At 37.8% G+C, this 123,108-nt stretch overlaps 4 protein-coding genes and 1 pseudogene across 4 annotated transcripts in view; all 5 read right to left on the bottom strand.

The window, feature by feature from the left end:
• Nucleotides 1–3,975: 3,975 nt before the first annotated feature.
• On the bottom strand, nt 3,976–70,606 carry LOC132549170 (potassium voltage-gated channel subfamily H member 1-like). The gene is made up of 10 exons (XM_060213089.1): nt 70,528–70,606; nt 26,357–26,587; nt 21,042–21,170; nt 17,545–17,669; nt 16,972–17,367; nt 16,009–16,426; nt 9,031–9,230; nt 8,329–8,581; nt 5,954–6,150; nt 3,976–5,415 (listed from the first exon to the last, which is right to left on the bottom strand). The coding sequence occupies exons 1-10, from the start codon at nt 70,604–70,606 to the stop codon at nt 3,976–3,978; spliced, it is 3,468 nt and encodes a 1,155-aa protein (XP_060069072.1).
• An 8,958-nt stretch (nt 70,607–79,564) lies between these two features.
• Nucleotides 79,565–90,396, bottom strand: LOC132549132 (uncharacterized). The gene is made up of 3 exons (XM_060213054.1): nt 90,060–90,396; nt 84,144–84,611; nt 79,565–79,755 (listed from the first exon to the last, which is right to left on the bottom strand). The coding sequence occupies exons 1-3, from the start codon at nt 90,394–90,396 to the stop codon at nt 79,565–79,567; spliced, it is 996 nt and encodes a 331-aa protein (XP_060069037.1).
• LOC132549066 (uncharacterized) lies at nt 81,208–81,899 on the bottom strand (annotated as a pseudogene).
• A 21,991-nt stretch (nt 90,397–112,387) lies between the features above and the next one.
• On the bottom strand, nt 112,388–114,129 carry LOC132549107 (gastrin/cholecystokinin type B receptor-like). Its single transcript, XM_060213024.1, has one exon. It carries the CDS (start codon nt 113,827–113,829, stop codon nt 112,561–112,563), a length of 1,269 nt encoding a protein of 422 aa, XP_060069007.1. The 5' UTR covers nt 113,830–114,129; the 3' UTR covers nt 112,388–112,560.
• A 1,719-nt stretch (nt 114,130–115,848) lies between these two features.
• Nucleotides 115,849–123,108, bottom strand: part of LOC132549090 (RNA transcription, translation and transport factor protein-like) — a 13,272-nt gene continuing 6,012 nt past the window's right edge. Inside the window, exons 5-8 of the mRNA XM_060213007.1 lie at nt 118,173–118,261; nt 117,237–117,305; nt 116,636–116,684; nt 115,849–116,401 (exon numbers count right to left, since the gene is read on the bottom strand). Coding sequence (XP_060068990.1) covers nt 116,244–116,401; nt 116,636–116,684; nt 117,237–117,305; nt 118,173–118,261 — 365 coding nt within the window. The 3' untranslated portion in view covers nt 115,849–116,243. The remainder of the gene's footprint in view (nt 116,402–116,635; nt 116,685–117,236; nt 117,306–118,172; nt 118,262–123,108) is intronic.

Raw genomic sequence — 123,108 nt, 5'->3', positions numbered from 1 at the left:
TTCGCTATCCTTTATACATTAGTAGACACTCAATCCAAGCAGAATAATAAATAGGAGTACATGTTTATGTAGCATCAATAGCGCCATCATGTTTAGCATATTAAACAGGGGTAATGCGCTAAACGTCCATGGAAATGATGAGTAACTCGAATAAAAAGTAGTTTATTTTATTAATCGAAAATGAATGATAAAGTGGGTGGTTGAATAACATTGTTATAAACAGTTCATATATTACACGTGAGGGGAAACAAGATTAAAAATCAACAAAACATTGGATGGAATACCGGTGTGAAAGACTCTATGTGAAATGTATTAATATACCATTACAATGAAAATATCACATGGATCTGCGTCCAGACCGTGAGCCGTGTCTGCTATAGCGTCGGGGCCGTCCCTCGGGCACGTGCAGGATAGGTAGGGGTGGTAACGGGAGTGAGGGGTGGAGCCAAGCTGGACATAACGCGTGCGCAGACATCACGTATATAGCAAATATGCTAGACAAGACCTACCTAAATGTACAAATCCTACTTAAATATACAAATCCTACCGAAGTACACAAAGCCTACCTAGGTATGCTCATCCCTACCTGAAAATCGTAGTTCTAAGAATATGCGGAGTGAAAAATAAATTAAACTAGTTTTATCAGAAGTGAATTAAATATATATCTTCACTATTTCAATTGATTAGCTTTGGAAAAATGTATCAACAACATATCTGTATTTATCACATTCAACATTAATGCTCGTTTTAAACGAATAAAGTCATTTAAAAACCTTTATCTTTATGTTTAAATGCTGCTGTAGCGAAAGATAATAGTGACTATCTCTAAACTATAAAATAGTCAGAGCTATCTGTTAACACAGTATGGATATGTTAAGAACTATCTGTTTACACATCATAGGTGTAATCAGAGCTATCTGTTAACACAGTATGGGTATGTTAAGAACTATCTGTTTACACATCGTAGGTGTAATCAGAGCTATCTGTTAACACAGTATGGATATGTTAAGAACTATCTGTTTACACATCATAGGTGTAATCAGAGCTATCTCTTAACACAGTATGGGTATGTTAAGAACTATCTGTTTACACATCGTAGGTGTAATCAGAGCTATCTGTTAACACATGGGTATGATATAAAAAATCTTAAAAGTCTTACATTTCTAAACATGACACTTCAAGTGAACAGAGATAAATATTGCACAATTAGGCGACTGTGTAGTTTAAGTATTATAGAAAGACGTTCTATCACGTGACCGGAAGTTGTTAAACTTACTACATATTGACAACAGCTAACAATTACTTAGTGTTAGCCCAAATATCACACTTGGATCAAGGTCAAAATTCAACATTGATTGGATGTGAAATGTTGATAAAGAAATAAAAAACAACCAACATTAAGAGATCACTTAGTCATTTGAAGCTTTTTTCATCTATCATCAAGGCGCGAAATTTTATATCAAGAAATTACATAAATAATACACCCATAGGTAATTTAACATTACCAAACTTTGCCATTTGAAAATTCATTAACAAGTGGAAATTTTGTGTGTACCAACACTGTGATTGGTCACTTGTCAGTAGTTCCTCGTTTCCAGTGAAAAGAGGCAAATCGTATCTTAACATGTGATATCAAATATAATATATATATATATAGTCCCAAGGTTTAAGATACAGTTGTAACAATGTTACACCTATTCTTGAACAAAGCTGACATGTTAGTCACACTGGTATGGTGTGAACCTATGTGATTTACCAGTCTTTAGAAGACACGTGATGTGGTATGTGGTGTACCATAGTGTTTTTTTCTAAATAATAGGTCTGAATTATCATTTCTAGTTGGCTGATTTTCGTTTGCTTTTAAGTATGATATGAAATTGATATCCTAAATTTTCCACTCGACGTACTCAAGAAGAACTATGATAAAAACAGACTACAGAAATATGTGTGGCAGATATTCCAAGGACATGGAAATAAAGCTTTGATATTGCCACATTCAAATCGTCACTGAAAAGCTCAGGCATAAGTGCGTGTGACAATCATTATCTTACTTCTGTTTATTTCAATAAGCGTTTCCAATTTTGTCAATGCATATATATTTTTGGCTTCTTTTTTGTTCCCGAATTCTTGTCAAACGTAATAGGTGTTAGAAGTAATGAATTGATTATAATCTTGGTCAAATGTTACGCATGCTCGCTATGTCAAAAGTTAAAGCTCGGTTATTATCAAATAGCCTATCTAGATCCATTAGCGGGGATGTCATATGTATTAAGAGGCAGTGGAATGTTTTGGATTCCCCTGTGTGGAGAAAAGTATCAACATTACATTGGGTGGAAATGAAGTCACCCCCACAATTATTAAACAGCAATAAAAAGGTTAACCATATAAGTAACATGTATCAAGATTAAAATTCAAATTCCCAATGAAATATTATGGATTTCACGAGGATAACGAAGCTATATATCTGATGATATCGGAAGCAGCGAGTCGTGTAGTTGGCAATCCTATGTCGCAAAGCGGCTTCGCAAGACAAGCCTGGATTTGTCAGCGACACTGAGTCTGCTTTCTAAGTTTCACGATATGTGTGAGCGAAGGTGAGCCAGATAATCCTGAATCGCGATAAGAGCTAGAGAAGGAATCTGCCATCTGTGTTCTACGACATGAGTTTGCGAGTCTACCATCTTATTCCATGACATGGATAAGCAAAGGTACGCCTAACAACCTAAATCGCAACACGAATTAGCGACAGTGCGCCGATCATCACTGCTTCGCGACATGACCAAGCGGCAATGAGTCGTTTATCACGGCATCGCGACATGACTAAGTGGCAATGAGTCGTTTATCACGGTATCGCGACATGACTTAGCGGCAATGAGTCGTTTATCACGATATCGCGACATGACTTAGCGGCGATGAGTAGTTTATCACGATATCGCGACATGACTAAGCGGCAATGAGTCGTTTATCACGGTATCGCGACATGACAAAGCGGCAATGAGTCGTTTATCACGGTATCGCGACATGACTAAGTGGCAATGAGTCGTTTATCACGGTATCGCGACATAACTAAGCGGCAATGAGTCGTTTATCACGGTATCCGATATGACTAAGCGGCAATGAGTCTGGCATCCCTGTATCGTAACATGAACAAGCGACAGAGGAGTGTGAGTTTGAAAGCTATCATTGCTTAATCATGGCTCATAGACTACGTTCATAATCGTGCAGAATGGCATCGAAAGGGAAACATAGGACCCATGTTTCACTATTGAACAGTGAGCAAAATGCAGAATAGATATCACATAGTGTACAATACTACCGTCAGGTAGTGAGACTAGAAAACAATGTCAATTTGTTCAACAATGAGCAGTGAAAACAAACTGTTCTTCCGTGTTCATAAGAAAATGGGTTAAAGTAGCGTCTTATACACTGATAACCGATTCAACATATCTCTTTATCTTTGGTTTTGCAATATTCAATATAAATCGACAACAAACAACTCGTTGCTTTCATTTCCACGCTTACAGAAAATCACCATCCTTGGACACAACAGCAGCATAATAAGTCTCCTAGCTTAAAGGAATCATGGTGCTTAACTAGACGTCATGCCTACACAATATTCTTTTCTGCTTGTTTATTATGTAAATATATTTGCTAAGTTCAGACTGCAGGCGTGGAAACTCGCTAATCTCTCCTTGTTGTGTGAAACAGATCCATAAAATAACACGTTCACAAAAACCGGAAGTCTCATCGGATTGACCGGAAGGGAATACCCTGTTCCTACGTGTACAGAGTGAGTTGAACCTGGAGACCATACTGTAGCACACACGAATTCCAAATTTTGTAGAAGTATCAAAACCTTGTCTACTGCCCACAGTCACAATAAAATGTCGGCGAGATATCACTATAACTTGTTAAAAGGTTGTCTTGGATGATCACAGATAACCCTACAACCATACGACACACAACACGGATTCTTCATAAGATATCTAGGTCTCTGTCTTTGATATGCGCGTCGTTATCGTCCAAGGGAATCCGAAGTCCAGCCAGCACGGGCTGGCTTCGCTCTGACCCAGAATGTACGTCTCCTGGAGACGAATGAGCTCCTTGGGACGGTTGTGATTGTTGAGACCCCGAATCACTAACGGACCCCGAGGGGTCCGATGAGCTGCTTAGTTGAACATGTTTCGGTGGGGAATGTTGTCTTTGCTGGTTGTTTGCATGTGAACTGTATCGAGCACTTGCTTTGTTTTGCAGGCCTTTTGGGTGAGCTTTAATCAACTTGGATTTAACATCCATTTTAAGAACATCGTCACACATTGACGTGACGCTCGAAGTCTTTACAGGTGTTGAACTACGGCCAGCTGGCGAGGAAGAACGGGATCCATTCTGAGACCCTCTAGACATATCTACGGAAGAGCCCTGAGATGTCTTTGATTGCGAGTCACGAGACTTAACACTAGCTGGCGAGTTTGGTCGTGGAGCTGATGATTTTGAAATAAAGTTAACATCACACACACGACGTTTCGGCGATGATTCTACTGAGGATTTAGGAGTGTTCTCGGCACTCGCCGTGGTGTTGGTGGTAGTATTACGTGGGGAAGTTATTTTCGACACTGGATATGTCGACTCTTGTGACGAACATGGAGTTGAGCTTGGAGAAAACATCCGAAGAATTTCCGACATTTGTTCGTCTATTCTTGACATTTTTTGGTGCAACACGTCTATTTCTTCTTTGATTTCTAGTCTGATATCATACAGTGACGTCAGCACCTGACGCTCGGCTACCGAGAGTGCCCCGGATGTCGATTCTCTCAAGGTCTGGGGACCCTCGTTCACCGTGTCGTCTGCTAACTGGTCTAATTTTACATTACTTCGGAGAATACCACTATCCGTGGAATCTGTCTTTTTCAGATTCGATTTCTGATCATCCTCCGGAGCTTCATTTATCGGCTCCGGAGGTTTTGCCATCATTTTCCCCCATTTAGATAGAGGTTTCACTGTTGCTTTTGGTGCCTCGTTTATTTTTGTTTGTAAATCCTCTTTCTCTTTGTCAACATTGATCTTATTTTGGTTGTTATCAGATGTTCCCTCAGATGAAACTGTCCCGTTCATTATCTTCCCCCATTTCATAGCTCCACCTCCAATTTTTGGAACTGGTGAGCCACCTTGAGATCCCTCCGACACATTGATAAGCCTTGTAAAACTCCGTGGTCGTTCTGGAGTATCCATTGATGACATACGTCCACGCTCGGGATCGTTATTAGGTTGCATGGCTTTGGCATCACTGATTTTGCGGAACCTGGAGATGAGCTTACGGACTGGATGATCACTTGACAGCTCCAGTGGTGGGTCATTTTTTCTCTTTTCTGCCAATTCTTTCTCTTTTTTCACATCGGCCACTTTCCGGAAAATTAACTGAAATAACAATGTTAGAAGATTCTTTATTTTGTGTTTTTCGCGAAGCCCTTATATGTTAATTGCTTTATATCCACGTACATATCGTAAGTATTGGTTATCATCTTAATAGATCGTTATTCAAACAGGACAACTGATGTCAGTGAATCGAATGTTAGTAATTTAAGTTATTTTTTTGCTTATGATCGAATATTTTTCGTTTTTTTTTTTTTTTTTTTTTAATTTTATCTTCAAAAATGAGATATTTTCTATGTTCTTCGATTATATTTTTGTCACTTATTTATAACAAATCGCAGCAGTTGTAAGTCCATGGTTACCCAACGCCATGAAGTGATATTCGTATCAGACCTTGAACCTACATGTTCAGCACGTTCATTGACAAAGAAGATAACAATGCCTTATTCTTCAACAGCAGCTTATCAATATTTAATTTTGTTCACTCCTGAACAATAAGTATGAAACGTGTGGATACACTCGACCGATTACTCTGGTAGAGTAAGTCCCCTCGGGGACAAATAGTCACACCAAAGATACAGACCCTGTGCCGGAGGTTGTATGTCAGTGTAAGGTTCCTGGCGAACGAGTTGGCGAAGGCGTGGTAGAATTCCAGCACTTCTAATATTCTGACTCTTTTGATGGTATGAAGGTCACAGTAAGTGAGTGCGCGTACATTGGCAGTAGACTGACCAATCGACTGCTCCTTCCAAAAGTTGTCGCCAAACACGTCCCCTTTACCTATTGAACATCGAAAAATGCCAACTTTAGTTCAATCGGTTTCACCATTTTAATCATTGTCAAATTTTACGTCTAGCTTCAAACTTAAGACTTGAAAGTTATATGTTTCAAATGCAAAGATGTCAAAACAAAACACAAACTGCGGCATTCTGAAACGGAATAGCAATACCAGACAAGTTTCTTTAGATTATCTACACTGGAACCATTCGTAAGTGAAGATTAAGTACAGACAGTCTAGATTAGCAGATTAAGTGCCTCAAAATGTATTGTCAGTTAATCTTTAAAACACAAATTTTCAGACAGTAATTTGATACTAAATACAATATTGAACACAGTCCTCATGGCTTTATAATTTATGTATATACAACATCAGAGACTGAAAAGAACAAGGCGCCATCTTCTCATCACTGTAACAGAAGCAAACATTCTACACAATATACAAAGAGACGTTCTGGGAAACAGATTAGTGCTTGGTGTCATAGGAAAGGTTAGAATACATCAATGATTAGACTTCTCAAACATTGATACAATACATCTTGTACTGAGGTCACCAGTGTTAAAATACATTATGGACAGAAGGCATCAGTCAGTGTTAGAATACATCATGGACCGAAGTCAGCAGTGTTAGAATACATCTTGAAAAGCTGTCATCAGACAGTGTTAGAATACATCATGGACAGACGTCATCAGTCAGTGTTAGAATACATCATGGACAGACGTCATCAGTCAGTGTTAGAATACATCATGGACAGACGTCATCAGTGTTAGAATACATCATGGACTGAAGTCACCAGTGTTAGAATACATCATGGACTGAAGTCACCAGTGTTAGAATACATCATGGACTGAAGTCATCAGTCAGTGTTAGAAAACATCTTGGAAAGCTGTCATCAGACTGTTAAAATACATCATGGACAGACGTCATCGGACAGTGTTAGAAAAATCTTGGAAAGCTGTCATCAGACAGTGTTAGAATACATCTTGGAAAGCTGTCATCAGACAGTGTTAGAATACATCATGGACAGACGTCATCAGACAGTATTAGAAAACATCTTGGAAAGCTGTCATCAGACAGTGTTAGAATACATCTTGGAAAGTTGTCATCAGACAGTGTTAGAATACATCTTGGAAAGCTGTCATCAGATAGTGTTAGAAAACATCACGGACAGACGTCATCAGACAGTGTTAGAAAACATCTTGGAAAGCTGTCATCAGTCAGTGATAGAATACATCTTCGAGAAGACTCAGGATACGTGAAGGGCTCAAGGTAATGTCAAAATGCATTACTGGCGGAGTGTCTACTACATGATTGTAACCGATATCGCGTGTGGCATACTCCATTGTAAAAGGGCGTTTCTGCTAGGCTGACAATGTGTGTACAGGGACACATTTTCTGATCAATGTGTCGATGTGGTACCATCAAGAACGACAGCGGCATACTTAATATCCACCATGAACAATTTTAACTGCCTGTTTTGGCTGGGGTACGGACAGATAACTAATGAAATATATAAATATTTAAATGCACTTTATTTTCGCGAATCCATCAAATGGGCCTAACGAGATTGTAATGTTTCGGTTGAATCACTTCTGTAATTACATCTTTTATGTGACATCACAAAATTTGAAAATAGATTAAGTTTGATCATTTAACTAACTTTGAAAGCTACTGATACCAGTATGAGCAGACCTGTTGTAATCCGTTATTGTATTAGAATAAATGATGACGTCATGACAAAAGGCACACCTGACCCTTTGTTACAATCATGACAATTATGTCTGCAATATTCTATAGAAATACAGGGCCAGTTGTTCCTTTATGGACCTTTTACTTAAGCCGTGCTGTTCTATCTAATATATACAAATAAACACCAAGCAATCACTGCAGTTCTTCCAATTGGTGACGAATGTGGAGACGGTGTCTTATAAGTGAATGGGTATCATAGCTTTCTTATTTCATTATACCTGCACATTACAATCTACCAAATTGAGTTCGATCCAACTTCAGCACGAGATCATTGTTATCGGTGACCGAACTTGCTAACAACACGATAGAAATAAGGGATACGGTAAAACAACAACAAACCAACTCTACTTTATATCCATATTGTACAATTAAAACTTGGCTTTGACAAATATGGATGGATATAAAAATTCCATTTAATTTAGACCACGTACTCAAAATGGCTACCACCTCGTCGTCCTGAATGACCTCCAGTGAACCGGACACGACAAAACATAAGGCGTCCAGACTTTCGCCCTGATGGAATATCAGGTCACCCGGCGCACTGTGCGTCATGTTGAAGTGCATGGCGAGCGCCCTCAGGCAGCCATCGCTGGCCAATCGGAAGGCCGGATGCTCCATGAACACCTTCCGGTTAAGGTGCACACACAAATCGGCCTTCATATCTTTGGGACAATAGTTCAATACCTGGAATCACAAACACCAAAAAATGTTTTCATGTTATCTATTTCCTTAATGCGTTTGCGTTTAATAATCCTTCCATAACACTACAGTCAGCAAAGTCTAAAGGTATTGAATCTGAATGAATGAGAATGTTCGATTAATGATTTTGCCCCAGAAATAGTTTGATATATCAAACTATTGGAGTTTGAGAGTGGCAATGAATGTTGGTTTCTGTTATAATGCTTCTCCTCAAACATATAGACCTTGAAATTTACCGAAATGGTATGTCTCGAATTTGTCAGCGTGAAAAAAACTTACTCGTTGCTCTTGGCATTAGTATGCTTACGATTACAGTATAACTGGTAGTTCAAAGATCATCTTATTTTATACTGGACGTTCAATATCAGCTGGGTATGGACGTATACATTTTGTATAGTTTATTGTTTAAGTTGGTAAGTAAAGCACGGGCTTACCTTGGTAGCGTCGATACCCTTGGTGATGGCCCACGTGGAAACAATATAGTCCATCACGCGCTCGCCCAGGATCTTAGGGACGTCATGCAGTTTCATAAAGTCGCGTACACTGTTCAGCATGTCATGGTATCGTGCAAAGTTAGCGTAGAACTGCTGGAATATGGTCGTCACATTGGAAAATATTGTTGCATAGAGCAGGGCTGAAAACAAAAAGGCATCGTCAGTCTTTATACATAATACCATGGAGGTCGATGTTTGATAAGTTACGAACGAAGCGTAGCAATCACCATGTGGAATGGTTTTGTCACACAAGATCAAGTAAATTTTGTAGATGATGTTGGATGACATGAATCCTCACACACACAAACACATCATTACATCGTATGTGTTTACCATCAGGAAATATAATTTCACTGATAACTTATAGAAAAATTTTATAAAACATTGTGAGAAATCGAGTTCTAAAGCGCTTTATCAATTGTGTGACGCTGTAGATGTTTAAGATCATTTTCAGTTGTATTCTAAAAATTATGTCCGACGTGAATCTAACCTCGCGTAACCCTGCATACCAAACCTTACGTTTTATTTAACAATGACACTGATTAAGATAACTCAAACATATATGGCGTCCTTTTTAAAACTGATCATATGAAAGCTATAATTAACGTTTTAATTAATTGAGTCTCTCTACCTCCTATTTCATTTTGTGACATTTGTTTCAACCGAAAAAAAATTTTTCCAACGTGTTTTCCGGATTTCAAAACATTTGACAATATAAATAATCTATATGATCCGGGTGTTTTTTTTCATTATTCGGCATGCGCTGTATATTTTGTTCTGAATTATTATGAACAGGTTTTAATAAGTTGTCTATTTACTATCTCAAATGCAAAACAAAACGTAGAATGTAATTGTTATTCATTATTGTAGCATACACTCCAATATAACAAATATAAACCATAGCGGACTCGTGATTTTTGATGCAGTTGTGATCATTCCGGCTCAAAAACTGATATCCTTAATTTGATTTCGAAGTGGTATTATTCACACAAGAGGATTTTAAAATCAATTTGGATTCGAACGGTCAAGTGAAATTGAATGATAATAAAGATTTAAAGAGAAGGAAGGAGAACCATCAATTGTAAGCACCGAAACACCTTTTCCGAAGCTACATCAAAAGAGTGTTGTGAGCTTGGAATCCATCACCATGCACGTGTGTGTGATGGCCACCAATAGCCAACACACGGTATTCACGACCCTTAATCAACCATTCAAAATATCAACGACAATCATTAACTGGCACAAGCTTCGAACATTAAGCAACATTAAAACATGAAACTGTCCAGTGGAGGGTTCTTCATGGGTTTATTTCTACGAAAAGGGGCATTTATTGAGCGTATTTTTTCATCTATTTAAAATACCGTGTTAAATTAGTCGTTACTATGTCGTGTTCTTCTGGACATCTCACTCGGGTTCATATCTTGTATGTTTATAGCTCTTATAACCCACTTCTTCATTAACGAGAATTTTATGGTGTTTTTCAAGGATGCTTCTATTGTTGTTTAAATTGTAATATAATTGTATCGGATGCATGCGCAGTTTTATTCTGGTTGTTAACAGTGACGTGTAATCGATAACGGTCAATGGTATGATGATTGACAACCATTAACACCTACCTGTCGCCCGGAACAGAAATACAAAGCGTGCAGTGCTTCATTCCCATAAGGTACACCGAAACAAATCGATACAGCACGGCACTTCCCAGTGGAAAAGTGTCAGAACTTTCAGGATCCAATTGCGTTAATGAACTGGTAATATGAGTTATGACTGTCCAAAACGATTTGCTAGACACACTCCAAATAATGCAATACAGGAATTCCAAGACAGCGTCAAGGAAGACACCTTATATAGCTGGGTGTATCGAAAATCATAGGGTTAACACTACAGTGTGGAATTAAGGATCGTGTATAGCGCGGAATAAAGCATACTTAAATACGGGCTTGTAAGTTTTCGTAATGTACATACTGTAACGCTATTTACATAACGATAGAAACCCCTGCATATTTATGAGTAGTTGGCAATTAATAACTGATCATAATTTGAATTTTTATTCGACCGTTATTGTCTTGGGTGTATAAAACTAAAATATCACTATTTTTCTATATTAAACATGTGCTAAAACTTATCAATTTTAACAATATCTATTGTGAATACTGGATAAGTTTCGGTTGCTTATTAACACCACTTAGAAATGATACTATCAACAAATTTCTACCCTGTGTTTGGTGGTAAGATCTTCCAACAGACTACTGGTAAACATATGACAACTAACTGCGCCGCTCTGTTGACTGACTTGTTTTTGCCAACATACAAGGCTGAATTTATTGAAGAGCTTATCGAAACAAGTCAAAAAGACCTTGCGAAGGTGTTTAATTTCACTTTCAGATATATTGATGACGTCTTCTTTTTAAATAACAAGAAATTTATTGACTATGTCCAAGGTATATATCCATCAGAATTGGAAATCAAAGACAAGACAGACTCTTCTACATAAGCTGCTTATCTCGATCTTTTCCTACAACGAAACTAACATGGATAGCTTTACACCAAGCTGTATGATAAACTTGATCTCAATTTCCCTGTTATGAATTTTCTATTTCTGGATAACAACCTTCCTCCATCCCCAACTTATGGTATTTACATGTCACAGTTGAATCCATATTCAAGGACCTGTTCCCATCACCACGATTTTCGTGCAAGAAGTCGTCAACTGACGGACAAACTCGTAATATAATGGTTTAACAGATTCAGGTTGATGAAAATTATGGGGAACTTCTATGGTCGCCATAGTGATCTCATCGAGAAATATTATAATCCTTTGTGTGATATGAAGCTGAGCGTGTTTGATGCTCATTAGTTTGCCTGTTGGTTTCGTAATGTAATAAACTAAATGTACAGTTAAGGACATTTGATATGCAGCTAAGGGCAATAGAATATTGAATGTGCATCTAAGGGCGAGATAATATTTAATGTCCAGCCTAAGGTGAGATAAAATTATATGTACAGGTAAGGTAAAAAATTTAATATCCAGCTAAAGGTAATGATTTGATTGTGCAGCTAAATGTAAAAAAAAATATGCAACTAAGGGTAAAACATTAGACAGGCAGCTAAGGATGATAAAATAAATTAATTAAATGTGAAGCTTAGAGTGATAAACTAAAAGTGCAGCTAAGAGTGATAAATTAAATCTGCAGTTAAGGGTTATAAAGTAAATGTGCAGCTAAGGGTTATAAATTAAATGTGCAGCTAGGGATGATAAATTAAATATGCAGCTAAGGGTGATAAATTGTGCAGCTAGGGGTGATAAATTAAATATGCAGCTAAGGATGATAATCTAAATGTACAGCTAGGGGTGATAAATTAAATGTACAGCTAAATGAGGTATATAAATGTGCACCTTAAGGTAAAAAATCAAATGTACAGCTAGGGGTGATAAATTAAATATGCAGCTAAGGATGATAATCTAAATGTACAGCTAGGGGTGATAAATTAAATATGCAGCTAAGGATGATAATCTAAATGTACAGCTAGGGGTGATAATTAAATATGCAGCTAAGGATGATAATCTAAATGTACAGCTAGGGGTGATAAATTAAATATGCAGCTAAGGATGATAATCTAAATGTACAGCTAGGGGTGATAAATTAAATGTACAGCTAAATGAGGTATATAAATGTGCACCTTAAGGTAAAAAATCAAATGTACAGCTAGGGGTGATCAATTAAATATGCAGCTAAGGATGATAATCTAAATGTACAGCTAGGGGTGATCAATTAAATATGCAGCTAAGGATGATAATCTAAATGTACAGCTAGGGGTGATAAATTAAATGTACAGCTAAATGAGGTATATAAATGTGCACCTTAAATGTACAGCTAGGGGTGATAAATTAAATATGCAGCTAAGGATGATAATCTAAATGTACAGCTAGGGGTGATAAATTAAATGTACAGCTAAATGAGGTATATAAATGTGCACCTTAAGGTAAAAAATCAAATGTACAGCTAGGGGTGATAAATTAAATATACAGGTAAAAGTAATGAAATAATTGTGCAGCTAAAGGTAAAAAATAAATATACAGCTAAGGGCTATACATTGAATGTGCAGCTCATGATGATATAAATATTTTCATTTCGTAGGTTTCGGTTTCTCTGAAGTAAACTGACGTTTTCCAGGTGGCATATTTAATATATATAGATATATTTGATATAATACAATGTGAACGTATCATATAGACGAATGGTATATCTTAAACTGTATTCTTTTCGTTATATCATATTGTTCTACTGTAAAGGTACCATGATTTTCACGAAGTTAAAAATATATAAGTGGAATAACACTGACAGGATAATCTTATTGGACAGGATTATTTTTGTATAATACTAAATTATTGAAGTAAATCCTATATGTTTACAGCTAATAAGTAAAATATAACTATCTTCGTACGATTTTAGAGAATTATCTAAACATCAAGTTGTTGGTTAGTGTGTTATATTTCATATTTTTGTACTCATAGTTACATAACAATCAAATAAGTATTTCACAAAAAATATATTTTCAGATAAAAGTGCTCTCCTGTTCCCAAGCCTGGTTGTGTCGATTCTTTATTTTTCTTTCTCTATCTTTATTCTAATTTATTTACCACTAACTAATACTTAAATAATGTTGCCAATCATGGTGAAATTTCAATGGCAACTCTTGGTCGTCTTTACAGATACAGTACGTTATATTTACAAGAATGGATGCATATTGTTAGAATATTTGTATTCAGAAATCGCACAACAACTCCAGAGGTTATATATTAGCGCTGAGAAGCAATGTATTAAAGGATAAGAACGACAGTTAGGGTTATGCTTAACTTTGAAGATCTTGTCCCGCATGATCTGTTCCCTTAGAATTGTGAAGTTTCGTGCAAGATGTTGACAGCTGACAAACTCACAATACATGAATTTGAGCGACTAATTGATGGAGACTACGATTGTCATAATAATCTACTTGTGAAATATTCCTTCCTAATAGCTTCACATGTTTGATGCTCGTTAGTTTACCTGTAGGTTCCGTTGTTGTTTTAACCTTGTTCTCATATGAGAACGTGATATTACTACCTTAGTTTGAACAATTTTTACTTGTCTGTGAAGCATAGGAAATTTGCTCTTCCGGAACTCTTGGTACTTGTACTTTTTTGTTAATTTAAGATTCTGTTGATGCTCACTGGAAGCTTTGCAATTAATTTTGTCACAATAAATTGATAAAGACATATGAGAAGAGGACACCTTCATTGCCGCCTGAATACCTGACCGTCAATGTTTGTGTTGAATATACATTTGCCATACATATTGGAGATAAAAATGTCTTCGTCGATGTTTTTACCAGATAGGATTTATAAAAGAGTTTGCGAGGTCCGGTAGTTACGACCTTGCAAATAATTTAAATTTAAATTAATATTTAGTTACAGCATCTGCCAAATACTGAATTGAACGGCATCATTTAGCTGTTACCTCTACCTTCCATTCCCCTGTATGAAAGCAAAAGTGTGCTGCCATTTTTAATAATGTCAAAGTTCAATCGGATATATTGTGCCCGGATCAAATTGATATATAAATAATTCATTAGGATACCCATGTAATTGATTTTATCAATGATTTCACTCTAAACCAGTGTAAAGGTTCATTAATATAACTTGTCCTATACATATCCAATTCTAGACAAAACCGTTAAAAACAAACTATAGTTATGACTCGTTTTATCCATATATATGCATCCAATTCTAGACAGAAGGTCAAACATTCAAAACTAAATTATAGGTAACCAAAGATGTCATTTCGAACCTACATCGAGATAAATGTGTCATTGTTTTCAGGTTGTAATTTTTAACCTTTGATATCGCAGAGATGCAGTGTGCTACATCCTCACACGGTATTGGTTTGATTTGGTTTCGTGCTAATTAGTGGTTTATAATTAATACCACGTGACAATATCAAGGCCAATTTCTAATAACATTCAAAACAATCAGTAGTTTTACAGCTGTAAACAGGCTCAATGCAATCACTGGCAGAGGTCAAGTCACGACTTGAACACAATAAAACATTAAAATCCCAGATACACGTATGTATGATTGATGTATGAGGGTCAAACTTAATCACGGCAAAGATCAAACGGTCAACAGTAATAATCAGAGTCACGCTGCGAAAATGTAATTATTGAAAATAAAGGTATTTTATCGAATTAATGTGACGTCTTGATTGTGGTGTAATTTCGTGGTGGATGTCGAGTAATGAGATTATATATTATGAACAGTTGAGGACACTGAGAAGAGAACGTAAGCATTGCGGGGAACAAGTCTGCAATCGGACGGGATTATGTTAAGGGGTTTCAGATTATATTGGGCAGGGAACAACAGAACCAGACTCTTTCTAACTCGCATTTCTCGAATACACCAATGTACCCATTAGACATAAGACGAGATAAGTGATTATATTCCGACATTATATAGTGTTTTCTAGAATTGTTTGATGTCTCTGAGGAGATGTCGTCAACCGAAGAAATTGTCTTACATATTCTTCACTAAACTCCCATCACAATCGACTATATAATTGTATAAGAACAGTATGGCTCGATCATTCGACCGAATCATAAACAGAACACGAGCTCCCGACAAATCGAGTGTGTTACTGCCAAGAAGCTCCCGAGGAAATTGGTATGTATAATAATCCTATGGAGCTTCGGGAGAATCGGGACACACAGAATTGTACATGATATGCTTATGGAGCTCCCGAAAGATTCAGGGCCTAACAGTATGATATCAATTTATAATATCTTACCTGATCAATGTTGAACTTCTTTTCGAACTTCAACATTTTAGAATTACTGCTAATTTATAATTAGTAAATGCAAAGTAACTAATCACTCAAGTCTTACCTCCAATTATCATCATAAATATAGAAAACAGTTTCTCGTGTTCAGTTGCTGCTGCTACGTTGCCGAAGCCGACACCAGTCATGCAGGACAACGTGAAATAGAGCGAGGTGAGATACCGCATGCCCTTGCTTGGGCCTCCGGTGAGCGTGGTTTTCGTGGTAGTATTAGTCCATGTAAAAGGTTCAAATGTGGTATTTGCTAGTGTAGAAAGCCAGCCATATTCAAGGCCGCTTTGAAGTTCAGTTAGGCCGATAGAATACCATATACAAGCAAACCAATGAGCAAACAGTATGAAAACAAGGATGAGCAAAACCAGCATGGCGGCTCCATATTCTAAATAATGATCCAACTTTCGGACTACTCTCCCGAGCCTTAAGAGACGAACCACCTTTAAAGCGCTGAAAAGGGTACTTATCCCCTGAAACAAGATACATTCAACAATGTAAAACATGTATAAATAATAAATAATATATATAAAATATTTAAGATATCACAACAAGTGTCTATCTTGGTCAATTCGACAGTAATAATGTTACTTGAAGAATGTTAGTCCAGTTTCAAAGCCTTACAAATCTGTCGGAATCTCTCCACAGTATATCAGTTTATGTAATTCAATGTAATATCTACCTCGACATTTAAAGAGCGTTCAGGAAACTAGGTTATGATGCTCTGGATAAATATATATAATTAAGTAACACAAAGGCGTATTTAACAATGAACTATTTTTGGTCCCATTTGTAAATAGTCCACCATAAGCTTGGTGTAGTGTATCAAATTTATCTTCTAATTGAGAACATGTTGTTATTGGGATTTTTTAAAGGAGGACACTCCCATTTGCAAATGAATTGTAAATTTGTTCAGGTCAGTCATTTGAACCCATCTTTTTAAAGAAACATATGAGTTTATTCGTTTATTTTGATTTTTTCTTCCCGGTTTAAACAATAATATTAGCGTGATACTTACGTCATCTACGTATTGGAAGGCATTGAAGACGTCATACGGGAGACAGGACAAAAGATCTATTACAAACCAGCTCTTCAAATAGTTCATACGAATAATTTTATGGTCGGATATAATTTCACCACTTGGACCCACAAATGTCGTATGAAAATTAAGAATGATATCCACGAAAAACACAACATCGACGATACTGTCAAGGACAAGCAATGGCACCTGGTCCATTGTCTTGTTTCTGAAGGCAGTGTTATACGGTACCGTGACCGCTGTGTAAAAGGTCAAGGTCAATATCATCCAATCCCATATAGTTTTGAACAAGCAGTAATGCAAAATGATATGAGGAGGAGTCTTGGGTGCTTCTAGACGATATTGGGGCAGTACATCCGCGTTCAGGTTCATCATCTGAAAGGATACCAACGTATCATTTGTGAAGTATACTTGAAATAACAATATAATGTCGATCTTTTCTTTACGGTCGTGAATATCATCTCGTTTTTCTATTGCTTTATCATCGAATTTTTGGTAGATTTTCATCATTTTGACTGAGGTTTAATAATAAGGTGTTAATGATTTACTTACGTTTGCAAGCTGTGAGGGTTTGGAGTTGTCGAACTTTGTGTTGGGTATATGTGATGAAAACTGAAGAAGTGTCGACTTGTTCCGCGTCACAGATCGAGCGAGGCGCGCAAACTTGCTCATGCCAGCTGTAGAACAAAAACATTACAGTTATCAATCATTTTTACATATCTCTTTGTTATCTTTTGTTCTACGTTAAAAATTATTACTCGCTTTAGGTTTTGAACGAGTTGCAAACAGTGTAACGAAAGATGATGGGCAATACCAAAACCTATCTGTCCGTAACGAAGTAATTCAAAAGCCCACAATATATTAATAATATTCTATTGAGAATGCTGAGTGTAAGTTATTTCATTCAACTGATACAGATCCCTGTTATAATGAAATTGAAAAAAAAGATCCACCCAAAAACTCAAACTCGCTTTCCACCTTAACACGACACTCAAAATTATTATTTCAAAAAACTGTAGGACAACCAGGTATAATGTTTATCGGAATACTCAATTCTGACAGGAATTTAAGCAAGGTATCAAAACATCGAATTGATTTGATGTTTGCCGATTAACGAGAATTCCGCGCGTTTCCGGTTGTCAGTAATGAATCAAGAAAGTCCCTTAATTGCTGGCTCCTATTCCTATAATCCATCTAGAACTCTGCACAACATACTTAAATTAATGCAAATTGTTTTCAGTGTATATTAATTCAAGCAAATTTCTAATTATGATAACATACTTCTAGTGAACTCCTACCTGTCAACAGTTCATGAAGAAAGCTCCATAACATTCCTTATTCTTGTGATAAGTTTAGAGAGCTCCATAATGTTCCCTAATCTTGTGATAAGTTTAGAGAGCTCCATAATGTTCCCTGATCTTGTTATAAGTTTAGAGAGCTCCATAATGGTCCATACTCTTGTAATAAGTTTAGAGAGCTCAATAACGTTCCCTAAGTCTAAAGAGCTCCATAATATATTCTATTACTGTGATAAGTTTAGAGAGCTCCATAATGTTCCCTGATCTTGTGATAAGTTTAGAGAGCTCCATAATGTTCCCTAATCTTGTGATAAGTTTAGAGAGCTCCATAATGTTCCCTGATCTTGTGATAAGTTTAGAGAGCTCCATAATGTTCCATACTCTTGTAATAAACTTAGAGCTCAATAACGTTCCCTAAGTCTAAAGAGCTCCATAATATATTCTATTACTGTGATAAGTCTAGAGACCCCCTTAATGTTCCCTATTACTGTGATAAGTCTAGAGACCCCCTTAATGTTCCTTGTTCCTGTGATAAGTCTAAAGAGCTCCATAATATATCCTATTGTTGTGATAAATCTAAAGCGTTACAGGATGTCATCATTTCTGGGGTTAGTATTCGATATGATTTTGAATTTATGTTTATGGTTAGCTTCTATTCTTGTATGATATTTATATGGATATTATGGATATGTCGACGCAAATCTCGTCTTTAAACATGTACCCGTATACCACAACAACCAGAAGTCCCATTACTTTAATTGACAATAAATCGAATTGATATGTTTGGGAATGTCTCGCCTTTAGTAGACCTGTGTTTATGCAGATGTATACTGCCCCTCCCAGTGGTGTAATACATGCACGTGCTACGTCAATTATACCGGTCTGCTTTATTTTGAACTGTTTTCTCGGCGCACTTTCCCCCATACAAATAAATTGTGTACGAAATGCAAGGTTTTCAGATCCGGTGGTAGATCGTTTCGTACGGAATGGATGGGTTATATGCATGTCTGCTCTAGGTGATGAATAAGCTGGCAGTGACGCTATACAGGAATACAGCCATAATCGTCTCGTTTTCTGAACAATAATTCATAAACGTCTTTTAATTCCCAGATAGAAATTCTAATCAATTATCTGCAGAGGGGTGATCATTGAATATCAGGCCTAGCGTAAACGGTTTTGGATTGGAAACGTTCTGTCGGATTATTTCCTGAGATTTCCAAAGACTTCAATCAGGATGACACGGATTCAGGATAAGGTGTTATTTTCAATCGCCTGAATTAATGGTATGGCTGAGCGCTCTACGCGATGTGCTCGATCATTGGTGGTGATGTATATATGCTACAGCACTGCATGGCTAGGCCAGCGCCGCTGTAGAAGTGTCGCCCACTTCTGTTGAGCTCGGTCAGCACCGCCGTGGTAGTGTCGTTCGGTACTCATTGATAGGGGGTAAAAGGGGTGGGCGGGTTTGTCTCGTCTGAGACCTAGCCCGACCAGGCCATCCAAACCATGTAATAAAACTGTTTGACTAAAGGAATTTTGTACCATTTAGTACCGTAACACAATTTAACTATTTAAACTACACTCCATGACCCCTACAGGAAGGACCTTCTTATGAACGTACAGATTCTGAGAACGATCTCGTTATCGATTTTATAGATTTGAAATAATACGTATAAAATATGTAACACGTTGATCTACACTAAATAGATCAAATATGAGTTAGCTCTTTATAACATGAAACCGCTTCGCAAATTACTTCAGAATTACTTCATCAATACTTAAAATCTTCTAACATTCCGATCAGACTTATATCAGTATATCAGTAAACTAATTGATTTTGATCCGTCTCTGACATTACTGATTGTACTAAGGGAACGTTAATAAGAAAGCCGACCGAGTGCGTGTGTCACGTTTATCTGATGAGACTTGCTCTTTAAGACATGCACTTTTCACTTCTGAGTATTCCGCCACCTGTAGAACAGTCTTGTTTCCAACTATCGCAAATTTTGGCACCAAAAGAATGAGTCAATCGATGGGCCGTTAGTTGTTGCGGTTTCACGCAGTGTATGTGAGGTTAAGACTACGCAGGCCTGTAATATCAATGTAATTTTAGTATTCCCTAGGACACACCAGTAAAAGTCCAACAGGACCTTTCCGTAGTAGAGTTTTCCACACTAATCAACTACAAGATATCCCTTATCGGCATGTTGTTGGATCGTATTCTGTTCCTACGCTGTAAATGTGCCCCTGTCAGCGTTTTATGAGGCCAGAAAGCATATTTGACTGGTTTAACTTCGTTCAAACATGCAAACTATATGTAAACTTTGTTTCTAAAATGCAATTAAAGGCCGAATCCATACTCCTGACAAGGAAGATGGGGAAGTATGCCGCTTCCATTATACATCACGTGATACTCGACAAGAACCTGCAGGCGGACCGTGGTAAAATGTGGGGTGTAAGGAGACATAGGGCATACAGTGATGCTTACTTCTCTCTAGATAACAGGCGGCACAATGCCAGTAAACACAACCGCATATTTCTCCAGAAAATGATGTGATTTTTTTTTTTTTTTTTGAATTTCAAATATCAAATGTCACATTGTGACAAGACGGATGGTTTTGATGCGTTTTCGTTTTGTTGGAAGTCATATTGTTTAAGGATCAATATTTTCTCGTCTAAATGGTGTTTATATGCATTTGTTCTTGTTTTGAAATTAATATTTGTCTTTGTTACAGTTGCAGCCTAGCTTACCTTTGCCACCCTCCTCGTCGATTGGTTGTTTTAAAGCAGTTATGTCTTTGAACGTGCACAAGAAGAGCACGACCTGGTCCTTCTCGTTTTTGATTGGCGCGACGTGCAGCAGTAGCCATAGCGGAGTCCCTGAGAAGGAAATGGTTTTATGTAGTCCAATACAACACAATCAAATACTGACGGATACAGGATAGTCAAGACATTGAATTTCAAACACAAAATCATTTAGACAACCATTGTTATGTAATTTTCAAGACTATTTATCTGCAAATTGGCGAAGAACTGAAAATTGAGCCCACTCCGAAATAAATCGATGTACCATATAGAGTATTGTTTCTCCTCCAGAAAACATTTAATTGGAAAAAAACATGATCCAAAGGATTAAACATCTTTTCTCTAAGGTTTCAGTATTGTTTTTGTCGATTTCAAGAGGTGAAGTATTCGGTTTGCCTTGAGACAAATTTAATGAAATGCAAAGTCTTAGATCTCCTCAATACAGTATCCATAGCATGAGATCAATCAAAGTTTGATTGGTTGATCACTGCTGTAATTCATGATGGAAATAAATGTATTTTCATACAGACATTGCAAAAATATCACAAAAGTGCCTTTGGTTTTTGCAAATGATTATTGATTGTTGTGTCCGATTAAAATCATTTTGCTGGTGTAATTTAGACATAAAAAGACATACAAAGCCATTGCTAGTGAAGCTAATATAGGCGAAGAGAAAATTTAGTAATTAGGTTTCGAACGTGAATTAGATTTTGCTTTCGTCCAATTCACGGGTGATATGATTTTTAGAAATGTTCCTGTTGAAGAACAAGACTAACCTACTTTATAAACCTCTGAAATCGACAATAGCAACAACGATTCCTCATAGATTTCATTTGATATTAATATCTCCAGCGTACTCTTAGGATACTCTTAGTCGATTGATCATGTACTCTTAAAATTATTTAATGGTCATATTCAAAGTCAAATCCATACTGAATAAGAATTCATATTATACCAAATATGTAAGTGCACGCATTATAACTCAGTTTTGAAACACATGGTCTGAAAATGTTGACAAGTATGGTAAACATTCTTATTAATACCAATTAAAGTTATCCTTGCTTTAAACACACAGGTGATAAATATCTGATCAGTTCCATCAGCTTGTTTAACAGTAGTAGTAACAGAGACTGGTTTCCAAGGTGTTTTTCGAAGATAATGGTTCAAGAACCTACTGAGAAATGGAATGGTCTCCATGAATGATTGGGTTAAAAGCATATCGGTCTGATCAAAATGGAGATATGATGTTGTATGCCTTATGGCGTCGTTAACAAACTGACGGTAAGAGATATATCGTTCATAGAAACTGTTCTGTGATCAACCAGATCCATCATATTCTATTATACTCCAATAATATCATAAATGTATAATGAAAATGTATATATAGTTCATCAAATTTACATGATCGCGATAATTGTTTGATTCTTCTCAATAGATATGATAAAAACACACAAAAACCACAAAAAGACAATATATATAACTTCAAATAACACACACGCGCGCGCAAACACACACACACACGCAAACACACACACACACGCACACACACACACACGCACACACACACACACACACACACACACACATATATATATATGTGTGTATATATATATGTATATTTTGTATATATACAAAAAGGCGAAATATTAATATATCACGCTATTGCTGATGAATAAAATTAATAAAGGTTTCATGTGCTAAAACTGTTGTCAAGTCACTGGAAAGGATAATAATACGATACATTGTTCATTGTAAAAAATATATGATAATAAGGCAATACATCAAGCCCAACCTGATCAATATAATTATTTTACTGCGTCTTAACTGTGATCAGTTCATTCATGTTTGATGCGGTATAGCAATACAGGTGAGAACAATACGTATGCTTGTCTTATATCTGCCGAGTGATGCAGAAGATGAAGTGATATATATATTTATTAAACCATTCACATTAATACCAATCTTGCTTGCTGTTGAGCCAAATGCCAAAAGAAAATATCGAGAAACGAGCATCTGAAAAAGAGCTTTAGAGTTATGTCGACAAAAGGAAGAAAAATGTAGAAAGAATGAAACTCGTTGATCAATACGCACAAACACTCATCGACATCTTACACAGGAAACGTGGAAAATGCGTAAAAAATTATGTCTGCAGCAAAAACAGAAACAAAAATGTTTATGAAACCTGTCTCGTGGTATAAATGTCTCTTTCGTATACAAACAAAATCTTCTGAAGGAGCACGTGATGATAAGTCAAATATCGATGATAAAAAGGAATCTTGTAACAAACAATTATGAGGGAAAAATACTCTCAACAATGCATACCATGTAGTTATCTAAATACAACACAACTAAATGAAAGAAAGGGAAAAGGCTAGACATACATATGTAGGAACCCGACACTTTCTTCAGAGTTCCCCTGACGTTCTTGCAAACAAGGTCAAATTCATGTGACAGTGATTAATGAACAGCGGTCTTTTAATCCAATTGGCGTATATAATACAGGACAGTAACTCAAGAAATAGGGTAATCAAAGATGAGCTCTATAAGTACTTGTGTTTCAGACATCTTATAACAAGAAAACGTAGACTTCAAACAGAAGAAGAGCAAAGAGGAAACTATTAAAAAGAGAAAAAAGACAAAGCAGGACATAAGAGAGACAAAAAGGAGATCCAAAAAGGAAAAAAGTAATATGCAGAATTAACACCACACGCTTTCACCATGCACCAGTATACCAAAATGATATAGATATTCCACGTTATATTAATTCTCGAATTGTTTGCCACAAGAAATAATATGAATGAAATAAAAAATATATGAATTAGATAGAAATAATTGGTTTATTTCTCCAACTTATGACAATACATATTTCTGTTGAAAAAGATGAGGGTGCATTGCACAAAAGCATCGAAAAATTCTTTGACGTGGCAGAAGAGAGAGAGAGAGAAGAGGGGGAGAGCACAATAGTGACGAAATCATGATGCATAAGATCGACCCCAGGTGAGGGACGGATGCATTATAAACCATTGGACAATGCCATTGTGGAGAGTTGTAGAGATTTTTAAAAATAAATTATTGGACAGTTGTATCACAAGTTCTATGTTAAATAGTTACAGTGTTGAAAGACATTCAGTTTATACATGCATCTGATTTGTAAAAGGATCTTTTTTCAAAAGAATATATTTCAAACGAAAAGGATATATATTCGATCATATCATTTTGAAACTTTTCCGAAATTTACTGAACAATCGGTATTGTTAAGGTTAAAGGATGAAAACAAAAGTACATATAATACAGTTTTACGTTAGTACCTGCATTACCGCTTTGTATTAGTACATATATGTATTGCCGTTTACACAAGTATATGTAATGTCTTTTAAATAAAAACACGTGTTGTCGTTTTACAAAAGCATATGTATTATCTTTTAAATAAAAACATGTATTACTGTTTTACATAAGTATATGTAATGTCTTTTAGATAAAAACGTGTTGCCGTTTTACATAAGTATTTATATTGTGTGTAAAAATAACATGTATTACCGTTTTACATAAGTATGTGTATTGTCTTTTAAATAAAAACACATGTTGTCGTTTTACATGTATTACTGTTTACGCCTACAAAGTGCTAGGGCCTGTTGTTCATGTTTCAGTGTGTCTTAACACTTAGCAATAATGGTGCTCGACTTAAACGCAGGGACGGCTTCTGAAAGGTAGCTATATGACTTTGATATACTTTTTTAGGTTAATGATGTCAAATATAAGTATATTATTCTCTGTATGTTATTCTGGGAAATTTTATTAAGAAATATCCATTAACAGAACGCCTCGAGATCCTTCCTATCGCTATAAAGACAAATGATAAAAATGAGGGAAAGAGAACTCTATTTATGAAATTCAGACAATAAAACATTGTTTCAGGGACTTACCAGTCGCCGTAACGATACTCTAACATACCCTTTCTTCGTTTAGGGTAAAAATGTTCCGTACTAATAAAATCGCCCCAGAATGGGAAATTTTCAACTACTGTTAAGTTACTGGTTAATGGCAAATGTTAAACAAGTGACATATATGTAACCAACTGGCAGTGATTTACAGGTTCTTAGCGTTAATTCATTATATATTTCTATCGCAGGCAAATTCAATAAACATAACATACTGGTGGTATTAGAGTATAAAGAAAGTAATTTAATCCCCAGAGTCAAACCCATCGATGAAAACCCCAAGTGTACTGACAGATTTTCATTTGTGCCTATACCTTAACTTGTAAATATTCTCTTATTAAGGATTACATAGAAACATATTTCGTTCGTATTTGTTGAGATACATATATATTAATAGGTATATTTTAACTAATGAACAAATAGACCGTAAACACACATGTATTGTTTTCGTTATTTCATAAATAGGTAGAAAATCAGCTCAAAACTATTGTTTTATCTATATATAGATGATATACACACAGCTATTGTTATCTATATATAGATGATAAACACACAGCTAATGTTATCTATATATAGACAGAACATAAACACACAGCAAATGTTATCTATATATAGACAGAACATAAACACACACGTACTGTTATCTATATATAGACAGAACATAAACACACAGCTATCTATATATAGACAGAACATAAACACACAGCTAATGTTATCTATATATAGACAGAACATAAACACACACGTACTGTTATCTATATATAGACAGAACATAAACACACAGCTAATGTTATCTATATATAGACAGAACATAAACACACAGGTAATTGTTATCTATATATAGACAGAACATAAACACACAGGTATTATATAGACAGAACATAAACACACACGTTATCTATATATAGACAGAACATAATATAGACAGAACATAAACACACAGGTAATTGTTACAAACACACAGGTATTGTTATCTATATATAGACAGAACATAAACACACAGGTATTGTTATCTATATATAGATCGAACATAAACACACAGGTATTGTTATCTATATATAGACAGAACATAAACACACAGGTACTGTTATCTATATATAGACAGAACATAAACACACAGGTATTGTTACTTATAAATATACCGAATATAAACACACAGGTATTGTTACTTATAAATATACCGAATATAAACACACAGGTATTGTTATTCATAAACAGACAGAACATAAACACATATGTATTGTTATTTATAAATAGACAAAATGCCATTCTTGGTAAACATGAAAAGTAAAATTAATCAGATGAAAAATAACAGGAACTTACTATTTTTCTTATACAATAGAATCTCCACTTGTTCTTGTTCCACACCTTCAAAAGACTGTTCTATTTTTAGAACTGTGTCTTGGTCTGTTAAATCACCGTACATAAAACTACACGTGCAACTTTTCTGCATGACTTCCGCTCGGTTATATCCTGAGAGTTTACAGAATCCATCATTACAATATACAATAGGATACTCCACGATCCGTGCGTTCGCCAACAGAAAACTGCTATCTGTAATTAGATCAGAAATAAAACATTGTAAACAATGCTAATAACTACTCTTTAATACGTTAGAGCCTATATAACTGTTGTACATACATCTATAGACATTATCATATACCCAAAAGTACACTGATCATGAGACGACAACGTACAACTCCATAAATTGTGTTTTAAAAGGCGAATTACATATAACGTCTGGGATACATAATTGAATATTAAATGAGATGCTGTGGTGAGTGGTGATGTCGTCGGTTACCCATTAAACCTTCAACTCTTATGTCATCTGAGTAGAGCTATAAAACGTGATCTGTTTTTCGCAAATGCACTTTTAGTATTTGGCACTATGAATATTTTTTAAATACTAAACAAAAACAAAACAAAACAAAAACAATTAAAAAAAAACAAAAACAAAAAAAAAGAAATAAAAAAAAAACAAAAAACAAAAACAAGCAAATAAAAACATTAACAAAACGAACCAGATTTAACAAACGCTTTACTGATAGACGAGAAATCACAAGGATCTGACTAGAAAGGGGAACACATTTTTAGCGTTAATAAGTAAAACATTATTAAACATTCAGATGAAAACGGATTACCGTAGGTAACAAAATTTCAGTAATTTTGTGGTAAGATTTTGCACAATGATTTGTTGCAAACGTGAACTTTTCTGTTCTACGACTGGTGTGTGACAACAAAAACGTACTACCGTCACAACATGTTCCTTTGGTAAGTGTTTTTATTCGCCTTATTTTGAGTGGATATTACTGTCATGTCAGCTATTTCACGTTACTATAAAAGATGGCCAGAGAAAAATCACGAAAATAACCAATTGAATATTATATATATCTGTGTATATTGTATATCAATTTTAAACTGATTCAAAATTAATTCAAAAATATATCTTAATTTCATATACTTTCCTTTTTAAAATTCTTTTGCTGTATATAACAATTCCATCAGAACTTCGAATTTAAAAAAAAAGAAGAATATTGGGGCTAATAAGGTCTAATTATTTTCACAGAAAAACAGGTGCTTTCTATATAAACCATCAACCAGTCTTGGAATGTTTTTATTTTGTCGTATCTTAATCCTGGTATACTTATCATTTCATCTCCTAGTACAAACATGCACACTACTGCTGAAGTAGTTTTTATTTACACCTATATTGACATAGATGTAATTGTGATAGCACTATGTGGAAAGGAAAGAGGCTGACCGAATGGTAGCTGTCTTTTCACATATCAATATATTATAAACAAGTCGAGGTGACCGAATGGAAGCTCTCTTCTCTCATATCACTACACTATAAACAAGTCGACTGTTTGCTATTCATTACCACTCTTCATATGATTTCGTTGTTAATTCATCATGTGTTGCTTGGTAACAAAAATATGTAATATGAAGCCGATTATGTTTTTTTTCTCTTAATCTGTTCTCATCCGCGACTCTGCCTCGAGCGACTGTTCCACTAATACATACAATAGCAGCAGCAGCAGCAAATTAATGATTTTTTTCTCATTAACATAAGGTTTTCATACCGGCAGTCCATCCAATGTTGGACAATTAGACGGTATGTCACCAAGTGTGCTCTGAAACTCACGCAAGTTACAGGGGCCATGGATGATATGTCACCAAGTGTGCTCTGAAACTCACGCAAGCCACAGGGGCCATGGACGGTATGTCACCAAGTGTACTCTGAAACTCATGCAAGTTACAGGGGCCATGGACGATACGTAACCAGTATGTTACCAAGTGTTCTCTGAAATTCACGCAAGTTACAGGGGGCATGGACGATACGTAACCAGTATGTCACCAAGTGTTCTCTGAAACTCACGCAAGTCACAGGGGCCATGGACGGTATGTCACCAAGTGTACTCTGAAACTCATGCAAGTTACAGGGGCCATGGACGATACGTAACCAGTATGTCACCAAGTGTTCTCTGAAACTCACGCAAGTTACAGGGGCCATGGATGATATGTTACCAGTACGATGGTTCTTAAATACATCACCAGGACGATATCTATACTTCGTGTTATAAACGTTGGATAAGTAGACTATTGGAAAGAAAATTATTTCTCGGAAAGCATTATCAATTTTCTGATGAAACGTTCATTAAACCTCAGTTATATAAATAATGTTGATTATTTCCATTCTACCATTCACAAGACTGCTTTCAGGTGGCTTGAATTAAACACGGAGAAAGGAAAACGCTTCTGTCATATAATGGACTTCTGACGGCGATATTTTAAATATCCTGTAGATGACAGAGGTCCGAACACACCTTCCTAATCTGTTGGTCATTGATCATTCATTCAAATATATTTATTGATTCAAATAAACAGAACCAAAGGGACTTACTAGGCCCTCTCCTGCCAAAACAATACATACCTAAAGATATAACGTGATGGCAAAATTTCAAATATACAAACTACTAATGAAAAAAGTCGAAGTGGCAGCGAAAGAACGAGACAGGAGGGTCAGGTGGGTGGGGTTTCTGGTTACAGTAGCTGTCCACTGGTTAATATCAAACCTCTTATTTGATTTAATAAATGACTACAGCGAGTTCTATATTACTATTTGTATCACAAGGAAGATCATCGTCTCCCCATATGGGAATACCCAGTTGGAGGCTGGATACATACCAATGTTTTGACAGAGCATCAAAAATCTTATTTTAGGATGAGAAAATATTGAACCGACGAAACAATAATGGTACACATCTTCATTACATTCATGGTACACCTACACAGAACAAACCACTCTAATATGTCGGTCATTGATCAGCTGGTATGATGGTACACCTCCACAGAACATACCAACCTTATCTGTCAGTCATTGATCAGCTGGTATGATGGTACACCTACACAGAACATACCACCCTTTTCTGTCAGTCATTCATCAGCTGGTATGATTGTACACCTCAACAGATCATACCACCCTTATCTGTCAGTCATTCATCAGCTGGTATGATTGACACCTCCACAGATCACACCACCCTTATCTGTCAGTCATTCATCAGCTGGTATGATGGTACACATCCCAAGAACATACACCCTTTTCTATCAGTCAATGATCAGCTGGTATGATGGTACACCTCAACAGAACATACCACCCTTATCTGTCAGTCATTGATCAGCTGGTATGGTGGTACACCTCCAAAGAACATACCACCCTTATCTGTCAGTCATTGAGCAGACTACATACTTTGACGTAGAATACCATATACATTTATTGTATACTAAAGAATTACAGTAACAACTGAACGTTGAGCTGTAGTAAAATACAGACGCTGGTTAACCAAATGTGTATTCAATTCTCGATAATCAATATAAGCAAATTACAGGTAACATATCATATACAGATGGTGGTATTAACGGGGTTTTACATAACAGGATAAAACGTTCTGCAAAAAATGATCACGATATGCGGAGTTGGTGATAAATCGGGGAGTGGTGTACCCAGACAATGTATCACACACCCGTATATCTCTACAGGTACAATTATACTGCGATCTATACCTGTAATGCACACCTTTAGCGTAAAATATTATGTCAAAAGTTTCCCTTGTTCTGAATGGAATGAACAGCAAGATCATAGGCTGTATATACCCGGAATATGCTAGGGACACATGACTTTGAGAATAAGTTGTGATTTTCTTATTCAAGCGTTTAATTTCATAAAAAGGTTTTAGAATTTTTTGTATTCTGTTAAGAAAATAAAAAAAAATTGTTGATTATTAAGTTTTTGTCTGAATTTTGTCAAATCAATTTTAATATAAGATTATTTCACAAAAACATACAAGACAGTTATCAGATTAATAGTACTTGTAATTAAAAATTAAGGTCAATCACACGGCTAGAAGCATATTGTCAAACATGTGAAAAAAAATGCTACCTAAACCTGCAAGTGTACATGAATGAAAGGATTTTAACACAAAGTATTTTCAGTAACTGGATGAGAAAAGGACAGCAAAATTCAGATCTGTCGCTGAAGCGAAAGTGAACGAAATAAGCAAGACAGTCGGTGCCACAGAATATTATCTTAATCTTGTGGGCAACGCAAATAGAAGACTGCAGGAGAAAATTATACTCTCCCTTGCTCTGGAACTATGGGGAGGGAAATGGGACCTAGTGTTTTAAGGGACAGACAGAGACATAAAAGAAAAATTGGGTAACACTGACCGGCTGACTTGTAATGATTAAATCTCCAAAGATGGGAGAAACAGAAATTAACAATATGCTCTTCCAACCAGACCAAATGGTTATGTGGACAAATGTAACATCATAGCTCGTATCTTATCCTACATGGATCGTAATTCTGTCTTTAGTAAGGTGATGTGAACTTTAGAACATGGCTCTGGAATTTCGGTTGTACATAATTAACCACCAGACCTAGCAATATTTCTTAATGGTCTTTTGGTATTAAACATCTGTTAGTAGATCGTTTTTGGTCGTCACACAAACTCGTAAGGTAGCATTACCTGCTGTGGTATTTATAGTGTTACATAGTAACAACTATTAGATCACACATAGGAATTAGGGAGGGGAATAATGACGGAAAAACATCCACATTGTCAACTAATAAAATCCATGTGTCTGCATTTATACAAAATGCCAATTATCACTGTAGATTGTTGCCATTGTAGATATATGATAGCACTATGACTAGTACTAATTACATAGGACTGCCAGTACGTAAATAATGATAGTTTTAATGTTTACAGGAAAAGTAAATACAGGTATGAGTTAATGGTATTAGTTGGTACCAATAGCAAAGAAGAGTCACAGTGAAGGCAGAAATCGGGCTATAATGATTTGCTTTTTTTAACGCTAGAAATAGAGATGTGGAAAATTTCATTTAAGAATACCATTGAATGTGAAAAATATAAAATCATCATAGACCCTCTTGGTCACTATATGATATCAGATATGGCAACAAAACCAGCTCACTTTTGTAGCTATATGTATTCCTAACAATGGCAGACCTACATCACAGTCGGTACGAGACAATTGAAGAACTAAGTTATAAGAACAGATTTTACTGTTGTACAATGTTCTGTTAAAGACAATCATCATGATAAAAGAGAAAACAATGTTAACTCTCACAAAACTAATGTAGACATGATGGATGAGCTTTATTTGATAAATACACGACGGTGTCAAAACCAAATGAAAATCGTTATACATGCTTTGGTCCCAATGGAAATGTAGTAGACAAGACCATTTGTTGATATCATGAGATATATGTACGTTCTACAGATAGTGATATAAAATATAACACTGATAATTCAATAAGTTAGAAGACGGAATATGCAAGTGAAAATTCACAACTTCTTTATACTGATTTTATAGACAAGATGAAAATTGAGTCCGGTTACTCTTGCACAGTATTCATATACAGGGGATCTTACACTATGAATGACAAGTATTCAGATGTCGGGAGATCTTACACTATGAATGACCAGGATTCAGATACAAACAGGTCTTACACTAAGAATGAGAAAGTTTTTTTTATGAAAAATGCTTAAATTGGATATTCCAGGTAAGACAATTCAATATTCAGTCCGGAAAAAAATCTAAGAAAAAACAAAAGTCAGAGCAATTTTTAAGAGTATAGATACTATGAGAACTACCCTAAAGGGATAATTAAATTAAGGGGGATTATCATTAGATCAGAAGTAAAATGGATCTTACCAGGGGAGATATGTATGAAATAGTTTTGTCATTTAGAGAAACGAGAAAAGATAGTAAACTCACAAATGCATATCTTAATCAATATAGTGAACGATGGATCAGTTGAATCCATGGCCAGTCAAATTACTAGTACAGACTTCCCCACAGAATTCTTTGTACAAGTCATATGTTATACAAATATAAGATCAGAAATGACAATGGATATTCTGGAGGAAAGTTCCTAAATCACACACTTTTGTTTGCACTCTCTTCTATACTATGTGGTGAGTTGTCTAGTGGAAAATGTGATAAATTGAAGTCTGTATCTTGTTCATTAAATGTTATATCTAAATAAAATAAGCCGATTCCATCTTTACCTGCAGCAATGACATGTATAACTTCTGCAAAAGATTGTTAGGTACATATTAGTTACGAAATGTTTTATAAATTTTAATAGAAATTATTTTTCAATTGAGAAAAATTGCAGACGTTTCCCACTAACTGCTGTTTGGAATCCTCGGTCCTTCAGGTGAATGAAAAAACCTAATATATATATATTTTTAAAAATCAATATTTTAAAGTTCCTTCGCAAAGATTGAATTAAAACGAATTGTTATATTCTATTGAACATATTGTCTTTATCGTTGAATTCAATGATTCATGCTTTTGACGAGCGGTAAAACTCATATCGTACTCTTAATATTTAGTCCTTGTTTTATTGAATTTGAGTTTTGAATCTGAATATGTCGGTATTTTCTTGCTTTTGTTTTTGTTTTGTTTTGTTTTTTTTTTTTTTTTTTTTTGACAGACATAAAGTTTGCATTGTATTATAAATCCATCATCAAGTGATAAAAGCACACTTTTCATTGGCCTGAACAGATACAATATAGAAGTTCATGATTCTGAATAAGTTTTTCTTCGTCGTTTATAACCAATTAATGAATAATTTGCCAGAAAAGTCATCAGGTAAACAGAAGCATACATTTTTGACACGCTTGTATTGTTTAAAAGTCAATAATTAGATTACTTGGATTTCGTTTGAGTTAACAATTGCGTTCTAGTTCGTTATGGGCGTCAATATTTATTCTAAGAAAATAAGAATACAAAATCATTCACAATTTGGTTATCAAATATCATGGTATCGTTTGCTCAAAATTGCACGCTTTAATGTTAAACCCTTCTGACTCGTTCAGTCATTAAAACCGAAGATTGCCGAAGACACAGAAATAGCACATTTGAGCTTTACACAGTAGAGCCAAACAATGAATTAAACTTCGTAAATGACACTTAGTGAGAAGCATTAATGATCCCTTTTTTTAATTTTTTATCGCAAACTGTACAAAGGGGCATATCGTTTAATTGGGACGTTGCTATCCTGATATATTACATTTGAACGCCCGTGTTTCCAACGAAAAGCTATGTTGTCCAAAGGTGCCTATAAAAATACTATGATCTGAAACACCTAATGCACAAACGCAACGAAAAAATGGACAAGTCGCACTGTTGGTTAAGAGTTGTACAAGTAGTCCATGTTACTGCTGACATTACAATTGCTCCTTCACAACAGATAACAAATGAATTCTGAACTACAGTAGAGAACATGAGTTACCTAGATGTCAACCGGCTTAGTGATGGGATCCGTAAACAGTTGTCTTAGCATCAATTATAGTATTAAATAGCAGGTACGGTATTTACCTGTAACATTAAGACAGATCAAGTCGATGTTTATCTAATATTACACCAATAAATCACACAAACGTCTGATTAATTGTTGACAGTACGTGGTTATAGTTACGGATGCTCAATGTCGCTTCTTATCAGGTCGCTGCACCGGTGATAAACTTTTAATCTGAATAGTTTTAAAACCCAAATATTACAGTGTGACAAAATGCTCTTTTATGTATAAATACATCGGTAATAGATTGTTTATAAAATCTGATAGTTTCATAGTTGTTTAAATGAATAAATCATATCAACGATTTGGAATTGATGATTTGCTTGTCGTTAAACCAACATCTGTGATTTTCTCTAACGCATCAGACTTACAAGACTACAATGATATGTCGCGAGTTTATCACACTTAACTGACGTTTATTTAATTTACCCAAAAGCCGACATAGACGACGATTGTAATGTCAGAGGTTGGCTCATATAACCCGTCATTGTTACATGACATCTGTAAAACCGAAACATCTGCCTTTCCTAGTTCGGGTAGGCGATGTACATTTGTAACCGGAACTGTGCAAATTGTACTTGTTACTTCAATAAAAGTTCGTCAGACCCACTGTCTTGCTGCGCACTCCACGTCATTCTGTAGAGTCCATCACGCTAGGCAGATCTCATAATGAACCCGGTAATCCAGCACAGAGGGCACCTGAGATCTGCTAAAACTGAAGCAGTAAACAAGCCGGAATTATTAATGACAATCACCTTTCATTAGTACACCACTGTCATTCTGGTGTCACCTGACCTTTGTAATGGCTGCTTTAACCAGAATGGATTATTTTGCCAACCTTGAAACGCTATCTAAAAATACCACCCTGGCGTTTTACTACAAATCTGTGTTGTTCTTTGTCTTCATTTCCAACATGGCACTTCGATCCACTCCAAGTTCACCTATAATTGACTTTGATGACAAGATATGAGTGTTCTCGTGCTCCGTTTGAGAACACTTTGGTTAACCTAGCAAGCGGAAGAAATTAAAGGGTTTTGAGGTCTTATCGCGGGGTCATGAACGACTCTTTAGGGATACAGCGTTACATTGATACAGCTCCAGATTTCATATTGGACACAAAGTGGGCATTGTTCATTGTTACTTTAACGAAGTGTATTTTATCGAAGTGATTTTGATTTCAATTCATCGAGTGACCCATGGTTTATATGATGGATGCAGTCACGTGTGTGCAAGAAAACTTAGGGTGGATCGATCACTGGTCTGCACACATCCGACACGTGACACCATTGTGTTGGTGTATGACGTGTTAACAAACCATGGTAACCACGCTGACCATTTAGATGAACACTTGGTAAATGACTGACTTATTTCTATAATTCCGAATTTCATATTGTTAAAGCAAGTATCACATTTAACATTGGCTGCCGACAATGCTGGGAAATGTAGTCTATCGTCTTAAGTCTTGATAGATATGTTTTTCATTTAAACTTTCACGACGAAACAATTAAATAATCCTACAAGAAAACCCCAGACCAATGATACGTAGATAAAATACCACTAGATCTCCAACAAAATCTGGAAAAACATATTGACAAACTCCTTAGCAAGTCTCCTGATTTGAAATTCTCGCAACCCCTGATAAGAGATACCATTACCTACAAGGAAAAAACTGACATGCCGCCGAAAATTTCAAAACAGTACATTTATTCCCAATATAATTCCTCCACGTACCAATGCATCACAGTGCCACGAACCCCCTGGAAATGTTGTATAGTTTATGTGACAGTATGAGATGTAACTTATTGGAATGCCATTTAAGAGAAATACAACTATTAGGAAAGGACAAGGACTATAATGTTTTGTATGAAAATTTGAAAATTTGGCTCTAGTGGATTTATTCATGATTCTTCGTCGTTAAGCTGTAATTTATTTATTAATTTTTTTTTTTTTCAACGTGTTTAAAGTAAAAACAATACAACGATAACAATTTGCTGCATTCATTCATGAAGTTCCGTTGATAGATACACTTGTGAGAGGTCTGACAAAATACAGTAATTTGAGTGAAAGAAGGGCGCGCTGGTTACGTGAACTTTTCCGATATATCATATATATTCACATAGTGAATTCGTGTAACAAGTGTCGCGAAATCCCGTACAGGAATACACTTGTAAGAGCTCTAATGAAAAAAGTGGGTGAAATTAACAGAGGACAATAAATCTGGAAATAAAAGAACTCGGGGTACGCAAAGCAGTAAACACTTGTTCTGTATCAAGTTTCGTAAAAATCCTACTGGCAAGTTTTCAGAGCGGTGACAAGTAATTGTAACGTATATACGTACGGACCGAATCCTCTACCATTTCAAACGGAAGTTGGAGGGGAGCAAAACTAATATCTATATGAGGGCCCTCTCCATACAGGCCCTTGCAAAAACACGTTGGTTTTGTGTTTTCCCTTTGAACAGAAGCAACTGATATCAATAAATACTGGAGAGTATGCTGCGTTCTTTGTCTTGGCACACATATCAGTCCGCATCATAATCTTGTCACAAAGACGCTCATCAACTTGATTCGTTAGGGAATATAATATTTCCGACAAAGAAAAAATAGGAAGACGAAAACCAATACTTTGCTGTTAAGACCAACCGTGGGAAATTCACGGATGTTTGTGGGTAAATATTATAAGCTATCAATCAATATGTATCACGTTTGCTTTGCTGGTACCTTCCTAAACCACGTTTACCTCACTCTCCTGCATCTACTCATTATCTAGTGTTTATGGTTAACCTTCATGTGCGTTCGATATCCTGAAGAATCTTTCTAGATATTTTTTTATTATGTTGCCTTGAAGGGTGGCCGTAACACCCGCACTCTAAAACAGTACCAAGGTGCTCCCATGCGTGAACGTGGAATAAAAATTATGATCAATGGAAGTATAGATCGCAATATCATTGGATCGATACATGATGGCCGTTAAACGACTAAATCAACGCGATAGACCCGCTCTACCGGGGGTGTCATGGCGGCGGACAAACACGGATGGGTAAATCGATATTACGAAATGTCAAGTGGGATAAAACAGATGAAAGGAGAACTACACTTGTGTTATACGGAACGTTTTCTGATTTGGATGTATCAATTATCTGGAAGTTCAGACCAAGTATATCTTTCAACTGGAGATAAACAAAACAAAGCGGTAGAATCGATAGTGCCACTACACAGGAAAAGTAAGGAAGTAAATTAAACATGGTTTGTCCAGTTGTTAGAGGTAAATGGTAAACATAACATTGATGACATACAACCAGGGAGAGAATTCGTGGAAACGCTATCTGTGTTGCTTGTCAGTAGATTTAACTAATGTTACTAGAAAAAGAAATTTACTACAAACGTCATTTATTTCAAGACAATTGCAGAACAAATCATTTCAAATGTTATAAATCCCTCTTGACGGCCTGGATGAAAACGTTTGAGGTGTTTTTACTAAGCGAGGGAGCCGAATTACTGGGACAAATTTCAAATGGTCTGGCAGGTAACCCCATCCCCATGTATTTTCAATGTCATTAGGGGAATCGAACCCTTGACATCTAGGTGGATTACACACACGTCAGGTAGTTATTACCTGTAATAGGTAGATTACAAGGTCAGTCAGGCACATATACATACACCAAGTTCATGCATGTGGAGCAAGTGCCTTTAAATACAACAATAGGGTTCCATGTTTCTTCTTTGAATAATAAATAAGATTTTTATTCTGAAGAGATAAAACAGCACAGTGTCCTCACTTTTCACCCCTTAACGACCGGAAGACTGCGCTGGAAATCGAACTATGAGTAAATTTGTACAAACAATAGTCGGTTAACCAGCTACACGTATCCCTACCATTGCGGGAAAGCGCCTGTCAATTTCTTAAACGTTGCATTGATCTCCAGTAGTGTCATATTCGGCGAGGTTAATTCTATGAATGATTGTACGTAGTATACAGTATTGTATCGTATACGTTTGGCACGTGGCACTGACGAGGTAAGTCCTCAAGTAGGAAATGGTACGAAGAGGATTTCAGAAGTCAGCGATCGAAACAACAAAGCAAAAAAAGCGCAAATATGTTTGATAAAAGTAATTAGAGTGAATTAATTATGACACATACTATAAAAAGATATTTTACTGGTTTAGATGTATATTTGCGGTATTGCAGTTTTTTTCTACATACATTTCACAGAACGTTATAAAGTAGGATTATAGGAAGGTATCGACATAACCAAACATGATGTTTGCTTATTGATTTGTTTATTGTTTGTTTCTATAATATATTGTATCCACAAAAACTATTATTAAGTGATATGTGTTAACTGTTTATATGTATGTGTGACCTCGAACGTGAGTCATATCAATTGTGATATTATTGTATATTGTATATGTATTGTATCTTTGTTAATAATGATTAAAGTTATTGTTTCTATTCACTAAATATTCGTAATTACCCTCTCTTTACTCATCCCTAACCTAAATAACAAGAACGGCATACCCTCTCTTTACTCATCCCTAACCTAAATAACAAGAACGGCATACCCTCTCTTTACTAGTATCAAACCTACACAACAAGAACGCCATACCCTCTCTTTACTCATCCCTAACCTAAATAACAAGAACGGCATACCCTCTCTTTACTCATCCCTAACCTAAATAACAAGAACGGCATACCCTCTCTTTACTCATCCCTAACCTAAATAACAAGAACGGCATACCCTCTCTTTACTCATCCCTAACCTAAATAACAAGAACGCCATACCCTCTCTTTACTCATCCCTAACCTAAATAACAAGAACGGCATACCCTCTCTTTACTCATCCCTAACCTAAATAACAAGAACGGCATACCCTCTCTTTACTCATCCCTAACCTAAATAACAAGAACGCTTTACCCTCTCTTTACTCATCCCTAACCTAAATAACAAGAACGCTTTACCCTCTCTTTACTCATCCCTAACCTAAATAACAAGAACGGCATACCCTCTCTTTACTAGTATCAAACCTACACAACAAGAACGCCATACCCTCTCTTTACTCATCCCTAACCTAAATAACAAGAACGGCATACCCTCTCTTTACTCATCCCTAACCTAAATAACAAGAACGGCATACCCTCTCTTTACTCATCCCTAACCTAAATAACAAGAACGGCATACCCTCTCTTTACTAGTATCAAACCTACACAACAAGAACGCCATACCCTCTCTTTACTCATCCCTAACCTAAATAACAAGAACGGCATACCCTCTCTTTACTCATCCCTAACCTAAATAACAAGAACGGCATACCCTCTCTTTACTCATCCCTAACCTAAATAACAAACCTCTCTTTACACAAACAAGAACGGCATACCCTCTCTTTACTCATCCCTAACCTAAATAACAAGAACGGCATACCCTCTCTTTACTCATCCCTAACCTAAATAACAAGAACGGCATACCCTCTCTTTACTCATCCCTAACCTAAATAACAAGAACGGCATACCCTCTCTTTACTCATCCCTAACCTAAATAACAAGAACGGCATACCCTCTCTTTACTCATCCCTAACCTAAATAACAAGAACGGCATACCCTCTCTTTACTAGTATCAAACCTACACAACAAGAACGCCATACCCTCTCTTTACTCATCCCTAACCTAAATAACAAGAACGGCATACCCTCTCTTTACTCATCCCTAACCTAAATAACAAGAACGGCATACCCTCTCTTTACTCATCCCTAACCTAAATAACAAGAACGGCATACCCTCTCTTTACTCATCCCTAACCTAAATAACAAGAACGGCATACCCTCTCTTTACTCATCCCTAACCTAAATAACAAGAACGGCATACCCTCTCTTTACTCATCCCTAACCTAAATAACAAGAACGGCATACCCTCTCTTTACTCATCCCTAACCTAAATAACAAGAACGGCATACCCTCTCTTTACTCGTTTCAAACCTACACAACAAGAACGCCATACCCTCTCTTTACTCGTTTCAAACCTACACAACAAGAACGCCATACCCTCTCTTTACTAGTATCAAACCTAAACAACAAGAACGGCATACCCTCTCTTTACTCGTACCTAACCTACACAACAAGAACGCTATACCCTCTCTTTACTCGTACCTAACCTACACAACAAGAACGCTATACCCTCTCTTTACTCGTACCTAACCTACACAACAAGAACGCCATACCCTCTCTTTACTCGTACCTAACCTACACAACAAGAACGCTATACCCTCTCTTTACTCGTACCTAACCTACACAACAAGAACGCCATACCCTCTCTTTACTCGTACCTAACCTACACAACAAGAACGCTATACCCTCTCTTTACTCGTACCTAACCTACACAACAAGAACCCCATACCCTCTCTTTACTAGTATCAAACCTAAATACCAAGAACGCCATACCCTCTCTTTACTCGTATCAAACCTAAATACCAAGAACACCATTATTTTTCTTTACTCGTACTAAATCAGAACGTCAATGCCTTTCTGCACTCATAATAGCTTGTCATTGACTTAGCTGAGAAATTCATCTGGTCGGAATGTGGAATCTGATTCCGGGTTTATATCCGTTAACATAACAACACATTCTATGTCAATAACACAGCTAATTACATGGAAACCGAAACTATAGGAGATGAATCTATCCACCACATCGTCAAGCTTTTCGTTCTAAAACAGATCGTTGTTATAATGCAAGATGTAGTTTATTAATTAAGGACTAATTAAAACGAGAATCATAAAACTATACTCTTTTTACTGTTTTTCAAGCAACACGTTCTGAATAGATTTCTGGCGACAAGAAGGCACTATCCCTGGACTTATAGAACACCAGTAAGAACACCATGTTGGTAAATAGTGCTAGAATCTAACAATATTAACAGGATAATGTGGTATTATAGAACTATTCTGACAACTCTCAAAAGTCGGTTTACAGAATCGAGAAATCTCTCATTCTGATCTCTTGGAATCTCAAAACCCTTATGTCTACTTTCAAGTAATTTGTGTTTCCGATCATAAAATAATTTATCTACAACGAAACAGTTACCATGGAGTTATGTAAACCTAGTAAAGTTAAATTATAAATCGTTCTTGAACACTTTATACATAAAAATACAATACATGTACCCCTGTAGACCATGTGTACCGGAAACGTGTCCTCTCCTGTACTACGGCTATGTAACACCATGCCCTCCCCTGTATATACAAAGGCTATGTACTATGTAACACCATGCCCTCTCCAGGGTTATATTTCACCATACCCTCCCCTGTATGTACAAAGACTATGTACTATGTAACACCATGGACTCTCCAGGGTTATGTTTCACCATACCCTCCCCTCTATGTACAAAGTCTATGTACTGTGTAACAACATGCCCTCTCCACTTTTAAAAAAGCACCAAGCTCTCTACAGCGCTATGTTGAAACCATACTCTCTACAGCGCTATGTAGTACCAAGCTCTCTACAGCGCTATGTAACACCAAGCTCTCTACAGCGCTATGTAGCACCAAGCTCTCTACAGCGCTATGTAGTGCCAAGCTCTCTACAGCGCTATGTAGCACCAAGCTCTCTACAGCGCAATGTAGCACCAAGCTCTCTACAGCGCTATGTAGTACCAAGCTCTCTACAGCGCTATGTAGCACAAAGTTCTCTTCAACGCTATGTTGTACCATGCTCTCTACAGCGCTATGTAGCACCAAGCTCTCTACAGCGCTGTGTAGTACCAATCTCTCTTCAGCGCTATGTTTTACCATGCTTGATACGGGCTGTACCGATGGTACCATTTTATACACTATCAGTTATCAATGACTTGATATCAATAAGTAATGAGATCTAGGACTAGGAGACTTAATGTTGTACGAGTCTGCAGTAAGAACAAAGCATAACCATCAAAATAATGTGTAGTACTCATTGCTTCTAAATTAATCAAAGCGTTCGGGCGAGACTGTCAGGCGATCAGGTGACGTACCATGTATTCGTTGGTCAGGTTGATGATTTAGCCTATCAGCACTGTGTGTAGGGATTCCATTGTACTTTCAGTTATACAATGCAGATATCGACAAGACGTTCCAGTAGGGCGCTTTAACATTTCAAAATGTTGTTGAAGCTTCGTGTCATTGTCATCAACGTCAGGGCACAATGTCCCCGGCAAGGTTAACACGTATTAATTATACAGGATCCGGAATAGGGCTAAAGTGTGGAACGATGGATTGTGTCTGTCTTTCATTCATTGATCACTAAGCAAAGTAATGTATATTTATAAGAAAGTATTATTAATCTTTAACAACCGTAACATGACTTTCCACACATATGACGTATTGGATAACACGTTTGCCTTTTTCACAAAGGAGGCGACGGTTCGATTTTCAGGAATAACAAATATTGTAGAAGTTATCACATATTTAAAGTAAATGCAATTCATGATATGTGCGTCAACATTTGTTTACTAAACTCATTACTATGCTTTTTACAGTCTCCCTTTTAAAAACAAATCACCAAACAAAACATTATCATGTTTTTATTACAGTTTATTATCTGTTGTACCCAGGCTAGACACTGCCCCGTGATCCGTCTTCACATGAACACATCATTCGTCTGCAAATTTGGTGTTAGTCGCTCGAATGAATAATTAATGAACGACCATCTAAAATGATATCGGGAATATAATTTGATGAGGAATGAACCAATAACATTGGATATGAACATAGAGACAAGTTATGTCCCAGCCCATGAATAATTAATTATAAAGACCAAGGAAGTAGAAAAAACATATCAGGCCTGGAAGTATTTAGATGTGGTGCGGACCGTCTGGTGGGTAGTCGTGAACATGTACCTATATCTGGGTATAGGATGTTGACATCACAGAATTATCGATTTTCTGTGTAAAACTCTCAATTTTTGTTGATTTTGTCCACGATGAAATCATGAATAGTTTATACTTTTACTTTCAGAGTAGAGCGTTATTGTTGTCCCGATTTTATGGAGAATCTATATACACACCACTATTTACAGATAAACTTGGTGAATTTTGTGTTGCACGTCGTTGAAGTTTGAACAAAGAGCACATACGCACCAGTAGTTTTAGTGTCTTTGAGAACACTATTTACTATTTAACGTTTATACATGAAACATGACAGCCTATCCTCCATGTGTGACTAACTATATCCGAGAACAAAAAACATAAAATATTATCCACATATCACTTTTTGTCGCGTCGTTTTGTTATTGTTTCTCCTCGTCGTAGCTAGGTAACTACACACAAAGCAAAACCTGATCCTCGTCCAACATAATGAAACGTTTACATTGATTAGCATGTCCGTATATCTGACCTAAACCACGGGAAAACCTTATGTAGATTTAAAAGCTAAAATTTCGACTTTTATCAGTATGGAATACTCTGGGTTAGACTTTATCGTTTAATACATTTCCCCTCTATATACAGCAGTTGTCTGTCCGATGGTCGACTTACACAACATATTACATATCTAGTCAATGAACACCTATAGTCGGTTACATAAAATGACCCGTAAAGTACCGGTAAATAACACAGTCAGTAAAATACCGGTAACTAACACAGCCAGTAAAATACCGGTAACTAACACAGCCAATAAAGTACCGGTTACTAACAAAGTCAGTAAAATACCCGTAACTAACAAAGCCAGTAAAATACCGGTAACTGACACAGCCAGTAAAATACCGGTAACTGACACAGCCAGTAAAATACCGGTAACTAACAAAGTCAGTAAAATACCGGTAACTAACACAGCCAGTAAAATACCGGTAACTGACACAGCCAGTAAAATACCGGTAACTAACAAAGTCAGTAAAATACCGGTAACTAACATTAAGTAAAATACCGGTAACTAACATTAAGTAAAATACCGGTAACTAACACAGCCAATAAAATACCGGTTACTAACACAGTCAGTAAAATACCCGTAACTGACACAGCCAGTAAAATACCGGTAACTGACACAGTCAGTAAAATACCGGTAACTAACATTAAGTAAAATACCGGTAACTAACACAGCCAGTAAAATACCGGTAACTAACACAGTCAGTAAAATATCGGTAACTAACACAGCCAGTAAAATACCGGTAACTGACACAGCCAGTAAAATACCGGTAACTGACACAGCCAGTAAAATACCGGTAACTAACACAGTCAGTAAAATACCGGTAACTAACAAAGTCAGTAAAATACCGGTAACTAACACAGCCAGTAAAATACCGGTAACTAACATTAAGTAAAAATACCGGTAACTAACACAGCCAGTAAAATACCGGTAACTAACACAGCCAGTAAAATACCGGTAACTAACAAAGTCAGTAAAATACCGGTAACTAACACAGCCAGTAAAATACCGGTAACTGACACAGCCAGTAAAATACCGGTAACTGACACAGCCCGGAAAGTACCGGTAACTAACAAAGCCAGTAAAATACCGGTTACTAACACAGCCAGTAAAATACCGGTAACTGACACAGCCAGTAAAATACCGGTAACTGACACAGTCAGTAAAATACCCGCAACTGACACAGCCAGTAAAATACCGGTAACTAACACAGCCAGTAAAATACCGGTAACTGACACAGTCAGTAAAATACCGGTTACTAACACAGTCAGTAAAATACCGGTAACTGACACAGCCAGTAAAATACCGGTAACTTATACAGTCGGTAAAATGACGTGTTTCTAACACAAAAACACGCCAAACGGGGTTTTCATCTTTAATTCTGAGCGCAAGAACGCGAAAGGGCGACATTATGCATGTTGATTTATAAGCATTGTATTGTACTGAGCTGATTTATATTAGAGTGAAGAGGCATACTGAAATACTGCATTAATACTATAATAATACATCTGCAGATGTTGTTTTATATATCAACACATTAAAAGTTATATGGGAAATCATTTAATATAGACAATATATCTAAAAGGTTATAAAATGACGAAAATAAAATGAGGTATTTTCTGACAGACACTGTGCGACTGTAACGGTATTAGCAATTACTGCGAAACAGCTATTCAGGTGAATCATTTTCACCTCAGTCATATTGCTGGTCCTAAAATAGGTTTCTATCAATTATTGGCGATAGCTCGTGTTACCTCGGCCAAGGTTGGAACCAAACAATCGTGTTTATGATGATAAACAGTAGCACGTCGTCCAAGGGGCACTGCCAGAGATGTGGATGTTGTCACGATTATTTATTTAGCAACATATCACGATCACAGGTACTAAACCAACACTAATGTAATTGTCTAGTAAAAGGTACGAGCTTTCTGTATTGTAATCACTGAGTACTCAGTGTAGACGTTGTGGACAGTAAGCATTGTGTATCTTTAGTTTATTAAGTAATTAAAGTATCCCGATGTGAAACGATGGAATAAGGTTTTTGTTTTCTTTTAACCTGTGAGAGTATTCTTAATTCAGGGTACCTGTTCCTGTGATACCGTTTCACTCTCAGATTGCGTTACGGTACCCGCCGTGTAAACGACTCACGCCATTTCTTGAAGATTCTTGGAAAACGTACACGGGACAGATTATGTGATAAAAAATTCTCTTTATGGTTTTCTCCTTTTAACGTTAAATGTAATCACCATTTCAGTTTAAGTGGTAGGCACAAAAAAGTTATTTCAGCTAATTGTTGGGTAAGTGGTATTTACCAATCTGAATTCAGACTGTCAGGTAAGTTTATTTATTCATATGCCTGAAGTGTTTTCATTTTTGTTAGATAAATATTGTACAATGAAAATTATGCGGTTTCATTAAATTAAGAACAACGTTTTTACTAATTGACAGTTCGCCATTTCTACCTGAATTATGCCTCAATCTGGTGGTTACATAATGTTGTAACTGATGTATATTACATGGATGTCATTCATAAAGATTATGTAACACATTAATGAGTTTTACAAACTGAAAAACCCTCTGATGAAAAAAATATTCATGTGTTCTCATGTTCACAACTCAACATTTTAAAACACTGAAAATACAAATGACCTTAAGGTCAAATAAGATTTGCGGGCCGTCACTGCAACTTTAACGAACGACAACTCTGGTAGAGATGACGTAATTCTTCGTGACAGCTGTTCCCAAGGTACCAATTCCGTGACACTGTTTCCCGTAGCTCTATCTATCATGTTTTCGCAACCCATGAATGTCCTATGATGACAGCGTGCTTTTGTACAACAATCAAGCAACAGTTTAAGTCACCAATGATAAAACTAAATATAATAGGACTTCTTCGTTAGGGAAAATTCTACTGAAACACACACGTCATCGCCCGACATATCAGTGACTTCAATTGTTAGTTATCAGAAATTATCGACCATAAATCCTCTCCGATATTTCATCAGTAGGTATAGACAATAACACTTTCTTATACTTGGTCAATAATTACATATCTTAACTCCGTCTAATACTTTATCAATCAAATAACCCTCTCTTATACTTTACAAGTAATGATAGATAATAACCCCTTCTAATATTTATCAGTAATTGCAGACAATAACCCTCTCCAATACTTTATCAGTAATTACAGACAATAACCCTCTCCAACACTTTATCAGTAATTACAGACAATAACCCTCTCCAACACTTTATCATTAATTATAGACAATAACCCTCTCCAACCTTTATCATTAATTATAGACAATAACCCTCTCCAACACTTTATTGCTTAGTTTAGGCAATAACCGATTCTAATTATAACAATCACCCTCACTCATTTTTCATCAGTAGAGACAAGAATCCTACATTATGTATAACCTCAAATAATTTGAAACACTAGGCAAGTATTGCCAGAGTTGGAGAATGACCAAATGAGACACTATATAGATTTGTAAGCAAAAACAATACCAATGAATGGATTTTTGGACATCTACATCAGACCATTTATAGATTGTAGACACCGTGGACGGTGTGGTGAGTGAGATGTAAGGTGTTACCTCTGGAAAAATACAACCAATAATGTTCCCTTACATTATTTATCAGGTTTTGTTCCAGTAGGTTTTGTAGGATATCAGTCGATGAGGCGGTAGGTTATTGTAATCTTTGGTTATGTTAGTATTAATGTTTTCGCCGATCTCTGATTTAATCAATAATTCAGGGCAGGAGTAATCGACTACTTACCGTCTGTACTGTAGGTTTAGCCTACTGTTCTGGAGGAAGCTTGCCACTATATTTGTATCGTGCTGGCTATTCTGATATTTTGTCAATTATTTATCGATGAAATCATTGACTGGGACACATGAGGTATCCGAGAATGTTAAGCGGCGGTATGGTGTCACCGCCCGAGTCTGATGTTCCACTGAACTGGTCCTATACCTGATAATGGCTCTCTACAAATGCCTTGGTGCAGGTTAGGACAAAACCGATAATCGGTTTTCGATAAAAACAGTCGGCGATTTGAACACCTCAACTGTTTTGTAATGTAATTCTATTGAGCTGATGTGAACAAAGTGCCTAGCAACACAACTCCAGTGACAGGAGACAGAGTGGTATAACTGGGCCACTGATTTCCGAGCCAATTGTCCGAGAACTGCCTTCCACCTCGGGCTTTCCCCACGGCAAGGCTATCGATCTGCCATCCGTAAGGCAACGCCTGGTGTCAATTCAAACTGAGTTGTCACAGACATCGGACTCTTGTATGAAGGTATGCTGTCACTGATGGGTGGACACTGTTCGCAGCGGGACCAGAAAACCACGACGAAGGAAACAATTGAAGCAGAAACTCTTGTTCATTATTGCTATTCTCTCTTAAATAACCCTTGTTCACATAATGACCAGCTCGTCCAAAGAGCTGTTCAATAAAACCGCTATAAACCTCGCTGCACGGCGACACTCTGGTAGTAAACACTTGTCAGTAACACACAACTGGCCTCACCAATTGACTTCCGCATCCGGACTTTATCACTTCGGATGCGTTTTATAGGAAGAATTATAATATTTGTCTGGTTATCAAACATAACTAACAAACCAACACCAAGTAAGGCATCTCTCAAACAGGACTCATTCGGAGTACCAATCATTATAGCTTGTCATTGTTACAATATCAGTTTTTCAGGTTGAAATGTAATTATTTACACGATGTTTATTTTCTGTCACATATGATACCGTAATCTAAGTTAGCTAGGGTTACTTTATTCCGTGATACTATATCGAATAAGACTTTTGTCCTGACGTACATGCTAATACTATCAAGCGATATCTCAAACACAGACATCTTTGGCATTCGGTGGTTCATAAAACATTGAATATTTTAACAAAACAATGAAAATCACAGGAACTAGACACTGAAAGTAAAGAGACTTCACCATTAAAATCACAGGAACTAGACACTGAAAGTAAAGAGACTTCACCATTAAAATCACAGGAACTAGACAATAAAACTAAACAGACTTCACCATTAAAATCACAGGAACTAGACACTGAAAGTAAAGAGACTTCACCATTAAAATCACAGGAACTAGGCACTAAAACTAAAGAGACTTCACCATTAAAATCACAGGAACTAGACAATAAAACTAAACAGACTTCACCATTAAAATCACAGGAACTAGACACTGAAAGTAAAGAGACTTCACCATTAAAATCACAGGAACTAGACACTGAAAGTAAAGAGACTTCACCATTAAAATCACAGGAACTAGACACTAAAACTAAAGAGACTTCACCATTAAAATCACTGGAACTAGACAGTGAAACTGGTATGACTTCTCAGTTGTCATGCAGCCAACACGCTCTCGCCGATTACAGAGACTGTAAACGGCTTACAACTCATTAACATTGAACATATATATCATTGTGTTTAGTCTGCGTCGACTACTTCGTCACGTGGTCATAGGTAAAGTTGTCCTATGTAGGTCACACAGCCATATATCACGGTCAATGTCTCATATTTTTATCATTTTAAACAATTTCTGTCACACAGTCACAAATATTCTACTGTATGTAATATGGCAGACTTCGTTTTAAAACATCACACTTCGGTTCACGCTACCTTATATACTCTATGTATGTAACGCCAAAGTTCGGTGCATAATACTCCAGCTAATCTATGCACATGTAACACCTGAGATCGATATATACTACTCTTTCTAGTCTATGAAACACTTCAGTGCACACTACCATATCTATTCTACGAAACACCACAGTTCGGTACATACAACTCTTTCTATTCTATACAAACGTAACACCAGAGTTCGGTAAATACTACTCAATCTAGTCTATGCACACGTAGTACCAGAGTTCGGTACATACTACTGTTTTTTAATTCGTTTCAAACGTAACACCAGGGTTCGGTACATACTACTCAAACTAGTATATACAAACGTAACACCAGAGTTCGGTAAATACTACTCAATCTAGTCTATGCACACGTAAAACCAGAGTGCGGTACATACTACTCTTTCTATTCTACGCAAACGTAACACCAGAGTTCGGTACATACTACTGTTTCTATTCTATACAAACGTAACGCCAGAGTTCGGTACATACCACTTAATGTTACGCCATATTTGATGATTGTGAGATAAAGAGCTAATTTCCCAATAAATTGTGTTACAAGTGACAAAATAATGTAAAACAATAAGAAGTGCATTAATTTGAAAAAATAAAACAGTGTTATCGTAATTGAATCCAAGATGGTTGAAGATCGATCCACAGAGTATATGTAGCGACGACGCGTTGTTTAGATGTGCGATGATGACGCACAGATGTTGAGGATGAGGATGACCATGTGTGATATGTAACTTACGACAAAGGAGGATGACGAAAATGAGTATATGATGACATAAATAGATGATGACGTAAAGATAAAGGTTCTATTACATTTCGAAGGTAAATCATTTTACGGTGAACATATAAATAGCCTTTCACTGACTGAAAAACTAACAAGGTCCTACGATAGTGCGTTGAGGTACCCTTAACGAACGATAACTCTAGTAGACAGCCTTAACAATTGAAGAACCTTTACTGCTTTGCTTCGGTCATTATAAGTTGTAACATGAGAAATATTTATTCTAAATTATTATAAATTATTATAGAGCATGAAAACAGACGGGGTAATTTCTAAACTTTAACCCATGAAAGGTGAGGTGAAATGTAATATATAGAACATTTATTGTTTCTTGGTGGGCGGAACATTGCGTGATATGGCATATTATTGTGTTTCATCAAGATGCAAAGACTTTCCTCTATAAAGCAATGTATGGATGTTGATTGATAAAGATGTTTATATGATTACACACTGTTACATATTAGATGACGTAAAATGAGTGAGTTAGTTAAGAAGTTAGTAATGTTTTAGTTCAAATTCAGTTGAAGTTTCTGCCATCAAAAGTACGGTTTTATAATATGCCATCTAAATTAGGAAATATTGACATTTAATTAATTAGTTATATCGACTTCTTCATTTGACTCTCAATCAATCGGGAATGTTGACCTGCAAGTGTACACCATCTAATCTGTAGTCCTACAAACATCAATCAATATCCTAAGAATGTACCGACATTCCTACCTTGTTCTACTCATGAACACCCAACAATATGAAATTAAATATCTAACTACCACTTCCATAACATATCACTAGGCATTGGAATGGGTTAACTGGAGTTACAGCTGTATTATACTTTATCATAATGCAATAACTACAACTACCATAACATATCCACTAGGCATTGGAATGGGTTAACTGGAGTTACAGCTGTATTATACTATATCATAATGCAATAACTACATTAGTCGGTTGTAATACATTCTCCCCTGCTCAGATTATCGGGTCGGTTAGTTGGTCGATTGGTTGGGTAATTGAAAAGTTGGTCGTTTGTCTGGTTAATTTCGGTTGTTAGGTTAGTTAGTTTTGGTTGGTTGTTAGGTTAGTTAGCTTTGGTTGACTGTCAGGTTGGTCAGTTTAGGTTGGTTGTTCAGTTTATTGACTTTGGTTAATTGTTTGGTTGGTTAGATTTGGTTGGATGTTTGGTTGGTTAGTTTTGGTTGTATGTTTGGTTGGTTAGTTTTGGTTGTATGTTTTGTTGGTTAGTTTTGGTTGTATGTTTTGTTGGTTAGTTTTGGTTGTATGTTTTGTTGGTTAGTTTTGGTTGGATGTTTGGTTGGTTAGTTTTGGTTGTATGTTTTGTTGGTTAGTTTTGGTTGTATGTTTTGTTGGTTAGTTTTGGTTGTATGTTTTGTTGGCTAGTTTTGGTTGGATGTTTTGTTGGTTAGTTTTGGTTGTATGTTTTGTTGGTTAGATTTGGTTGTATGTTTTGTTGGCTAGTTTTGGTTGTATGTTTTGTTGGTTAGTTTTGGTTGTATGTTTTGTTGGCTAGTTTTGGTTGGATGTTTGGTTGGTTAGTTTTGGTTGGATGTTTTGTTGGTTAGTTTTGGTTGTATGTTTTGTTGGTTAGTTTTGGTTGTATGTTTTGTTGGTTAGATTTGGTTGGATGTTTGGTTAGTTAGTTTTGGTTGTATGTTTTGTTGGCTAGTTTTGGTTGGATGTTTGGTTGGTTAGTTTTGGTTGGATGTTTGGTTGGTTAGTTTTGGTTGTATGTTTTGTTGGTTAGTTTTGGTTGTATGTTTTGTTGGTTAGTTTTGGTTGTATGTTTTGTTGGTTAGTTTTGGTTGGATGTTTGGTTAGTTAGTTTTGGTTGGATGTTTGGTTAGTTAGTTTTGGTTGGATGTTTGGTTAGTTAGTTTTGGTTGTATGTTTGGTTAGTTAGTTTTGGTTGGATGTTTGGTTAGTTAGTTTTGGTTGGATGTTTGGTTAGTTAGTTTTGGTTGTATGTTTGGTTAGTTAGTTTTGGTTGGATGTTTGGTTGGTTAGTTTTGGTTGTATGTTTTGTTGGTTAGTTTTGGTTGTATGTTTGGTTGGTTAGTTTTGGTTGTATGTTTTGTTGGTTAGTTTTGGTTGTATGTTTTGTTGGCTAGTTTTGGTTGGATGTTTGGTTGGTTAGTTTTGGTTGGATGTTTGGTTGGTTAGTTTTGGTTGTATGTTTTGTTGGTTAGTTTTGGTTGTATGTTTTGTTGGTTAGTTTTGGTTGTATGTTTTGTTGGTTAGTTTTGGTTGTATGTTTGGTTAGTTAGTTTTGGTTGTATGTTTTGTTGGTTAGTTTTGGTTGTATGTTTTGTTGGCTAGTTTTGGTTGGATGTTTGGTTGGTTAGTTTTGGTTGGATGTTTGGTTGGTTAGTTTTGGTTGTATGTTTTGTTGGTTAGTTTTGGTTGTATGTTTTGTTGGTTAGTTTTGGTTGTATGTTTTGTTGGTTAGTTTTGGTTGTATGTTTTGTTGGCTAGTTTTGGTTGGATGTTTGGTTGGTTAGTTTTGGTTGTATGTTTTGTTGGTTAGTTTTGGTTGTATGTTTTGTTGGTTAGTTTTGGTTGGATGTTTGGTTGGTTAGTTTTGGTTGTATGTTTTGTTGGTTAGTTTTGGTTGTATGTTTTGTTGGCTAGTTTTGGTTGGATGTTTGGTTGGTTAGTTTTGGTTGTATGTTTTGTTGGTTAGTTTTGGTTGTATGTTTTGTTGGTTAGTTTTGGTTGGATGTTTGGTTGGTTAGTTTTGGTTGTATGTTTTGTTGGTTAGTTTTGGTTGTATGTTTTGTTGGTTAGTTTTGGTTGTATGTTTGGTTAGTTAGTTTTGGTTGTATGTTTGGTTAGTTAGTTTTGGTTGTATGTTTGGTTAGTTAGTTTTGGTTGGATGTTTGGTTGGTTAGTTTTGGTTGGATGTTTGGTTGGTTAGTTTTGGTTGGATGTTTGGTTGGTTAGTTTTGGTTGTATGTTTGGTTAGTTAGTTTTGGTTGTATGTTTTGTTGGTTAGTTTTGGTTGTATGTTTGGTTAGTTAGTTTTGGTTGGATGTTTGGTTAGTTAGTTTTGGTTGGATGTTTGGTTGGTTAGTTTTGGTTGTATGTTTGGTTAGTTAGATTTGGTTGGATGTTTGGTTGGTTAGTTTTGGTTGTATGTTTGGTTAGTTAGTTTTGGTTGTATGTTTTGTTGGTTAGTTTTGGTTGGATGTTTGGTTGGTTAGTTTTGGTTGTATGTTTGGTTAGTTAGTTTTGGTTGGATGTTTTGTTGGTTAGTTTTGGTTGGATGTTTGGTTGGTTAGTTTTGGTTGTATGTTTGGTTAGTTAGTTTTGGTTGTATGTTTTGTTGGTTAGTTTTGGTTGGATGTTTGGTTGGTTAGTTTTGGTTGTATGTTTGGTTAGTTAGTTTTGGTTGGATGTTTTGTTGGTTAGTTTTGGTTGGATGTTTGGTTGGTTAATTAGTTGTTTTGTTGATTAATTGATTAGTTGGTTGGTTGAATTGATTGGTTGAACACCTCCATAAACCAGTGGTGTCAGTATTCAGGCGATGTTTATCAATAAGTGTGTCACATTTGTCGATGTCGCTCCAAACGAAATACATAATTGAGCTGACAGCACTGCTTTCTGAAAAGCATAGCCAATCCATCCCGTCTGAATGTCCGTCTCCAGGTATTGGACACGTGTATGTACTGAGACCACGCTCCAGAGCGGAAATGGAGCGTTGGAACAAAGGTACCACACAGAATGGCATCTTAATGAATTGGTTTGGTCGTAATGAATTCCTCTCTGAACCAGACAGAAGACTCCAAGTCATAGACTAAAGGAAAATACGCTGTACTTGTGTTCGTGTCTTGTTTTAATCTGTGACTTTTTTGTTTCCATACTGAAATGTGTTCAAGATCTTAATTACACCGTGTCTTACGATAACCTAAATCTGGCGATGCCTATCAAAATTGGCTACATATTTATCAACCGCTTTCTAAAGATAGTTTGGCTAACAATATAAATGGCTTACAGGTATATAAAACAGCTTTTGATTACAGTTATTAAACTTTGTCTTGTACTTACTCCCTTCTGATTTGGAATATTTTTACTGATTTACCACTGGTACTTTTCAAATTTACCCCTGCCCTATTTAGATATCGTTCATCTCTGTTAGTTTTCATTCTTTATATCATACTTATGATGTACAAGTATATGTTTTCTTCAAGACAATGCAGTAGAACAAAGTAAAGTGTAGTACAATTCTGTGTACTCGTGCTGTTAACCAGCTACCATGCTGTAAAAGAATGGAGCAACGTGTTCTTCACGCACGAAACATATTGCATTATGTGTAATTTAGTTGCAGTGAGTGTATTGATGGTCTCGAATGGAACGTGGAGATGTTTGCACCCGATAATTGAGAGGGGTGTTTTATTCACCATTAGGTCGAGTTATGTTGGTGTTTGTCAATGTTTGCACATGACCGTCTTGCAGACCTGGATAAACATAGCGGACGGTATCTCTCCCAGCTCGCGTGACATCGCTAACAGATTCTTCTCGCACGCAAGAAAAAGAACTGCTTTCAACCGTTTTCGGTGACTTATATAATTAACGCTACATGAATAGCGATCCATTTTCTGTGATCGTATCAGTTAGACCCTATCTATACCGTGAATGAACGCAACTTTATAAAGACCTAGACGGATCACGGAATGGCATGCCTGTCACGGATTACGGAAGGGCATACTTGTCACGGAAACTACAGATCCAGAGATATATTTGATCTCTATCAAGCAAAGCTCAACAAACATCCATCATGTTTATACATTTAATCAAATATTAGGAAAGACAGGCCTTAGTGTGTAAGTAGACATGTCTACGATACCGTTGAGTGTGAGTAGACATACCTAAAGTGCCGGGGAGTGTAAGTAGACATGTCTAAGGTGCCGAGGAGTGTGAGTAGACGTGTCTAAGGTGCCGAGGAGTGTGAGTAGACGTGTCTAAGGTGCAGAGGAGTGTGAATAGACATACCTGGGTGTGTACATTGACATGTTTAAGGTGCCGGGGAGTGTAAGCAGACTCGTATTATGTATCGGGGAGTGCGATTAGATGTGTCTTAGATACAGGGAAGTGTAAGTAGACATGTGATAGGTGGTACCAGGGAGTGTAAGTAGACGTGTGTTAAGTGGTACCAGGGAGTATAAGTAGACATGTGTTAGTTGGTACCAGGGAGTGTAAGTAGACGTGTGTTAGGTGGTACCAGGGAGTATAAGTAGACATGTGTTAGGTGATACCAGGGAGTGTAAATAAACATGTGCGTTAGGTGGTACCAGGGAGTGTAAGTAGACGTGTGTTAAGTGATACCAGGGAGTGTAAGAAGACGTGTGGTATGTGGTACCAGGGAGTGTAAGTAGACGTGTGTTAGGTGGTACCAGGGAGTGTAAGTAGACGTGTGTTAGGTGGTACCAGGGAGTATAAGTAGACATGTGTTAGGTGATACCAGGGAGTGTAAATAAACATGTGCGTTAGGTGGTACCAGGGAGTGTACGTAGACGTGTGTTAAGTGATACCAGGGAGTGTAAGAAGACGTGTGGTATGTGGTACCAGGGAGTGTAAGTAGACGTGTGTTAGGTGGTACCAGGGAGTGTAAGTAGACGTGTGTTAGGTGGTACCAGGGAGTGTAAGTAGACGTGTGTTAAGTGATACCAGGGAGTGTAAGTAGACGTGTGTTAAGTGGTACCAGGGAGTGTAATTAGACATGTGTTAGGTGGTACCAGGGAGTGTAAGAAGACGTGTGGTATGTGGTACCAGGGAGTGTAATTAGACATGTGTTAGGTGGTACCAGGGAGTATAAGTAGACATGTGTTAGGTGATACCAGGGAGTGTAAATAAACATGTGTGTTAGGTGGTACCAGGGAGTGTAAGTAGACGTGTGTTAAGTGATACCAGGGAGTGTAAGAAGACGTGTGGTATGTGGTACCAGGGAGTGTAAGTAGACGTGTGTTAGGTGGTACCAGGGAGTGTAAGTAGACGTGTGTTAGGTGGTACCAGGGACTGTAAGTAACCTTGTGTTAGATACAGAGGAGTGTAAGTAGACGTGTGTTAAGTGATACCAGGGAGTGTAAGAAGACGTGTGGTATGTGGTACCAGGGAGTGTAAGTAGACGTGTGTTAGGTGGTACCAGGGAGTGTAAGTAGACGTGTGTTAGGTGGTACCAGGGACTGTAAGTAACCTTGTGTTAGATACAGAGGAGTGTAAGTAGACGTATGTTAGTTGGTACCAGGGAGTGTAAGTAGACGTGTGCTGGGTGGTACCAGGGAGTGTAAGTAGACATTTGTTAGGTGGTACCAGGCAGTGTAAGTAGACATGTGTTAGGTGGTACCAGAGAGTGTGAGTAGACGTGTGGTAGGTACAGAGGAGAGTGAGTAGATGTGTTTAGTTGTTATTTGTTAGCTTGGTTTTTTTCTTCCTATGAACAGTCAGTCATTTTGAGTCGGGTATCCTTATACAATGTAGTATATTGTCGATATATCACAAATCAACATCCGGGATGCCCATCGCATGCTAACCATCGCAGTTATAGTGAAGTCTTGTCAAACAGCATGTAAGAAGATTTATCGAGAGTGGACCGACATGTTTTGGTAACCGAGAGTGTAAAAAGACACGTCTTAAATACAAGAACATGTGTGTAGATACGTCTTCGATATTGGTACCACTTCAGTTCTAACAGTAACACGCTGAAGTATTTTCAAGTAAACTTTAGGCTCGCAACTCCAATATTTGCATGTGTTGTTTTAATTAATTAGAGGTCTATCTTAGGAATATTCTACTTCTTACGCTCACCTGATTAGATACGGGTTTATCTTCTAGGTTTGATAAACAAAGCTCTATGGAGGATACGTACAAAGTGTATACACGGGTGCTGATACCATCAGACCATTCAATTACATGAATATTCACCTTTTTGTATCCATGTGACACACTGAAGTACAAAAAAGTTAAAACATACACACGAATCAGACTTTATCATCGCATTATATGATGAGGTTCGAAAGCAGATATCTTTACACGCAACATGACTAAATACGGTGACAACAACAAACCAGCAGCTCCACGGCATTGTCAGTGTTTGTTTATTTTTAATATTGTTGTGATCGATGCAGGTGAACTTAGTCCAAGGTCTGATAGGGTTTACATTACCAGAATTTTTACAGTCTGTTCGAGATGTCCAGAAATAATCACAATAAACACGTGGCAATTATCACAGTATGTACATGCCAACAATATCCTTTTCAAGTCGTCATCTTTATTTTAAAGGGCGGACTCGTTGACCACAGACCCAAAAACTTCAACACCAACAGATGGTTTTATTACGTGACAAAGCTTGCATTAGGTAGCCATATCATAAGTAAGGTTCGAACCACAATCTTCGGATCTGCACCTCAGTTGTTCAAGTGGATAAGACAGGTTGAATAAACTGGGTTATTATTAAATAATATTTTGTGGTTTCTCGAATACGTGTCCACCCCCGCAGCCAGTTTACCTCATATGCACCATCAAACCATAATTTATGACGTCGCAGATAAGGCAGGCTCTCGAGAACTACACAGTTTGAGTTCCGTTTCCTCCTGACTGCACTGAAGCAAATAATGAATATTTAAGGCTTCAATAAAAAATTGCTCATGAGTTACGGTGAGAGACGGGGTTTACGACTTCATAGCATTCCTGTGGAACCGAAACTTACTCAAGCGGCGTGTTAAGATATTGGCACCATGTCATGGTGCTTGTAACTCATCCGAAAACATTTATCGACTTCGGTTTGAATTAAAGTGTTCCAATTAGCGAATGTTTCTCTGAGGTCGTTTAAATCTCATTAAGAAAATGAAGCATTGTTTTATTAATTACAAAATGCGCGAATCATACATAATAAGTGTATCATTGTTACAGTACTGTGGCGACACTTTAGTTACACATTACAAATACAATGTCATGGTACATCAGGGTAAAGTATCGTCTTAATATGATATCACTATAGCCGAGGTAACGTCAGGATAAGGTATTGTCTCCATGTAATATCTCTATTGCCAAGTTAACGTCAGGGTACAGTATCGTCTCCATGTAATTTATCTATTGCCAAGTTAACGTCAGGGTAAAGTATCGTCTCCATGTAATATATCTATTGCCAAGGTAACGTCAGGGTAAAGTATCGTCTCCATGTACTATATCTATTGCCAAGGTGACGTCAGGGTAAAGTATCGCCTTAATATAATATCACTATAGCCGAGGTGACGTCAGGGTAAAGTATCGCCTTAGTATAATATCACTATAGCCGAGGTGACGTCAGGGTAAAGTATCGCCTTAATATAATATCACTATAGCCGAGGTGACGTCAGGGTAAAGTATCGCCTTAATATAATATCACTATAGCCGAGGTGACGTCAGGGTAAAGTATCGCCTTAATATAATATCACTATAGCCGAGGTGACGTCAGGGTAAAGTATCGCCTTCATAAAATGTCTCTATAACCGAAGTGACATTTTGATTTAGAATATGTTTAATCGCTGTTTATTGACTCTGTGACCTATTCCATAATACATAAATGGCCGTTCACAATATATTGAAGCTCAGTCTCATTATCAAGTGTCGGTAAATTACACAAAACAACGGAAATTGTCATCTGATCGCAACTAAATAAAGGCGAGCGAGATTGATTCCTTTATGATTTATCCCCAGAAGACATGGTTCCTGTTGAGCAGACTGTCCCAGCGGGAACCACCATACTCACTCATACCAACCCAACTTCCACTTGGAAATGTAGATTATTTTTTATATTTGATAAACGACATTAATATTTCGTCCCTTGTGACTTACATATCCGGCGTTGCCAAGGACGGGTAAGGAAGTGACGTGGCTGTGAGATTGGTGATCAAGTTTTTCCTCGCCACTAGCGACATCAAGAGACGCTCTATTTGGAAGTTGTGATTCTTAAGTTGTAATTCAGTTTCCTTGTTAAACAATAGAGTTTCATTTCTAACCTATATGAACATTTGCTTAATATTGGTATCTAATTAAATTCATCGACTTTGTTGTTTATAAGGATCAGAAAGCGAACACCTCCAAACTTTGGATACCAAACATGTACAAAGTGAAATCAGTCCATACACCACCCCATCAACTTTCTGTATAGAATACATGTTTACATGTTGTCTATTTCCCCATTTCTATTTACATAGTTATGTAACTAGTAAACAGTTCAATACAGTCAAATTTCAGTATTGTTGTGTTAAATACGTAAACGTAAAATATTTATCAAATAGGTAATCGATTTGTTAATTACATCTGGTGTAAGAAACTAGCAATGCATTTGATAGTAGCATCGTGTTCTTGTATCATATATCGTCCCTATCATGTCCCTGTGTCATATCTCGTCCCTATCATGTCCCTGTGTCATATCTCGTCCCTATCGTGTCCCTGTGCCATATCTCGTCCCCATAGTGTCCCTGTGTCATATTTCGTCCCTATCATGTCCCTGTGTCATATCTCGTCCCTATCGTGTCCCTGTGCCATATCTCGTATCCATAGTGTCCCTGTGTCATATCTCGTCCCTATCATCTCCCTGTGTCATATCTCGTCCCTATCGTGTCCCAGTGTCATATCTTGTCCCGATAGTGTTCATGTGTCATATATCGTCCCTATCGTGTCCCTGTGTCATATCTCGTCCCTATCGTGTTCTTGTGTCATATCTCGTCCCTATCATGTCCCTGTGTCATATCACGTCCCATCGTGCCCTTGCATATATATATATACGTACCCCAGGTTTACAAAATATCAAATTTAAGTTCTGAGTGTGCATCATGTATTGTTCGGCTGGTTTTGATCCGGTACCTACGAATTTAGGTCTCTGTGACGATCCCAAGAACAAAGTGGCCTTTCACACCAACCAATTTCACAGTCTCACCTTTTAAATTTGTTAGGTCTAAAATTATGTTAGATTTTACAAAGACAACTGCAACTTGAAATTGCTTTGGTAATCGTAGTTTTACTGATACGTAGACTGTGAGTGTTTCGCTTAACGTGATAAGACTTTGTATTGCTGATAAAACGCCACCGACCAGAGATACTTTTTCTATGGATAACATTGTTAAAACAAATAGATTTCGCCAGGCAAGACAATTCATCCATCAATAGCCTTGTTTTTATATATCAAGCGAAGGACATGTTCGGCTCGTGTTGGCGAGCGAAGTAACTAATGCAGAAATAGAAACAACTGACAATTATAAAGACGCCAGAATTGTTTCAGCGACGTCAATTAAATTTCTACAAGGATGGTACCTCGACGAGGCGCTGGTCCTAAATTAGGTTTTGTCTTGAGGCTTTAAAATAGCCATCTCAAATGTTGTCTGTTAGTCCGGGACCCTAAAACATAAATACTGGACGGTTTATAGGGCCAGAAAGCCTCTGACAACTGTCACACAGGCAACATGGAGCAGTGTTTATGACATACTCTTCAATGTAATTTGTAAATCAACGGCAAAAAATGGCGAAGTTTCATAAGCAGAAGAAGGTTTATTGAGATTTAGAAATTCTAAACCAGGACTACAACAAAACATTAATTAAAGTTTAACGAGTAATGTGATATACACGTGGATAATATTGAAGATACTATTTAATTTGAATGACGCGAATTGAAACTTTATCGATCTGATTTATATTACATTTAAAATGCCACCAATGACAGCAGTTAAAAGTCTTGTGTTGATCTAAATATTTTTCGTTTCTTTTATATGCTTCATTCTCCGGGAGCGTGTACTTCCGTTGTGACATTGCGTAAAATTGCAGCCGAGGGAGCTCGACTTCCGGTGTTATATGTAATATAATTGCAGTTGAGTTCTTTCAGTTTAAAGACTGTGAGGTTCAGCATCAGAAATTTTCATGAACACTCTTTTTTAATGAAATCAATTACTCTGTTATGCAATCACTTGACTACAGCTACATGTAGAGTAGTGTCGTTGCAATATATTCCCTATTGATATTGATGTCGGCAATCGATAGCTACCTGAGCTGGTTAGCGCGCCCCAGGTACACAGTTTGTACATTGGCACGCGATCTAGATGAGGACACATATAAAATAGTTGTTGTTTTGGATTGATGTAAAACACACGATAACAAGTAGTGTCCAATACACTGATTACAGATAGCAAGTATTATCGTCACAGCGAAGGAATGAAATTGTTGTGGAACTACACGTTACTTCTATCTATGGACATATTGTTTAAGACTGATGCAAGTGTTTTTCTTATTAATGCATGAGTTGAAATGAACTTAACCATACATTGTACTGAATGATTAATGCACGTGTTGTAATGTACGTGTACTAATAAAGAGTAGTACTGACTAATGCACGTGTTGTAATGTACGTGTACTAAGAAAGTGTAGCACTGACTAATACACGTGTTGTAATGTACGTGTACTAAGAGTGTGTAGTACTGACTTATGCACGTGTTGTAATGTACGTGTACTAAGAAAGTGTAGCACTGACCAATGCACGTGTTGTAATGTACGTGTACTAAGAAAGTGTAGCACTGACCAATGTACGTGTTGTAATGCACGTGTACTAATAAAGAGTAGTACTGAGTACTAAGAGTATGTAGTACTAACTGATGCACGTGTTGTAATGTACGTGTACTAAGAGTGTGTAGTACTGACTGATGCACGTGTTGTAATTACAAAGTGTGTAGTACTGATAAATGCACGTGTTATAATCCTCATGTAGAACAGTATATACTAAGACCAATGTTGTACAGTCTATTCCATGCCATGTAATGAAGGAAAGAATGTGTTATATATACTGACTCTTTCACGTGTGACAACGGACGTCATCGTATATATTACTATTTGTTACACATATTGAACTATGGACTGTGCTGTACTGACTTCTGTTGTTATGGTATAGGGTGTCCTAGATTTATGTACAAGTCTCCTCCTTGAATAGAATTTCCGCGTGAAAATACAACCTGGGTGGAACTGAAAAATTTATATACTGACAATGGACGTTGACGATATAGAACGCTGCCAGTCGTATCAGCATGGCGTTATGACGATATAGAACGATGCCAGTTGTACCAGTGTGGCGTTGTGACGATATAGAACGATGCCAGTCGTATCAGTATGGCGTTATGACGATATAGAACGCTGCCAGTCGTATCAGTATGGCGTTATGACGATATAGAACGATGCCAGTTGTACCAGTGTGGCGTTGTGACGATATAGAACGCTGCCAGTCGTATCAGTATGGCGTTATGACGATATAGAACGATGCCAGTTGTACCAGTGTGGCGTTGTGACGATATAGAACGCTGCCAGTTGTACCAGTGTGGCGTTGTGACGATATAGAACGCTGCCAGTCGTATCAGCATGGCGTTATGACGATATAGAACGATGCCAGTTGTACCAGTGTGGCGTTGTGACGATATAGAACGATGCCAGTCGTATCAGTATGGCGTTATGACGATATAGAACGCTGCCAGTCGTATCAGTATGGCGTTATGACGATATAGAACGATGCCAGTTGTACCAGTGTGGCGTTGTGACGATATAGAACGCTGCCAGTCGTATCAGTATGGCGTTATGACGATATAGAACGATGCCAGTTGTACCAGTGTGGCGTTGTGACGATATAGAACGCTGCCAGTTGTACCAGTGTGGCGTTGTGACGATATAGAACGATGCCAGTTGTACCAGTGTGGCGTTGTGACGATATAGAACGATGCCAGTTGTACCAGTGTGGCGTTGTGACGATATAGAACGCTGCCAGTTGTACCAGTGTGGCGTTGTGACGATATAGAACGATGCCAGTTGTACCAGTGTGGCGTTGTGACGATATAGAACGATGCCAGTCGTATCAGTATGGCGTTATGACGATATAGAACGCTGCCAGTCGTATCAGTATGGCGTTATGACGATATAGAACGATGCCAGTTGTACCAGTGTGGCGTTGTGACGATATAGAACGCTGCCAGTCGTATCAGTATGGCGTTATGACGATATAGAACGATGCCAGTTGTACCAGTGTGGCGTTGTGACGATATAGAACGCTGCCAGTTGTACCAGTGTGGCGTTGTGACGATATAGAACGATGCCAGTTGTACCAGTGTGGCGTTGTGACGATATAGAACGATGCCAGTTGTACCAGTGTGGCGTTGTGACGATATAGAACGCTGCCAGTTGTACCAGCGTGGCGTTGTGACGATATAGAACGCTGTCAGTTGTACCAGTGTGGCGTTGTGACGATATAGAACGATGCCAGTTGTACCAGTGTGGCGTTGTGACGATATAGAACGCTGCCAGTTGTACCAGCGTGGCGTTGTGACGATATAGAACGCTGTCAGTTGTACCAGTGTGGCGTTGTGACGATATAGAACGCTGCCAATTGTACCAGTGTGGCGTTGTGACGATATAGAATGCCGTCAGTTGTACCAGTGTGGCGTTATGACGATATAGAACGTTGCCAGTTGTACCAGTGTGGCGTTATGACGATATAGAACGCTGTCAGTTGTACCAGTGTGGCGTTGTCACGATATAGAACGCTGTCAGTCGTACCAGTGTAGCGTTGTGACGATATAGAACGAGGCCAGTTGTACCATTGTGGCGTTGTGACGATATAGAACGCTGCCAGTTGTACCAAAGTGGTGTTGTGACGATATAGAACGCTGTCAGTTGTACCAGTGTGGCGTTGTGACGATATAGAACGCTGCCAGTTGTACCAGTGTGGCGTTGTGACGATATAGAACGCTGCCAGTCTTACCAGTGTGGCGTTATGACGATATAGAACGCTGTCAGTTGTACCAGTGTGGCGTTGTCACGATATAGAACGCTGTCAGTCGTACCAGTGTAGCGTTGTGACGATATAGAACGAGGCCAGTTGTACCATTGTGGCGTTGTGACGATATAGAACGCTGCCAGTTGTACCAAAGTGGTGTTGTGACGATATAGAACGCTGTCAGTTGTACCAGTGTGGCGTTGTGACGATATAGAACGCTGCCAGTTGTACCAGTGTGGCGTTGTGACGATATAGAACGCTGCCAGTCTTACCAGTGTGGCGTTATGACGATATAGAACGCTGCCAGTTTTACCAGTGTGGCGTTGTCACGATATAGAACGCTGCCAGTTGTATCAGTGTGGCGTTATGACGATATAGAACGTTGCCAGTTGTACCAGTGTGGCGTTATGACGATATAGAACGTTGCCAGTTGTACCAGTGTGGCGTTATGACGATATAGAACGCTGCCAGTCGTACCAGTGTGGCGTTATGACGATATAGAACGCTGCCAGTTGTACCAGTGTGGCGTTATGACGATATAGAACGCTGCCAGTCGTACCAGTGTGGCGTTATGACGATATAGAACCAGTTTTATCCCTTGTCCTGTGGTGTTGTGACGTGCTCGAAGACTCTTTGTAATGTTACATGAGGTTACAGATTGAGACGTTATTTTAGGCTTCCTACTCTAAATACTACTGACATATGACATAAATACTATGTTGCTACCAATATCCACAGGGATTATAAATTACAACTCAAGGAAGCTAAGCCCAATAGTGGCTGACATCAGAATGTTCAGAAATACATATTTTCAAATTACAGTCGTGTGTGTTAAATCCCGTGGTCCCACAGGAGGATATGATTATACATGAGCGAGGTGACTGTTACTTCTGATGGGTACCATGTACTAACCCCGGTCCTGTGGTGTGTATCCTCTACATGATTGAGAAACATCAGGGTTCAAATTCGCCGATTGTCAAAAGATCTCGCTCCTGTAATTCTCGATCAGGGTACGCATCAAATAACACGGGTATCATGTTATCGTCAAAATTGGTAACAGATTGAACCTCATATTGTCACAATGGGTAACACAATGTACCTCATATTGTTACACTGGGTAACACAATGTACCTCATATTGTTACACTGGGTAACACAATGTACCTCATATTGTTACACTGGGTAACACAATGTACCTCATATTGTTTCACTGGGTAACACAATGTACCTCATATTGTCACAATGGGTAACAAAATGTACCTCATATTATCACAATGGGTAACACAATGTACCTCATATTATCACAATGGGTAACACAATGTACATTATAGTGTCACAATGGGTAACACAATGTACCTCATATTATCACAATGGGTAACACAATGTACCTCATATTATCACAATGGGTAACACAATGTACATTATAGTGTCACAATGGGTAACACAATGTACCTCATATTATCACAATGGGTAACACAATGTACATTATAGCGTCACAATGGGTAACACAATGTACATTATAGTGTCACAATGGGTAACACAATGTACCTCATATTGTTACACTGGGTAACACAATGTACCTCATATTGTTACACTGGGTAACACAATGTACCTCATATTGTTACACTGGGTAACACAATGTACCTCATATTGTTTCACTGGGTAACACAATGTACCTCATATTGTCACAATGGGTAACAAAATGTACCTCATATTATCACAATGGGTAACACAATGTACCTCATATTATCACAATGGGTAACACAATGTACATTATAGTGTCACAATGGGTAACACAATGTACCTCATATTATCACAATGGGTAACACAATGTACCTCATATTATCACAATGGGTAACACAATGTACATTATAGTGTCACAATGGGTAACACAATGTACCTCATATTATCACAATGGGTAACACAATGTACATTATAGCGTCACAATGGGTAACACAATGTACATTATAGTGTCACAATGGGTAACACAATGTACCTCATATTATCACAATGGGTAACACAATGTACCTCATATTGTTACAATGGGTAACACATTGTATCTAATATCACCATGGGTAACACATTGTATCTTATATCACCATGGGTAACACATTGTATCTTATATCACCATGGGTAACACATTGTATCTGTTATCACCATGGGTAACAGAAACGCTTCTCTTAAAATTTGTTAATAAAACCAAAGACAGACAATGACACTGAAGTTATAAACGTCTGTGTGAGATGTGGCAAGACTTTCCTAATTAAAGCAATAGATTTGATTGACAGGTAAGTCACGCCGGGTAATGGTCTCCACGTGTAACTGACGTGGTGTAAAGATAAGAACACATCTGACCCTATGTGTTAATCACCTGCATGTGTACAATAAAGCACATTTAGCACGTGTTTATTATCATGTAATGTTTTATGAGTAAAGTCTACTCACCGAGTAAGTAAGTGATTTTATTATGTATAGCCCGAAATGTTCAATTTAATTCTAATTATTGATATGTAAATATAACAGGTATGTTGTTTTCATATTCATGATGCACTGTTAAACATGTTTTTAATTCTTCATTTCTAAAAATTCAGCTACATACGGCACCTCCCTCAACCCATCCCGAGGAAGAACAGGAAAACGTATCTAATATCTTACATTTCGGTGTTCTTGTTTCTGAAGTTAATAGAACTATTGAAGTTGAGAGTATAGGTGGCCTTGCTAGCTTTGGAAAGAGGGAATTTCCATTAAGTGGAGCGGTAGAGTGTCTGACTAAAATCCGAAGGGATGCTAGTTCAAATCCCAGCGTTGGCAGGGTGTTTTTCATTACTCCTTCATATTACACATTTGGTGATGTATACCACTCCAATGGTAGTTATAAGAGATTGAGATGCTTCCTTCGAGGTATCGAACCTGGGTTGTGGTTTTCAGGGTCGAAGACTTTGTGAATGAAGTAGTAGTATAGAAGTTGAAAGTAGAAATTATCTTACTAGTCTTGGCTAGTGGGAATTTGCCTTTAGTCGAGTAATAGTATGTCCTGCTAGAGACTGAATGGTGCTTAGTTCGAACCCCAGCGGTGGCAGGGAGTTTCTCAAAATTTTGAGTTTTTGTCCCCAAAACAAACAAAAAATAATAAAAGCCATGTTCAGATGTCTATACTACCATGTACTACCAGGGAATTATATTCCAGATTTGATAGGAATGGACGTTGTATTTCACGAGAATCTGAGTTGTTGTATCGGGTTGCTACCTGACTGAACGGAACATATGGGAGAAGGGCATAGTACGCCGTTCTAAGCAATTAAACTAAAGTGTGTTGTCCAAGGTAACAACCAAAGTCAGTATACAGACCTGTCCGTTTCTCTCTGAGAAACACAAACCGTTCGGACGCATCGAACCACTGACCTCGGATTTTCACCTGAACATGCGCAAGGCTAACTTATTGTAATTGATGACAGTAACCGAAAACCATTCAGCATATCACCGTTGTCGCTAGCATGTAGTTCATCAAGCAATGGACATGGCACTGATGTCATTAAATTATTTCGAAAGCAATGAAAATGTATTCACTGTAATGTGATTCATGAAGTAATGAACACATCGTGCCATCTATGTTCATCAGTATTGAACATTTAAAAGTAATAACAGCATCAAGTATTGAGCATTGTAATCGTATTGTCATTGTATTGAATATTTTGTCGTTTTCACTACATTGTATGTAGTTCATGAAGTATTGAACATTGCCGTTTACAATGCCTGGCTTGTCGTCCAGTGTGCAGATCGATACCTGTATCGGTACACGGCGTTCACAACTTTATAGCTGACCTGTGAACGTTACTTAGCCAAACCGTAACAACTCTACAATGATTATACCCTAAAGGACGCAATCTTATTATTGCAGCATCTTTGTTAATGATTTTTCCCATACAATATGCTTACGGAAACAAGTGTTGATTGGTCACTAAAGAGAACAGTACTAAACAGGTATCAAGGGGAAATCTTTGTTGAAAATATACCGAAAAATACGTTAGGATAAAATTTACAATTGGTTCGCTTAGCCGTTTGATCGACAAACCATTAAAGAGCGAGATTAAAAGGTAATGACGTAACAGCTTTAGTTCAACATAAGGTTACCAGTGGAAGATAACTCTGCATAGCTAATCAGTGGTAAATCCCATAGTAGATAATAGGGTAATTATATAATATATTATATATACATGTCAACTCCGAGGCTTGAAGAAATTTCCTTAAAGCCAAGCGGTAGAGACTGATAGCGGGACAGCGTGTTTTTCATGAATACTCCATCTTCCATTGCTGTGACCAAAATCGTGGTCTTTGGGGTCGAAGACTTTATGAAGTAGGGAACATTGTAGAAGTTGAGACCACATGTCGCTCTGCGAGTCTCGAATAATGGCCTAGTCGCTTTTGTCAAACGGTAGAATGATATGTCGTTAGTTCGCGCCCTATTTTTCAAAGATTTTTTCTATTAAAATGATGCGTAATTAATTATGTTTAGAAAACCCATTAGTGGGTCAGGGGGAGATAACTCTACACATATTAAAATGTTTAGACAATTCCTGTGTTGATCAGCTGTCAATACACCATAAGCAAATCGGGCATAGATAACTCTACATGAGCTAATATGTGGAAGATCAGTGTGAACACGTTTGTGTGAAAATACATTTATGAATATTCAACATTTTAATTAATGTGAGCAAGTAGTATTATATCAAAATGTGAACATTGAACAAACACAAGTACACAGACAAGGTGAACATTTTGTAGAGCATCGTACTCAACACAACAAACAAATACTAGCATACAGAGCACGTGAGCATTGAACAAACTCATGTACCTTGAACACAGAATGTGAGCATTTTGTAGACAACCGTACTCGACATGACGAACAAATTTAAGTATACAGAAAGTGTGACCACTTTGTAGACCACCGTGCTCGACACGACGAAAGAACATAAGTATCCAGAAAATGTGACCATTTTGTTGGTATACGTGTACCAAGATTTCAATTGTGTATTTAGAAATAGATTTGATGTTTTATGCTTCCTCGTAATAGGAAATAAATATGGAATCATATCAATCAATATTTTTGTGCTCTAACTGGAATTAGAAACTTTGTTCTTTCACTCTTTTTCTTCTTATTTTTCCTTTTTATTTATTCATTTGTTTTATTTATCTTTACACAGTTTTGTCACTCGGATAAGCAAGACACATTTAGATATTATAAAGTTAATAGAATAATATATAACATAATAAACAATGTTTATATAGTATTTAGTAATCAGAACAAAATGATTAACTAATTGGACAATAACCATTTATAATCAATTATTAGAAAAAAATGTATTTAAAAGTTACGGTTATATGAGAAGCATGTTTTTGTGTACGACATTTCTAAATATATATATTAGAAAATATAATATTTGTTGTTGAATATTTCGCTATCAGAAAAATATATTGAGAAATAAATAATATATTTTACAAACTATAGCTATACATAATTTATTATATATTTTTATATTAGGGATATATAAAGATTACGGTAAGTTTTGTGAAATACAATTATGGAAACATTAAATATAAGATATTGTAACCAAATAGTTTTAGGGAAGTACACACAAATATTCCCAAACGTACTGCATCTTTTAACAGTTATTAGTAAATTTTATAAAATATGTTGTATTTGTTGTAGTTGTTGAAAGAAAAGGTTTACATAATGACTCCAACAATTCTGTAGTTGTGTTTTTTATCTAAAATTTACATAAGTTTTCACGTGTACTGCTGAAAAAAATGACATATAGTATAACATCGAAGTAATATTTCATATTTACTAAAAATCATATTACATATATACACTTAAACAATATGACTTAAAGCAATGCTTCGAGATGAAATATTAAATGTTTACAAGGATAACATTTAAACGAGTTTTTATAGTATAACGTTAATTTCTGCTTTAAAATGTAGTATTAAGGATAACATATAATGTTTTATTAATTCGCCAACAATGTGCTCCGTGCGTGGTATGATCTAAATTGAGCTGAAATCAACTGTGAAGCGTTATAAATACAATCACTAAAATGAACTGGTGTTATTTTATTTATAGAGTGGCTTTTGAAAGTAAACAATTGGTTGTGGATGTGAAAGTATACGATGATCAAAACTAGTATAATGGACATCTGTTTACTCAGTCATTTTTACACAATACAAGATCAAGGAAACTGAGCATTTATCATATCTATATCATCTATAAAGAGGAAAAAGACGTTATATAATGAGCTTAGATTTTACATACTGCTGTGATATAAATATCATGACATACTCGCTGTATACAAGGTTCACGTAATCAGTAAATTTAATGTTTACTTGACAAGAAAGTACGACGATGATGAAATATAGAACTATGAGGAGATTGTATATAAAATGTCGTTATATAATTAAATGACGTTTTTGCCTGACGGTTACGTTTCCCAGTCATAGACGGTAAATACAAGGTTGTAAGCACAGTTTTGTAATACATAAAAGTAGTGATCCTCTTATCAGACTCGGTCTGTTATATCATGTTTGTGCGGAATAGGTTGATGACCATTCCACATGTACATTCAATACGAGAATATTGGATAAATATTTTTTTCCACTCTCGAAATAAAACACTACTTTGTCACAATCCTTTTCGACACGAAGCTTGAAATGTCTAATGACAGTAGAAAATAGTGAGTATACCAATGATAGGATTCAAATTAAGATTAAATCCACATTTTTACAAAGCCGACATCGGTCAGAAACATATTCCAAAAAATACAAGGGTGACCCCATACAGATTGTATTAAACAATATCAAACATTTTTTTGGTCTGTATAGGAATCTATTGAGGTCTGAAATACTAGGAAAACCGTGTATATACAATACGTAAAACAGGTAACAAAGGATGAGGAAGTCCTCGGCACAAAAATATTACTTACGTTGGCCACTGGACCGCCTGATAATATTTTCCAGGAAGGTATTTTGTGGGGCCACGAGGCCCCGTCTAGCCCCGGGCATGTTGGGTGGGGCTTATCCTCCTACCCACACAAACGACAGCACTAAGTCACAGACGCAGCATCCTGGTCAGGTGTGACCATTAGTCTGCCTACCTAGATCACTGGACACTACTTCAACGTAATCATCCCGATTATCATCAACAAAACCAAATTTTACGGACTCTCCATCTTGACTGGCTACAATTCCTGTCTCCAGGTAAAGCGTTTGGAAAGCGACTTAATTATTAATAATCTTATTTCTCCGTTTGCGCATGTCTGTTACAGGTAATTATGTCTACCTGCCAGAAATTGTTTCATGTCGCTAATTTACGACAAGACTGAAGCTATGATGCGTTCGTCACCATGACGACACCGTGACACTCGGCCATTAATGGTTCATCGTAGTCACTAGCTCAAAAAGCTATGTTTTCATAAATTATTCGCCATTTCGACACTAAATGGTTATAGCTGCTAGTCAGATTCGCGTCAATTCCGAAACTTTGGACTGGTGTACCAGTGAGGAAGTTGTCGTACCGAGACTGAACACGGTAAAATGAAGGTGTGTATTAAGAGAAAAACACTATTAGCAGTTGGTAGCAGCGGGACATATTTTTCTATAGCGTGTATTGATTTTCGTCACAATAGTATATACTGAATAATTAATATGGAACCACTTAACTTAACGTTATCGGAGGGCCGCCCAGGCATCACTCGCTGGTCGATAGCATGTCATTGAGTTTTTACAGAACGACCAGTGATGTGTCGTACACTGTTGTCACCGCCCCGACTCGGCACCCAAACTAAAATGTCAGCTCTACAACATCCCAGGCCAGCGCAAAGCTTACATCAAAGGCTATCGATCGGAACTCTAGTATCGCGAGGAGAGAAATAGGAAGTACTGCCGAGTTACGTTAATAACATATAAACACACATAAACACAGGTATGGTGTTTTATTTGACAATTATCGAACGCGCAAAACTTCCAACTCCGTCGAGGAACTAGCCAAGCAGGTGTTAGAGATGGCTGGCGACAGGTGTCACAACATAGGAAGATAGCTACACACTCAAATACCATCACGTCAACATACCTAACAGGCATTCGTTGTCTAAGTTGGATTTGACCAGGGGGTCATAGTTCGAATCTACCGATCCAATCGTTTCATTCAAATACGAACGCTGACTCTTCAGTATTAATTCGGTTGTATGAATCAAAGTACTGAAAGTACTGAGATACAGACCTCTACACAAAAGATACAAACGAAAGGTACCGCTTAATCGGGAAATGATTAAATTATAGAGAAGAGATCCACTCTTGAGCATTTTTTCTGCTGTGATTAAACTCCTTTATCATGAAAAAGGAAGATCTTCTGTCATTTATTTACAAATCTTTTCATCATAGCGACAAAACACGTATTTCTTTCTTTGTAGCTATGTTCCCAGATAAAGAGATTCATATACCTAGAAGTGAATCTGAGAGAAGAAAGGAATTACAACCATGATAAATACAGCCCAATGATACACATGTACAGTCAATTTCTAACATCTAAATAAAGTTTAGAGACAGAGATTTACTAAATGTAGATAAAAAGGAAGAACAGAGCCGAGCTTAATCATTGTTTAACGATTTATCGATACAAGATAATCTGTTTTATAGTAGTTCGAGCAGAGCTGAAAATCGGTTATGAAAAATAATCTTGTCCTTTGAAACCTTGGAATACATATATGAGAATAACGCCAAGTTTATGTGAAATACCCCTATTTATACAATGCACTTGGCTAAGTCTTACGCAGATTCTCCTAGTTAAATATCTGTTTATACATGTAACATGTTTTTACAAACTTTTCAGAAGTATAGTAATGAAAATTTCTCTGAAAGAAGATGACACTCAGTTACGATTACTGCGTTCATTAAGTGACAGTTATAACTGCTGTACTATCTTGTTCATATTCAATACCAGCTGATCATGTAGTTATAATACAATAGTATCCTCTTCTGGTTATCATTGTTACGCCTTAAGTCATTACTTCTCATAACTGTAGCAATTACTTTTGGATTAGATGAGGTCATATCTCTGGTGAGATAAAATGCTGGTGTAATTTCTGTGAAGACCTCTCCATGTTTACGTTACTGCCAGAGAATGATTTGTCTCCAGCAAAATTAAACAGCTGATCAATGTAAAATAAGGGGACATGGACCTAATTCTTCTCTCCCAACATTGAAATTCATATCCAAGATAGTTGAAGGGATGTAAAATCATTTTTCATAGCACTTGGCCCGGGTAAGTAGACCTGTGAAATCTACTTGTCCGGGATATATGCAGTTGTCAGGTATACCTAGGGTCTATCATGTCATATAACAGGATTTTGGATTTGTATGATAACAGTTACAGTCATATAAATCCTAGCTTTATCTTGGCAGTTGTCATACATATCCCAGGTGTATCCTATACATATATACCCTGTGATGCATCCTTTGTGAAGGCATAATCATTATACAAATCCGTACAACAATCCGGAATACACAATATCGCACAACAGTATTAGCTGGCAACCACCTACCTTAATTCTGAGACAAGATCAATTTGGAAAACAGGAACTTTTTGTGTTGATTTTAAGTGCTGTACTCAATTTTATATATGTTTCTAAACATGTAAATATTGATTTCCGACCCGTTTTCGTTTCTATTTTAACCACCCTATCATGAACACGTGACGTTTTTATCTCTATCGTTCGACAATTATCAGTTTATAATTGCATTTCACAATCATTGACATATCTACAAAACAAGACTAGTGATAAAATTTCTCCTTGTAACAATCCTCTATAACAACTTTAATACGATAATGAATCATTATACTTCACACAACATCTCACACAACTATACAAGGATCCTTAATTTATTTTAGCACCTTCACAGCCATTCACTCCTTCAGCAATTTTAACACTTGTTTTAACGATTGATGAAATAAATGTTTTTGTTTATAATCAATAAGGCAAAACTGTGTTACTTCTTCATTGATGGGGTAATTAACACCAGCATAACAACATAGACTTTTCTTAATGCGATATCAAACTTCCATGCTGTTTACAAGTATACTGCGAAAGGAAATCTAAGCCACGAAACGGCTTAAGAGTCTTTATAAGATTAGCTTCATCGTCAGTACTACGTATCTTAAAGACAGTCTCATCATCTTTAAACAGATTATTTGTTTCTTATTAAAACACTCCAATCCACGATGAGATTTTTACGGAAGACACAAGTTGGTAGCATTTTCGAAACAAAGTAGAGTCCACTAAGTAATTAAACTGCCTAAAACAGCTTTGCCGTCCCTCTAGGATTCGTCAATGATGCTAAGGTCAAAAAACGTTAAATCTGCACGGAAATATAAAGGGGGACTAACTTCAAAATTCAAAGATATTTTATAGATTTTTATATTTTATTGAATGAACCAATGAAGCTTGTAGTGTTTGGTCTGAAATTTCGAAGATTGTACAAGACACACAAGTTGATAGCGCATTTTGATAATCATCAACCTCCGGTAGTCTCCATAACGATGGAAACTAAACATGTGTAGTCTGGTCTTAGTTCGTCGTCCCACATTTCGATGTTCTAACAGGATTTCGAACATGGTAATCAACGTACAGAACCAAGATTTAAAATTCAAATTTCCCGTAAACATTTGAAGTTCTCAAAAAGTACTCTCGGAGAGTGAAATAGTTCAGAGATCATCCTCGCTCTCTGTTAGTATTCTAATTTAGCATGACACAATGTGAACTTATCAGTTTCAAATATGTGCCCTACTTCATTGAGAAAATAACATTTTACCTATTTATCTCATGAACTTTCCGGAAGTAAGATTATGAAAATTATGTACAAATTCTGTATTTAGAATAAGACTTACAAATACAGTAGTTGTGTAATCATTCTTAGATTTGGCAGAATTTCAGGAGATCTAATCATTTCAGTTTCCTTGAATATACTAGATTTCGTACATGTGAAGAACTCATTCTCTGTCCTGCACTGAAGCTGTTACTTCTACAAGCAACTAGTCATCTACTTCCTCGTATGCTATTTCTTACAATGAGAAGCTTTAGGATCAATTTCACTTGAAACTGCCACTTCGCCGCCCGGAAGCCATGGTGCTGATTCTGTTTAAATTCAGTGAAATCGGGAGTAAACGATACACAATTGTTTACAGATTTTCCTAAAGGCGATGTGTTATCAAAGCGCGTGGTGTAATTAAAATGTACATATACCTGATCACATGTCAACAGGTGACGTCACGGAAATAAGACGTGTCAGACGGTCACACTTCGATTTATAATTAAACCTCGACAATTTATTACGAAAACCTGGTCACGTTCAATCAATTAAGAGTATTATCAAGAGATGTCATTTTGTGTAAGGTAGTTCGTAGCCACAAGTTACCTATACAGTGCCTGTATATCTCTATAGTATTCCTAGTTACATTGACAAATACCCACATTTTTATAAAATTAATGAAACCTGCATGTCCTGTTTACATTTTCATATTGAGCCCCTAGCAATCTAAAAATGGACCTTTTTACATATCACTGAGATCTACGTTTTATTTTAGGGTAATATGTTTTTGAGGAAGTCATCTTCACTGTCGCGTACTTGGTGCTGAGGGAACCTTTCAAGGTGGCGGCATACAGACAAACGAGAAGTTATATATTGTGTTTCTTTGCATTTATCTAGTGCTTTTGAGATTTTTTAACGACACACACTTTACCATAAAGTTCTGGTCGATACCAACCCATACATGTAATATAGAAAAAAATTAAACTGAAAAATATATTTTTATTGAGCTTTATCGAAAATCCAAAAACGAAACGGTGACTTTCCGGAAAATTCCAATGTGTGAACTTAGCACTGTGGACTATTTTATGCCATTATAAAATGGAAACGAATTTAGGATTCTTTGATCACGTGATCACTTATTCTGGCAAATATTGCAGTCACAATGGAATCTGTGACGTCATTATCTAATCCGGACTATATAATAGGTCATGTCGTTATATAACATGGGTTAAAATTGATAGATTTTCGTATTTGGCTTATAAACTGGTATATGACATTTTTTACTCGTGTCATTAAAGGATAAACTACTTTCAGATTCCGGTTCCCTGAAAGTCTAAATAACACTGCAGATGTATGGTAAAATATAGCTGTATTGTCCAGAGCTCAGGAGTGAATCCAGGAAGGACAGTGGTTAAATGTCTTTACGTTATTAATTAAACCACATAACTCTCTAGATTAATGAGTTTTATTTGTCTTATCAATGATATAAGATATACTGAATCTTAGTTATTTCATAATAAGATCCTGAACTATAATTTAATCCGCAATAGAATATCTGGTGTATAAGACGGAAAAAATGAAAATATCAACAAAAACATAATAGACTTTCATACTAAGCATGTACATTTCTATTTTGTCGTGAAAATACAAGTATTCACAAAACATGAACAGAAAGCTCCAAGACATTAGTCCCCGAGTTTACCCGAACCATGATGTGTTTGGAGGCCATTAATGATAGAGCGGTGTTTGGCGGTAAGTATACCATAGACTCCGACTGAAAGAGTGTATGAAATGAGCCCAGACGATATAAGTGGCACGATGATGGTTATGGTCAGTAAATGTCCCCGGCCTAATATATACATATTTTAGGTTTAGTAATGCTGTGACATGTCCAATTTTTCGTCGTAAAGAAAAAGCGTCACTCTTAAAGGCCAATAAAACGACATCTAGCTGTTATTACTCAGCAACTTTGCTTGAAATTTTACTGTGAAATGTTCAACGTTCTTAAATGTCATGTAAAGCATATCTTTCCGGATTTTAGGTACCGGATACGGATCCCTTATTGCGATGGTATTGATCGTGAATATTAGGTCCTGCGTTGGCAGAGGGTTGGATTGAAATTGTACTTATTGAAGCCGCTAGCCCTGTTGAGCCTGTAAAGCAACGTGTCAGAAAGTTACGGAAATGGAAACAAGGTGTACTTGGCTACAGGTGTGGCCGTGAAAGTAAAATTGCAAGATATGTGCAATTTTTACGACAAGTGAACGGCGGCAGGAAATGATCGGATCCAATCATTCCCAAGTCCATTTCTCTGAAGACTATGCCATTTCAGAGACAGATTGTTTTTGATGGAATGGGAATGGCGAAACAATGGATCAATATGTAACGGATTTGAAAACAAAAGTTAATTTTGTAAATTGCGATCAGTATGTAACGGATTTGAGAAAAAAAGGAAACTTGGTAAATTGCGATCAGTATGTAACGGATTTGAGAAAAACAAACAAAAGTAAATTTTGTAAATTGCAATCAACGTCACTTGATGGGGAGAGTCGCATCACTTTTTTGATGAAATATCAATGCGCAATGGGCTGTTTTTATATCAAACGAACCATAGAATAGATAGAGAATGTACGGTCAATGTTTTGAAATATAAGTTATATTTTGGCGAGGATGAAGGACAAAAGTGGGGAGCCTTTGGCTTTGGAATTTATCCCGTGACACTGACTGAAAATCAGACAATCAAAACTTTAGCAGTTTTGTACGCCAAAATAATTGCTCCACGCAGAAAAAATAGGTCCAAACTTCAATGAATATGACGGCGATTTTATGATTTTTCGGAAATAATCCTGTTTACTTTACAGCATACCAAATAGCTTATTTAAACAGTTATTTCTTGCAGTCAAACGTAATCTAAAGTCATTTCAGAATGAACGCACGTGCTAAAATTACAAATGTTATCCGTCACTGTCGAGTTCATCAAAAGTATATGTGGCAGGTATATTTCAACAATGGCAGTTGCAGGATACATAGATAATACATGGTCAGTGCCTTAAAATATACGCTGTATTTTGGCGAGGGTGAAGAAAGCCAAAAAAGGCGAGGCACTTTTGTCTTTCTGTCGCGAGCCAGACACTGACCATGTATTCTATTCACCCTGTAACAGTGATGGAAAATCAGACTATTGAAACAGTTTTTGTTGTTAAATCCGTGTTTATCTAATGTTGACGTTACGATGAATTTTGCCTCATGACGGGCGCCATAGTAATTACTCCGCACGGAAATATGTTCCAAACTTGATCTGATACAATAGCGATTTTATGAATTTTCATATATCAACTTGTTCATTTAATCATGTAAAATCGCTTATTTCAACAACCATTTATAGTTCTAAATGAAATATGTAAGTATTCAGAGAGTAATTCTATCGAATTACCGCACGTGCTAAATTACAGCTGTTTTCCGTCACTGCCGAATACAGCATAATATATATGGCAGGTGCATTCCGACAATTGGAACGCCAGTTGGAAGATAAAAGAATTTAATTAATTGAAATAAGAGTTTACACTTTTATATCGATAATCAAGTTATATTTGTGACTATACTATTGCATATTATTACTTTTTTACAATGACAAGAGGAACTACATGTATGTTATTACGTCTGTTCACGGATTTTAACTTGCTGACGTCAGTATTTGGTTATGCGGGAAATTTAAACTTCGTTTTCCCGGTGTCCGTTTCGTTTCGAATTTTTAAAGATATTTGTGAATGGAACTATAAATAATGATTTTTACAAGGTGGGCATACAATTGATATAAAGTCAATGCGGAAAGAATATTCATGTCGCCCAGGGCAACCGAATGTGCTTCATATCAAATGTTTACCCCATCTAGTAAGAGTATGTTAAACTGTCAGGCTTACTTTTCCATCTAGATCTAACACGTTGTGAAACAAGAGTACCACCGGGAGGAACAATGTTACCAAAGAGAATATATCATTACACTGGTACAAATAGGCAAATGAAGCCATTATTGTCTAAACAAAATGTCATTGAAAACACACAATCCCATGTCATTATGATGAAACCGGTCAAAATTGTAAGTAGTATGTAAAACAACTGAAGGAATTTCTAGGCAAGATACCAAATCAAGGGCAACAACTTCCAATACACAATGGAAGGATAGCTGTTTTTTCAGTCGGGGCTAGGGGTGGGGAAGAGACAGTGTTTTATATTTTGGTGATACAGCTTACCAAGTTTAAAAGAGATCGGTCTAAAACTGAAAGAAGACATATTAGACATATGTAAAAGCTAAAATAACAATGGGCAATAACTATGTTACTATTCAATTACTGTTCAGGAAAACGTTATACCTTCCAAACATTGTTGAATGAAAATGCCTTTCAAACAACACAGCTTTATTTTCCCATGTGTAGCTTTTATCCCATCAGTCAGTCTATGATCACACCTGAGGTGTCGACGGAAGTCACTCTAGATTTTATGTTCCACGCTTAACATGAGCTTTAAACAGAATTGACTGTTCACAATTGTAACACATTGTGGGCCGACACGGTAAGAAAAGAGAGACCCGCATTACTATGCACAATGAATAATATTTCGAGCATTTAAGTTTAATAGGCATTGATGACGGCGAGCAATATAAGACTATATTGTTTGATGATTTTTTTTTGCGCCAACCTACATGTATCCATGTTCTGTGTATGGAGGAAAGCAGTTGTATTGGTTTAGCCGGGAAATGTTGATCGTTTTTCATTTGTCTCCAATAAAAAAAAAACTTTTTATTCCAAAAGCGATCAACGATGACTTTTGACCTTTGACCTTTAACTTTGACTGATGTCTACCAATATGCAACGCTACATGAATTAATTCTGTTGAAGAGTTCTTTAACTACAAATGTATCTTGTACACAAGCTTTTTATTTAAAAAATGACCAAGGTTGATCTTTCGACTTCTGGTTTTAACCGATGACCACTCAAACTACTTGATGGTGTGATGTTACGTTAAAGTTCTAGGACCTGTACCATCATTGGAATAGACCAGGTCACGGTGGAATATAAACATAACAATACACCATTGTTTGATCTGATCACATGAAGGATCGTTTAATTAGCTTCCATTAAATAAATGCTACTGGAAATTTCAAAAGTCCCAGAAATCGTCATTCTGGAGGAGATCCCGCTCGAAAGCGGACCCAATGCTACCTCCCGAGCTGGCGTTCCTTTCTCTGAAAGACGGACCCTCGATGTTGTACAATTCGATTGGGTGATTGCTGTCCTCACTCGATTTTCGGAGACCCAACCAACTGGCAGCATCCAACATTTTGGGAGGCTCTACAAAACAGAAAATGGGTAACAAAGAGTCTCTCCGAAACAAATTCAAAATTAATTTCTATCTGCAGGTGCGATAGAGTGATTCACAACGTCTACAAAAACTAATATCTGAATTTAACCCGTGTTAATTGAAACGCTGCAGCGACAGTCCCACATTGACGTCCTGAATACATCGTTTATTTTTCATCGAGTCCCCAACGTAGCCAGCACAAAGGCAAGCTAACCAGCACCTATCAACCACAATCCATAAAGAACTACAGATTACGGGACATTCCAGAGCGCGAGAATTCCCCAAAGGAAGAAGCAGACGAGCGGATGAGGGTAGGTGATAATTTTCATTCCAGATTCCACAACTCGGGGTGACAAGGCGGGATTGGCTGCGTTCGCGTACGAAGTACAGAATGAGCGAAGCGGGCCGTGATCGAGCTTGGATCTCGCGCGAATGAATAAGGGAGAGTGGTGTTTCGTACTGTAATAGAATAAGAAGTAATCATACAAAAATAACAACGTGTCCAAAACTTATCAACAAAGTAATCATAACGGTAGATGATAATAGCGAAAGAAAGTACGTGAAACCCAATCTACTAAAATCTAATAACAGAATCACATAGTTGTAAATGTTAATGAGGTTCTTCCCTGTGTGTAACAGCTTGTACAACAGCATTTCACACGTAAAGTTGATGCAACACACTATAAAATTAACATAATGATCCAAATCATAAACATGGAAATGATTGAGTACATAAAGGATTTTTATGTATCATCTTAACACCATCAGTATTACATAGGTGAGTAGGATTTACATTAATATTGCAGTTATACAACATCAAAGATTCATGTACCATAGTGACACAGTGACAAAACAGTAAAAGTTACCATGGTAACACAGTGACAAAACAGTAAAAGTTACCATGGTAACACAGTGACAAAAAAGTAAAAGTTACCATGGTAACACAGTGACAAAAAAGTAAAAGTTACCATGGTAACACAGTGACAAAAAAGTAAAAGTTACCATGATGTAAAAGTAAAACAAAAGTAAGACTATGCACAACACAATGATACAAAAACAAAGTTACAAGAATAACACAGTTATACAAAACCAGAGTTACAAGAATAACACAGTTATACAAAACCAGAGTTACAAGAATAACACAGTTATACAAAAACAGAGTTACAAGAATAACACAGTTATACAAAACCAGAGTTACAAGAATAAAACAGTCATACAAAACCAGAGTTACAAGAATAACGCAATGATACAAAAACAGAGTTACAAGAATAACACAGTTATACAAAAACAGAGTTACAAGAATAACACAATGATACAAAAACAGAGTTACAAGAATAACACAGTTATACAAAACCAGAGTTACAAGAATAACACAGTTATACAAAAACAGAGTTACAAGAATAACACAATGATACAAAACCAGAGTTACAAGAATAACACAGTTATACAAAACCAGAGTTACAAGAATAACACAGTTATACAAAACCAGAGTTACAAGAATAACACAGTTATACAAAACCAGAGTTACAAGAATAACACAGTTATACAAAAACAGAGTTACAAGAATAACACAGTTATACAAAACCAGAGTTACAAGAATAACACAGTTATACAAAACCAGAGTTACAAGAATAACACAATGATACAAAAACAAAGTTACAAGAATAACACAGTTATACAAAACCAGAGTTACAAGAATAACATAGTTATACAAAAACAGAGTACAAGAATAACACAGCTATACAAAAACAGAGTTACAAGAATAACACAGTTATACAAAACCAGAGTTACAAGAATAACACAATGATACAAAACCAGAGTTACAAGAATAACACAGTTATACAAAAACAGAGTTACAAGAATAACACAATGATACAAAACCAGAGTTACAAGAATAACACAGTTATACAAAAACAGAGTTACAAGAATAACACAGTTATACAAAAACAAAGTTACAAGAATAACACAGTTATACAAAAACAAAGTTACAAGAATAACATAGTTATACAAAAACAGAGCTATAAAAATAACACAGTTATACAAAACCAGAGTTACAAGAATAACACAGTTATACAAAACCAGAGTTACAAGAATAACACAGTTATACAAAACCAGAGTTACAAGAATAACACATTTATGCATAAGTAGAACTACCTGGGTAATAAATTGATACAAAGTTAGAGTTACCATGGTTACACAGTGATACAAAGTAAGAGTTATCCGGTTAACAAAGTGATGCAATAGTAGAACTACCAGGGTAGTACATTGATACAATGTAAGAGTTACCATGGTAACGAACTGATAACAAACGTTGAGCTACCACGGTTATACATTGATACAAAGTAAGAGTTACCATGGCAGTACAGTGATACAAAGTAAGAGTTACCATGGTAGCAGTGATACATTTTAAGAATTACCATGTTAATATAGTGTTACAAAGTAATTGTTACCGCGGCAGCACTGTGATACAAAGTAAGAGTTACTGTGGTAACGCTCTGATATAAATTAAGAAATACCATAATACCACGGGTAATACAAAGTGGTTTACCCGGTCAGGTGTGAACTAAAGTCATTTCTTTCATGTAATACCAAGTAAGAGTTAAAATGGAAACACAATTATACAAAGTAAGGGTTACCATGGTAACACACTGATACAAAAAGTAGAGCTACCACGGAAATATAGATATACAAATGTAGAGCTACTGGGGTAACATAATGATCCAAAAGTAGAACTACCAGAAAAATATATTGATACGATGTTAGAGTTATTATGGTAACCGTGATATATTTTAAGAGTTACCATAGTAATATAGTGATACAAAGTAAGAGTAACTATGGCAACACAGTGATAATAATTAAGAAATACCATAATACCATGGGTAATACAAAGTGGTTTACCTGGTCAGGTGTGAATTATATCCATGCAATACCAAGTAAGGGTTACCATGGTAACACAATTCTACAAAGTAAGAGTTACCATGGCAACACAGTGATACAAAAAGAAGAGCTACCATGGTAATATAGATATACGAATGTAAGGTTACCGGGGTAACAAAGTAATGCAAAAATAGAACTACCAAGGTAACACAGTGATACAAAGTAAGAGTTACCATGGTAACACAGTGATACAAAAAGTAGGCTACAAGGTAATACATTGATACAAAGTTAGAGCTACCGGGGTAACAAAGTAATGCAAAAGTAGGTCTACAAGGGTAATATATTGATACAAAGTAAGAGTTACCATAGTATCACAGTAATACAATGTAAGTTAACATGGTAACACCGGCACAAAATAAGAATGACCATGGTAACACAGTGATTCAAAATGAGAGTTACCAGAGTAACACAGCGACACAAAAATACTAGTTATCCTGGTGACAGTTAAATAAAAATGTGAATTACCATGGTAACACAGAAAAAGCGCACTGTCAGTTTGTGACGTACCAGATTGCTGCTAGAACATCTAAGATGTCCCTTAAACCTCTGTATACAGTTTCTGTACTCGAATCTTTAAAAGGGAATTTTACCGGTTTTCTTTCAAGTTTTTTCTGAAATTTTCACTGCATGCACTTCAAATAATGAGCCCAGTAGTTTGATAAAAGTATTTGGTGCAATTAAAACAAAAATCGGATTTCTTCTAAGAAAACTTGTTTATGTGAGAAATAATCATTGTTTTAACACATTGTTTTGAGGAAATACTGACCCCTGTGGAGCCCCAACAAAACTGACTAATATTGAAATATTAATCTTTTCGCTTTTAATGACACCTTTACCGGTTCTCGATTTTCCTATTTTCACTAATTGTTCTTGACCTAAAGGGCCACGTAATGTATAAAGATACTTGGTGCACTCAAGCTGGAAGTACATGCTTCAGATGTTTTAATAATTGTCTTAGCTGAAAAAAAAAATGTCAAAAATCTCATTTTCCAATTTTGAAACTATATGATTTTTTATACATATTTACCTCTATATTGTTAAACTGATCCTTGGTAGTCAAACAGTATATCAATTGCTTATGAACGCTGTTGATTTAGTACTTTTTTCAGATGGAAAACTGAACCCCAGTCTTACTCAAATGGTTACGATACTAAATGGCACAGGCACTATGGACCTTTTAAATGATTTAATCTTATTTCATTAGTAATCCTCAAGGTGCTACAAATACCACCCATTTTTATTCAATTTGGTGCGTGGAAAAAATCCATTGTTTCTGAAAGAGATTCATTATTTAAAACGTAAATCGAAATGAACTGATTTCAGCTGACAGCCTATCAATATTTGATATGACTTTTATAATGTGATTGGTCGATTTTGTGATGTGTAAGAGCGAGTGTAATTAATTATAAATAAGATGTTTTTCTTTGATTTATAAACTCACGTTTAACGGGCGATGTCCCTCTTTCAGACAGAGAATCTGTGTTTAAACATTCTTCAGCACGAATGCCCTCCTGGTCCGGAAGTAGTTGTATTGTGCGAGCAATTATTGGTGGACTGTCTTGTACTGAAATTGAGGCCAATTCTAGAGTTGAAGATGGGTGTTCCTCTTCAAGTTTGATAGCAAGTCCTGTGATTCCCAATTGATCCAAAGACGAAGTCGATTCGTCACTTCCGCCTGAACACGTGTTCGGTGACGTATGTAGTTTTGGAAAAACTAAATCAACTTTATGCTTCTTTTTCTTAATTCCTTTTCGTTTTTCCGATTCACATTCGTCTGGTTTAGATTTTTTGCTGCCTAGTACTTTCTCTGACTCTTTGTTGTTCTTTTTTCGCTCCTTGCTTGTTAAGGATTGTAATAGGAAATCCCATTCCGTATTGTTTCCTGACAAATCTTCCTCGTCGTCATCACCTGTTGGGTAATGAGATCGTATCTATTACATATCTAAATATGTCTTGAAAGGTATTTTATCACATGATTGTATAGTTTTGCGTATTACAGGGTGTAATATAGTTTAGTGTAACGTCACATTAGATATACAAATGACGTCACACAATCACAGGTGGCATTGTGGAGTAACAATGGAAACCATAGATACGGAGCCGAAGACACTTCAAATAAGATAAATGTCCGTTTTCTACAATGTTTTCTGACTTTTTTTTTCTTTTTTAATTGTCAAATTATTTAAGCTCGCCTTCCTTGCATCGTTTCATAAATTCACACATCAAACGGAAACTCGTGTAAGATTATATATATATGTGTGTATGTCGTTTTGTCCGAGACTGTTCTCATCAACCCCGATAGGTTTTGTTAATGTTATAGTTATCACACGGTTCAATGTTATGATATATATTTTTTTAAGTTTTCTGCATATCCATTATTACTGTATGTTTATAACACATCAGCTGACATGATATATCAAGTTTCGTGATTTTATTAAGCGTGTCAGTGGGGAACATAAAAATGAGCTCAGCAGAGACAAACGAGTCCTCTTTATGTTTGATATTCGTAAAAATGAGAGAAAAGACACTTTTAAGTACACAAATAGTGTAGGGATATTCTACCACCTTCGTTACACAGCTAATCAATTACACACGTTACACAGCTTATCAATCACACACGATTACACAAATAACCACACACGTCACACAGCTAACCACTCATGTTACGAAGCTAAACTCACACATTAACCAGTGAACTGCAAACAATACACAACTAAACATACACTTTACAGTTTACTACATTCGCTATAAAGTTAACCACACTCTTGGTTATGCACGTTACTATTCGCATACGTATTCCAAACTACTCACGTTACACAGATAACCCAGTTTCCCACACGTTACACAGTTATACGCATACCTTGTCATCTAGCTACGTACTTAGAATAGTTAACCAATGACTTACATGTATAACTACAAGCGCTAAATAGTTAACCAAACACGTAAATCATTTAACCACACACGTTGTAAAGTAAACCATACACGCTACACAGCTAACCACATGTTACAGAGTTAATTACACACGTTATATAGTTAACCACACACACTGCACTTTTAACCATACATGCTACACAGCAAACAATACGCTAGAACACAGCTAACACATGTTAGACATTTAGCCGCACCTGCTACAAAGTTAACATGTTACACATCAATGACACACGTTATACACCTATCTACACACGTTCAATAGTTAACAACACACTATGCAAAGTTAGCCACACATGTTGTAAAACTAACCAAACATCTTACAAAGCTAACCGTATATGCTTCATTGTAGATTGCAAACGCACCAAACTGCAATACAAACGTTACAGTTAACCACAAGCGCTTCATCGCTAACAACATATGTTATACATTAACCATAAAGGTTGTCCACAAAACTACGCCATTACACAGCTAACCACATACGTTGTACACCTATTTACACAAGTTACACAGCTAACCACATACGTTGTACACTTATCTACACAAGTTACACAGCTAACCACATACGTTGTACACCTAACTACACAAGTTACACAGCTAACCACATATGTTGTACACCTAACTACACAAGTTACACACCTAACCACATACGTTGTACACCTAACTACACAATTTACACAGCTAACTATATACGTTGTACAACTAACTAAATATATAACACAGCTAACCACATGCGTTGTACAACTAACTAAATATATAACACACCTAACCACATACGTTGTACACCTAACTACACAAGTTACACACCTAACTACATACGTTGTACACCTAACTACACAATTTACAGAACTAACAACATACGTTGTACAACTAACTACACAAGTTACACAGCTAACCACATGCGTTGTTCAACTAACTAAATATATAACACAGCTAACCACATACGTTGTACACCTAACTAAACATATAACACAGCTAACCACATGCGTTGTACACCTAATTACACAAGTTACACAGCTAACCATATACGTTGTACACCTAATTACACAAGTTACACAGCTAACCATATACGTTGTACTCCTAACTAAACATGTAACACAGCTAACCACATGCGTTGTAGACCTAATTACACAAGTTACACAGCTAACCACATGCGTTGTACACCTAATTACACAAGTTACACAGCTAACCACATACGTTGTACACCTAATTACACAAGTTACACAGCTAACCATATACGTTGTACTCCTAACTAAACATGTAACACAGCTAACCACATGCGTTGTACACCTAACTACACAATTTACAGAACTAACAACATACGTTGTACAACTAACTACACAAGTTACACAGCTAACCACATGCGTTGTTCAACTAACTAAATATATAACACAGCTAACCACATACGTTGTACACCTAACTAAACATGTAACACAACTAACCACATGCGTTGTACACCTAAGTAAACATATAACACACCTAACCACATACGTTGTACACGTAATTGCACAAGTTACACAGCTAACCATATACGTTGTACTCCTAACTAAACATGTAACACAGCTAACCACATGCGTTGTACACCTAAGTACACATGTTACACAGCTAGCCTATATACGTTAAGGATGTTTGTTCCTTTGACGTATGGCTGGAAGTAAGGCACAATTTAATGTTAAATTAATTCCAACATAATATGTGTGCAATAATATAGTGTTCTCATAATCTTTGTTCTCTAAAGTTGATTTAATTAAAAACTTCAAACCGATTTGACGTTTTGAAGAATTTTCACATGCGGACTACTTAGTAGTTGAAGGCGTGATTCGGTTAATACCAATGCCAACATTTTCTGGTTGCTAAGGTATTTTCTTTGAGTATAATTCTTGAAGTCTTGGATAGATTTCAACTAATTTTGCCTGAATTATCACGACAAATAACAGATTTATAATTCGTCTATTCTGACTTGATGGACCACTATCATGGGTGTGTATATACGTTTCTGATGTTAGGTGTGTATATACGTTCCTGATGTTAGGTGTGTATATACGTTCCTGATGTTAGGTGTGTATATACGTTCCTGATGTCAGGTGTATGTGTATACGTTTCTGATGTCAGGTGTATGTGTATACGTTTCTGATGTCAGGTGTATGTGTATACGTTTCTGATGTCAGGTGTATGTGTATACGTTTCTGATGTCAGGTGTATGTGTATACGTTTCTGATGTCAGGTGTATGTGTATACGTTTCTGATGTCAGGTGTATGTGTATACGTTTCTGATGTCAGGTGTGTGTGTGTATACATTTCTGATGTTAAGTGTGTGTGTATACGTTTCTGATGTCAGGTGTATGTGTATACGTTTCTGATGTCAGGTGTGTGTGTATACGTTTCTGATGTCAGGTGTGTGTATACAACTCTGTTGTTTTTGTATAGATCTAACAGTTCGTGTCCTTGGCTAAGATGAAGAACACCATGTTTGATGCGAGTACATGTGCGCGTTGTCTAGCCCTGCGGTTCTCAAACGTGAATGAGGTTATTCAGCAGCAGAAAGCCAGATTTCAAAAATGATATTATGGCATAAATTCCATTCACAAAATAATAACCTTGGGTTTTCTTTTTCCCGGTCTTATAAACGCGACGTTATAAGCCATCACTTACGAGCTGTTCTGCCAATTAAAACTCGCTAATCAATTTCGTATGGTACTATCACTTTAGTTTCATAACACGTCAATATCTGTTACGGTAAAATGAGATATGACCTCATGATAAAACTGATATTCTTTATCAAGCAAAATAATCTCATTTGTGTTATATTTGCAAACACAAGAACTTTTATATCCCCACGTTAGAAAGATAGATCAACGTGCTCCTTCTCGAGAGATGTGAAGAATCTTGCGAGAAAGTTTTCACTGTTTACTACCGACCTCACTTAGTTACCTTACTCACACTTTTAACATACTCAAATTAAGTTGTCTCCCAATTCACGCATCCAAAATTACCACTCTGAAACATCCGACACGACCTATACTACAAGTGTACCCAAATTACCAGTGATTCACCCGACACGCTCCATGTCACAAGTGTACCCAAATTACCAGTGATTCACCCGACACGCTCCATGTCACAAGTGTACCCAAATTACCAGTGATTCACCCGACACGCTCCATATCACAAGTGTACCCAAATTACTAGTGATTCACCCGACACGCCCCATATCACAAGTGTACCCAAATTACCAAGATTTTGACCGAAATGTTTAAGAAACGCAGTCTACCGGAGAAATGTAACTAAGGAAGGTTGACCAGTCTATACCATCACACCCTACAGCACTAATGTGGCACGCCAATTACTCTCCAACACACCTCAGCAGTATACCTTGAACACTCAATATTATCATTGTTAAACGAATGAAATACTCAGTGTCAAAGGTCGTGACGAAAAGTTACCACGCCATCACAAGGCTCGAACACAATCTACTTCACAAAGTCTTCGCCGCCGATGTCAACCGCCACCTAGATTATTTGGTTGGGACTTACAATGCACGCGAAAAGTTCCCTTCTAAATGTAGCGAATATGCCTGTAGTGTTTTAGACCACAAATTCCCGTCTAAGTTACCACTACACTCCACACGTGCAAATAATAACCTCGACCTGGCATGTTACGAGTAACGAGTAAAGAGAGGACATCCATCTTCTTGCAGTTGACAGCGAAGTCTGCTGCCAGTACATGGTGTTGCATCCTGGAGCAAGATACGTAATCCTTACTACTCTTCAAGTGGTCAGGAATAGGTTGTACGTACCTTATAGCAAACACAATACACACGGCACACGCTGACGTGAATACATTTCAACCTGTATATTCGTGACAGGTCCGGATCAACTATATATATAGTTTACAAATTCGTAGAAACATGATAATTATACAGAAGTAACGAAAATAAAATACCCCTTCAAACGGTACGAGAATTTAGAAGTTTCATAGTCAAGACAAAAAGAGACGTCCATTTAATGTTTTCATATATTTTATATATATATAATGAGTATTTGTGCATGTGGACAGGTCATGTGTGTAGACAAAACACTTTCAATTGTTAGTGTAGATATCTATATTCAGTCTGCACCTGATCGGTTTACATGTTCCTAACCTACAAATATGTGGCCTTATTGGAAAATATACTTAGCTCTATTCTTGTATATTTAGAAAATAAATTAACCCTATTCCACACTTATGTATCAACTCACTTCTAAATTTACATCAACCACGATTGAACCGCACACCGTGCACACAGATTTGCGATAGCAAATTCCGTCCAGTTTTCCAATCGCGCAGACACTCGTGCAGGCATCATGTACACATTGTTCGACAAGGCCACAATGCATGGCACCTACAAGATTTATCATTTCTATTTCCACCTATAGATAATTGTAATACCAACCGTCAAACGAGATGATGTTGGAGCCGTCGATGCTGATGATGACTTCCTCAAAGCCTTTAGGTTTAGCCAGTCCTTCTTGTTTCACATAGAAATCATCAACCCTTTTTCTGTTTTCGTCATCCAACTGACGGGTTCGATGTGAACACTTCCGACAGGTAAAATCACCCTTTCTAATTTTTGGACAAAATTCTTCACACACTTGGCAATAAAAATGGTTCTGACATTGCAGTGGTCGAATTTTGATATTCTTCTGATAGCAGAAATCACACCCTCCCACTTTGGAAGGGTTTGTGTTTTCCGGTCTGACTCTTCTCCGCGACAAGTAGCTTCTGTCCATGATGGGAAACTAGCTACGTTCTGACATTCTTCTGTCGCCTGGACGGTTAAGACGGTTGCTACGCTGTGACGTGACTTGGACTGTGACGTAATGATATTCTCATCATTAGCTAATCGGAAATCGTCGGACCTTTTCGAGAACTGCTGAAAGTAATCGGCTTCAAACTCTCCGCTAGACTTCGCTTTGAAAATACACGTACAACGATAGACTGGATTGTCTGTGTTAATTGCAACTTTTCTCCCAAATATATAGAGAGCATTATTGTATTTATGGTAACATTTGCACTTCAACTGTCACAAGTCGACATTGAAACAGAAGGAATTTCGACCCCAAATCCAACCAACGACTCTTTGACTGAATTAGTCAATCAGCGTCATTTTGGTCGAGATTTGGACCAAAATGGCGGCCATGACCTGTCTTACTTTCAATGAGCCAGTGGCTCCGTTTTAGTCTCATTCGGGATTGTGACACACTTAAATTTACCAAAATTTGCATGGCAGGTGTCGATGATGAAGCGGAGGAGGCTTTGTGTTTGTCATACTTTTAACTCTGTACTAACTTAAAAGCAGTTAATTTCTGCAGAAAGTTTGAAAGCAAGTCTCACGTTAAAGGTTTTTTTTCTCAAGTAGAACTGGACAAGCAACACTTGAGTCACTATTAACACACAAAACAACAACAACAACAACACAAACACACACACGACACATCTGGCAATAGCCTATTCACAATCAACCACGTATTGTATTACTTTTGTGTCTAGATTGCATCTTGTTCCGGACAGGTTTCAGGTGTATATTCAAGGCAGCGATAGGGTTTCCTGTTACGAAACTGTTGTGACCTAAAATTCTTCGAGCAACCTCTTGGCAACTCTTTTATTTATATCAATTGTAATGCAGTCGCTGTCGCATTTGTCTCATTGTCAATTTTATTTATTATTGTTTATTTTCTATTTCCTGTAGCCTATAAATTGTGTAAACCTTTGCAAGTCATGGTCGAAGGGAAGTAACTCCTGTTTAGAAAAAAAATTCTGATAGAACAACACAAAAATTGAAATTACACATGTATTACATAAATAATCAGACAGCATATCACACATATCTGTGTACAAATGTGTAAAACATAAGTCCGGACTGGATATAAGGAATAGGCAATATCAAGTATGACACGATCAGACAGCGTGCCATATACCATAATGTGACATATCGCTGTAACACATTTAAGACACACTGTCTCTCGAATAACGTTATTTTTCGATGGGATGTTATTTTGGTGGTGAAGTAAGCATTACTCAAAGGAATACCAGTAACCTCTTTTAATCACAATCTAGTTTAGCCAAATTTTCACACCCGTGTGTAGTATTCCTTATCTCATACCTACAAATTTACATTTTAGAGGAATTCGGTAAAATCTGATGATAATATCACAAGTGGTGAGAAATAAGTCACATTTCTATATCTGATATAACCACGATCATATTTAGAAAGGTAACAATACGGACAGTATACTGAGTGATCAGTCACATTAAGATTATCAATAGTTTGCATGCTTGTTTATTTCCGTGAAGCGATGTCGACAGTCTAGCTGTAAAGTTCACATCCGCTGACCATACTGATCATACTGATAACGTAAACACTTTGAACTAAAATATCTGTGCTACATAATACTTAAAATATAACTAAATGTTAAGGGGGGATATTGTTCCCTAATCACAGGTGACGAAGTGTGCCTGTCACCTCTGTCGTGTACTTTGTATCTATAATCCTTATGATTCATTTTGCAGTTTTCTGCATTGGAGGTCTAATGGCGGAAAAGCTGAACACACTATTCACACGGAAGGTACAAACAAGCATTTAAGTCATATTCTATCCGAAGTTAATGTTGATTGTAACCCACACTCTGAAGTGAAGTTTTCTGGGTAATATGTTATAAATATTGCTAAACATTAAAGTGAGTTTTCCGTCATCAATACAGTATGTATTGGATTCATGTGGTTTAAACGAACTGACAATCAAGTCTGCTTCAGACATTCAAATGCCACATGAAAGCAACGTACAGTGAGTCGCGCCTGCTTTGCCATGTCACAATCAAACGCCTTTCAATAAAAACTAACTGTTTTATATGTACTAAATGTCCTTTGTAACTTTAATTAAATTTGAATAATTTTTAATTTTGTGCTGTAACTATATATACATCTATATACAAATGTATTATGGTGGCTCCCCAACACATTTCTTTGCTAACTATGTACGCCTAGTCGGTTATAATGAGGAGTATACCAAATCGATTCTTTATTATAATGTAACCATAGGAAACCAGACGTGTCCTTTCCATAACCAAAGTGTGCCCCAACAGTTGAAAAATTCAAACTATTAAGTTTCCCCTCCGTTGAAACATGAAAAAACAATATAGTAAATTTTCGTTGTCGAATTTCAAATGAACACCAATTCACTTTTCAATTTGAATACTTCAGTATGTCTACGTGCTGGTGTTGATCAAAACTCAAAGTAAACGTGAGTGTAATATTTTTAATTGATTTCCCGGAAAAAAGAAACACGCGCTGATCGCAATGAAATCCGATATTACACATTGTAACTGGCCGTTGTTTATGTCACGTTGATATTTCGTGTCCGACAGTGATACTGTACAGGTTGAATGTTTGAAAAGAAAAAAGGGTCAAAATCCGACCAGTTCAATTCTGTTGTTACAACTGAGGAAAAGTTACATTGTAGTTCGATGTTTGATATTGTATCATTGTGTTACTATTATATAAATTACTACAAATGTGTCCCGCTGTATTGTAATTCTTAATCGTAATGGAAAATATGTGTAAACATAGGCACTTCAACTTCCATCTTAGAATTTTTTTTTTCAGTAAGCACGAGCTAGTTTTGCTCTATGTTAAGACTTTTTGGCACAGTTTCCAGGTATTATCATTCTAACGTCTATTTGTTGTAGTCCCAGTACAGCGTCAGTCATTTTCAGGATATCAACCAATATAAACTTTGAAATAGAATCTAATGTAAGTAATTTCATTAATTCTCGTATGGTTTTTATCATTGTCGATTTCGAGGGTACTCTTAAAAATTATATATATATAGAGAGAGAGAGACACATAGAGGGAGAGAGAGAGAGGGAGGAAGAGAGAGAGTGGAGGGATGGAGAGAAGGAGATAAAGGGGAGAGAGATAGAGAGTGGAGGGGGGAGTGGGGGAGTTGGTGGGGGAGTGAGTGAGAGGGGAGAGAGGGAGGGAGAGAAAGAGAGAGAGTGGAGGGAGAGAGGGAGGGGAGAGAGGGAGGGAGAGAGAGAGAGAGAGTGGAGGGAGAGAGGGAGGGGAGTGAGAGAGAGAGAGTGGAGGGAGGGAGAGAGAGAGAGAAGGGGGGAGGCAGGGAGGGATGGAGAGAGGGGGGAGAGAGAGTGGGGGGGGGGGGGAGGGAGAGAGTGGGGGGGAGAGAGGGAGGGGAGTGAGAGAGTGGAGGGAGGGAGAGAGAGAAGGGGGGAGGCAGGGAGGGATGGAGAGAGGGGGGAGAGAGAGTGGGGGGAGGGAGAGAGTGGGGGGGAGAGATAGGTCATGATATCAGATATGATTATTTGATTAGAGCAGATACCTTCACTGTATTGATAATCTACGGACCGTTGAAGAAATAGTAGCATTGGACAATCGATGGGATTTTAGCAAAAAAGAAAAAAAAATAACCCCAACGAAAAGATAATATGTACGCATGCATACAAGTGAGTAACAGTGCTGCATCCCCGACGTGTTCAGAACAATAACTTCTGTGGCGGTTACACTTGTTACACTCCACGAGTAAGACTGGGTCTTTGAACATAGAATCGCCTAAATTGACCAGTAGAGTTCTTCAATGTATTCTAATGAAATAGTCAATTTTATTATCATGCCTTGTATAGGATCACCACGTGCTGGCTTAGTACAGCTTAATTTAGCTTATATGACGTCATTCTATTGTTTATTATACTACTATAAAGCTGACAAGAAGAATACCGGCACACTTAGAATGATTTCTAGAAATTATAAAATGAACAGCGCATCTATTATTCTATTATTTAAATGATAAAGAATTATGACAAAAATATACTCTTCCGAGAAATGTAACAAGACTGTGGTAAGACAACAGCACAGGAAATGCAATGACAAGAGAGAGTCTAGTTACATGTATCTCTAGGGCTAATTACGTCACAAAGTACGTATACTAACTAGTAACCTACAGTGTGTATGTACATGTGTATCTAGTCCCTAGATAGTTGTAACCTCGTGAATACAATATATGATGAGCCCTACATGATTCACTGGCGTGTGATGATCGGATCACCGTGAGTCAACGGAAACCGTCATTTATGTTAGGAGAGGGAAACAAGACGGGGAAAGTCACTTATTTAAGGAGAGGAAACACCAAGGGAAATAGACATTTATATAAAAACACGGAAATGTCACAGAAAAGAAATACTTCCGTTATGAAAGGGGATCAACTCAGAGAGCTATCTCTTGAGTAGAAGAAAAGGGGAACACGACAGGGAAGATTCGCTTGTGTAGGAGAAATAGGGAACACAACAGGGAACAGTCGCTTGTGTAGGAGAAAAGGGGAACACGACAGGGAACAGTCTCTTGTGTAGGAAGAAAGATAACACGACAGGAAACAGTCTCTTGAGTAGAAGAAAAGGAGAACACGACGGGTAAGATTCGCTTGTGTAGGAGAAAAGGGGAACACGACAGGGAACAGTCTCTTGTGTAGGAAGAAAGATAACACGACAGGAAACAGTCTCTTGAGTAGAAGAAAAGGGGAACACGACGGGTAAGATTCGCTTGTGTAGGAGAAAAGGGGAACACGACAGGGACCAGTCTCCTGTGTAGGAAGAAAGGTAACACGACAGGAAACAGTCTCTTGAGTAGAAGAAAAGGGGAACACGACGGGTAAGATTCGCTTGTGTAGGAGAAAAGGGGAACACGACAGGGAACAGTCTCTTGAGTAAAAGAAAAGGGGAACATGTCCGGGAAGATTCGCTTGTGTAGGAGAAAAGGGGAACACGACAGGGAACAGTCGCTTGAGTAAAAGAAAAGGGGAAAATGTCCGGGAAGATTCGCTTGTGTAGGAGAAAAGGGGAACACGACAGGGAACAGTCGCTTGTGTAGAAGAGAAGGGGAACATGTCCGGGAAGATTCGCTTCCGTAGAAAGAAAGGTAACACATCAGGGAACAGTCGCTTGTATAGAAGAAACGGGGAACACATCAGGGAACAGTCGCTTGTGTAGAAGAAAAGGGGAACACGACAGGGAAGATTCGCTTGTGAAGGAGAAAAGGGGAACACAACAGGGAACAGTCGCTTGTGTAGGAGAAATGGGGAACACGACAGGGACAATTCGCTTGTGTAGGAGAAAAGGGGAACACAACAGGGAGTATTCGCTTGTGTCAGAAAAAAAGGTGAACACAACAAGGAACAATCGCTTGTGTAGGAGAAATGGGGAAAATACAGGGAAAAACAACAGGGAAGAGTCGCTTGTGTAGAAGAAATGGGGAACACAACAGGGAACAGTCGCTTGTGTAGGAGAAAAGGGGAACACGACAGGGAGGATTTGCTTGTGTAGGAAAAAGGTAACACACCAGGGAACAGTCGCTTGCATAGGAGAAAAGGGGAACACATTAGGGAACAGTCACTTGTGTAGAAGAAAAGGGGAACACGATAGGGAAGATTAGCTTGTGTAGGAAGAAAGATACCTCATCAGAGAACAGTCGCTGTATAGGAGAAAAGGGGAACACGACAGGGAACAGTCGCTTGTGTAGGAGAAATGGGGAGCACGACAGGAACAATTCGCTTGTGTAAGAGAAAATGGGAACACAACAGGGAACAGTCGCTTGTGTAGGAGAAATGGGGAACACGACAGGGAGTATTCGCTTGTGTCAGAAAAAAAGGTGAACACAACAAGGAACAATCGCTTGTGTAGGAGAAATGGGGAAAATACAGGGAAAAAACAACAGGGAAGAGTCGCTTGTGTAGAAGAAATGGGGAACACAACAGGGAACAGTCGCTTGTGTAGGAGAAATGGGGAGCACGACAGGAACAATTCGCTTGTGTAGAAGAAAAGGGGAACACGACAGGGAACAGTCGCTTGTGTAGGAGAAAAGGGGAACACGACAGGGAGGATTTGCTTGTGTAGGAAAAAGGTAACACACCAGGGAACAGTCGCTTGCATAGGAGAAAAGGGGAACACATTAGGGAACAGTCACTTGTGTAGAAGAAAAGGGGAACACGATAGGGAAGATTAGCTTGTGTAGGAAGAAAGATACCTCATCAGAGAACAGTCGCTTGTATAGGAGAAAAGGGGAACACGACAGGGAACAGTCGCTTGTGTAGGAGAAAAGGGGAACACGACAGGGAGAATTTGCTTGTGTAGGAAAAAGGTAACACACCAGGGAACAGTCGCTTGCATAGGAGAAAAGGGGAACACATTAGGGAACAGTCGCTTGTGTAGAAGAAAAGGGGAACACGATAGGGTGGCTTAGCTTGTGTAGGAAGAAAGATAACTCATCATGGAACAGTCGCTTGTATAGGAGAAAAGGGGAACATGACAGGGAACAGTCGCTTGTGTAGAAGAAAAGGGGAACAAGACAATGGAGATTCGCTTGTAAAGGAAGAAAAGGGAAAAAAATAGAGGGAAGATTCGCTTGTGTAGGAGAAAAGGGGAACACATCAGGGAAGATTCGCTTGTGTAGGAGAAAAGGGGAACACGACAGGGAACAGTCGCTTGTGTAGAAGAGAAGGGGAACATGTCCGGGAAGATTCGCTTCCGTAGAAAGAAAGGTAACACATCAGGGAACAGTCGCTTGTATAGAAGAAACGGGGAACACATCAGGGAACAGTCGCTTGTGTAGAAGAAAAGGGGAACACGACAGGGAAGATTCGCTTGTGAAGGAGAAAAGGGGAACACAACAGGGAACAGTCGCTTGTGTAGGAAAAATGGGGAACACGACAGGGACGATTCACTTGTGTAAGAGAAAATGGGAACACAACAGGGAACAGTCGCTTGTGTAGGAGAAAAGGGGAACACAACAGGGAGTATTCACTTGTGTAAGAGAAAATGGGAACACAACAGGGAACAGTCGCTTGTGTAGGAAAAATGGGGAACACGACAGGGACGATTCACTTGTGTAAGAGAAAATGGGAACACAACAGGGAACAGTCGCTTGTGTAGAAGAAAAGGGGAACACAACAGGGAACAATCGCTTGTGTAGAAGAAAAGGGGAACACAACAGGGAGTATTCGCTTGTGTCAGAAAAAAAGGTGAACACAACAAGGAGCAATCGCTTGTGTAGGAGAAAAAAATACACACCAGGGGAACACAACACAGGGAACAGTCGCTTGTGTAGAAGAAAAGGGGAACACTACAGGGAACAGTCGCGTGTGTAGGAGAAAAGGGGAACACGACAGGGAACAGTCGCTTGTGTAGAAGAAAAGGGGAACACATCAGGGAACAGTCGCTTGAACCACAGGGTCAGTCGCTGTGTAGAAGAAAAGGGGAACAAGACAAACACATCAGGGAACATTCGCTTGTGTAGGAGAAAAGGGCAAAAAATAGAGGGCAGATTCGCGTGTGTAGGAGAAAAGGGGAACACAACAGGGAACAGTCACGACAGGGAACAGTCGCTTGTGTAGGAAAAATGGGGAACACGACAGGGACGATTCGCTTGTGTAAGAGAAAATGGGAACACAACAGGGAACAGTCGCTTGTGTAGGAGAAATGGGGAACACGACAGGGACAATTCGCTTGTGTAGGAGAAAAGGGGAACACAACAGGGAGTATTCAGGGAAGATTCGCTTGTGAAGGAGAAAAGGGGAACTTGTGTAGAAAAAAAGGGGAACACAACAAGGAACAATCGCTTGTGTAGGAGAAATGGGAACAGTCGCTTGTGAAGATTAGGGAACGCTTGTGTAGGAGAAAAGGGGAACACGACACAACAGGGAGTTGTGTAGAAAAAAAGGTAACACAACAGGGAACAGTCGCTTGTGTAGGAGAAAAGGGGAACACAGGGAACAGTCGCTTGTGTAGGAGAAAAGGGGAACACGACAGGGAGATTTTGCTTGTGTAGGAAAAAGGTAACACACCAGGGAACAGTCGCTTGTATAGGAGAAAAGGGGAACACATTAGGGAACAGTCGCTTGTGTAGAAGAAAAGGGGAACACGATAGGGTGGCTTAGCTTGTGTAGGAAGAAAGATAACTCATCATGGAACAGTCGCTTGTATAGGAGAAAAGGGGAACACGACAGGGAACAGTCGCTTGTGTAGAAGAAAAGGGGAACAAGACAATGGAGATTCGCTTGTAAAGGAAGAAAAGGGAAAAAAATAGAGGGAAGATTCGCTTGTGTAGGAGAAAAGGGGAACACATCAGGGAACAGTCGCTTGTGTAGGAGAAAAGGGGAACACGACAGGGCGATTCGCTTGTGTAGGAGAAAAGGGGAACACGACAGGGAAGATTCGCTTGTGTATGAGAAATGGGAAAAATACAGGGAAAACACAACAGGGAAGAGTCGCTTGTGTAGGAAGAAAGGTAACATGACAGGAAACAGTCTCTTGAGTAGAAGAAAAGGGGAACACGACGGGTAAGATTCGCTTGTGTAGGAGAAAAGGGGAACACGACAGGGAACAGTCTCTTGAGTAAAAGAAAAGGGGAACATGTCCGGGAAGATTCGCTTGTGTAGGAGAAAAGGGGAACACGACAGGGAACAGTCGCTTGAGTAAAAGAAAAGGGGAACATGTCCGGGAAGATTCGCTTGTGTAGGAGAAAAGGGGAACACGACAGGGAACAGTCGCTTGTGTAGAAGAGAAGCGGAGCATGTCCGGGAAGATTCGCTTCCGTAGAAAGAAAGGTAACACATCAGGGAACAGTCGCTTGTATAGAAGAAACAGGGAACACATCAGGGAACAGTCGCTTGTGTAGAAGAAAAGGGGAACACGACAGGGAAGATTCGCTTGTGAAGGAGAAAAGGGGAACACAACAGGGAACAGTCGCTTGTGTAGGAAGAAAGGTAACACACAGTCGCTTGTATAGAAGAAATAGGGAACACAACAGGAGGATTCGCTTGTGTAGGAGAAAAGGGGAACACGACAGGGAACAGTCGCTTGTGTAGAAGAAAAGGGGAACAAGACAGGGAACCGTCTCTTGAGTAGAAGAAAAGGGGAACACGACAGGGAAGATTCGCTTGTGTAGAAGAAATGGGGAACACAACAAGGAACAATCGCTTGTGTAGGAGACATGGGGAACAAGACAGGGAGGATTCGCTTGTGTAGGAGAAAAGGGGAACACGACAGGAAACAGTCGCTTGTGTAGAAGAAAAGGGGAACACCACAGGGAAGATTCGCTTGTGTAGGAAGAAAGGTAACACATCAGGGAACAGTCGCTTGTATAGGAGAAAAGGGGAACACATCAGGGAACAGTCGCTTGTGTAGGATAAAAGGGGAACACGATAGGGAAGATTTGCTTGTGTATGAAGAAAGGTAACACATCAGGGAACAGTCGCTTGTGTAGGAGAAATTGGGAACACGACAGGGCGATTCGCTTGTGTAGGAGAAAAGGGGAACAAGACAGGGAAGATTCGCTTGTGTATGAGAATGGGAAAAAATAGAGGGAAAAAACAATATGGATGCGTCGCTTGTGTAGAAGAAAAGGGGAACACATCAGGGAACAGTCGCTTATGTATGGAGTGGAGATCGTAACTAGGATCTGTCACTAATGTTAACAGCCACTTGTATCGGGAGATGTGAACACTACCAGGATAGGTCACTTATGTTAACGGTCACTTGTGTCAGGAGATGTGAACACTATACGGTCACTAATGGTAACAGTCACTTGTGTCGGGAGATATGAACACTACTAGGATGGGTCACTAATATTAACAGTCACTTGTGTCAGGAGATGTGAACACTAGTAGGATGTCACTAATATTAACAGTCACTTGTGTCAGGAGATGTGAACACAACTAGGATGGGTCACTAATATTAACAGTCTCTGGTGTCAGGAGATGTGAACACTAGTAGGATGTCACTAATATTAACAGTCACTTGTGTCAGGAGATGTGAACACTACCAGGATAGGTCACTAATATTAACAGTCACTTGTGTCAGGAGATGTGAACACTATACGGTCACTAATGGTAACAGTCACTTGTGTCGGGAGATATGAACACTACTAGGATGGGTCACTAATATTAACAGTCACTTGTGTCAGGAGATGTGAACACTATACGGTCACTAATATTAACAGTCACTTGTGTCGGGAGATATGAACACTACTAGGATGGGTCACTAATATTAACAGTCACTTGTGTCAGGAGATGTGAACACTAGTAGGATGTCACTAATATTAACAGTCACTTGTGTCAGGAGATGTGAACACTAGTAGGATGTCACTAATATTAACAGTCACTTGTGTCAGGAGATGTGAACACTAGTAGGATGTCACTAATATTAACAGTCACTTTTGTCGGGAGATGTGAACACTACCAGGATGGGTCACTAATATTAACAGTCTCTGGTGTCGGAAGATGTGAACACTACCAGGATGGGTCACTAATATTAACAGTCTCTGGTGTCGGAAGATGTGAACACTACCAGGATGGGTCACTAATATTAACAGTAACTTGTGTCAGGAGATGTGAACACTAGCAGGATGGGTCACTAATATTAACAGTCACTTGTGTCGGGAGATGTGAACACTACCAGGATAGGTCACTAATGTTAACAGCCTCTGGTGTCGGAAGATGTGAACACTACCAGGATGGGTCACTAATATTAACAGTCACTTGTGTCAGGAGATGTGAACACTACTGGGATCTGTCACTAATATTAACAGTCACTTGTGTCAGGAGATGTGAACACTAGTAGGATGTCACTAATATTAACAGTCACTTGTGTCAGGAGATGTGAACACTAGTAGGATGGGTCACTAATATTAACAGTCACTTGTGTCAGGAGATTTGAACACTAGTAGGATGGGTCACTAATATTAACAGTCACTTTTGTCGGGAGATGTGAACACTACTAGGATAGGTCACTAATATTAACAGTCACTTGTGTCAGGAGATATGAACACTACCAGGATAGGTCACTAATATTAACAGTCACTTGTGTCAGGAGATATGAACACTACCAGGATAGGTCACTAATATTAACAGTCACTTGTGTCAGGAGATGTGAACACTACCAGGATGGGTCACTAATATTAACAGTCACTTGTGTCAGGAGATATGAACACTACTAGGATAGGTCACTAATATTAACAGTCACTTGTGTCAGGAGATATGAACACTACCAGGATAGGTCACTAATATTAACAGTCACTTGTGTCAGGAGATGTGAACACTACCAGGATGGGTCACTAATATTAACAGTCACTTGTGTCAGGAGATGTGAACACTAGTAGGATGTCACTAATATTAACAGTCACTTGTGTCAGGAGATGTGAACACTAGTAGGATGTCACTAATATTAACAGTCACTTGTGTCGGGAGATGTGAACACTACCAGGATAGGTCACTAATGTTAACAGTCTCTGGTGTCGGAAGATGTGAACACTACCAGGATGGGTCACTAATATTAACAGTCACTTGTGTCAGGAGATGTGAACACAACTAGGATGGGTCACTAATATTAACAGTCACTTGTGTCAGGAGATGTGAACACTAGTAGGATGTCACTAATATTAACAGTCACTTGTGTCAGGAGATGTGAACACAACTAGGATGGGTCACTAATATTAACAGTCTCTGGTGTCAGGAGATGTGACACAACTGAGATCTGTCACTAATGTTAACAGCCACTTGTGTCAGGAGATGTGAACACTACCAGGATAGGTCACTAATATTAACAGTCACTTGTGTCAGGAGATGTGAACACTATACGGTCACTAATGGTAACAGTCACTTGTGTCGGGAGATATGAACACTACTAGGATGGGTCACTAATATCAACAGTCACTTGTGTCAGGAGATGTGAACACTATACGGTCACTAATATTAACAGTCACTTGTGTCGGGAGATATGAACACTACTAGGATGGGTCACTAATATTAACAGTCACTTGTGTCAGGAGATGTGAACACTAGTAGGATGTCACTAATATTAACAGTCACTTGTGTCAGGAGATGTGAACACTAGTAGGATGTCACTAATATTAACAGTCACTTGTGTCAGGAGATGTGAACACTAGTAGGATGGGTCACTAATATTAACAGTCACTTTTGTCGGGAGATGTGAACACTACCAGGATGGGTCACTAATATTAACAGTCTCTGGTGTCGGAAGATGTGAACACTACCAGGATGGGTCACTAATATTAACAGTAACTTGTGTCAGGAGATGTGAACACTAGCAGGATGGGTCACTAATATTAACAGTCACTTGTGTCGGGAGATGTGAACACTACCAGGATAGGTCACTAATGTTAACAGCCTCTGGTGTCGGAAGATGTGAACACTACCAGGATGGGTCACTAATATTAACAGTCACTTGTGTCAGGAGATGTGAACACTACTGGGATCTGTCACTAATATTAACAGTCACTTGTGTCAGGAGATGTGAACACTAGTAGGATGTCACTAATATTAACAGTCACTTGTGTCAGGAGATGTGAACACTAGTAGGATGGGTCACTAATATTAACAGTCACTTGTGTCAGGAGATTTGAACACTACCAGGATAGGTCACTAATATTAACAGTCACTTGTGTCAGGAGATGTGAACACTACTGGGATCTGTCACTAATATTAACAGTCACTTGTGTCAGGAGATGTGAACACTACCAGGATGTCACTAATATTAACAGTCACTTGTGTCAGGAGATGTGAACACTAGTAGGATGTCACTAATATTAACAGTCACTTGTGTCAGGAGATGTGAACACTAGTAGGATGTCACTAATATTAACAGTCACTTGTGTCAGGAGATGTGAACACTACACTAATATTAACAGTCACTTGGATCACAACTGTCACTAATATTAACAGTCACTTGTGTCAGGAGATGTGAACACTAGTAGGATGTCACTAATATTAACAGTCACTTGTGTCAGGAGATGTGAACACTAGTAGGATGGGTCACTAATATTAACAGTCACTTGTGTCAGGAGATGTGAACACTAGTAGGATGTCACTAATATTAACAGTCACTTGTGTCAGGAGATGTGAACACTAGTAGGATGTCACTAATATTAACAGTCACTTGTGTCAGGAGATGTGAACACAACTAGGATGGGTCACTAATATTAACAGTCACTTGTGTCAGGAGATGTGAACACTACCAGGATGGGTCACTAATATTAACAGTCACTTGTGTCAGGAGATGTGAACACTAGTAGGATGGGTCACTAATATTAACAGTCACTTGTGTCAGGAGATGTGAACACAACTAGGATGGGTCACTAATATTAACAGTCACTTGTGTCAGGAGATGTGAACACTACCAGGATGGGTCACTAATATTAACAGTCACTTGTGTCAGGAGATGTGAACACTACTGGGATCTGTCACTAATATTAACAGTCACTTGTGTCAGGAGATGTGAACACTACCAGGATGTCACTAATATTAACAGTCACTTGTGTCAGGAGATGTGAACACTAGTAGGATGTCACTAATATTAACAGTCACTTGTGTCAGGAGATGTGAACACTAGTAGGATGTCACTAATATTAACAGTCACTTGTGTCAGGAGATGTGAACACTAGTAGGATGTCACTAATATTAACAGTCACTTGTGTCAGGAGATGTGAACACTACTAATATTAACAGTCACTTGTGTCAGGATGTGAACACTAATATTAACAGTCACTTGTGTCAGGAGATGTGAACACTAGTAGGATGGGTCACTAATATTAACAGTCACTTGTGTCAGGAGATGTGAACACTAGTAGGATGTCACTAATATTAACAGTCACTTGTGTCAGGAGATGTGAACACTAGTAGGATGTCACTAATATTAACAGTCACTTGTGTCAGGAGATTTTTTTAATAGTATTAATATTAACAGTCACTTGTGTCAGGAGATGTGAACACTAGTAGGATGTCACTAATATTAACAGTCACTTGTGTCAGGAGATGTGAACACTAGTAGGATGGGTCACTAATATTAACAGTCACTTGTGTCAGGAGATGTGAACACTAGTAGGATGGGTCACTAATATTAACAGTCACTTGTGTCAGGAGATGTGAACACTAGTAGGATGTCACTAATATTAACAGTCACTTGTGTCAGGAGATGTGAACACTAGTAGGATGGGTCACTAATATTAACAGTCACTTGTGTCAGGAGATGTGAACACTAGTAGGATGTCACTAATATTAACAGTCACTTGTGTCAGGAGATGTGAACACTAGTAGGATGTCACTAATATTAACAGTCACTTGTGTCAGGAGATGTGAACACTACCAGGATGGGTCACTAATATTAACAGTCACTTGTGTCAGGAGATGTGAACACTAGTAGGATGTCACTAATATTAACAGTCACTTGTGTCAGGAGATGTGAACACTAGTAGGATGTCACTAATATTAACAGTCACTTGTGTCAGGAGATGTGAACACTAATACTAATATTAACAGTCACTTGTGTCAGGAGATGTGAACACTAGGATGTCACTAATATTAACAGTCACTTGTGTCAGGAGATGTGAACACTACCAGTCACTAATATTAACAGTCACTTGTGTCAGGAGATGTGAACACTAGTAGGATGTCACTAATATTAACAGTCACTTGTGTCAGGAGATGTGAACACTAGTAGGATGTGTCAGGAGATCACTAATATTATTACAGTCACTTGTGTCAGGAGATGTGAACACTATAATATTAACAGTCACTTGTGTCAGGAGATGTGAACACTAGTAGGATCGGTCACTAATATTAACAGTCACTTGTGTCAGGAGATGTGAACACTAGTAGGATGTCACTAATATTAACAGTAATATTAACAGTCACTTGTGTCAAGATGTGAGGAGATGTGACTAGTCACTTGTCACTTGTGTCAGGAGATTTGAACACTAGTAGGATGGGTCACTAATATTAACAGTCACTTGTGTCAGGAGATGTGAACACTAGTAGGATGGGTCACTAATATTAACAGTCACTTGTGTCAGGAGATGTGAACACTAGTAGGATGTCACTAATATTAACAGTCACTTGTGTCAGGAGATGTGAACACTAGTAGGATGGGTCACTAATATTAACAGTCACTTGTGTCAGGAGATGTGAACACTAGTAGGATGGGTCACTAATATTAACAGTCACTTGTGTCAGGAGATGTGAACACTAGTAGGATGTCACTAATATTAACAGTCACTTGTGTCAGGAGATGTGAACACTAGTAGGATGTCACTAATATTAACAGTCACTTGTGTCAGGAGATGTGAACACTACCAGGATAGGTCACTAATATTAACAGTCACTTGTGTCAGGAGATGTGAACACTAGTAGGATGGGTCACTAATATTAACAGTCACTTGTGTCAGGAGATGTGAACACTACCAGGATGGGTCACTAATATTAACAGTCACTTGTGTCAGGAGATGTGAACACTAGTAGGATGTCACTAATATTAACAGTCACTTGTGTCAGGAGATGTGAACACTACCAGGATGGGTCACTAATATTAACAGTCACTTGTGTCAGGAGATGTGAACACTAGTAGGATGTCACTAATATTAACAGTCACTTGTGTCAGGAGATGTGAACACTAGTCACTTGTGTCAGGAGATGTGAACACTAGTAGTCACTAATATTAACAGTCACTTGTGTCAGGAGATTTGAACACTAGTAGGATGGGTCACTAATATTAACAGTCACTTGTGTCAGGAGATGTGAACACTAGTAGGATGTCACTAATATTAACAGTCACTTGTGTCAGGAGATGTGAACACTAGTAGGATGTCACTAATATTAACAGTCACTTGTGTCAGGGAGATGTGAACACTACCAGGATAGGTCACTAATGTTAACAGTCTCTGGTGTCGGAAGATGTGAACACTACCAGGATGGGTCACTAATATTAACAGTCACTTGTGTCAGGAGATGTGAACACTAGTAGGATGTCACTAATATTAACAGTCACTTGTGTCAGGAGATGTGAACACTAGTAGGATGGGTCACTAATATTAACAGTCACTTGTAGTAGGATGTCACTAATATTAACAGTCACTTGTGTCAGGAGATGTGAACACTAGTAGGATGGGTCACTAATATTAACAGTCACTTGTGTCAGGAGATGTGAACACTAGTAGGATGGGTCACTAATATTAACAGTCACTTGTGTCAGGAGATGGGAACACTACTTGGTCACTAATGTTAACAGTCACTTGTGTCAGGAGATGTGAACACTACTGGGATCTGTCACTAATGTTAGGAAAGGGAAACAACTCGGAACAATCACTAGTGTAGGAATAGGGTGAACACAAGAGGGAACGGTCGCTTGTATAAGGAGAGAGAAACACAGCTGGGACCACTTACCTACTGTATGTTAGGAGAGGGGAACAGTTACTTATGTAAGGAGAGTGAAACACCACAGGGAACAGACACAAATTCATGGAGTTTGGAACACTATAGGGAACAGATACTTATTTATGGAAAGTTGAACGCCGCAGGGAACAGATACTTATTTAGGAGAATGGAACACCACAGGGAACAGACATTTATTCATGGAGTTTGGAACACTATAGGGAACAGATACTTATTCATGGAGAGTAAAACACCACAGGGAACAGACACAAATTCATGGAGTTTGGAACACTATAGGGAACAGATACTTATTTATGGAAAGTTGAAAGCCACAGGGAACATATACTTATTCAAGAGAATGGAACACCACAGGGAACAGACATTTATTCATGGAAAGTGGAACGTTATAAGGAACTTATCCTTGTTGATGGAAAGTAGAACATCACAGGGAACAGACACTTATTCACGGAGAGTTGAACACCACAGGGAACAGAGTTTTATTCATAATGAGTGGAACACCAGAGAGAGCAGATACTTATTCATGTAATGTGGAATAACACTGGTACAAAAAATTATTCATGAAGAGTGGAACACAACAGGGAACAACCACTCATATCAGACAAAGGGAACACCGCACCAGGAATAGTCACATACGTGAGGCAGACGTTAGGAGAGGAAACTCTACATTAGTCAATATTCTTAGTGAGAAAAGGGAAACAATCAGATATGTAGGATAGGAAAACACTACAGGGAACAATCACTGACGTAGGATAGGAACACACTACAGGGAACAATCACTGACGTAGGATAGGAAAACACTACAGGGAACAATCACTGACGTAGGATAGGAAAACACTACAGGGAACAATCACTGACGTAGGATAGGAAAACACTACAGGGAACAATCACTGACGTAGGATAGGAAATCACTACAGGGAACAATCACTGACGTAGGATAGGAAATCACTACAGGGAACAATCACTGACGTAGGATAGGAAATCACTACAGGGAACAATCACTGACGTAGGATAGGAAAACACTACAGGGAACAATCACTGACGTAGGATAGGAAAACACTACAGGGAACAATCACTGACGTAGGATAGGAAATCACTACAGGGTACAATCACTGACGTAGGATAGGAAAACACTACAGGGTACAATCACTGACGTAGGATAGGAAAACACTACAGGGAACAATCAATGACGTAGGATAGGAAATCACTACAGGGAACAATCACTGACGTAGGATAGGAAATCACTACAGGGAACAATCACTGACGTAGGATAGGAAATCACTACAGGGTACAATCACTGACGTAGGATAGAAAAACACTACAGGGTACAATCACTGACGTAGGATAGGAATACCCTACAGGGTACAATCACTGACGTAGGATAGGAAAACACTACAGGGAACAATCACTGACGTAGGATAGGAAACCACTACAGGGAACAATCAGATATGTGGGATGAGTGGACACAACAGGGAACTGATATTTATGATACAGGGGACAAAGAGAATAGTCGTTTGTGTATGGAGTGTTTAATGTAACAGGAGAGAGTAACACCACCAAAGTTAATTCCGCAGTGAGAAGAAAGGAACCTCATTAGAAACTTGTGGGTTGATGTGAACACAACTGAAGTCAATCTTCTAAGTGAGAAGATTGGAAAACCATCAGAAATATGTATGTCGGTGAGGGGGGAAGCTTTTGTGTTAGTAAAGATAACATAGGCAATTATATTGTTTGGGACTATAAGTACAACAAGGGTAAAGTGTGTTGTGTAACTAGAAATACAACATTGGTGAAGCATCTTGTGTTGTCCTAGATATACAACATGGGTAAAGTGTCTTGTATGGACCTAGAAGTACAATATGGTTAAAGAGTCTTGTGTGGGCCTAGAAGTACAACATTGATAAAATATCTTGTGTGGGCCTAGAAGTACAACATTGGTATAGCTTCTTCTGTGGGTTTAGAAGTACAACATTGGTAAAGTGTCATATGTGTGCCTAGAAGTACAACAAGGGTAACAGTTTTGTGTGGGTCAAGAAGTTCAACATTGGTAAAGCGTCTTCTGTGGGCCTAGAAGTACAACACGGGTAAAGAGTCTTATGTGGGCCTAGAAGTACAACATGGGTAAAGTGTCTTATGTGGGCCTAGAAGTACAACATTGGTAAAGCATTTTGTTTGGGCCTAGAAGAACACCACGAGGGGAAATTGTCTGGTATGATGCAAAACCAATACCAGATTGAACATTGTCTTGTGTGACACAACAGGAATGACACACAAATCAGTCATAAGTGTGAGTGATAGGAACAAAACATGAAACTCATTTCCGTGATGCTATTAAGGAACATCAAACAGACAACACAGAGTAACCGGGAACATCACATACACAACAAACAGTAACCAGGAACATCACATACACAACAAACAGTAACCAGGAACATCACATAAACAACATACAGTAACCAGGAACATCACATACACAACAAACAGTAACCAGGAACATCACATACACAACAAACAGTAACCAGGAACATCACATACACAACAAACAGTAACCAGGAACATCACATACACAACAAACAGTAACCAGGAACATCACATAAACAACATACAGTAACCAGGAACATCACATACACAACATACAGTAACCAGGATCATCACATACACAACAAACAGTAACCAGGAACATCACCTACACAGTAACCAGGATCATCACATATACAACAAACAGTAACCAGGAACATCACATACACAACATACAGTAACCAGGAACATCACATACACAACATACAGTAACCAGGAACATCACATACACAACAAACAGTAACCAGGAACATCACATACACAACAAACAGTAACCAGGAACATCACATACACAACAAACAGTAACCAGGAACATCACATACACAACAAACAGTAACCAGGAACATCACATACACAACAAACAGTAACCAGGAACATCACATACACAACAAACAGTAACCAGGAACATCACATAACACAGTAACCAGGAACATCACATACACAACAAACAGTAACCAGGAACATCACATAACACAGTAACCAGGAACATCACATACACAACAAACAGTAACCAGGAACATCACATACACAACAAACAGTAACCAGGAACATCACATACACAACAAACAGTAACCAGGAACATCACATAACACAGTAACCAGGAACATCACATACACAACAAACAGTAACCAAGAACATCACATACACAACAAACAGTAACCAGGAACATCACATAAACAACATACAGTAACCAGGAACATCACATAAACAACATACAGTAACCAAGAACATCACATACACAACATACAGTAACCAAGAACATCACATACACAACAAATAGTAACCAGGAACATCACATAAACAACATACAGTAACCAGGAACATCACATAAACAACATACAGTAACCAAGAACATCACATACACAACAAACAGTAACCAGGAACATCACATACACAGTAACCAGGAACATCACATAAACAACATACAGTAACCAAGAACATCACATACACAACAAACAGTAACCAGGAACATCACATACACAGTAACCAGGAACATCACATACACAGTAACTAGGATCATCACATACACAACAAACAGTAACCAGGAACATCACATAAACAACATACAGTAACCAGGAACCTCACATAAACAACATACAGTAACCAGGAACATTACATACACAACATACAGTAACCAGGAACATCACATAAACAACATACAGTAACCAGGAACATCACATACACAACAAACAGTAACAAGGAACATCACATACACCACATACAGTAACCAGGAACATCACATAAACAACATACAGTAACCAGGATCATCACATACACAACAAACAGTAACCAGGAACATCACATACACAGTAACCAGGAACATCACATACACAACATACAGTAACCAGGATCATCACATACACAACAAACAGTAACCAGGAACATCACATACACAACAAACAGTAACCAGGAACATCACATACACAACATACAGTAACCAGGAACATCACATAAACAACATACAGTAACCAGGAACATCACATACACAACAAACAGTAACCAGGAACATCACATACACAACAAACAGTAACCAGGAACATCACATACACAACAAACAGTAACCAGGAACATCACATAAACAACATACAGTAACCAGGAACATCACATAAACAACATACAGTAACCAAGAACATCACATACACAACAAACAGTAACCAGGAACATCACATACACAGTAACCAGGAACATCACATACACAACATACAGTAACCAGGATCATCACATACACAACAAACAGTAACCAGGAACATCACATACACAACAAACAGTAACCAGGAACATCACATACACAACAAACAGTAACCAGGAACATCACATACACAACAAACAGTAACCAGGAACATCACATACACAACAAACAGTAACCAGGAACATCACATACACAACAAACAGTAACCAGGAACATCACATACACAACAAACAGTAACCAGGAACATCACATACACAACAAACAGTAACCAGGAACATCACATACACAACAAACAGTAACCAGGAACATCACATAAACAACATACAGTAACCAGGAACATCACATACACAAAGAACAGTAACCAGGAACATCACATACACAACAAACAGTAACCAGGAACATCACATACACAAGGAACAGTAACCAGGAACATCACATACACAACAAACAGTAACCAGGAACATCACATACACAAAGAACAGTAACCAGGAACATCACATACACAACATACAGTAACCAGGAACATCACATACACAACATACAGTAACCAGGAACATCACATAAACAACATACAGTAACCAGGAACATCACATACACATCAAACAGTAACCAGGAACATCACATACACAACATACAGTAACCAGGAACATCACATACACAACATACAGTAACCAGGAACATCACATACACAACAAACAGTAACCAGGAACATCACATACACAACAAACAGTAACCAGGAACATCACATACACAACATACAGTAACCAGGAACATCACATACACAAAGAACAGTAACCAGGAACATCACATACACAACAAACAGTAACCAGGAACATCACATACACAACAAACAGTAATCAGGAACATCACATACACAATAAACAGTAACCAGGAACATCACATACACAACATACAGTAACCAGGAACATCACATACACATCAAACAGTAACCAGGAACATCACATACACAACATACAGTAACCAGGAACATCACATACACAAAGAACAGTAACCAGGAACATCACATACACAACATACAGTAACCAGGAACATCACATACACAACATACAGTAACCAGGAACATCACATACACAACATACAGTAACCAGGAACATCACATACACATCAAACAGTAACCAGGAACATATAAGGTAAGACAAATTAATAGTAACCATGAAGAACACGTCACAGAAACAAGAACATTCAGTAAACTAGATTGTATGTCAGTAATATTTTAATTAATAAAAAGTTACATTTTAATGACTTAGTTTATTTAGATCGCTTTGTAGATGTTTGGATTTGTAATTGGACATTTACAACGTCGGTGAAATATGATGGTCCTCATTTTCGTGGCTCATGCTTGTCAAGAAATTCATAAACAATGTTCCATTATCCAAATTTATACTGCAAACATCTACATCGGCAAGACTTTATCACATTTCGGCGGAACGAAGAATCGAAAAATCCATAAAAGAAAGGATTCGCGATATGATTTATAAAGTAGGTAAAGAACAAGTAGGTATACGTTTGTATTTGTTCGTCCGACATGTTTATCCAAAATGATGGCGAGTCCCACAATTCCTTGGAAAACACGTTGGCTACCAATGTCGGCAGATAGGACAACACAAAAAGTCCTGAGATCGCCATGAATAGGATCGTGTAGCGCCTACTCACTGATCGTGCTCGTTTCTGTTTAAACCGAGGCTTTGACATGCTGCCGGTGGGAGATGTCGGAGACGTTGGACAACTACGTGACTCTCGAGACGCAAGGGATCTGCTAGGTCTTATCATATTTTGCCTAGCTGAAATTTCACAGTCCAGCATTGGTTGAGATGTCCGATGCTTTGTACCACTATTGCAGCTATTTGGTGTTGAGGACGGATATGGACTGTCGCTTTCCGAACCAGAGGTCATGCTGGTGGCGCGAGAGTGCTCCACCCGTTTAACCTGAATGTAAATTTTCTGAGCGACACACGAATACATCACTACTAGGGCTATCACAATGCCTACCACCACAACAAAACACAGAACTTGGTAATAGTATATGGCTAAATTCAGCGATTCAGACTCCTGTGTCCGAAATCCACATCGGTAACCAGTCACGGTGGTGTTTTTTATCACACTACGTACGGGAATTTCTCCGAAGAAAATACAGTTAGGGATGGCCATTACAATAGCCACACTTATACTGATAGTGGCATCATTTTTACAGCGTCGTATGTCGTATTTTCTTCCGAATGGACGACAAACTTTACTGAATCTCTGAACAGCTATTACTAACATGAGTAGAACGGACGAGTTCAACGTGATCCGGAAAACGAATATTGATATTTTGCAAATTGCATTCCCATAGAAGGTGACGGGTCTGATGCTGAGTATAAGGGATATAAGGGGTCCCACCAAACACACCAATGCGTCCATGAAAGCTAGCAAAGGAATGAAGAAGCGATCGTTAATTTTTCCTTTCATACAAAACCGGTAAACAATGAATACTATAATGTTGCCAAAGAAACCAATGACCATAGTGAAAATGAAAAACACGTCCAGAGGTATGAACAGACCAGCTAGTCTTGCGTTCCAGTCATTCAATAGCACGTCGGCGTCGTTGACAACCGTTGTGATATTTTTCGTGTGGTTTGAGGACGTCATGATTTGCATCGACCCGTTGACTGCAACAACAAGTGAAATGTGATACACACAACACACTACAAGAATTTGAAACTGGGATGACCGCTATTGTCCTATAAGTCTGTTTTATGGCTGCAGTTCGCTCGATTGTTTAGATATATCCTTGTTTCCTCAGAACATCCGCCCTTCCGAGACATAGTCCCTTTCTATGCCGAACTGTTCGGTGTGGATATAACCAAATTGATAGGATAGGTCGCAAAACATACCGGACACCATATAAGTAATGTAAGTCCGATTCATTCACTAGAAAAACTTCCTTGTCTGCTGTATTCTGTGTCGGCAATCTTTCGGCGGAAGCGGTACTTAAATTTCAACAACCAAGTCAAATGTCGTACACACGTGATTAGAAAGATATCCATTTCATTGTTGTTTTAAACAAAGCAACGGTTACATTTAACCTGAAGCTGCAGCTTTATAAAAACTACATGGCCTCACGCATGAAACGGTCTAGCACTGGACTGTAAAGACCACATTTTTGTAAAATATGACGTATTTTGGTATCATATTTAAATAACTTTTAACAGACCCATTGCCGTTCAAAATTCCTCTTGTGACTTGATTTTTTTCTGGAATCGCATATCAACTTATTTCGCACACAAGGAAAGTTTCAAACATTGCCTTACGACATCCTCGAGTCAACTAGCTAATATTGTCGAGAGGGAACAAGTACTTCTGGTTTTTTTTTACTACATGACTTGCAGAGTCTAAATATGAAACAAACACAGCGATGTTTGGAATTTTCGTTTTCATTTGTGTCATAGAACCTGATGGCGGAATGAGAAGGGGCTCCGAAGGGGGAATTAAACGGAATGAAATTATATTACACTTGCTGTCTAAGTTGATTTAACCATATTTGATGTGAAACAAATGTTGGAGGGAGCAATCACTTTTTTTAAAGAAATGAGATTAATTTGACCCCCGGAGACCAGGAGCAAGATCCCAAAATTTGAATTAGCTATATTAAAGAGCAGGGTCCTGACACGGTAAATCATCTGTTTTTTTGGGGGTTTTTTTATTGGGTTTCCGCGAATTTTATCAGAAAACTACTAATGCTAAGGAAACTTTTCAAGTGTATAAATTGTAACAACCTGCAGATGCGCATTATGCATATGACGTCGTTCAAGGAAACTGTCATTTTTTTTTACCATATCTCAATTCTTTGATTTAAGTGTGCATATAAATCTAAATAAAACGAGCCCAGGTCATAGAACATAACTATACGACTCTACCAGAGGTCACACAGGGATCCTGATGCCTGCCTTTTCTAATCTCTGTTTTTGCACTTAATGTTAAGAATGAGAACATTCCTTTGCAGAAATAGCCGTGATAATCTTTAACTGTTAAATCCAAAATGGTCGCCTGGAGGCCATTGGTGTTATTATCATCAATCCCAAAATCGAACAAGCACAACTAGGCACCAACAGAATACCTACACACGGAATTTGTAAAAGAAAGATTGCAAACTTACAAAGTCAAAATCCAAGATAGCCACCTCTTGGCCATTTTGTTTTCTAACTGTACCAAAATCAAACAGACCAAATTATGGATAAAGGGAAACCTACACATGAAATTTGAGAAAGATATGTGTTGATGTTCTCAAGAAATAGGGATAACAATCTTTCAAAGTCAGAATCCAAAATGGTAGCATGTCAAGATTAATTTTGAATGAGGGATCATCTAAGTTCATATGGTTATGCCACTAATCTTAAAATTCCATCATTCCAAGATTTTCTATTTTAGTAAAATACTGTCCTTTTATGTCCAAAACTATAATTGCTTTGATAAAAGTTTGGTTAAGCAACTAGCAGAGCCGGCATTAAAGCCTTGTATTATGGATTTATTGAAGTTAAGGAATCCAAGATGAACAAGAAAGGTCCTAACCCTTTTGTTTGTGTCATAACAAAGTATTTAACACCTATATCCATAAATGAACTGATTGATACTCTAGATTTATCACATTTTCTTTTGAAATTAAAGATCAACATGGAGTTGAAAATGTACTGTATATAGTTTTATTACAATATACAATGTCACATTGTCAATCTTGCGGTATAATTAGCACTTTAAAAGTTTCTTGAACAAATAATTTATTGCAGGTTATACAGGGCATGATTCTCTCGTCACTCAAAACTCTGAACTTAAAGATAGTACATTACTCTGTACTAACTTATGAGTAATTATCCCAGTTCAGGATCAGACAAATTGGACTTTACAAATTGTCCATTGCAATGATCTATAGGAATTATAAGTGATGATGTGGCAACAGCACCAGTTCTACACAAAATGAAAACCTTTTGTGAATCTCCAGTTCCTTTCACAATTTTACAAGGATTTCAGTCTCTTCTAGACTTCGGCAATGAGCTGGGCTTTAGATTAAGCCATGTTTACATTCTGCCAACTTTTCCGAGTCTGCTGTCAGTTTTGGGATTGGCCGTGATGGTTTGTACCCCTACTATCGCAGCGTTAATCTGTGTCTGCAAATCTCTTAAGTCCTTTATATGCAATAACCTTACAATTTTGGCAGCTTCATTGATGATATAATCTGTAAATATTAATCATCACATTTGAAAGACATATACTAAGTACGTTTTTCATTTTAACAATTTAGTTTTCAAAAAAGTCTAAGTTCACAAGCCATACATTTCTTTTCAATTAAACAAATTGATTTTCAACTACACTGAAAACTGATAAAAATGTTTTACATTGATATACTTATAAAACTACTCCTCAAAATGGACTTGATTTGAAGTAAAACTGATATTAAAATGATCCTTACCTCCAGTTTCAAATCCTAGCTCTGTTTTATCTAATGGTACTTGTACTCCCTGTAAACATAGAGCAGCCAATAGACATCAAATTCTAGTAAATTAACAGTATACTACAAACGCTTTTACTTTATAGGCACTGGATTAATCAGCATTATTCCTGACCTAATTCAGTCTGTCTCAATGACATACTTTTCTGCTGCTTATTTTCAACCAACAAGGCCTGGCTATTTCACACAAGAAAATTACGTAGTGATATCAGATCATTCTTATAAAACGTTAAGCCAACTATGACAGCTATTGATATATCTAAAAATGAGAAAATCCTTGTAACTTTACTGTAGTTTCCAATTTCAGGGTTCAAAATAAACTCATTGTTATCTGGAAGCATTTCTGAAGTAAACTGTAATGAATTAGTCAAACAGTTATCTAAAGTAATACACTGTTTGTACTATATCTTATATCTGGTGTAAACCATTACATGGCAGAATCGTCTTAATTTCTTCAACGTTTAAAGTTAAATAATTTCATCATGTATAACTCTTATAGATCATCAGTTTAATCAAACATACTTTTCTTTTGATTGTTTAATGTTAATCAATAAAACTTTACCTTTGGTTGTGATGTGGCTTTTGCTATAGCCTCTTTTGACAGCCTGTCTTTAACCAGTAAACATATGGCCTGAAAAGTTTGAAATCCTTGTCAACTTCTTTAACAATTATAATCAAGTTTCAATAAATCATGTGAAATAATGGAACTGGTACATTTGAAAACAGAACAACCAACATGATGTGGTAATTGATATCAACATGATGTGGTAATTGATATCAACATGATGTGGTAATTGATATCAACATGATGTGGTAATTGATATCAACATGATGTGGTTATTGATATCAACATGATGTGGTAATTGATATCAACATGATGTGGTAATTGATATCAACATGATGTGGTAATTGATATCAACATGATGTGGTTATTGATATCAACATGATGTGGTAATTGATATCAACATGATGTGGTAATTGATATCAACATGATGTGGTTATTGATATCAACATGATGTGGTTATTGATATCAACATGATGTGGTAATTGATATCAACATGATGTGGTAATTGATATCAACATGATGTGGTAATTGATATCAACATGATGTGGTTATTGATATTGATGTGGTAATTGATATCAACATGATGTGGTAATTGATATCAACATGATGTGGTTATTGATATCAACATGATGTGGTAATTGATATCAACATGATGTGATAATTGATATCAACATGATGTGGTAATTGATATCAACATGATGTGGTAATTGATATCAACATGATGTGGTTATTGATATCAACATGATGTGGTTATTGATATCAACAAGATGTGGTAATTGGTATCAACAAACTAGTTTTGACAAATACATGTATAAGTAGCTCCAGAATGGTTTATCTCATATTTCTCACCTTAGGTTGATCTTAGGGTGCTTCGTATAGGTCATAACTACCTTGTAAAAGCTATTTTCACTGTTCTTATTAAATACACTTTACCTTAAGTTGTTCTAGGTGGTCAGCATGTGGAGGAACTTTGAGAATCATGGAAAGGGAGGCAACTCCTGCTTTAAAATCAGCATCATTGACTGAAAAACAAGAAAACTTTGATAAAAAAATACAAATTGTATCATGTCGCTTAAAATTTATAAAAGAAATACTTATGAGCAGAGGCTCATATAGATACATCCAAACACCTGAGCAGGAATTCACACAGATATACCTCTACACCTGAGGAGGGATTCATACAGATATACCTCTACACCTGAGCAGGGATTCACACAGATATACCTCTACACCTGAGGAGGAATTCATACAGATATACCTCTACACCTGAGCAGGAATTCACACAGATATACCTCTACACCTGAGCAGGGATTCACACAGATATACCTCTACACCTGAGCAGGAATTCATACAGATATACCTCTACACCTGAGCAGGGATTCACACAGATATACCTCTACACCTGAGCAGGGATTCACACAGATATACCTCTACACCTGAGCAGGAATTCACACAGATATACCTCTACACCTGAGCAGGAATTCACACAGATATACCTCTACACCTGAGCAGGAATTCACACAGATATACCTCTACACCTGAGCAGGGATTCACACAGATATACCTCTACACCTGAGCAGGAATTCACACAGATATACCTCTACACCTGAGCAGGGATTCACACAGATATACCTCTACACCTGAGCAGGAATTCACACAGATATACCTCTACACCTGAGCAGGAATTCATACAGATATACCTCTACACCTGAGCAGGAATTCACACAGATATACCTCTACACCTGAGCAGGAATTCATACAGATATACCTCTACACCTGAGCAGGAATTCATACAGATATACCTCTACACCTGAGCAGGAATTCATACAGATATACCTCTACACCTGAGATACAGATATACTCTACACCTGAGCAGGATATTCACACAGATATACCTCTACACCTGAGCAGGAATTCATACAGATATACCTCTACACCTGAGCAGGAATTCATACAGATATACCTCTACACCTGAGCAGGGATTCATACAGATATACCTCTACACCTGAGCAGGAATTCATACAGATATACCTCTACACCTGAGCAGGGATTCATACAGATATACCTCTACACCTGAGCAGGAATTCATACAGATATACCTCTACACCTGAGCAGGAATTCATACAGATATACCTCTACACCTGAGCAGGAATTCATACAGATATACCTCTACACCTGAGCAGGAATTATTCATACAGATATACCTCTACACCTGAGCAGGTATTCATACAGATATACCTCTACACCTGAGCAGGAATTCATACAGATATACCTCTACACCTGAGCAGGAATTCATACAGATATACCTCTACACCTGAGGAGGGATTCACACAGATATACCTCTACACCTGAGCAGGAATTCATACAGATATACCTCTACACCTGAGCAGGAATTCACACAGATATACCTCTACACCTGAGCAGGGATTCATACAGATATACCTCTACACCTGAGCAGGGATTACACACAGATATCTACACCTGAGCAGGGATTCACACAGATATACCTCTACACCTGAGGAGGAATTCATACAGATATACCTCTACACCTGAGGAGGGATTCACACAGATATACCTCTACACCTGAGCAGGGATTCACACAGATATACCTCTACACCTGAGCAGGGATTCACACAGATATACCTCTACACCTGAGCAGGGATTCACACAGATATACCTCTACACCTGAGCAGGAATTCACACAGATATACCTCTACACCTGAGCAGGGATTCACACAGATATACCTCTACACCTGAGCAGGGATTCACACAGATATACCTCTACACCTGAGCAGGGATACACACAGATATACCTCTACACCTGAGCAGGGATTCACACAGATATACCTCTACACCTGAGCTGGGATTCACACAGATATACCTCTACACCTGAGCAGGGATTCACACAGATATACCTCTACACCTGAGCAGGGATTCACACAGATATACCTCTACACCTGAGCAGGGATTCACACAGATATACCTCTACACCTGGGATTCACACAGATATACCTCTACACCTGAGATTCATACAGATATACCTCTACACCTGAGCAGGGATTCACACAGATATACCTCTACACCTGAGCAGGGATTCACACAGATATACCTCTACACCTGAGCAGGGATTCACACAGATATACCTCTACACCTGAGCAGGGATTCACACAGATATACCTCTACACCTGAGCAGGGATTCACACAGATATACCTCTACACCTGAGCAGGGATTCACACAGATATACCTCTACACCTGAGCAGGGATTCACACAGATATACCTCTACACCTGAGATATACAGATATACCTCACACACCTGAGCAGGGATTCACACAGATATACCTCTACACCTGAGCAGGGATTCACACAGATATACCTCTACACCTGAGCAGGGATTCACACAGATATACCTCTACACCTGAGCAGGGATTCACACAGATTCACACAGATATACCTCTACACCTGAGCAGGGATTCACACAGATATACCTCTACACCTGAGCAGGGATTCACACAGATATACCTCTACACCTGAGCAGGGATTCACACAGATATACCTCTACACCTGAGCAGGGATTCACACAGATATACCTCTACACCTGAGCAGGGATTCACACAGATATACCTCTACACCTGAGCAGGGATTCACACAGATATACCTCTACACCTGAGCAGGGATTCACACAGATATACCTCTACACCTGAGCAGGGATTCACACAGATATACACACCTGACACACAGATATACCTCTACACCTGAGCAGGGATTCACACAGATATACCTCTACACCTTAGCAGGGATTCAAACATAGATACCTCTACACCTGAGCAGGGATTCACACAGATATACCTCTACACCTGAGGAGAGGATTCACACAGATATACCTCTACACCTGATTCACACAGATATACCTCTACACCTGAGCAGGGATTCACACAGATATACCTCTACACCTGAGCAGGGATCACACAGATATACCTCTACACCTGAGCAGATATACCTCTACACCTGAGCAGGGATTCATACAGATATACCTCTACACCTGAGCAGGGATTCACACAGATATACCTCTACACCTGAGCAGGGATTCACACAGATATACCTCTACACCTGAGCAGGGATTCACACAGATATACCTCTACACCTGAGCAGGGATTCACACAGATATACCTCTACACCTGAGCAGGGATTCACACAGATATACCTCTACCTGAGATATACCTCTACACCTGAGCAGGGATTCACACAGATATACCTCTACACCTGAGCAGGGATTCACACAGATATAACTCTACACCTGAGCAGGGATTCACACAGATATACCTCTACACCTGAGCAGGGATTCACACAGATATACCTCTACACCTGAGCATTACACACAGATATAACTCTACACCTGAGCAGGGATTCACACAGATATACCTCTACACCTGAGCAGGGATTCACACAGATATACCTCTACACCTGAGCAGGGATTCACACAGATATACCTCTACACCTGAGCAGGGATTCACACAGATATAACTCTACACCTGAGCAGGGATTCACACAGATATACCTCTACACCTGAGCAGGGATTCACACAGATATACCTCTACACCTGAGCAGGGATTCACACAGATATACCTCTACACCTGAGCAGGGATTCACACAGATATACCTCTACACCTGAGCAGGGATTCACACAGATATACCTCTACACCTGAGGAGGGATTCACACAGATATACCTCTACACCTGAGCAGGGATTCACACAGATATACCTCTACACCTGAGCAGGGATTCACACAGATATACCTCTACACCTGAGCAGGGATTCACACAGATATACCTCTACACCTGAGGAGGGATTCACACAGATATACCTCTACACCTGAGCAGGGATTCATACAGATATACCTCTACACCTGAGCAGGGATTCACACAGATATACCTCTACACCTGAGCAGGGATTCACACAGATATACCTCTACACCTGAGGAGATATACCTCTACACCTGAGCAGGGATTCATACAGATATACCTCTACACCTGAGGAGGGATTCACACAGATATACCTCTACACCTGAGCAGGAATTCATACAGATATACCTCTATACCTGAGCAGGGATTCACACAGATATACCTCTACACCTGAGCAGGGATTCACACAGATATACCTCTACACCTGAGCAGGGATTCACACAGATATAACTCTATACCTGAGCAGGGATTCACACAGATATACCTCTACACCTGAGCAGGGATTCACACAGATATAACTCTACACCTGAGCAGGGATTCACACAGATATACCTCTACACCTGAGCAGGGATTCACACAGATATAACTCTACACCTGAGCAGGGATTCACACAGATATACCTCTACACCTGAGCAGGGATTCACACAGATATACCTCTACACCTGAGCAGGGATTCACACAGATATAACTCTACACCTGAGCAGGGATTCACACAGATATAACTCTACACCTGAGCAGGGATTCACACAGATATACCTCTACACCTGAGCAGGGATTCACACAGATATACCTCTACACCTGAGCAGGGATTCACACAGATATAACTCTACACCTGAGCAGGGATTCACACAGATATAACTCTACACCTGAGCAGGGATTCACACAGATATAACTCTACACCTGAGCAGGGATTCACACAGATATACCTCTACACCTGAGCAGGGATTCACACAGATATACCTCTACACCTGAGCAGGGATTCACACAGATATACCTCTACACCTGAGCAGGGATTCACACAGATATACCTCTACACCTGAGGAGGGATTCACACAGATATACCTCTACACCTGAGCAGGGATTCACACAGATATAACTCTATACCTGAGCAGGGATTCACACAGATAT

This window comes from Ylistrum balloti, unplaced genomic scaffold, assembly GCF_031769215.1.
Source record: "Ylistrum balloti isolate Yb309-2 unplaced genomic scaffold, AGI_CSIRO_Ybal_v1 Utg370042, whole genome shotgun sequence".
Classification (NCBI taxonomy): Eukaryota; Metazoa; Mollusca; class Bivalvia; order Pectinida; family Pectinidae; genus Ylistrum; species Ylistrum balloti.
The sequence above is the reverse complement of the archived record's forward strand: the minus strand, read 5'-3'. Positions and strand labels throughout refer to the sequence as shown.

What these genes read in the sequence shown, in the direction of transcription:
- LOC132549170 (XM_060213089.1), bottom strand. Translation starts at nt 70,606, where the DNA reads ATGCCCGGGGCTAGACGGGGCCTCGTGGCCCCACAAAATACCTTCCTG. An exon ending in CAGGCGGTCCAGTGGCCAAC is followed by an intron (nt 26,588 to 70,527) that starts GTAAGTAATATT and finishes ATCTAATTACAG; the next exon opens with ATAGCAGTTTTCTGTTGGCG. An exon ending in CCTTCCAATACGTAGATGAC is followed by an intron (nt 16,427 to 16,971) that starts GTAAGTATCACG and finishes ATCTTGTTTCAG; the next exon opens with GGGATAAGTACCCTTTTCAG.
- LOC132549132 (XM_060213054.1), bottom strand. Translation starts at nt 90,396, where the DNA reads ATGGACAGAAGCTACTTGTCGCGGAGAAGAGTCAGACCGGAAAACACA. An exon ending in CAACATCATCTCGTTTGACG is followed by an intron (nt 84,612 to 90,059) that starts GTTGGTATTACA and finishes ATTACCCAACAG; the next exon opens with GTGATGACGACGAGGAAGAT. An exon ending in AGGGACATCGCCCGTTAAAC is followed by an intron (nt 79,756 to 84,143) that starts GTGAGTTTATAA and finishes TCTGTTTTGTAG; the next exon opens with AGCCTCCCAAAATGTTGGAT.
- LOC132549107 (XM_060213024.1), bottom strand. Translation starts at nt 113,829, where the DNA reads ATGCAAATCATGACGTCCTCAAACCACACGAAAAATATCACAACGGTT.